This window comes from Ipomoea nil, unplaced genomic scaffold (assembly GCF_001879475.1).
Source record: "Ipomoea nil cultivar Tokyo-kokei standard unplaced genomic scaffold, Asagao_1.1 scaffold0642, whole genome shotgun sequence".
Classification (NCBI taxonomy): domain Eukaryota; kingdom Viridiplantae; phylum Streptophyta; class Magnoliopsida; order Solanales; family Convolvulaceae; genus Ipomoea; species Ipomoea nil.
Genome location: NW_017617070.1, coordinates 2,992,483 through 3,136,661, shown reverse-complemented (window position 1 = coordinate 3,136,661; position 144,179 = coordinate 2,992,483). Strand labels below are relative to the sequence as shown.

At 41.7% G+C, this 144,179-nt stretch overlaps 2 protein-coding genes, 4 long non-coding RNA genes and 1 pseudogene across 7 annotated transcripts; 5 read left to right on the top strand and 2 right to left on the bottom strand.

The window, feature by feature from the left end:
- Nucleotides 1-81,489: 81,489 nt before the first annotated feature.
- Nucleotides 81,490-82,673, bottom strand: LOC109174438. The gene is made up of 2 exons (XM_019323675.1): nt 82,143-82,673; nt 81,490-82,062 (listed from the first exon to the last, which is right to left on the bottom strand). Exons 1-2 carry the CDS (start codon nt 82,671-82,673, stop codon nt 81,490-81,492), a joined length of 1,104 nt encoding a protein of 367 aa, XP_019179220.1.
- Nucleotides 82,674-91,261: 8,588 nt separating this feature from the next.
- LOC109174530 lies at nt 91,262-91,812 on the bottom strand. Its single transcript, XR_002053095.1, has 2 exons — nt 91,683-91,812; nt 91,262-91,554 (listed from the first exon to the last, which is right to left on the bottom strand). It is a non-coding gene; the product is annotated as an uncharacterized LOC109174530 (long non-coding RNA).
- Nucleotides 91,813-93,044: 1,232 nt separating this feature from the next.
- Nucleotides 93,045-93,586, top strand: LOC109174549. The gene is made up of 3 exons (XR_002053107.1): nt 93,045-93,133; nt 93,228-93,281; nt 93,497-93,586. It is a non-coding gene; the product is annotated as an uncharacterized LOC109174549 (long non-coding RNA).
- A 28,958-nt stretch (nt 93,587-122,544) lies between these two features.
- Nucleotides 122,545-123,653, top strand: LOC109174358. 2 transcript variants are annotated; one of them, XR_002053059.1, is made up of 3 exons: nt 122,545-122,567; nt 123,261-123,375; nt 123,480-123,653. It is a non-coding gene; the product is annotated as an uncharacterized LOC109174358 (long non-coding RNA). The 2 variants fall into 2 exon arrangements; XR_002053058.1 differs by having other exon boundaries at nt 123,261-123,395.
- Nucleotides 123,654-123,796: 143 nt separating this feature from the next.
- Nucleotides 123,797-124,668, top strand: LOC109174437. The gene is made up of 5 exons (XM_019323674.1): nt 123,797-123,833; nt 124,119-124,210; nt 124,268-124,322; nt 124,400-124,448; nt 124,525-124,668. The coding sequence occupies exons 1-5, from the start codon at nt 123,797-123,799 to the stop codon at nt 124,637-124,639; spliced, it is 348 nt and encodes a 115-aa protein (XP_019179219.1). The 3' UTR covers nt 124,640-124,668.
- Nucleotides 124,669-125,035: 367 nt separating this feature from the next.
- Nucleotides 125,036-125,511, top strand: LOC109174359. The gene is made up of 3 exons (XR_002053060.1): nt 125,036-125,082; nt 125,297-125,363; nt 125,467-125,511. It is a non-coding gene; the product is annotated as an uncharacterized LOC109174359 (long non-coding RNA).
- Nucleotides 125,512-141,540: 16,029 nt separating this feature from the next.
- Nucleotides 141,541-144,179, top strand: part of LOC109174337 — an 8,291-nt pseudogene continuing 5,652 nt past the window's right edge.

Here is a 144,179-nt window from a genome sequence, read left to right as displayed (position 1 = left end):
GATCAGGAGTAGAATATGCATCATTACTCATACACCACCCTCCTCCCTGAATCAAAGTTTTAATTCAGGGAGGAGGGTGGTGTATGAGTAATGATACATATTCTACTCTCCTGAACTCTGTTGAGAGTTGTTTGAGCCGTAAGGCTGGTGAGTTGGGTTCTAGTCGCAACATGAAACCTCTCAATTTCTAGAGAGGTTTCATGTTGCGACTAGAACCCAACTCACCGGCCTTACGGCTCAAACAACTCTCAACAGAGTGATCAGGAGTAGAATATGCATCATTACTCATACACCACCTCCTCCCTGAATCAAAGTTTTAATTCAGGGAGGAGGGTGGTGTATGAGTAATGATACATATTCTACTCCTGACACTCTGTTGAGAGTTGTTTGAGCCGTAAGGCTGGTGAGTTGGGTTCTAGTCGCAACATGAAACCTCTCAAATTTCAAGACTTTTTCGTACAACAGAGAGGTTTCATGTTGCGACTAGAACTCAACTCACCGGCCTTACGGCTCAAACAACTCTCATTAGAGTGATCAGGAGTAGAATATGCATCATTACTCATACACCACCCTCCTCCCTGAATAAAGTTTTAATTCAGGGAGGAGGGTGGTGTATGAGTAATGATACATATTCTACTCTGACCACTCTGTTGAGAGTTGTTTGCGTAAGGCTGTGAGTTGGGTTCTAGTCGCAACATGAAACCTCTCAAATTTCAAGACTTTTTCGGTACAACAGAGAGGTTTCATGTTGCGACTAGAACTCAACTCACCGCCTTACGGCTCAAACAACTCTCATTAGAGTGATCAGGAGTAGAATATGCATCATTACTCATACACCACCCCTCCTGAATCAAAGTTTTAATTCAGGGAGGAGGGTGGTGTATGAGTAATGATACATATTCTACTCCTGACGACTCTGTTGAGAGTTGTTTGAGCCGTAAGGCTGTCAGTTGGGTTCTAGTCGCAACATGAAACCTCTCAAATTTCAAGACTTTGAGAGGTTTCATGTTGCGACTAGAACTCAACTCACCGGCCTTACGGCTCAAACAACTCTCAAGAGTGATCAGGAGTAGAATATGCATCATTACTCATACACCACCCTCCTCCCTGAATCAAAGTTTTAATTCAGGGAGGAGGTGGTGTATGAGTAATGATACATATTCTACTCCTGATCACTCTGTTGAGAGTTGTTTGAGCCGTAAGGCTGGTGAGTTGGGTTCTAGTCGCAACATGAAACCTCTCAAATTTCAAGACTTTTTCGTACAACAGAGAGGTTTCATGTTGCGACTAGAACTCAACTCACCGGCCTTACGGCTCAAACAACTCTCAACAGAGTGATCAGGAGTAGAATATGCATCATCATTACTCATACACCACCCTCCTCCCTGAATCAAAGTTTTAATTCAGGGAGGAGGGTGGTGTATGAGTAATGATACATATTCTACTCCTGACGACTCTGTGAGAGTTGTTTGAGCCGTAAGGCTGTGAGTTGGGTTCTAGTCGCAACATGAAACCTCTCAAATTTCAAGACTTTTTCGGTACAACTGAGAGGTTTCATGTTGCGACTAGAACTCAACTCACCGGCCTTACGGCTCAAACAACTCTCAAGAGTGATCAGGAGTAGAATATGCATCATTACTCATACACCACCCTCCTCCTGAATCAAAGTTTTAATTCAGGGAGGAGGGTGGTGTATGAGTAATGATACATATTCTACTCCTGATCACTCTGTTGAGAGTTGTTTGAGCCGTAAGGCTGGTGAGTTGGGTTCTAGTCGCAACATGAAACCTCTCAGTTTCAAAAAGTCTTTTTGAGAGGTTTCATGTTGCGACTAGAACCCAACTCACCAGCCTTACGGCTCAAACAACTCTCAACAGAGTGATCAGGAGTAGAATATGCATCATTACTCATACACCACCCTCTCCCTGAATCAAAGTTTTAATTCAGGGAGGAGGGTGGTGTATGAGTAATGATACATATTCTACTCCTGACGACTCTGTTGAGAGTTGTTTGAGCCGTAAGGCTTCTAGTCGCAACATGAAACCTCTCAAATTTCAAGACTTTTTCGTACAGAGAGGTTTCATGTTGCGACTAGAACTCAACTCACCGGCCTTACGGCTCAAACAACTCTCAAGAGTGATCAGGAGTAGAATATGCATCATTACTCATACACCACCCTCCTCCCTGAATCAAAGTTTTAATTCAGGGAGGAGGGTGGTGTATGAGTAATGATACATATTCTACTCCTGACGACTCTGTTGAGAGTTGTTTGAGCCGTAAGGCTGGTGAGTTGGGTTCTAGTCGCAACATGAAACCTCTCAAATTTCAAGACTTTTTCGGTACAACAGAGAGGTTTCATGTTGCGACTAGAACTCAACTCACCGGCCTTACGGCTCAAACAACTCTCAAGAGTGATCAGGAGTAGAATATGCATCATTACTCATACACCACCTCCTCCTGAATAAAGTTTTAATTCAGGGAGGAGGGTGGTGTATGAGTAATGATACATATTCTACTCCTGACGACTCTGTTGAGAGTTGTTTGAGCCGTAAGGCTGTGAGTTGGGTTCTAGTCGCAACATGAAACCTCTCAAATTTCAAGACTTTTTCGGTACAACAGAGAGGTTTCATGTTGCGACTAGAACTCAACTCACCGCCTTACGGCTCAAACAACTCTCATTAGAGTGATCAGGAGTAGAATATGCATCATTACTCATACACCACCCCTCCTGAATCAAAGTTTTAATTTAGGGAGGAGGGTGGTGTATGAGTAATGATACATATTCTACTCCTGACACTTTGTTGAGAGTTGTTTGAGCCGTAAGGCCAGTTGGGTTCTAGTCGCAACATGAAACCTCTCAAATTTCAAGACTTTTTCGTACAACTGAGAGGTTTCATGTTGCGACTAGAACTCAACTCACCGGCCTTACGGCTCAAACAACTCTCAGAGTGATCAGGAGTAGAATATGCATCATACTCATACACCACCCTCCTCCCTGAATCAAAGTTTTAATTTAGGGAGGAGGGTGGTGTATGAGTAATGATACATATTCTACTCCTGATCACTCTGTTGAGAGTTGTTTGAGCCGTAAGGCTGGTGAGTTGGGTTCTAGTCGCAACATACCAAATCTTGAGATTTGAGAGGTTTCATGTTGCGACTAGAACCCAACTCACCCCTTACGGCTCAAACAACTCTCAACAGAGTGATCAGGAGTAGAATATGCATCATTACTCATACACCACCCTCCTCTGAATCAAAGTTTTAATTCAGGGAGGAGGGTGGTGTATGAGTAATGATACATATTCTACTCCTGACCACTCTGTGAGAGTTGTTTGAGCCGTAAGGCTGGTGAGTTGGGTTCTAGTCGCAACATGAAACCTCTCAAATTTCAAGACTTTTTCGGTAAGAGAGGTTTCATGTTGCGACTAGAACTCAACTCACCGCCTTACGGCTCAAACAACTCTCATTAGAGTGATCAGGAGTAGAATATGCATCATTACTCATACACCACCCTCCTCCCTGAATCAAAGTTTTAATTCAGGGAGGAGGGTGGTGTATGAGTAATGATACATATTCTACTCCTGACACTCTGTTGAGAGTTGTTTGAGCCGTAAGGCTGGTGAGTTGGGTTCTAGTCGCAACATGAAACCTCTCAAATTTCAAGACTTTTTCGGTACAACAGAGAGGTTTCATGTTGCGACTAGAACTCAACTCACCGCCTTACGGCTCAAACAACTCTCATTAGAGTGATCAGGAGTAGAATATGCATCATTACTCATACACCTCCTCCCTGAATAAAGTTTTAATTCAGGGAGGAGGGTGGTGTATGAGTAATGATACATATTCTACTCCTGACGACTCTGTTGAGAGTTGTTTGAGCCGTAAGGCTGGTGAGTTGGGTCTCTAGTCGCAACATGAAACCTCTCAAATTTCAAGACTTTTTCGGTACAACAGAGGTTTCATGTTGCGACTAGAACTCAACTCACCGGCCTTACGGCTCAAACAACTCTCATTAGAGTGATCAGGAGTAGAATATGCATCATTACTCATACACCACCCCTCCTGAATCAAAGTTTTAATTTAGGGAGGAGGGTGTGTATGAGTAATGATACATATTCTACTCCTGACGACTCTGTTAGAGTTGTTTGAGCCGTAAGGCTGTCAGTTGGGTTCTAGTCGCAACATGAAACCTCTCAAATTTCAAGACTTTTTTGGTACAACTGAGAGGTTTCATGTTGCGACTAGAACTCAACTCACCGGCCTTACGGCTCAAACAACTCTCAACCGAGTGATCAGGAGTAGAATATGCATCATTACTCATACACCACCCTCCTCCCTGAATCAAAGTTTTAATTCAGGGAGAGGGTGGTGTATGAGTAATGATACATATTCTACTCCTGATCACTCTGTTGAGAGTTGTTTGAGCCGTAAGGCTGGTGAGTTGGGTTCTAGTCGCAACATGAACAAAAAGTCTTGAATTTGAGAGGTTTCATGTTGCGACTAGAACCAACTCACCAACCTTACGGCTCAAACAACTCTCAACAGAGTGATCAGGAGTAGAATATGCATCATTACTCATACACCACCCTCCTCCCTGAATCAAAGTTTTAATTCAGGGAGGAGGGTGGTGTATGAGTAATGATACATATTCTACTCCTGACCACTCTGTTGAGAGTTGTTTGAGCCGTAAGGCTGGTGAGTTGGGTTCTAGTCGCAACATGAAACCTCTCAAATTTCAAGACTTTTTCGGTACAACAGAGAGGTTTCATGTTGCGACTAGAACTCAACTCACCGGCCTTACGGCTCAAACAACTCTCATTAGAGTGATCAGGAGTAGAATATGCATCATTACTCATACACCACCCTCCTCCCTGAATAAAGTTTTAATTCAGGGAGGAGGGTGGTGTATGAGTAATGATACATATTCTACTCCTGACGACTCTGTTGAGAGTTGTTTGAGCCGTAAGGCTGGTGAGTTGGGTTCTAGTCGCAACATGAAACCTCTCAAATTTCAAGACTTTTTCGGTACAACAGAGAGGTTTCATGTTGCGACTAGAACTCAACTCACCGCCTTACGGCTCAAACAACTCTCATTAGAGTGATCAGGAGTAGAATATGCATCATTACTCATACACCACCCTCCTCCCTGAATAAAATTTTAATTCAGGGAGGAGGTGGTGTATGAGTAATGATACATATTCTACTCCTGACGACTCTGTTGAGAGTTGTTTGAGCCGTAAGGCTGTGAGTTGGGTTCTAGTCGCAACATGAAACCTCTCAAATTTCAAGACTTTTTCGGTACAACAGAGAGGTTTCATGTTGCGACTAGAACTCAACTCACCGGCCTTACGGCTCAAACAACTCTCATTAGAGTGATCAGGAGTAGAATATGCATCATTACTCATACACCCACCCTCCTGAATCAAAGTTTTAATTTAGGGAGGAGGGTGGTGTATGAGTAATGATACATATTCTACTCCTGACGACTCTGTTGAGAGTTGTTTGAGCCGTAAGGCTGAGTTGGGTTCTAGTCGCAACATGAAACCTCTCAAATTTCAAGACTTTTTCGGTACAACTGAGAGGTTTCATGTTGCGACTAGAACTCAACTCACCGGCCTTACGGCTCAAACAACTCTCAACAGAGTGATCAGGAGTAGAATATGCATCATTACTCATACACCACCCTCCTCCTGAATCAAAGTTTTAATTTAGGGAGGAGGGTGGTGTATGAGTAATGATACATATTCTACTCCTGATCACTCTGTTGAGAGTTGTTTGAGCCGTAAGGCTGGTGAGTTGGGTTCTAGTCGCAACATGAAAAAAAGTTTTTTGAGAGGTTTCATGTTGCGACTAGAACCAACTCACCACCTTACGGCTCAAACAACTCTCACAGAGTGATCAGGAGTAGAATATGCATCATTACTCATACACCACCCTCCTCCCTGAATCAAAGTTTTAATTCAGGGAGAGGGTGGTGTATGAGTAATGATACATATTCTACTCCTGACCACTCTGTTGAGAGTTGTTTGAGCCGTAAGGCTGTGAGTTGGGTTCTAGTCGCAACATGAAACCTCTAAATTTCAAGACTTTTTCGGTGAGAGGTTTCATGTTGCGACTAGAACTCAACTCACCGGCCTTACGGCTCAAACAACTCTCAGAGTGATCAGGAGTAGAATATGCATCATTACTCATACACCACCCTCCTCCCTGAATCAAAGTTTTAATTCAGGGAGGAGGGTGGTGTATGAGTAATGATACATATTCTACTCCTGACGACTCTGTTGAGAGTTGTTTGAGCCGTAAGGCTGGTGAGTTGGGTTCTAGTCGCAACATGAAACCTCTCAAATTTCAAGACTTTTTCGGTACAAGAGAGGTTTCATGTTGCGACTAGAACTCAACTCACTTACGGCTCAAACAACTCTCAAGAGTGATCAGGAGTAGAATATGCATCATTACTCATACACCACCCTCCTCCCTGAATAAAGTTTTAATTCAGGGAGGAGGTGGTGTATGAGTAATGATACATATTCTACTCCTGACACTCTGTTGAGAGTTGTTTGAGCCGTAAGGCTGTGAGTTGGGTTCTAGTCGCAACATGAAACCTCTCAATTTCAAGACTTTTTCGTACAACAGAGAGGTTTCATGTTGCGACTAGAACTCAACTCACCGGCCTTACGGCTCAAACAACTCTCATTAGAGTGATCAGGAGTAGAATATGCATCATTACTCATACACCACCACCTCCTGAATCAAAGTTTTAATTTAGGGAGGAGGGTGGTGTATGAGTAATGATACATATTCTACTCCTGACGACTCTGTTGAGAGTTGTTTGAGCGTAAGGCCAGTGAGTTGGGTTCTAGTCGCAACATGAAACCTCTCAAATTTCAAGACTTTTTCGGTACAACTGAGAGGTTTCATGTTGCGACTAGAACTCAACTCACCGGCCTTACGGCTCAAACAACTCTCAAGAGTGATCAGGAGTAGAATATGCATCATTACTCATACACCACCCTCCTCCCTGAATCAAAGTTTTAATTCAGGGAGGAGGGTGGTGTATGAGTAATGATACATATTCTACTCCTGACACTCTGTTGAGAGTTGTTTGAGCCGTAAGGCTGGTGAGTTGGGTTCTAGTCGCAACATGAAAAAAAGTCTTTTTGAGAGGTTTCATGTTGCGACTAGAACTCAACTCACTTACGGCTCAAACAACTCTCAACAGAGTGATCAGGAGTAGAATATGCATCATTACTCATACACCACCCTCCTCCTGAATCAAAGTTTTAATTCAGGGAGGAGGGTGGTGTATGAGTAATGATACATATTCTACTCCTGACCACTCTGTTGAGAGTTGTTTGAGCCGTAAGGCTGGTGAGTTGGGTTCTAGTCGCAACATGAAACCTCTCAAATTTCAAGACTTTTTCGGTACAACAGAGAGGTTTCATGTTGCGACTAGAACTCAACTCACCGGCCTTACGGCTCAAACAACTCTCATTAGAGTGATCAGGAGTAGAATATGCATCATTACTCATACACCACCCTCCTCCCTGAATAAAGTTTTAATTCAGGGAGGAGGGTGGTGTATGAGTAATGATACATATTCTACTCCTGACGACTCTGTTGAGAGTTGTTTGAGCCGTAAGGCTGGTGAGTTGGGTTCTAGTCGCAACATGAAACCTCTCAAATTTCAAGACTTTTTCGGTACAACAGAGAGGTTTCATGTTGCGACTAGAACTCAACTCACCGGCCTTACGGCTCAAACAACTCTCATTAGAGTGATCAGGAGTAGAATATGCATCATTACTCATACACCACCTCCTCCCTGAATAAAATTTTAATTCAGGGAGGAGGGTGGTGTATGAGTAATGATACATATTCTACTCCTGACGACTCTGTTGAGAGTTGTTTGAGCCGTAAGGCTGTGAGTTGGGTTCTAGTCGCAACATGAAACCTCTCAATTTCAAGACTTTTTCGGTACAACAGAGAGGTTTCATGTTGCGACTAGAACTCAACTCACCGGCCTTACGGCTCAAACAACTCTCATTAGAGTGATCAGGAGTAGAATATGCATCATTACTCATACACCACCCCTCCCTGAATCAAAGTTTTAATTCAGGGAGGAGGGTGGTGTATGAGTAATGATACATATTCTACTCCTGACGACTCTGTTTAGAGTTGTTTGAGCCGTAAGGCTGTGTTTGGGTTCTAGTCGCAACATGAAACCTCTCAAATTTCAAGACTTTTTCGGTACAACTGAGAGGTTTCATGTTGCGACTAGAACTCAACTCACCGCCTTACGGCTCAAAAACTCTCAAGAGTGATCAGGAGTAGAATATGCATCATTACTCATACACCACCTCCTCCCTGAATCAAAGTTTTAATTTAGGGAGGAGGGTGGTGTATGAGTAATGATACATATTCTACTCCTGACACTCTGTTGAGAGTTGTTTGAGCCGTAAGGCTGGTGAGTTGGGTTCTAGTCGCAACATGAACCAAAAGGTTTGAGAGGTTTCATGTTGCGACTAGAACCAACTCACCCCTTACGGCTCAAACAACTCTCAAGAGTGATCAGGAGTAGAATATGCATCATTACTCATACACCACCCTCCTCCCTGAATCAAAGTTTTAATTCAGGGAGAGGGTGGTGTATGAGTAATGATACATATTCTACTCCTGACCACTCTGTTGAGAGTTGTTTGAGCCGTAAGGCTGGTGAGTTGGGTTCTAGTCGCAACATGAAACCTCTCAAATTTCAAGACTTTTTCGGTACAACAGAGAGGTTTCATGTTGCGACTAGAACTCAACTCACCGGCCTTACGGCTCAAACAACTCTCATTAGAGTGATCAGGAGTAGAATATGCATCATTACTCATACACCACCCTCCTCCCTGAATAAAGTTTTAATTCAGGGAGGAGGGTGGTGTATGAGTAATGATACATATTCTACTCCTGACGACTCTGTTGAGAGTTGTTTGAGCCGTAAGGCTGGTGAGTTGGGTTCTAGTCGCAACATGAAACCTCTCAAATTTCAAGACTTTTTCGGTACAACAGAGAGGTTTCATGTTGCGACTAGAACTCAACTCACCGGCCTTACGGCTCAAACAACTCAGAGTGATCAGGAGTAGAATATGCATCATTACTCATACACCACCCTCCTCCCTGAATCAAAGTTTTAATTCAGGGAGAGGGTGGTGTATGAGTAATGATACATATTCTACTCCTGACACTCTGTTGAGAGTTGTTTGAGCCGTAAGGCTGTGAGTTGGGTTCTAGTCGCAACATGAAACCTCTCAAATTTCAAGACTTTTTCGGTACAACTGAGAGGTTTCATGTTGCGACTAGAACTCAACTCACCGGCCTTACGGCTCAAACAACTCTCAAGAGTGATCAGGAGTAGAATATGCATCATTACTCATACACCACCTCCTCCCTGAATCAAAGTTTTAATTCAGGGAGGAGGGTGGTGTATGAGTAATGATACATATTCTACTCCTGACGACTCTGTTGAGAGTTGTTTGAGCCGTAAGGCTGGTGAGTTGGGTTCTAGTCGCAACATGAAACCTCTCAAATTTCAAGACTTTTTCGGTACAACTGAGAGGTTTCATGTTGCGACTAGAACTCAACTCACCGGCCTTACGGCTCAAACAACTCTCAAGAGTGATCAGGAGTAGAATATGCATCATTACTCATACACCACCCTCCCTGAATCAAAGTTTTAATTCAGGGAGGAGGGTGGTGTATGAGTAATGATACATATTCTACTCCTGACACTCTGTTGAGAGTTGTTTGAGCCGTAAGGCTGGTGAGTTGGGTTCTAGTCGCAACATGAAACCTCTCAGTTTCAGAAATTTGAGAGGTTTCATGTTGCGACTAGAACCAACTCACCCTTACGGCTCAAACAACTCTCAACAGAGTGATCAGGAGTAGAATATGCATCATTACTCATACACCACCCTCCTCCCTGAATCAAAGTTTTAATTCAGGGAGGGTGGTGTATGAGTAATGATACATATTCTACTCCTGACCACTCTGTTGAGAGTTGTTTGAGCCGTAAGGCTGGTGAGTTGGGTTCTAGTCGCAACATGAAACCTCTCAAATTTCAAGACTTTTTCGGTACAACAGAGAGGTTTCATGTTGCGACTAGAACTCAACTCACCGGCCTTACGGCTCAAACAACTCTCATTAGAGTGATCAGGAGTAGAATATGCATCATTACTCATACACCACCCTCCTCCTGAATCAAAGTTTTAATTCAGGGAGGAGGGTGGTGTATGAGTAATGATACATATTCTACTCCTGACGACTCTGTTGAGAGTTGTTTGAGCCGTAAGGCTGTGAGTTGGTTCTAGTCGCAACATGAAACCTCTCAAATTTCAAGACTTTTTCGGTACAACTGAGAGGTTTCATGTTGCGACTAGAACTCAACTCACCGGCCTTACGGCTCAAACAACTCTCAAGAGTGATCAGGAGTAGAATATGCATCATTACTCATACACCACCCTCCTCCCTGAATCAAAGTTTTAATTTAGGGAGGAGGGTGGTGTATGAGTAATGATACATATTCTACTCCTGACACTCTGTTGAGAGTTGTTTGAGCCGTAAGGCTGGTGAGTTGGGTTCTAGTCGCAACATGAAACCTCTCAAATTTCAAATTTTTTGAGAGGTTTCATGTTGCGACTAGAACTCAACTCACCCTTACGGCTCAAACACTCTCACAGAGTGATCAGGAGTAGAATATGCATCATTACTCATACACCACCCTCCTCCCTGAATCAAAGTTTTAATTCAGGGAGAGGGTGGTGTATGAGTAATGATACATATTCTACTCCTGACGACTCTGTTGAGAGTTGTTTGAGCCGTAAGGCTGGTGAGTTGGGTTCTAGTCGCAACATGAAACCTCTCAAATTTCAAGACTTTTTCGGTACAACAGAGAGGTTTCATGTTGCGACTAGAACTCAACTCACCGGCCTTACGGCTCAAAACTCTCATTAGAGTGATCAGGAGTAGAATATGCATCATTACTCATACACCACCCTCCTCCCTGAATAAAGTTTTAATTCAGGGAGGAGGGTGGTGTATGAGTAATGATACATATTCTACTCCTGACGACTCTGTTGAGAGTTGTTTGAGCCGTAAGGCTGTGAGTTGGGTTCTAGTCGCAACATGAAACCTCTCAAATTTCAAGACTTTTTCGGTACAACAGAGAGGTTTCATGTTGCGACTAGAACTCAACTCACGGCCTTACGGCTCAAACACTCTCATTAGAGTGATCAGGAGTAGAATATGCATCATTACTCATACACCACCCTCCTCCCTGAATCAAAGTTTTAATTCAGGGAGGAGGGTGGTGTATGAGTAATGATACATATTCTACTCCTGACACTCTGTTGAGAGTTGTTTGAGCCGTAAGGCTGTGAGTTGGGTTCTAGTCGCAACATGAAACCTCTCAAATTTCAAGACTTTTTCGGTACAAGAGAGGTTTCATGTTGCGACTAGAACTCAACTCACCGGCCTTACGGCTCAAACAACTCTCAAGAGTGATCAGGAGTAGAATATGCATCATTACTCATACACCACCCTCTCCCTGAATCAAAGTTTTAATTTAGGGAGGAGGGTGGTGTATGAGTAATGATACATATTCTACTCCTGACACTCTGTTGAGAGTTGTTTGAGCCGTAAGGCTGGTGAGTTGGGTTCTAGTCGCAACATGAAACCTCTCAAATTTCAAGACTTTTGTTTGAGAGGTTTCATGTTGCGACTAGAACTCAACTCACCGGCCTTACGGCTCAAACAACTCTCAACAGAGTGATCAGGAGTAGAATATGCATCATTACTCATACACCACCTCCTCCCTGAATCAAAGTTTTAATTCAGGGAGGAGGGTGGTGTATGAGTAATGATACATATTCTACTCCTGACGACTCTGTTGAGAGTTGTTTGAGCCGTAAGGCTGGTGAGTTGGGTTCTAGTCGCAACATGAAACCTCTCAAATTTCAAGACTTTTTCGGTACAACAGAGAGGTTTCATGTTGCGACTAGAACTCAACTCACCGGCTTTACGGCTCAAACAACTCTCATTAGAGTGATCAGGAGTAGAATATGCATCATTACTCATACACCACCCTCCTCCCTGAATCAAAGTTTTAATTCAGGGAGGAGGGTGGTGTATGAGTAATGATACATATTCTACTCCTGATCTCTGTTGAGAGTTGTTTGAGCCGTAAGGCTGAGTTGGGTTCTAGTCGCAACATGAAACCTCTCAAATTTCAAGACTTTTTCGGTAAACAGAGGTTTCATGTTGCGACTAGAACTCAACTCACCGGCCTTACGGCTCAAACAACTCTCATTAGAGTGATCAGGAGTAGAATATGCATCATTACTCATACACCACCCTCCTCCCTGAATCAAAGTTTTAATTCAGGGAGGAGGGTGGTGTATGAGTAATGATACATATTCTACTCCTGACACTCTGTTGAGAGTTGTTTGAGCCGTAAGGCTGGTGAGTTGGGTTCTAGTCGCAACATGAAACCTCTCAAATTTCAAGACTTTTTCGGTACAACAGAGAGGTTTCATGTTGCGACTAGAACTCAACTCACCGGCCTTACGGCTCAAACAGAGTGATCAGGAGTAGAATATGCATCATTACTCATACACCACCCTCCTCCCTGAATCAAAGTTTTAATTCAGGGAGGAGGGTGGTGTATGAGTAATGATACATATTCTACTCCTGACGACTCTGTTGAGAGTTGTTTGAGCCGTAAGGCTGGTGAGTTGGGTTCTAGTCGCAACATGAAACCTCTCAAATTTCATAAAAGAGAGGTTTCATGTTGCGACTAGAACCCAACTCACCGGCCTTACGGCTCAAACAACTCTCAACAGTGATCAGGAGTAGAATATGCATCATTACTCATACACCACCCTCCTCCCTGAATCAAAGTTTTAATTCAGGGAGGAGGGTGGTGTATGAGTAATGATACATATTCTACTCCTGACACTCTGTTGAGAGTTGTTTGAGCCGTAAGGCTGGTGAGTTGGGTTCTAGTCGCAACATGAAACCTCTCAAATTTAAGACTTGAATTTGAGAGGTTTCATGTTGCGACTAGAACTCAACTCACCGCCTTACGGCTCAAACAACTCTCAACAGAGTGATCAGGAGTAGAATATGCATCATTACTCATACACCACCCTCCTCCCTGAATCAAAGTTTTAATTCAGGGAGGAGGGTGGTGTATGAGTAATGATACATATTCTACTCCTGACACTCTGTTGAGAGTTGTTTGAGCCGTAAGGCTGGTGAGTTGGGTTCTAGTCGCAACATGAAACCTCTCAAATTTCAAGACTTTTTCGTACAACAGAGAGGTTTCATGTTGCGACTAGAACTCAACTCACCGCCTTACGGCTCAAACAACTCTCATTAGAGTGATCAGGAGTAGAATATGCATCATTACTCATACACCACCCTCCTCCCTGAATCAAAGTTTTAATTCAGGGAGGAGGGTGGTGTATGAGTAATGATACATATTCTACTCCTGACCACTCTGTTGAGAGTTGTTTGAGCCGTAAGGCTGGTGAGTTGGGTTCTAGTCGCAACATGAAACCTCTCAAATTTCCTTGAGAGAGGTTTCATGTTGCGACTAGAACCAACTCACCGCCTTACGGCTCAAACAACTCTCAACAGAGTGATCAGGAGTAGAATATGCATCATTACTCATACACCACCCTCCTCCTGAATCAAAGTTTTAATTCAGGGAGGAGGGTGGTGTATGAGTAATGATACATATTCTACTCCTGACACTCTGTTGAGAGTTGTTTGAGCCGTAAGGCTGGTGAGTTGGGTTCTAGTCGCAACATGAAACCTCTCAAATTTCAAGACTTTTTCGGTACAACTGAGAGGTTTCATGTTGCGACTAGAACTCAACTCACCGGCCTTACGGCTCAAACAACTCTCATTAGAGTGATCAGGAGTAGAATATGCATCATTACTCATACACCACCCTCCTGAATCAAAGTTTTAATTTAGGGAGGAGGTGGTGTATGAGTAATGATACATATTCTACTCCTGACGACTCTGTTGAGAGTTGTTTGAGCCGTAAGGCTGGTGAGTTGGGTTCTAGTCGCAACATGAAACCTCTCAAATTCAAGACTTTTTCGTACAACTGAGAGGTTTCATGTTGCGACTAGAACTCAACTCACCGGCCTTACGGCTCAAACAACTCTCACAGAGTGATCAGGAGTAGAATATGCATCATTACTCATACACCACCCTCCTCCCTGAATCAAAGTTTTAATTCAGGGAGGAGGGTGGTGTATGAGTAATGATACATATTCTACTCCTGACACTCTGTTGAGAGTTGTTTGAGCCGTAAGGCTGGTGAGTTGGGTTCTAGTCGCAACATGAAACCTCTCAAATTTCAAGACTTTTTTGAACAGAGAGGTTTCATGTTGCGACTAGAACTCAACTCACCGGCCTTACGGCTCAAACAACTCTCATTAGAGTGATCAGGAGTAGAATATGCATCATTACTCATACACCACCCCTCCTGAATCAAAGTTTTAATTCAGGGAGGAGGGTGGTGTATGAGTAATGATACATATTCTACTCCTGACGACTCTGTTGAGAGTTGTTTGAGCCGTAAGGCTGTGAGTTGGGTTCTAGTCGCAACATGAAACCTCTCAAATTTCAAGACTTTTTCGGTACAACTGAGAGGTTTCATGTTGCGACTAGAACTCAACTCACCGGCCTTACGGCTCAAACAACTCTCAGAGTGATCAGGAGTAGAATATGCATCATTACTCATACACCACCCTCCTCCCTGAATCAAAGTTTTAATTCAGGGAGGAGGGTGGTGTATGAGTAATGATACATATTCTACTCCTGACACTCTGTTGAGAGTTGTTTGAGCCGTAAGGCTGGTGAGTTGGGTTCTAGTCGCAACATGAAACCTCTCAAATTTCAAAAAGTCTTGAAGAGAGGTTTCATGTTGCGACTAGAACCAACTCACCGGCCTTACGGCTCAAACAACTCTCAACAGAGTGATCAGGAGTAGAATATGCATCATTACTCATACACCACCCTCCTCCTGAATCAAAGTTTTAATTCAGGGAGGAGGGTGGTGTATGAGTAATGATACATATTCTACTCCTGACACTCTGTTGAGAGTTGTTTGAGCCGTAAGGCTGGTGAGTTGGGTTCTAGTCGCAACATGAAACCTCTCAAATTTCAAGACTTTTTCGGTACAACAGAGAGGTTTCATGTTGCGACTAGAACTCAACTCACCGCCTTACGGCTCAAACAACTCTCATTAGAGTGATCAGGAGTAGAATATGCATCATTACTCATACACCACCCTCCTCCCTGAATAAAGTTTTAATTCAGGGAGGAGGGTGGTGTATGTAATGATACATATTCTACTCCTGACGACTCTGTTGAGAGTTGTTTGAGCCGTAAGGCTGGTGAGTTGGGTTCTAGTCGCAACATGAAACCTCTCAAATTTCAAGACTTTTTCGACAACAGAGAGGTTTCATGTTGCGACTAGAACTCAACTCACCGGCCTTACGGCTCAAACAACTCTCATTAGAGTGATCAGGAGTAGAATATGCATCATTACTCATACACCACCCTCCTCCTGAATCAAAGTTTTAATCAGGGAGGAGGGTGGTGTATGAAATGATACATATTCTACTCCTGACGACTCTGTTGAGAGTTGTTTGAGCCGTAAGGCTGGTGAGTTGGGTTCTAGTCGCAACATGAAACCTCTCAGTGTCTTGAAATTGAGAGGTTTCATGTTGCGACTAGAACCAACTCACCGGCCTTACGGCTCAAACAACTCTCAACAGAGTGATCAGGAGTAGAATATGCATCATTACTCATACACCACCCTCCTCCCTGAATCAAAGTTTTAATTCAGGGAGGAGGGTGGTGTATGAGTAATGATACATATTCTACTCCTGACACTCTGTTGAGAGTTGTTTGAGCCGTAAGGCTGAGTTGGGTTCTAGTCGCAACATGAAACCTCTCAAATTTCAAGACTTTTTCGGTAAACTGAGAGGTTTCATGTTGCGACTAGAACCAACTCACCGGCCTTACGGCTCAAACAACTCTCATTAGAGTGATCAGGAGTAGAATATGCATCATTACTCATACACCACCCACCTCCTGAATCAAAGTTTTAATTTAGGGAGGAGGGTGGTGTATGAGTAATGATACATATTCTACTCCTGACGACTCTGTTGAGAGTTGTTTGAGCCGTAAGGCCAGTGAGTTGGGTTCTAGTCGCAACATGAAACCTCTCAAATTTCAAGACTTTTTCGTACAACTGAGAGGTTTCATGTTGCGACTAGAACTCAACTCACCGGCCTTACGGCTCAAACAACTCTCAAGAGTGATCAGGAGTAGAATATGCATCATTACTCATACACCACCTCCTCCCTGAATCAAAGTTTTAATTCAGGGAGGAGGGTGGTGTATGAGTAATGATACATATTCTACTCCTGATCACTCTGTTGAGAGTTGTTTGAGCCGTAAGGCTGGTGAGTTGGGTTCTAGTCGCAACATGAAACCTCTCAAATTTCAAGACTTTTCGGTACAACAGAGAGGTTTCATGTTGCGACTAGAACTCAACTCACCGGCCTTACGGCTCAAACAACTCTCAACAGAGTGATCAGGAGTAGAATATGCATCATTACTCATACACCACCCTCCTCCCTGAATCAAAGTTTTAATTCAGGGAGGAGGGTGGTGTATGAGTAATGATACATATTCTACTCCTGACACTCTGTTGAGAGTTGTTTGAGCCGTAAGGCTGGTGAGTTGGGTTCTAGTCGCAACATGAAACCTCTCAAATTTCAAGACTTTTTCGTACAACAGAGAGGTTTCATGTTGCGACTAGAACTCAACTCACGGCCTTACGGCTCAAACAACTCTCAAGAGTGATCAGGAGTAGAATATGCATCATTACTCATACACACACCTCCTCCCTGAATAAAGTTTAATTCAGGGAGGAGGGTGGTGTATGAGTAATGATACATATTCTACTCCTGACCACTCTGTTGAGAGTTGTTTGAGCCGTAAGGCTGGTGAGTTGGGTTCTAGTCGCAACATGAAACCTCTCAGGTCTTGAAATTTGAGAGGTTTCATGTTGCGACTAGAACCAACTCACCAGCCTTACGGCTCAAACAACTCTCAACAGAGTGATCAGGAGTAGAATATGCATCATTACTCATACACCACCCTCCTCCTGAATCAAAGTTTTAATTCAGGGAGGAGGGTGGTGTATGAGTAATGATACATATTCTACTCCTGACCACTCTGTTGAGAGTTGTTTGAGCCGTAAGGCTGTGAGTTGGGTTCTAGTCGCAACATGAAACCTCTCAAATTTCAAGACTTTTTCGGTACAACTGAGAGGTTTCATGTTGCGACTAGAACAACTCACCGGCCTTACGGCTCAAACAACTCTCATTAGAGTGATCAGGAGTAGAATATGCATCATTACTCATACACCACCCTCCTCCTGAATAAAGTTTTAATTCAGGGAGGAGGGTGGTGTATGAGTAATGATACATATTCTACTCCTGACCTCTGTTGAGAGTTGTTTGAGCCGTAAGGCTGTGTTGGGTTCTAGTCGCAACATGAAACCTCTCAAATTTCAAGACTTTTTCGATACAAGAGAGGTTTCATGTTGCGACTAGAACTCAACTCACCGGCCTTACGGCTCAAACAACTCTCAGAGTGATCAGGAGTAGAATATGCATCATTACTCATACCCCCTCCTCCTGAATCAAAGTTTTAATTCAGGGAGGAGGGTGGTGTATGAGTAATGATACATATTCTACTCCTGACACTCTGTTGAGAGTTGTTTGAGCCGTAAGGCTGGTGAGTTGGGTTCTAGTCGCAACATGAAACCTCTCAAATTTCAAGACTTTTTCGGTACAACAGAGAGGTTTCATGTTGCGACTAGAACTCAACTCACCGGCCTTACGGCTCAAACAACTCTCATTAGAGTGATCAGGAGTAGAATATGCATCATTACTCATACACCACCTCCTGAATCAAAGTTTTAATTAGGGAGGAGGGTGGTGTATGTGTAATGATACATATTCTACTCCTGACGACTCTGTTGAGTTGTTTGAGCCGTAAGGCCAGTCAGTTGGGTTCTAGTCGCAACATGAAACCTCTCAAATTTCAAGACTTTTTCGTACAACTGAGAGGTTTCATGTTGCGACTAGAACTCAACTCACCGGCCTTACGGCTCAAACAACTCTCAGAGTGATCAGGAGTAGAATATGCATCATTACTCATACACCACCTCCTCCCCTGAATCAAAGTTTTAATTCAGGGAGGAGGGTGGTGTATGAGTAATGATACATATTCTACTCCTGACACTCTGTTGAGAGTTGTTTGAGCCGTAAGGCTGGTGAGTTGGTTCTAGTCGCAACATGAAACCTCTCAGTTTACAAAAATCTTGAAATTGAGAGGTTTCATGTTGCGACTAGAACAACTCACCGCCTTACGGCTCAAACAACTCTCACAGAGTGATCAGGAGTAGAATATGCATCATTACTCATACACCACCCTCCTCCTGAATCAAAGTTTTAATTCAGGGAGGAGGGTGGTGTATGAGTAATGATACATATTTACTCCTGACCACTCTGTTGAGAGTTGTTTAGCCGTAAGGCCGTGAGTTGGGTTCTAGTCGCAACATGAAACTCAAATTTAAGACTTTTTCGGTAAATGAGAGGTTTCATGTTGCGACTAGAACTCAACTCACCGGCCTTACGCTCAAACAACTCTCATTAGAGTGATCAGGAGTAGAATATGCATCATTACTCATACACCACCTCCTCCCTGAATCAAGTTTTAATTCAGGGAGGAGGGTGGTGTATGTAATGATACATATTCTACTCCTGACGACTCTGTGAGAGTTGTTTTGAGCCGTAAGGCTGTCAGTTGGTTCTAGTCGCAACATGAAACCTCTCAAATTTCAAACTTTTTCGTACAACTGAGAGGTTTCATGTTGCGACTAGAACCAACTCACCGCCTTACGCTCAAACAACTCTCAGAGTGATCAGGAGTAGATATGCATCATTACTCATACACCACCCTCCTCCTGAATCAAAGTTTTAATTCAGGGAGGAGGTGGTGTATGAGTAATGATACATATTCTACTCCTGATCACTCTGTTGAGAGTTGTTTGAGCCGTAAGGCTGGTGAGTTGGGTTCTAGTCGCAACATGAAACCTCTCAAATTTCAAGACTTTTTCGGTACAACAGAGAGGTTTCATGTTGCGACTAGAACTCAACTCACCGGCCTTACGGCTCAAACAACTCTCATTAGAGTGATCAGGAGTAGAATATGCATCATTACTCATACACCACACCCTCCTGAATCAAAGTTTTAATTTAGGGAGGAGGGTGGTGTATGAGTAATGATACATATTCTACTCCTGATACATATTCTACTCCTGACGACTCTGTTTAGAGTTGTTTGAGCCGTAAGGCCAGTCAGTTGGGTTCTAGTCGCAACATGAAACCTCTCAAATTTCAAGACTTTTTCGGTACAACTGAGAGGTTTCATGTTGCGACTAGAACTCAACTCACCGGCCTTACGGCTCAAACAACTCTCAACCGAGTGATCAGGAGTAGAATATGCATCACTACTCATACACCACCCTCCTCCCTGAATCAAAGTTTTAATTTAGGGAGGAGGGTGGTGTATGAGTAATGATACATATTCTACTCCTGATCACTCTGTGGAGAGTTGTTTGAGCCGTAAGGTGGTGAGTTGGGTTCTAAGTCGCAACATGAAACCTCTCAGTTGTACCGAAAAAGTCTTGAGATTTGAGAGGTTTCATGTTGCGACTAGAACCCAACTCACCAACCTTGCGGCTCAAATCAACTCTCAACAGAGTGATCAGGAGTAGAATATGCATCATTACTCATACACCACCCCCTCCCTGAATCAAAGTTTTAATTTCAGGGAGGAGGGTGGTGTATGAGTAACGATGCATATTATACTCCTGACCACTCTGTTGAGAGTTGATTATGCCGTAAGGCGGATGAAGTTGGGTTCTAGTCGCAACATGAAACCTCTCAAATTTCAAGACTTTTTCGGTAGAACTGAGAGGTTTCATGTTGCGACTAGAACACAACCTCACCGGCCTTACGGCTCAAACAACTCTCATTAGAGTGGATCAGGAGTAGAATATGCATCATTACTCATACACCACACCACCTACCTGAATCAAAGTTTTAATTTAGGGAGGAGGGTGGTGTATGAGTAATGATACATATTCTACTCCTGACGACTCTGTTGAGAGTTGTTTGAGCCGTAAGGCCAGTCAGTTGGGTTCTAGTCGCAACATGAAACCTCTCAAATTTCAAGACTTTTTCGATACAACTGAGAGGTTTCATGTTGCGACTAGAACTCAACTCACCGGCCTTACGGCTCAAACAACTCTCAAGAGTGATCAGGAGTAGAATATGCATCATTACTCATACACCACCCTCCTCCCTGAATCAAAGTTTTAATTTAGGGAGGAGGGTGGTGTATGAGTAATGATACATATTCTACTCCTGATCACTCTGTTGAGAGTTGTTTGAGCCGTAAGGCTGGTGAGTTGGGTTCTAGTCGCAACATGAAACCTCTCAAATTTCAAGACTTTTTCGGTACAACAGAGAGGTTTCATGTTGCGACTAGAACTCAACTCACCGGCCTTACGGCTCAAACAACTCTCATTAGAGTGATCAGGAGTAGAATATGCATCATTACTCATACACCACCCTCCCTGAATCAAAGTTTTAATTTAGGGAGGAGGGTGGTGTATGAGTAATGATACATATTCTACTCCTGACGACTCTGTTGAGAGTTGTTTGAGCCGTAAGGCCAGTCAGTTGGGTTCTAGTCGCAACATGAAACCTCTCAAATTTCAAGACTTTTTCGTACAACTGAGAGGTTTCATGTTGCGACTAGAACTCAACTCACCGGCCTTACGGCTCAAACAACTCTCAAGAGTGATCAGGAGTAGAATATGCATCATTACTCATACACCACCCTCCTCCCTGAATCAAAGTTTTAATTTAGGGAGGAGGGTGGTGTATGAGTAATGATACATATTCTACTCCTGATCACTCTGTTGAGAGTTGTTTGAGCCGTAAGGCTGGTGAGTTGGGTTCTAGTCGCAACATGAAACCTCTCAAATTTCAAGACTTTTTCGGTACAACAGAGAGGTTTCATGTTGCGACTAGAACTCAACTCACCGGCCTTACGGCTCAAACAACTCTCATTAGAGTGATCAGGAGTAGAATATGCATCATTACTCATACACCACCCCTCCTGAATCAAAGTTTTAATTTAGGGAGGAGGGTGGTGTATGAGTAATGATACATATTCTACTCCTGACGACTCTGTTGAGAGTTGTTTGAGCCGTAAGGCTGTGAGTTGGGTTCTAGTCGCAACATGAAACCTCTCAAATTTCAAGACTTTTTCGGTACAACTGAGAGGTTTCATGTTGCGACTAGAACTCAACTCACCGGCCTTACGGCTCAAACAACTCTCAAGAGTGATCAGGAGTAGAATATGCATCATTACTCATACACACCCTCCTCCCTGAATCAAAGTTTTAATTTAGGGAGGAGGGTGGTGTATGAGTAATGATACATATTCTACTCCTGATCACTCTGTTGAGAGTTGTTTGAGCCGTAAGGCTGGTGAGTTGGGTTCTAGTCGCAACATGAAACCTCTCAGTTTCGAAAAAGTTTGAATTTGAGAGGTTTCATGTTGCGACTAGAACCCAACTCACCGCCTTACGGCTCAAACAACTCTCAACAGAGTGATCAGGAGTAGAATATGCATCATTACTCATACACCACCCTCCTCCCTGAATCAAAGTTTTAATTCAGGGAGGAGGGTGGTGTATGAGTAATGATACATATTCTACTCCTGACCACTCTGTTGAGAGTTGTTTGAGCCGTAAGGCTGTGAGTTGGGTTCTAGTCGCAACATGAAACCTCTCAAATTTCAAGACTTTTTCGGTACAACTGAGAGGTTTCATGTTGCGACTAGAACAACTCACCGGCCTTACGGCTCAAACAACTCTCATTAGAGTGATCAGGAGTAGAATATGCATCATTACTCATACACCACACACCTCCTGAATCAAAGTTTTAATTCAGGGAGGAGGGTGGTGTATGAGTAATGATACATATTCTACTCCTGACGACTCTGTTGAGAGTTGTTTGAGCCGTAAGGCAGTCAGTTGGGTTCTAGTCGCAACATGAAACCTCTCAAATTTCAAGACTTTTTCGTACAACTGAGAGGTTTCATGTTGCGACTAGAACTCAACTCACCGGCCTTACGGCTCAAACAACTCTCAAGAGTGATCAGGAGTAGAATATGCATCATTACTCATACACCACCCTCCTCCCTGAATCAAAGTTTTAATTTAGGGAGGAGGGTGGTGTATGAGTAATGATACATATTCTACTCCTGATCACTCTGTTGAGAGTTGTTTGAGCCGTAAGGCTGGTGAGTTGGGTTCTAGTCGCAACATGAAACCTCTCAAATTTCAAGACTTTTTCGGTACAACAGAGAGGTTTCATGTTGCGACTAGAACTCAACTCACCGGCCTTACGGCTCAAACAACTCTCATTAGAGTGATCAGGAGTAGAATATGCATCATTACTCATACACCACCTCCTCCCTGAATCAAAGTTTTAATTTAGGGAGGAGGGTGGTGTATGAGTAATGATACATATTCTACTCCTGACGACTTGTTAGAGTTGTTTGAGCCGTAAGGCGTGAGTTGGGTTCTAGTCGCAACATGAAACCTCTCAAATTTCAAGACTTTTTCGGTACAACTGAGAGGTTTCATGTTGCGACTAGAACTCAACTCACCGGCCTTACGGCTCAAACAACTCTCAACCGAGTGATCAGGAGTAGAATATGCATCATTACTCATACACCACCCTCCTCCCTGAATCAAAGTTTTAATTTAGGGAGGAGGGTGGTGTATGAGTAATGATACATATTCTACTCCTGATCACTCTGTGAGAGTTGTTTGAGCCGTAAGGCTGGTGAGTTGGGTTCTAGTCGCAACATGAAACCTCTCAGTTTCGAAAAAGTCTTGAGATTTGAGAGGTTTCATGTTGCGACTAGAACCCAACTCACCCCTTACGGCTCAAACAACTCTCAACAGAGTGATCAGGAGTAGAATATGCATCATTACTCATACACCACCCTCCTCCCTGAATCAAAGTTTTAATTCAGGGAGGAGGGTGGTGTATGAGTAATGATACATATTCTACTCCTGACACTCTGTTGAGAGTTGTTTGAGCCGTAAGGCTGGTGAGTTGGGTTCTAGTCGCAACATGAAACCTCTCAAATTTCAAGACTTTTTCGGTACAACAGAGAGGTTTCATGTTGCGACTAGAACTCAACTCACCGGCCTTACGGCTCAAACAACTCTCATTAGAGTGATCAGGAGTAGAATATGCATCATTACTCATACACCACCCTCCTCCCTGAATAAAGTTTTAATTCAGGGAGGAGGGTGGTGTATGAGTAATGATACATATTCTACTCCTGACCACTCTGTTGAGAGTTGTTTGAGCCGTAAGGCCGTGAGTTGGGTTCTAGTCGCAACATGAAACCTCTCAAATTTCAAGACTTTTTCGGTACAACTGAGAGGTTTCATGTTGCGACTAGAACTCAACTCACCGGCCTTACGGCTCAAACAACTCTCATTAGAGTGATCAGGAGTAGAATATGCATCATTACTCATACACCACCTCCTCCCTGAATCAAAGTTTTAATTTAGGGAGGAGGGTGGTGTATGAGTAATGATACATATTCTACTCCTGACGACTCTGTTGAGAGTTGTTTGAGCCGTAAGGCCAGTCAGTTGGGTTCTAGTCGCAACATGAAACCTCTCAAATTTCAAGACTTTTTCGTACAACTGAGAGGTTTCATGTTGCGACTAGAACTCAACTCACCGGCCTTACGGCTCAAACAACTCTCAAGAGTGATCAGGAGTAGAATATGCATCATTACTCATACACCACCCTCCTCCCTGAATCAAAGTTTTAATTTAGGGAGGAGGGTGGTGTATGAGTAATGATACATATTCTACTCCTGACACTCTGTTGAGAGTTGTTTGAGCCGTAAGGCTGGTGAGTTGGGTTCTAGTCGCAACATGAAACCTCTCAAATTTCAAGACTTTTTCGGTACAACAGAGAGGTTTCATGTTGCGACTAGAACTCAACTCACCGGCCTTACGGCTCAAACAACTCTCATTAGAGTGATCAGGAGTAGAATATGCATCATTACTCATACACCACCCTCCTGAATCAAAGTTTTAATTTAGGGAGGAGGGTGGTGTATGTAATGATACATATTCTACTCCTGACGACTCTGTTGAGAGTTGTTTGAGCCGTAAGGCCAGTCAGTTGGGTTCTAGTCGCAACATGAAACCTCTCAAATTTCAAGACTTTTTCGGTACAACTGAGAGGTTTCATGTTGCGACTAGAACTCAACTCACCGGCCTTACGGCTCAAACAACTCTCAAGAGTGATCAGGAGTAGAATATGCATCATTACTCATACACCACCCTCCTCCCTGAATCAAAGTTTTAATTCAGGGAGGAGGGTGGTGTATGAGTAATGATACATATTCTACTCCTGACACTCTGTGAGAGTTGTTTGAGCCGTAAGGCTGGTGAGTTGGGTTCTAGTCGCAACATGAAACCTCTCAGTTTAAAAAAGTTTTTTGAGAGGTTTCATGTTGCGACTAGAACCCAACTCACCCCTTACGGCTCAAACAACTCTCAACAGAGTGATCAGGAGTAGAATATGCATCATTACTCATACACCACCCTCCTCCTGAATCAAAGTTTTAATTCAGGGAGGAGGGTGGTGTATGAGTAATGATACATATTCTACTCCTGACACTCTGTTGAGAGTTGTTTGAGCCGTAAGGCCAGTGAGTTGGGTTCTAGTCGCAACATGAAACCTCTCAAATTTCAAGACTTTTTCGGTACAACTGAGAGGTTTCATGTTGCGACTAGAACTCAACTCACCGGCCTTACGGCTCAAACAACTCTCAAGAGTGATCAGGAGTAGAATATGCATCATTACTCATACACCACCTCCTCCCTGAATCAAAGTTTTAATTTAGGGAGGAGGGTGGTGTATGAGTAATGATACATATTCTACTCCTGACACTCTGTTGAGAGTTGTTTGAGCCGTAAGGCTGGTGAGTTGGGTTCTAGTCGCAACATGAAACCTCTCAATTTCAAGACTTTTCGGTACAACAGAGAGGTTTCATGTTGCGACTAGAACTCAACTCACCGGCCTTACGGCTCAAACAACTCTCAAGAGTGATCAGGAGTAGAATATGCATCATTACTCATACACCACCCTCCTCCCTGAATCAAAGTTTTAATTCAGGGAGGGGGTGGTGTATGAGTAATGATACATATTCTACTCCTGACACTCTGTTGAGAGTTGTTTGAGCCGTAAGGCTGGTGAGTTGGGTTCTAGTCGCAACATGAAACCTCTCAAATTTCAAGACTTTTTCGGTACAACAGAGAGGTTTCATGTTGCGACTAGAACTCAACTCACCGGCCTTACGGCTCAAACAACTCTCAAGAGTGATCAGGAGTAGAATATGCATCATTACTCATACACCACCCTCCTCCCTGAATAAAGTTTTAATTCAGGGAGGAGGGTGGTGTATGAGTAATGATACATATTCTACTCCTGACCACTCTGTTGAGAGTTGTTTGAGCCGTAAGGCTGGTGAGTTGGGTTCTAGTCGCAACATGAAACCTCTCAAATTTCAAAGTGAGAGGTTTCATGTTGCGACTAGAACTCAACTCACCGGCCTTACGGCTCAAACAACTCTCAACAGAGTGATCAGGAGTAGAATATGCATCATTACTCATACACCACCCTCCTCCCTGAATCAAAGTTTTAATTCAGGGAGGAGGGTGGTGTATGAGTAATGATACATATTCTACTCCTGACCACTCTGTTGAGAGTTGTTTGAGCCGTAAGGCTAGTTGGGTTCTAGTCGCAACATGAAACCTCTCAAATTTCAAGACTTTTTCGGTACAACTGAGAGGTTTCATGTTGCGACTAGAACCAACTCACCGGCCTTACGGCTCAAACAACTCTCAAGAGTTGGAGTAGAATATGCATCATTGAATCAAAGCATATTCGAACTAGAGTTTTTGAGCCGTAAGGCTGGTGAGTTGGGTTCTAGTCGCAACATGAAACCTCTCAAATTTCAAGACTTTTTCGGTACAACTGAGAGGTTTCATGTTGCGACTAGAACTCAACTCACCGGCCTTACGGCTCAAACAACTCTCAAGAGTGATCAGGAGTAGAATATGCATCATTACTCATACACCACCCTCCTCCCTGAATAAAGTTTTAATTCAGGGAGGAGGGTGGTGTATGAGTAATGATACATATTCTACTCCTGACGACTCTGTTGAGAGTTGTTTGAGCCGTAAGGCTGGTGAGTTGGGTTCTAGTCGCAACATGAAACCTCTCAAATTTCAAGACTTTTTCGTACAACAGAGAGTTTTCATGTTGCGACTAGAACTCAACTCACCGGCCTTACGGCTCAAACAACTCTCATTAGAGTGATCAGGAGTAGAATATGCATCATTACTCATACACCACCCTCCTCCCTGAATAAAGTTTTAATTCAGGGAGGAGGGTGGTGTATGAGTAATGATACATATTCTACTCCTGACGACTCTGTTGAGAGTTGTTTGAGCCGTAAGGCTGGTGAGTTGGGTTCTAGTCGCAACATGAAACCTCTCAAATTTCAAGACTTTTTCGGTACAACAGAGAGGTTTCATGTTGCGACTAGAACTCAACTCACCGGCCTTACGGCTCAAACAACTCTCAAGAGTGATCAGGAGTAGAATATGCATCATTACTCATACACCACCCTCCTCCCTGAATCAAAGTTTTAATTCAGGGAGGAGGGTGGTGTATGAGTAATGATACATATTCTACTCCTGACACTCTGTTGAGAGTTGTTTGAGCCGTAAGGCCCTGGTTCTAGTCGCAACATGAAACCTCTCAAATTTCAAGACTTTTTCGACAAGAGAGGTTTCATGTTGCGACTAGAACTCAACTCACCGGCCTTACGGCTCAAACAACTCTCAAGAGTGATCAGGAGTAGAATATGCATCATTACTCATACACCACCCTCCTCCCTGAATCAAAGTTTTAATTTAGGGAGGAGGGTGGTGTATGAGTAATGATACATATTCTACTCCTGACACTCTGTTGAGAGTTGTTTGAGCCGTAAGGCTGGTGAGTTGGGTTCTAGTCGCAACATGAAACCTCTCAAATTTCAAGACTTTTTCGGTACAACAGAGAGGTTTCATGTTGCGACTAGAACTCAACTCACCGGCCTTACGGCTCAAACAACTCTCATTAGAGTGATCAGGAGTAGAATATGCATCATTACTCATACACCACCCTCCTCCCTGAATAAAGTTTTAATTCAGGGAGGAGGGTGGTGTATGAGTAATGATACATATTCTACTCCTGACGACTCTGTTGAGAGTTGTTTGAGCCGTAAGGCTGGTGAGTTGGGTTCTAGTCGCAACATGAAACCTCTCAAATTTCAAGACTTTTTCGGTACAACAGAGAGGTTTCATGTTGCGACTAGAACTCAACTCACCGCCTTACGGCTCAAACAACTCTCATTAGAGTGATCAGGAGTAGAATATGCATCATTACTCATACACCACCCTCCTCCCTGAATCAAAGTTTTAATTCAGGGAGGAGGGTGGTGTATGAGTAATGATACATATTCTACTCCTGACCACTCTGTTGAGAGTTGTTTGAGCCGTAAGGCTGGTGAGTTGGGTTCTAGTCGCAACATGAAACCTCTCAAATTTCAAAACTTTGAAAGAGAGGTTTCATGTTGCGACTAGAACCCAACTCACGCCTTACGGCTCAAACAACTCTCAACAGAGTGATCAGGAGTAGAATATGCATCATTACTCATACACCACCCTCCTCCTGAATCAAAGTTTTAATTCAGGGAGGAGGGTGGTGTATGAGTAATGATACATATTCTACTCCTGACCACTCTGTTGAGAGTTGTTTGAGCCGTAAGGCTGGTGAGTTGGGTTCTAGTCGCAACATGAAACCTCTCAAATTTCAAGACTTTTTCGGTACAACAGAGAGGTTTCATGTTGCGACTAGAACTCAACTCACCGGCCTTACGGCTCAAACAACTCTCATTAGAGTGATCAGGAGTAGAATATGCATCATTACTCATACACCACCCTCCTCCCTGAATAAAGTTTTAATTCAGGGAGGAGGGTGGTGTATGAGTAATGATACATATTCTACTCCTGACACTCTGTTGAGAGTTGTTTGAGCCGTAAGGCTGTGAGTTGGGTTCTAGTCGCAACATGAAACCTCTCAAATTTCAAGAGGTACAACAGAGAGGTTTCATGTTGCGACTAGAACTCAACTCACCGGCCTTACGGCTCAAACAACTCTCATTAGAGTGATCAGGAGTAGAATATGCATCATTACTCATACACCACCCTCCTCCCTGAATAAAGTTTTAATTCAGGGAGGAGGGTGGTGTATGAGTAATGATACATATTCTACTCCTGACACTCTGTTGAGAGTTGTTTGAGCCGTAAGGCAGTCAGTTGGGTTCTAGTCGCAACATGAAACCTCTCAAATTTCAAGACTTTTTCGGTACAACAGAGAGGTTTCATGTTGCGACTAGAACTCAACTCACCGGCCTTACGGCTCAAACAACTCTCATTAGAGTGATCAGGAGTAGAATATGCATCATTACATACACCACCCTCCTCCCTGAATAAAGTTTTAATTCAGGGAGGAGGGTGGTGTATGAGTAATGATACATATTCTACTCCTGACGACTCTGTTGAGAGTTGTTTGAGCCGTAAGGCTGTGAGTTGGGTTCTAGTCGCAACATGAAACCTCTCAAATTTCAAGACTTTTTCGGTACAAGAGAGGTTTCATGTTGCGACTAGAACTCAACTCACCGGCCTTACGGCTCAAACAACTCTCAAGAGTGATCAGGAGTAGAATATGCATCATTACTCATACACCACCCTCCTCCCTGAATCAAAGTTTTAATTTAGGGAGGAGGGTGGTGTATGAGTAATGATACATATTCTACTCCTGACACTCTGTTGAGAGTTGTTTGAGCCGTAAGGCTGGTGAGTTGGGTTCTAGTCGCAACATGAAACCTCTCAAATTTCAAGACTTTTTCGGTACAACAGAGAGGTTTCATGTTGCGACTAGAACTCAACTCACCGGCCTTACGGCTCAAACAACTCTCATTAGAGTGATCAGGAGTAGAATATGCATCATTACTCATACACCACCCTCCTCCCTGAATAAAGTTTTAATTCAGGGAGGAGGGTGGTGTATGAGTAATGATACATATTCTACTCCTGACACTCTGTTGAGAGTTGTTTGAGCCGTAAGGCTGGTGAGTTGGGTTCTAGTCGCAACATAAAACCTCTCAAATTTCAAGACTTTTTCGGTACAACAGAGAGGTTTCATGTTGCGACTAGAACTCAACTCACCGGCCTTACGGCTCAAACAACTCTCACAGAGTGATCAGGAGTAGAATATGCATCATTACTCATACACCACCCTCCTCCCTGAATAAAGTTTTAATTCAGGGAGGAGGGTGGTGTATGAGTAATGATACATATTCTACTCCTGACCACTCTGTTGAGAGTTGTTTGAGCCGTAAGGCTGGTGAGTTGGGTTCTAGTCGCAACATGAAACCTCTCAGTTTCAATTTTGAAAGAGAGGTTTCATGTTGCGACTAGAACCAACTCACCGCCTTGCGGCTCAAACAACTCTCAACAGAGTGATCAGGAGTAGAATATGCATCATTACTCATACACCACCCTCCTCCCTGAATCAAAGTTTTAATTCAGGGAGGAGGGTGGTGTATGAGTAATGATACATATTCTACTCCTGACCACTCTGTTGAGAGTTGTTTGAGCCGTAAGGCCAGTTGGGTTCTAGTCGCAACATGAAACCTCTCAAATTTCAAGACTTTTTCGGTACAACTGAGAGGTTTCATGTTGCGACTAGAACTCAACTCACCGGCCTTACGGCTCAAACAACTCTCATTAGAGTGATCAGGAGTAGAATATGCATCATTACTCATACACCACCACCTCCCTGAATCAAAGTTTTAATTTAGGGAGGAGGGTGGTGTATGAGTAATGATACATATTCTACTCCTGACGACTCTGTTGAGAGTTGTTTGAGCCGTAAGGCCAGTGAGTTGGGTTCTAGTCGCAACATGAAACCTCTCAAATTTCAAGACTTTTTCGTACAACTGAGAGGTTTCATGTTGCGACTAGAACTCAACTCACCGGCCTTACGGCTCAAACAACTCTCAACGAGTGATCAGGAGTAGAATATGCATCATACTCATACACCACCCTCCTCCCTGAATCAAAGTTTTAATTTAGGGAGGAGGGTGGTGTATGAGTAATGATACATATTCTACTCCTGATCACTCTGTTGAGAGTTGTTTGAGCCGTAAGGCTGGTGAGTTGGGTTCTAGTCGCAACATGAAACCTCTCAAATTTCAAGACTTTTCGACAACGAGAGGTTTCATGTTGCGACTAGAACTCACTCACCGGCCTTACGGCTCAAACAACTCTCATTAGAGTGATCAGGAGTAGAATATGCATCATTACTCATACACCACCCTCCTCCCTGACACATCTACTCCTGGAGAGTTGTTTGAGCCGTAAGGCTGGTGAGTTGGGTTCTAGTCGCAACATGAAACCTCTCAAATTTCAAGACTTTTTCGGTACAACAGAGAGGTTTCATGTTGCGACTAGAACTCAACTCACCGGCCTTACGGCTCAAACAACTCTCATTAGAGTGATCAGGAGTAGAATATGCATCATTACTCATACACCACCCTCCTCCCTGAATAAAGTTTTAATTCAGGGAGGAGGGTGGTGTATGAGTAATGATACATATTCTACTCCTGACACTCTGTTGAGAGTTGTTTGAGCCGTAAGGCTGGTGAGTTGGGTTCTAGTCGCAACATGAAACCTCTCAAGTTTCAACTTGAGAGAGGTTTCATGTTGCGACTAGAACCAACTCACCGGCCTTCGGCTCAAACAACTCTCAACAGAGTGATCAGGAGTAGAATATGCATCATTACTCATACACCACCCTCCTCCCTGAATCAAAGTTTTAATTCAGGGAGGAGGGTGGTGTATGAGTAATGATACATATTCTACTCCTGACCACTCTGTTGAGAGTTGTTTGAGCCGTAAGGCTGAGTTGGGTTCTAGTCGCAACATGAAACCTCTCAAATTTCAAGACTTTTTCGGTACAACTGAGAGGTTTCATGTTGCGACTAGAACTCAACTCACCGGCCTTACGGCTCAAACAACTCTCATTAGAGTGATCAGGAGTAGAATATGCATCATTACTCATACACCACCCTCCTCCTGAATCAAAGTTTTAATTTAGGGAGGAGGGTGGTGTATGAGTAATGATACATATTCTACTCCTGACACTCTGTTGAGAGTTGTTTGAGCCGTAAGGCCAGTGAGTTGGGTTCTAGTCGCAACATGAAACCTCTCAAATTTCAAGACTTTTTCGGTACAACTGAGAGGTTTCATGTTGCGACTAGAACTCAACTCACCGGCCTTACGGCTCAAACAACTCTCAAGAGTGATCAGGAGTAGAATATGCATCATTACTCATACACCACCCTCCCTGAATCAAAGTTTTAATTCAGGGAGGAGGGTGGTGTATGAGTAATGATACATATTCTACTCCTGACACTCTGTTGAGAGTTGTTTGAGCCGTAAGGCTGGTGAGTTGGGTTCTAGTCGCAACATGAAACCTCTCAAATTTCAAGACTTTTTCGGTACAACAGAGAGGTTTCATGTTGCGACTAGAACTCAACTCACCGGCCTTACGGCTCAAACAACTCTCATTAGAGTGATCAGGAGTAGAATATGCATCATTACTCATACACCACCCTCCTCCCTGAATCAAAGTTTTAATTCAGGGAGGAGGGTGGTGTATGAGTAATGATACATATTCTACTCCTGACACTCTGTTGAGAGTTGTTTGAGCCGTAAGGCTGGTGAGTTGGGTTCTAGTCGCAACATGAAACCTCTCAAATTTCAAGACTTTTTCGGTACAACAGAGAGGTTTCATGTTGCGACTAGAACTCAACTCACCGGCCTTACGGCTCAAACAACTCTCATTAGAGTGATCAGGAGTAGAATATGCATCATTACTCATACACCACCCTCCTCCCTGAATCAAAGTTTTAATTCAGGGAGGAGGGTGGTGTATGAGTAATGATACATATTCTACTCCTGACACTCTGTTGAGAGTTGTTTGAGCCGTAAGGCTGGTGAGTTGGGTTCTAGTCGCAACATGAAACCTCTCAAATTTCAAGACTTTTTCGGTACAACAGAGAGGTTTCATGTTGCGACTAGAACTCAACTCACCGGCCTTACGGCTCAAACAACTCTCATTAGAGTGATCAGGAGTAGAATATGCATCATTACTCATACACCACCCTCCTCCCTGAATAAAGTTTTAATTCAGGGAGGAGGGTGGTGTATGAGTAATGATACATATTCTACTCCTGACACTCTGTTGAGAGTTGTTTGAGCCGTAAGGCTGGTGAGTTGGGTTCTAGTCGCAACATGAAACCTCTCAAATTTCAAGACTTTTTCGGTACAACTGAGAGGTTTCATGTTGCGACTAGAACTCAACTCACCGGCCTTACGGCTCAAACAACTCTCAAGAGTGATCAGGAGTAGAATATGCATCATTACTCATACACCACCTCCTCCCTGAATCAAAGTTAATTTAGGGAGGAGGGTGGTGTATGAGTAATGATACATATTCTACTCCTGACACTCTGTTGAGAGTTGTTTGAGCCGTAAGGCTGGTGAGTTGGGTTCTAGTCGCAACATGAAACCTCTCAAATTTCAAGACTTTTCGGTACAACAGAGAGGTTTCATGTTGCGACTAGAACTCAACTCACCGCCTTACGGCTCAAACAACTCTCAAGAGTGATCAGGAGTAGAATATGCATCATTACTCATACACCACCCTCCTCCCTGAATCAAAGTTTTAATTCAGGGAGGAGGGTGGTGTATGAGTAATGATACATATTCTACTCCTGACACTCTGTGAGAGTTGTTTGAGCCGTAAGGCTGTGAGTTGGGTTCTAGTCGCAACATGAAACCTCTCAAATTTCAAGACTTTTTCGGTAGAGAGGTTTCATGTTGCGACTAGAACTCAACTCACCGCCTTACGGCTCAAACAACTCTCAACAGAGTGATCAGGAGTAGAATATGCATCATTACTCATACACCACCCTCCTCCCTGAATCAAAGTTTTAATTCAGGGAGGAGGGTGGTGTATGAGTAATGATACATATTCTACTCCTGACCACTCTGTTGAGAGTTGTTTGAGCCGTAAGGCTGGTGAGTTGGGTTCTAGTCGCAACATGAAACCTCTCAAATTTCAAGACTTTTTCGGTACAACAGAGAGGTTTCATGTTGCGACTAGAACTCAACTCACCGGCCTTACGGCTCAAACAACTCTCATTAGAGTGATCAGGAGTAGAATATGCATCATTACTCATACACCACCCTCCTCCCTGAATCAAAGTTTTAATTCAGGGAGGAGGGTGGTGTATGAGTAATGATACATATTCTACTCCTGACGACTCTGTTGAGAGTTGTTTGAGCCGTAAGGCTGTGAGTTGGGTTCTAGTCGCAACATGAAACCTCTCAAATTTCAAGACTTTTTCGGTACAACTGAGAGGTTTCATGTTGCGACTAGAACTCAACTCACCGGCCTTACGGCTCAAACAACTCTCAAGAGTGATCAGGAGTAGAATATGCATCATTACTCATACACCACCCTCCTCCCTGAATCAAAGTTTTAATTCAGGGAGGAGGGTGGTGTATGAGTAATGATACATATTCTACTCCTGACACTCTGTTGAGAGTTGTTTGAGCCGTAAGGCTGGTGAGTTGGGTTCTAGTCGCAACATGAAACCTCTCAAATTTCAAAAACTGAGAGGTTTCATGTTGCGACTAGAACCCAACTCACCGGCCTTACGGCTCAAACAACTCTCACAGAGTGATCAGGAGTAGAATATGCATCATTACTCATACACCACCCTCCTCCCTGAATCAAAGTTTTAATTTAGGGAGGAGGGTGGTGTATGAGTAATGATACATATTCTACTCCTGACACTCTGTTGAGAGTTGTTTGAGCCGTAAGGCTGGTGAGTTGGGTTCTAGTCGCAACATGAAACCTCTCAAATTTCAAGACTTTTTCGGTACAACAGAGAGGTTTCATGTTGCGACTAGAACTCAACTCACCGGCCTTACGGCTCAAACAACTCTCATTAGAGTGATCAGGAGTAGAATATGCATCATTACTCATACACCACCCTCCTCCCTGAATCAAAGTTTTAATTTAGGGAGGAGGGTGGTGTATGAGTAATGATACATATTCTACTCCTGACACTCTGTTGAGAGTTGTTTGAGCCGTAAGGCCAGTGAGTTGGGTTCTAGTCGCAACATGAAACCTCTCAAATTTCAAGACTTTTTCGGTACAACTGAGAGGTTTCATGTTGCGACTAGAACTCAACTCACCGCCTTACGGCTCAAACAACTCTCAAGAGTGATCAGGAGTAGAATATGCATCATTACTCATACACCACCCTCCTCCCTGAATCAAAGTTTTAATTCAGGGAGGAGGGTGGTGTATGAGTAATGATACATATTCTACTCCTGACACTCTGTTGAGAGTTGTTTGAGCCGTAAGGCTGGTGAGTTGGGTTCTAGTCGCAACATGAAACCTCTCAGTTTCAAAAAGTCTTGAGAGGTTTCATGTTGCGACTAGAACCAACTCACCGCCTTACGGCTCAAACAACTCTCAACAGAGTGATCAGGAGTAGAATATGCATCATTACTCATACACCACCCTCCTCCCTGAATCAAAGTTTTAATTCAGGGAGGAGGGTGGTGTATGAGTAATGATACATATTCTACTCCTGACACTCTGTTGAGAGTTGTTTGAGCCGTAAGGCTGGTGAGTTGGGTTCTAGTCGCAACATGAAACCTCTCAAATTTCAAGACTTTTTCGGTACAACAGAGAGGTTTCATGTTGCGACTAGAACTCAACTCACCGCCTTACGGCTCAAACAACTCTCAAGAGTGATCAGGAGTAGAATATGCATCATTACTCATACACCACCCTCCTCCCTGAATCAAAGTTTTAATTCAGGGAGGAGGGTGGTGTATGAGTAATGATACATATTCTACTCCTGACACTCTGTTGAGAGTTGTTTGAGCCGTAAGGCTGGTGAGTTGGGTTCTAGTCGCAACATGAAACCTCTCATTTCAAAAAGTCTGAGAGGTTTCATGTTGCGACTAGAACTCAACTCACCGCCTTACGGCTCAAACAACTCTCACAGAGTGATCAGGAGTAGAATATGCATCATTACTCATACACCACCCTCCTCCCTGAATCAAAGTTTTAATTTAGGGAGGAGGGTGGTGTATGAGTAATGATACATATTCTACTCCTGACACTCTGTTGAGAGTTGTTTGAGCCGTAAGGCTGGTGAGTTGGGTTCTAGTCGCAACATGAAACCTCTCAAATTTCAAGACTTTTTCGGTACAACAGAGAGGTTTCATGTTGCGACTAGAACTCAACTCACCGGCCTTACGGCTCAAACAACTCTCATTAGAGTGATCAGGAGTAGAATATGCATCATTACTCATACACCACCCCCTGAATCAAAGTTTTAATTCAGGGAGGAGGGTGGTGTATGAGTAATGATACATATTCTACTCCTGACGACTCTGTTGAGAGTTGTTTGAGCCGTAAGGCTGTGAGTTGGGTTCTAGTCGCAACATGAAACCTCTCAAATTTCAAGACTTTTTCGGTACAACTGAGAGGTTTCATGTTGCGACTAGAACTCAACTCACCGGCCTTACGGCTCAAACAACTCTCAAGAGTGATCAGGAGTAGAATATGCATCATTACTCATACACCACCCTCCTCCCTGAATCAAAGTTTTAATTTAGGGAGGAGGGTGGTGTATGAGTAATGATACATATTCTACTCCTGACACTCTGTGAGAGTTGTTTGAGCCGTAAGGCTGGTGAGTTGGGTTCTAGTCGCAACATGAAACCTCTCAAATTTCAGTCTTGAGAGGTTTCATGTTGCGACTAGAACTCAACTCACCGGCCTTACGGCTCAAACAACTCTCACAGAGTGATCAGGAGTAGAATATGCATCATTACTCATACACCACCCTCCTCCCTGAATCAAAGTTTTAATTCAGGGAGGAGGGTGGTGTATGAGTAATGATACATATTCTACTCCTGACACTCTGTTGAGAGTTGTTTGAGCCGTAAGGCTGGTGAGTTGGGTTCTAGTCGCAACATGAAACCTCTCAAATTTCAAGACTTTTTCGGTACAACAGAGAGGTTTCATGTTGCGACTAGAACTCAACTCACCGGCCTTACGGCTCAAACAACTCTCATTAGAGTGATCAGGAGTAGAATATGCATCATTACTCATACACCACCTCCTCCCTGAATCAAAGTTTTAATTTAGGGAGGAGGGTGGTGTATGAGTAATGATACATATTCTACTCCTGACACTCTGTTGAGAGTTGTTTGAGCCGTAAGGCCAGTGAGTTGGGTTCTAGTCGCAACATGAAACCTCTCAAATTTCAAGACTTTTTCGGTACAACTGAGAGGTTTCATGTTGCGACTAGAACTCAACTCACCGGCCTTACGGCTCAAACAACTCTCAAGAGTGATCAGGAGTAGAATATGCATCATTACTCATACACCACCCTCCTCCCTGAATCAAAGTTTTAATTCAGGGAGGAGGGTGGTGTATGAGTAATGATACATATTCTACTCCTGACACTCTGTTGAGAGTTGTTTGAGCCGTAAGGCTGGTGAGTTGGGTTCTAGTCGCAACATGAAACCTCTCATTTCAAGACTTCTGAGAGGTTTCATGTTGCGACTAGAACTCAACTCACCGGCCTTACGGCTCAAACAACTCTCAACAGAGTGATCAGGAGTAGAATATGCATCATTACTCATACACCACCCTCCTCCCTGAATCAAAGTTTTAATTCAGGGAGGAGGGTGGTGTATGAGTAATGATACATATTCTACTCCTGATCACTCTGTTGAGAGTTGTTTGAGCCGTAAGGCTGGTGAGTTGGGTTCTAGTCGCAACATGAAACCTCTCAAATTTCAAGACTTTTTCGGTACAACAGAGAGGTTTCATGTTGCGACTAGAACTCAACTCACCGGCCTTACGGCTCAAACAACTCTCATTAGAGTGATCAGGAGTAGAATATGCATCATTACTCATACACCACCCTCCTCCCTGAAAAAATTTTAATTCAGGAGGAGGGTGGTGTATGAGTAATGATACATATTCTACTCCTGACACTCTGTTGAGAGTTGTTTGAGCCGTAAGGCTGGTGAGTTGGGTTCTAGTCGCAACATGAAACCTCTCAAATTTCAAGACTTTTCGGTACAACAGAGAGGTTTCATGTTGCGACTAGAACTCAACTCACCGGCCTTACGGCTCAAACAACTCTCATTAGAGTGATCAGGAGTAGAATATGCATCATTACTCATACACTCCTCCCTGAATCAAAGTTTTAATTCAGGGAGGAGGGTGGTGTATGAGTAATGATACATATTCTACTCCTGACACTCTGTTGAGAGTTGTTTGAGCCGTAAGGGTGAGTTGGGTTCTAGTCGCAACATGAAACCTCTCAAATTTCAAGACTTTTTCGTACAACTGAGAGGTTTCATGTTTGCGACTAGAACTCAACTCACCGGCCTTACGGCTCAAACAACTCTCAAGAGTGATCAGGAGTAGAATATGCATCATTACTCATACACCACCCTCCTCCCTGAATCAAAGTTTTAATTTAGGGAGGAGGGTGGTGTATGAGTAATGATACATATTCTACTCCTGACACTCTGTTGAGAGTTGTTTGAGCCGTAAGGCTGGTGAGTTGGGTTCTAGTCGCAACATGAAACCTCTCAAATTTCAAGACTTTTTCGGTACAACAGAGAGGTTTCATGTTGCGACTAGAACTCAACTCACCGGCCTTACGGCTCAAACAACTCTCATTAGAGTGATCAGGAGTAGAATATGCATCATTACTCATACACCACCTCCTCCCTGAATCAAAGTTTTAATTCAGGGAGGAGGGTGGTGTATGAGTAATGATACATATTCTACTCCTGACACTCTGTTGAGAGTTGTTTTAGCCGTAAGGCCAGTCAGTTGGGTTCTAGTCGCAACATGAAACCTCTCAAATTTCAAGACTTTTTCGGTACAACTGAGAGGTTTCATGTTGCGACTAGAACTCAACTCACCGCCTTACGGCTCAAACAACTCTCAGAGTGATCAGGAGTAGAATATGCATCATTACTCATACACCACCCTCCTCCCTGAATCAAAGTTTTAATTTAGAGGAGGGTGGTGTATGAGTAATGATACATATTCTACTCCTGATCACTCTGTTGAGAGTTGTTTGAGCCGTAAGGCTGTGAGTTGGGTTCTAGTCGCAACATGAAACCTCTCATTTCAAAAAGTTTTTGAGAGGTTTCATGTTGCGACTAGAACTCAACTCACCGCCTTACGGCTCAAACAACTCTCAACAGAGTGATCAGGAGTAGAATATGCATCATTACTCATACACCACCCTCCTCCCTGAATCAAAGTTTTAATTTAGGGAGGAGGGTGGTGTATGAGTAATGATACATATTCTACTCCTGACACTCTGTTGAGAGTTGTTTGAGCCGTAAGGCTGGTGAGTTGGGTTCTAGTCGCAACATGAAACCTCTCAAATTTCAAGACTTTTTCGGTACAACAGAGAGGTTTCATGTTGCGACTAGAACTCAACTCACCGGCCTTACGGCTCAAACAACTCTCATTAGAGTGATCAGGAGTAGAATATGCATCATTACTCATACACCACCCTCCTCCCTGAATAAAGTTTTAATTCAGGGAGGAGGGTGGTGTATGAGTAATGATACATATTCTACTCCTGACACTCTGTTGAGAGTTGTTTGAGCCGTAAGGCTGGTGAGTTGGGTTCTAGTCGCAACATGAAACCTCTCAAATTTCAAGACTTTTTCGGTACAAGAGAGGTTTCATGTTGCGACTAGAACTCAACTCACCGGCCTTACGGCTCAAACAACTCTCATTAGAGTGATCAGGAGTAGAATATGCATCATTACTCATACACCACCCTCCTCCCTGAATCAAAGTTTTAATTCAGGGAGGAGGGTGGTGTATGAGTAATGATACATATTCTACTCCTGACGACTCTGTTGAGAGTTGTTTGAGCCGTAAGGCCAGTGAGTTGGGTTCTAGTCGCAACATGAAACCTCTCAAATTTCAAGACTTTTTCGGTACAACAGAGAGGTTTCATGTTGCGACTAGAACTCAACTCACCGGCCTTACGGCTCAAACAACTCTCATTAGAGTGATCAGGAGTAGAATATGCATCATTACTCATACACCACCCTCTCCCTGAATAAAGTTTTAATTCAGGGAGGAGGGTGGTGTATGAGTAATGATAATATTCTACTCCTGGATCACTCTGGTGGAGAGTTGTTTGAGCCGTAAGGCTGGTGAGTTGGGTTCTAGTCGCAACATGAAACTCTCAGTTGTACGAAAACGTCTTCGGACGATTGAGAGGTTTCATGTTGCGACTAGACCCAACTCACCAGCCTTGCGCTCAAATAACTCTCAACCGAGTGATCAGGAGTAGAATATGCATCATTACTCATACACCACCTCCTCCCTGAATCAAAGTTTTAATTTAGGGAGGAGGGTGGTGTATGAGTAATGATACATATTCTACTCCTGATCACTCTGTGAGAGTTGTTTGAGCCGTAAGGCTGGTGAGTTGGGTTCTAGTCGCAACATGAAACCTCTCAATTTTCAAGACGTTTCTGGTACAAGAGAGGTTTCATGTTGCGACTAGAACCCAACTCACCGCCTTACGGCTCAAACAACTCTCAACCGATGATCAGGAGTAGAATATGCATCACTACTCATACACCACCCTCCTCCCTGAATCAAAGTTTTAATTTAGGGAGGAGGGTGGTGTATGAGTTAATGATACATATTCTACTCCTGATCACTCGTGTGAAGAGTTGTTTGAGCCGTAAGGCTGGTGAGTTGGGTTCTAGTCGCAACATGAAACCTCTCAGTTGTACCGAAAAGTCTTGGAATGAGAGGTTTCATGGTTGCGACTAGAACCAACTCACCGACCTGACGGCTCAAATAACTCTCACAGAGTGATCAGGAGTAGAATATGCATCATTACTCATACACCACCCTCCTCCTGAATCAAAGTTTTAATTTAGGAGGAGGGTGGTGTATGAGTAATGATACATATTCTACTCCTGATCATCTTGTTAAGAGTTGTTTGAGCCGTAAGGCTGAGTGCAGTTGGGTTCTAGTCGCAACATGAAACCTCTCAAATTTTCAAGACTTTTTCGGTACAACAGAGAGGTTTCATGTTGCGACTAGAACTCAACTCACCGGCCTTACGGCTCAAACAACTCTCATTAGAGTGATCAGGAGTAGAATATGCATCATTACTCATACACCACACCTACCTGAATCAAGTTTTAATTAGGGAGGAGGGTGGTGTATGTGTAATGATACATATTCTACTCCTGACGACTTTGTTAGAGTTGTTTGAGCGATAAGGCATGGTCAGTTGGGTTCTAGTCGCAACATGAAACCTCTCAGTTTACCGAAGAAGTCTTTCGGTACAATTGAGAGTTTCATGTTGCGACTAGAACTCAACTCACCGCCTTACGGCTCAAACAACTTCTCAACAGAGTGGATCAGGAGTAGAATATGCATCATTACTCATACACCACCCTCCTCCCTGAATCAAAGTTTTATTTAGGGAGGAGGGTGGTGTATGAGTAATGATACATATTCTACTCCTGATCACTCTGGTGGAGAGTTGTTTGAGCCGTAAGGCTGGTGAGTTGGGTTCTAGTCGCAACATGAAACCTCTCAGTTGTACGAAAAGTCTTTGAGATTTGAGAGGTTTCATGTTGCGACTAGAACCCAACTCACCAACCTTGCGGCTCAAAAACTCTCAACGAGTGATCAGGAGTAGAATATGCATCATTACTCATACACCACCCTCCTCCTGAATCAAAGTTTTAATTTAGGGAGGAGGGTGGTGTATGAGTAATGATACATATTCTACTCCTGATCACTCTGTTGAGAGTTGTTTGAGCCGTAAGGCTGGTGAGTTGGGTTCTAGTCGCAACATGAAACCTCTCAAATTTCAAGACTTTTTCGGTTACAACAGAGAGGTTTCATGTTGCGACTAGAACTCAACTCACCGGCCTTACGGCTCAAACAACTCTCATTAGAGTGATCAGGAGTAGAATATGCATCATTACTCATACACCACCCTCCTACCTGAATCAAAGTTTTAATTTAGGGAGGAGGGTGGTGTATGTGTAATGATACATATTCTACTCCTGACGACTTCTGTTGAGAGTTGTTTGAGCCGTAAAGGCCAGTGAGTTGGGTTCTAGTCGCAACATGAAACCTCTCAAATTTCAAGACTTTTTCGGTACAACTGAGAGGTTTCATGTTGCGACTAGAACTCAACTCACCCTTCGGCTCAAACAACTCTCAACAGAGTGATCAGGAGTAGAATATGCATCATTACTCATACACCACCCTCCTCCCTGAATCAAAGTTTTAATTTAGGGAGGAGGGTGGTGTATGAGTAATGATACATATTCTACTCCTGATCACTCTGGTGAGAGTTGTTTGAGCCGTAAGGCTGGTGAGTTGGGTTCTAGTCGCAACATGAAACCTCTCAGTTGTACCGAAAAGTCTTGTAGATTGAGAGGTTTCATGTTGCGACTAGAACCCAACTCACCGACCTTCGGCTCAAACAACTCTCAACAGAGTGATCAGGAGTAGAATATGCATCATTACTCATACACCACCCTCCTCCCTGAATCAAAGTTTTAATTTCAGGGAGGAGGGTGGTGTATGAGTAATGATACATATTCTACTCCTGATCACTCTGTTGAGAGTTGTTTGAGCCGTAAGGCTGGTGAGTTGGGTTCTAGTCGCAACATGAAACCTCTCAAATTTCAAGACTTTTTCGGTACAACAGAGAGGTTTCATGTTGCGACTAGAACTCAACTCACCGGCCTTACGGCTCAAACAACTCTCATTAGAGTGATCAGGAGTAGAATATGCATCATTACTCATACACCACCTCCTCCTGAATAAAATTTTAATTCAGGGAGGAGGGTGGTGTATGTGTAATTATACATATTCTACTCCTGACGACTCTGTTGAGAGTTGTTTGAGCCGTAAGGCTAGTGAGTTGGGTTCTAGTCGCAACATGAAACCTCTCAAATTTCAAGACTTTTTCGTACAACAGAGAGGTTTCATGTTGCGACTAGAACTCAACTCACCGGCCTTACGGCTCAAACAACTCTCATTAGAGTGATCAGGGAGTAGAATATGCATCATTACTCATACACCACCACTCCTCCCTGAATCAAAGTTTTAATTTAGGGAGGAGGGTGGTGTATGTGTAATGATACATATTCTACTCCTGACGACTCTGTTGAGAGTTGTTTGAGCCGTAAGGCTCAGTCAGTTGGGTTCTAGTCGCAACATGAAACCTCTCAAATTTCAAACTTTTTCGATACAACAGAGAGGTTTCATGTTGCGACTAGAACTCAACTCACCGGCCTTACGGCTCAAACAACTCTCATTACGAGTGATCAGGAGTAGAATATGCATCATTACTCATACACCACCCTCTCCCTGAATCAAAGTTTTAATTTTAGGGAGGAGGGTGGTGTATGGTAATGATACATATTCTACTCCTGATCGACTCTGTTGAGAGTTGTTTGAGCCGTAAAGGCTGGTGCAGTTGGGTTCTAGTCGCACATGAAACCTCTCAATTTCAAGACTTTTTCGGTACAACTGAGAGGTTTCATGTTGCGACTAGAACTCAACTCACCGGCCTTACGGCTCAAACAACTCTCAACGAGTGATCAGGAGTAGAATATGCATCATACTCATACACACACCTCTACCTGAATCAAAGTTTTAATTTAGGGAGGAGGGTGGTGTATGAGTAATGATACATATTCTACTCCTGATCACTCTGGTTGAGAGTTGTTTGAGCCGTAAGGCTGGTGAGTTGGGTTCTAGTCGCAACATGAAACCTCTCAGTTGTCCAAGAAGTTTTGAGATTTGAGAGGTTTCATGTTGCGACTAGAACCAACTCACCACCTTGCGGCTCAAACAACTCTCAACAGAGTGATCAGGAGTAGAATATGCATCATTACTCATACACCACCCTCCTCCCTGAATCAAAGTTTTAATTTAGGGAGGAGGGTGGTGTATGAGTAATGATACATATTCTACTCCTGATCACTCTGGTTGGAGAGTTGTTTGAGCCGTAAGGCTGGTGAGTTGGGTTCTAGTCGCAACATGAAACCTCTCAAATTTCCAAGACTTTTTCGGTACAACTGAGAGGTTTCATGTTGCGACTAGAACTCCAACTCACCAGCCTTACTGGCTCAAAAACTCTCAATTCAGAGTGATCAGGAGTAGAATATGCATCATTACTCATACACCACCCTCCTCCCTGAATCAAAGTTTTAATTTCAGGGAGGAGGGTGGTGTATGAGTAATGTATACATATTCTACTCCTGACGACTCTGTTGAGAGTTGTTTGAGCCGTAAGGCTAGTGAGTTGGGTTCTAGTCGCAACATGAAACCTCTCAAATTTCAAGACTTTTTCGGTACAACAGAGAGGTTTCATGTTGCGACTAGAACTCAACTCACCGGCCTTACGGCTCAAACAACTCTCATTAGAGTGATCAGGAGTAGAATATGCATCATTACTCATACACCACCCTCCTCCCTGAATAAAAGTTTTAATTCAGGGAGGAGGGTGGTGTATGAGTAATTGATACATATTCTACTCCTGACGACTCTGTTGAGAGTTGTTTGAGCCGTAAGGCAGTGAGTTGGGTTCTAGTCGCAACATGAAACCTCTCAAATTTCAAGACTTTTTCGGTAAACAGAGAGGTTTCATGTTGCGACTAGAACTCAACTCACCGGCCTTACGGCTCAAACAACTCTCATTAGAGTGATCAGGGGTAGAATATGCATCATTACTCATACACCACCCTCCTCCTGAATAAAGTTTTAATTCAGGGAGGAGGGTGGTGTATGAGTAATGATACATATTCTTACTCCTGACGACTCTGTTGAGAGTTGTTTTAGCCGTAAGGCCAGTCAGTTGGGTTCTAGTCGCAACATGAAACCTCTCAAATTTCAAGACTTTTTCGGTACAACAGAGAGGTTTCAAGTTGCGACTAGAACTCAACTCACCGGCCTTACGGCTCAAACAACTCTCATTAGAGTGATCAGGAGTAGAATATGCATCATTACTCATACACCACCCTCCTCCCTGAATAAAGTTTTAATTCAGGGAGGAGGGTGGTGTATGAGTAATGATACATATTCTTCTCCTGACGACTCTGTTGAGAGTTGTTTGAGCCGTAAGGCCAGTCAGTTGGGTTCTAGTCGCAACATGAAACCTCTCAAATTTCAAGACTTTTTCGGTACAACTGAAAGGTTTCATGTTGCGACTAGAACTCAACTCACCGGCCTTACGGCTCAAACAACTCTCAACCGAGTGATCAGGAGTAGAATATGCATCACAACTCATACACCACCCTCCTCCCTGAATCAAAGTTTTAATTTAGGGAGGAGGGTGGTGTATGAGTAATGATACATATTCTACTCCTGATCACTCTGTTGAGAGTTGTTTGAGCCGTAAGGCTGGTGAGTTGGGTTCTAGTCGCAACATGAAACCTCTCAGTTGTACCGAAAAAGTCTTGAGATTTGAGAGATTTCATGTTGCCACTAGAACCCAACTCACCAACCTTGCGGCTCAAACAACTCTCAACAGAGTGATAAGGAGTAGAATATGCATCATTACTCATACACCACCCTCCTCCCTGAATCAAAGTTTTAATTTAGGGAAGAGGGTGGTGTATGAGTAATGATACATACTCTACTCCTGACCACTCTGTTAAGAGTTGTTTAAGCCGTAAGGCTGGTGAGTTGGGTTCTAGTCGCAACATGAAACCTCTCAAATTTCAAGACTTTTTCGGTACAACAGAGAGGTTTCATGTTGCGACTAGAAATCAACTCACCGGCCTTACGGCTCAAACAACTCTCATTAGAGTGATCAGGAGTAGAATATGCATCATTACTCATACACCACCCTCCTCCCTGAATAAAGTTTTAATTCAGGGAGGAGAGTGGTGTATGAGTAATGATACATATTCTACTCCTGACGACTCTGTTGAGAGTTGTTTTAGCCGTAAGTCTAGTCAGTTGGGTTCTAGTCGCAACATGAAACCTCTCAAATTTCAAGACTTTTTCGTTACAACAGAGAGGTTTCAAGTTGCGACTAGAACTCAACTCACCGGCCCTACGGCTCAAACAACTCTCATTAGAGTGATCAGGAGTAGAATATGCATCACTACTCATACACCACCCTCCTCCCTGAATAAAGTTTTAATTCAGGGAGGACGGTGGTGTATGAGTAATGATACATATTCTACTCCTGACGACTCTGTTGAGAGTTGTTTGAGCCGTAAGGCTGGTGAGTTGGGTTCTAGTCGCAACATGAAACCTCTCAGTTGTACCGAAAAAGTCTTGAAATTTGAGAGGTTTCATGTTGCGACTAGAACCCAACTCACCAGCCTTACGGCTCAAACAACTCTCAACAGAGTGGTCAGGAGTAGAGTATGTATCATTACTCATACACCACCCTCTTCCCTGAATTAAAACTTTGATTCAGGGAGGAGGGTGGTGTATGAGTAATGATGCATATTCTACTCCTGATCACTCTGTTGAGAGTTGTTTGAGCCGTAAGGCTGGTGAGTTGGGTTCTAGTCGCAACATGAAACCTCTCAGTTGTACCGAAAAAGTCTTGAGATTTGAGAGGTTTCATGTTGCCACTAGAACCCAACTCACCAACCTTGCGGCTCAAACAACTCTCAACAGAGTGATAAGGAGTAGAATATGCATCATTACTCATACACCACCCTCCTCCCTGAATCAAAGTTTTAATTCAGGGAAGAGGGTGGTGTATGAGTAATGATACACACTCTACTCCTGACCACTCTGTTGAGAGTTGTTTGAGCCGTAAGGCTGGTGAGTTGGGTTCTAGTCGCAACATGAAACCTCTCAAATTTCAAGACTTTTTCGGTACAACAGAGAGGTTTCATGTTGCGACTAGAACTCAACTCACCGGCTTTACGGCTCAAACAACTCTCATTAGAGTGATCAGGAGTAGAATATGCATCATTACTCATACACCACCCTCCTCCCTGAATAAAGTTTTAATTCAGGGAGGAGGGTGGTGTATGGGTAATGATACATATTCTACTCCTGACGACTCTGTTGAGAGTTGTTTGAGCCGTAAATCTGGTGAGTTGGGTTCTAGTCGCAACCTGAAACCTCTCAAATTTCAAGACTTTTTCGGTACAACAGAGAGGTTTCATGTTGCGACTAGAACTCAACTCACCGGCCTTACGGCTCAACAGAGTGATCAGGAGTAGAATATGCATCATTACTCATACACCACCCTCCTCCTTGAATCAAAGTTTTAACTCAGGGAGGAGGTTGGTGTATGAGAAATGATACATATTCTACTCCTGACCACTCTGTTGAGAGTTGTTTGAGCCGTAAGGCCAGTCAGTTCGGTTCTAGTCGCAACATGAAACCTCTCAATTGCACCGAAAAAGTTTTAAAATTTGAGAGGTTTCATGTTGCGACTAGAACCCAACTCACCGGCCTTACGGCTCAAACAACTCACAACAGAGTGATCAGGAGTAGACTATGCATCATTACTCATACACCACCCTCCTCCCTGAATCAAAGTTTTAATTCAGGGAAGAGGGTGGTGTATGAGTAATGATACATACTCTACTCCTGACCACTCTGTTGAGAGTTGTTTGAGCCGTAAGGCTGGTGAGTTGGGTTCTAGTCGCAACATGAAACCTCTCAAATTTCAAGACTTTTTCGGTACAACAGAGAGGTTTCATGATGCGACTAGAACTCAACTCACCGGCCTTACGGGTCAAAAACCTCTCATTAGAGTGATCAGGAGTAGAAAATGCATCATTACTCATACACCACCCTCCTCCCTGAATAAAATTTTAATTCAGGGAGGAGGGTGGTGTATGCGTAATTATACATATTCTACTCCTGACGACTCTGTTGAGAGTTGTTTGAGCCGTAAGGCTACTGAGTTGGGTTCTAGTCGCAAAATGAAACCTCTCAAATTTCAAGACTTTTTCGGTACAACAGAGAGGTTTCATGTTGCGACTAGAACTCAACTCACCGGCCTTACGGCTCAAACAACTCTCATTAGAGTGATCAGGAGTAGAATATGCATCATTACTCATACACCACCCTCCTCCCTGAATAAAGTTTTAATTCAGGGAGGAGGGTGGTGTATGAGTAATGATACATATTCTACTCCTGACGACTCTGTTGAGTGTTGTTTTAGCCGTAAGGCCAGTCAGTTGGGTTCTAGTCGCAACATGAAACCTCTCAAATTTCAAGACTTTTTCGGTACAACACAGAGGTTTCAAGTTGCGACTAGAACTCAACTCACCGGCCTAACGGCTCAAACAACTCTCATTACAGTGATCAGGAGTAGAATATGCATCATTAGTCATACACCACCCTCCTCCCTGAATAAAGTTTTAATTCAGGGAGTAGGGTGGTGTATGAGTAATGATACATATTCTACTCCTGACGACTCTGTTGAGAGTTGTTTGAGCCGTAAGGCCAGTCAGTTGGGTTCAAGTCGCAACATGAAACCTCTCAAATTTCAAGACTTTTTCGGTACAACTGAGAGCTTTCATGTTGCGACTAGAACTCAACTCACCGGCCTTACGGCTCAAACAACTCTCAATCGAGTGATCAGGAGTAGAATATGCATCACTACTCATACACGACCCTCCTCCCTGAATCAAAGTTTTAATTTAGGGAGGAGGGTGGTGTATGAGTAATGATACATATTCTACTCCTGATCACTCTGTTGAGAGTTGTTTGAGCCGTAAGGCTGGTGAGTTGGGTTCTAGTCGCAACATGAAACATCTCAGTTGTACCGAAAAAGTCTTGAGATTTGAGAGGTTTCATGTTGCGACTAGAACCCAACTCACCAACCTTGTGGCTCAAACAACTCTCAACAGAGTGATAAGGAGTAGAATATGCATCATTACTCATACACCACCCTCCTCCCTGAATCAAAGTTTTAATTCAGGGAAGAGGGTGGTGTGTGAGTAATGATACATACTCTACTCCTGACCACTCTGTTGAGAGTTGTTTGAGCCGTAAGGCTGGTGAGTTGGGTTCTAGTCGCAACATGAAACCTCTCAAATTTCAAGACTTTTTCGGTACAACAGAGAGGTTTCATGATGCGACTAGAACTCAACTCACCGGCCTTACGGGTCAAAAACCTCTCATTAGAGTGATCAGGAGTAGAAAATGCATCATTACTCATACACCACCCTCCTCCCTGAATAAAATTTTAATTCAGGGAGGAGGGTGGTGTATGCGTAAGTATACATATTCTACTCCTGACGACTCTGTTGAGAGTTGTTTGAGCCGTAAGGCTACTGAGTTGGGTTCTAGTCGCAACATGAAACCTCTCAAATTTCAAGACTTTTTCGGTACAACAGAGAGGTTTCATGTTGCGACTAGAACTCAACTCACCGGCCTTACGGCTCAAACAACTCTCATTAGAGTGATCAGGAGTAGAATATGCATCATTACTCATACACCACCCTCCTCCCTGAATAAAGTTTTAATTCAGGGAGGAGGGTGGTGTATGAGTAATGATACATATTCTACTCCTGACGACTCTGTTGAGTGTTGTTTTAGCCGTAAGGCCAGTCAGTTGGGTTCTAGTCGCAACATGAAACCTCTCAGTTGTACCGAAAAAGTCTTGAGATTTGAGAGGTTTCATGTTGCGACTAGAACCCAACTCACCAACCTTGTGGATCAAACAACTCTCAACAGAGTGATAAGGAGTAGAATATGCATCATTACTCATACACCACCCTCCTCCCTGAATCAAAGTTTTAATTCAGGGAAGAGGGTGGTGTATGAGTAATGATACATACTCTACTCCTGACCACTCTGTTGAGAGTTGTTTGAGCCGTAAGGCTGGTGAGTTGGGTTCTAGTCGCAACATGAAACCTCTCAAATTTCAAGACTTTTTCGGTACAACAGAGAGGTTTCATGTTGCGACTAGAACTCAACTCACCGGCCTTACGGCTCAAACAACTCTCATTAGAGTGATCAGGAGTAGAATATGCATCATTAGTCATACACCACCCTCCTCCCTGAATAAAGTTTTAATTCAGGGAGTAGGGTGGTGTATGAGTAATGATACATATTCTACTCCTGACGACTCTGTTGAGAGTTGTTTGAGCCGTAAGGCCAGTCAGTTGGGTTCAAGTCGCAACATGAAACCTCTCAAATTTCAAGACTTTTTCGGTACAACTGAGAGGTTTCATGTTGCGACTAGAACTCAACTCACCGGCCTTACGGCTCAAACAACTCTCAACCGAGTGATCAGGAGTAGAATATGCATCACTACTCATACACCACCCTCCTCCCTGAATCAAAGTTTTAATTTAAGGAGGAGGGTGGTGTATGAGTAATGATACATATTCTACTCCTGATCACTCTGTTGAGAGTTGTTTGAGCCGTAAGGCTGGTGAGTTGGGTTCTAGTCGCAACACGAAACCTCTCAGTTGTACCGAAAAAGTCTTGAGATTTGAGAGGTTTCATGTTGCGACTAGAACCCAACTCACCAACCATGTGGCTCAAACAACTCTCAACAGAGTGATAAGGAGTAGAATATGCATCATTACTCATACACCACCCTCCTCCCTGAATCAAAGTTTTAATTCAGGGAAGAGGGTGGTGTATGAGTAATGATACATACTCTACTCCTGACCACTCTGTTGAGAGTTGTTTGAGCCGTAAGGCTGGTGAGTTGGGTTCTAGTCGCAACATGAAACCTCTCAAATTTCAAGACTTTTTCGGTACAACAGAGAGGTTTCATGTTGCGACTAGAACTCAACTCACCGGCCTTACGGCTCAAACAACTCTCATTAGAGTGATCAGGAGTAGAATATGCATCATTACTCATACACCACCCTCCTCTCTGATTAAAGTTTTAATTCAGGGAGGAGGGTGGTGTATGGGTAATGATACATATTCTACTCCTGACGACTCTGTTGAGAGTTGTTTGAGCCGTAAGGCAGGTGAGTTGGGTTCTAGTCGCAACCTGAAACCACTCAAATTTCAAGACTTTTTCGGTACAACAGAGAGGCTTCATGTTGCGACTAGAACTCAACTCACCGGCCTTACGGCTCAACAGAGTGATCAGGAGTAGAATATGCATCATTACTCATACACCACCCTCCTCCCTGAATCAAAGTTTTAACTCAGGGAAGAGGGTGGTGTATGAGAAATGATACATATTCTACTCCTGACCACTCTGTTGAGAGTTGTTTGAGCCGTAAGGCTGGTGAGTTGGGTTCTAGTCGCAACATGAAACCTCTCAATTGCACGGAAAAAGTGTTAAAATTTGAGAGGTTTCATGTTGCGACTAGAACCCAACTCACCGGCCTTACGGCTCAAACAACTCACTACAGAGTGATCAGGAGTAGACTATGCATCATTACTCATACACCACCCTCCTCCCTGAATCAAAGTTTAAATTCAGGGAGAAGGGTGGTGTATGAGTAATGATACATATTCTACTCCTAATCACTCTGTGGAGAGTTGTTTGAGCCGTAAGGCTGGTGAGTTGGGTTCTAGTCGCAACATGAAACCTCTCAGTTGTACCGAAAAAGTCTTGAGATTTGAAAGGTTTCTTGTTGCGACTAGAACCCAACTCACCAGCCTTGCGGCTCAAACAACTCTCAACAGAGTGATCAGGAGTAGAATATGCATCATTACTCATACACCACCCTCCTCCCTGAATCAAAGTTTTAATTCAGGGAAGAGGGTTGTGTATGAGTAATGATACATACTCTACTCCTGACCACTCTGTTGAGAGTTGTTTGAGCCGTAAGGCTGGTGAGTTGGGTTCTAGTCGCAACATGAAACCTCTCAAATTTCAAGACTTTTTCGGTACAACAGAGAGGTTTCATGTTGCGACTAGAACTCAACTCACCGGCCTTACAGCTCAAACAACTCTCATTAGAGTGATCAGGAGTAGAATATGCATCATTACTCATACACCACCCTCCTCCCTGAATAAAATTTTAATTCAGGGAAGAGGGTGGTGTATGAGTAATTATACATATTCTACTCCTGACGACTCTGTTGAGAGTTGTTTGAGCCGTAAGGCTAGTGAGTTGGGTTCTAGTCGCAACATGAAACCTCTCAAATTTCAAGACTTTTTCGGTACAACAGAGAGGTTTCATGTTGCGACTAGAACTCAACTCACCGTCCTTACGGCTCAAACAACTCTCATTAGAGTGATCAAGAGTAGAATATGCATCATTAGTCATACACCACCCTCCTCCCTGAATAAAGTTTTAATTCAGGGAGGAGGGTGGTGTATTTGTAATGATACATATTCTACTCCTGACGACTCTGTTGAGAGTTGTTTGAGCCGTAAGGCCAGTCAGTTGGGTTCTAGTCGCAACATGAAACCTCTCAAATTTCAAGACTTTTTCGGTACAATTGAGAGGTTTCATGTTGCGACTAGAACTCAACTCACCGGCCTTACGGCTCAAACAACTCTCAACCGAGTGATCAGGAGCAGAATATGCATCACTACTCATACACCACCCTCTTCCCTGAATCAAAGTTTTAATTTAGGGAGGAGGGTGGTGTATGAGTAATGATACATATTCTACTCCTGATCACTCTGTTGAGAGTTGTTTGAGCCGTAAGGCTGGTGAGTTGGGTTCTAGTCGCAACATGAAACCTCTCAGTTGTACCGAAAAAGTCTTGAGATTTGAAAGGTTTCTTGTTGCGACTAGAACCCAACTCACCAGCCTTGCAGCTCAAACAACTCTCAACAGAGTGATCAGAAGTAGAATATGCATCATTACTCATACACCACCCTCCTCCCTGAATCAAAGTTTTAATTCAGGGAAGAGGGTGGTGTATGAGTAATGATACATACTCTACTCCCGACCACTCTGTTGAGAGTTGTTTGAGCCGTAAGGCTGGTGAGTTGGGTTCTAGTCGCAACATGAAACCTCTCAAATTTCAAGACTTTTTCGGTACAACAGAGAGGTTTCATGTTGCGACTAGAACTCAACTCACCGGCCTTACGGCTCAAACAACTCTCATTAGAGTGATCAGGAGTAGAATATGCATCATTACTCTTACACCACCCTCCTCCCTGAATAAAATTTTAATTCAGGGAAGAGGGTGGTGTATGAGTAATTATACATATTCTACTCCTGACGACACTGTTTAGAGTTGTTTGAGCCGTAAGGCTAGTGAGTTGGGTTCTAGTCGCAACATGAAACCTCTCAAATTTCAAGACTTTTTCGGTACAACGGAGAGGTTTCATGTTGCGACTAGAACTCAACTCACCGGCCATAGGGCTCAAACAACTCTCATTAGAGTGATCAGGAGTAGAATATGCATCATTACTAATACACCACCCTCCTCCCTGAATAAAGTTTTAATTCAGGGAGGAGGGTGGTGTATGAGTAATGATACATATTCTACTCCTGACGACTCTGTTGAGAGTTGTTTTAGCCGTAAGGCCAGTCAGTTGGGTTCTAGTCGCAACATGAAACCTCTCAAATTTCAAGATTTTTCGGTACAACAGAGAGGTTTCATGTTGCGACTCGAACTCAACTCACCGGCCTTACGGCTCAAACAACTCTCATTAGAGTGATCAAGAGTAGAATATGCATCATTTGTCATACACCACCCTCCTCCCTGAATAAAGTTTTAATTCAGGGAGGAGGGTGGTGTATTTGTAATGATACATATTCTACTCCTGACGACTCTGTGGAGAGTTGTTTGAGCCGTAAGGCCAGTCAGTTGGGTTCTAGTCGCAACATGAAACCTCTCTGTTGTACCGAAAAAGTCTTGAAATTTGAGAGGTTTCATGTTGCGACTAGAACCCAACTCACCAGCCTTACGGCTCAAACAATTCTCAACAGAGTGGTCAGGAGTAGAGTATTTATCATTACTCATACACCACCCTCTTCCCTGAATTAAAACTTTGATTCAGGGAGGAGGGTGGTGTATGAGTAATGATGCATATTCAACTCCTGATCACTCTGTTGAGAGTTGTTTGAGCCGCAAGGCTGGTGAGTTGGGTTCTAGTTGCAACATGAAACTTCTCAAATTCCAAGACTTTTACGTTACAACTGATAGGTTTCATGTTGCGACTGGAACTTAACTCACCGGCCTTACGGCTCAAACAACTCTCATTAGAGTGATCAGGAGTAGAATATGCATCATTACTCATACACCACCCTCCTCCCTAAATAAAATTTTAATTCGGGGAAGAGGGTGGTGTATGAGTAATTATACATATTCCACTCCTGACGACTCTGTTGAGAGTTGTTTGAGCCGTAAGGCTAGTGAGTTGGGTTCTAGTCGCAACATGAAACCTCTCAAATTTCAAGACTTTTTCGGTACAACAGAGAGGTTTCATGTTGCGACTGGAACTCAACTCACCGGCCTTACGGCTCAAACAACTCTCATTAGAGTGATCAAGAGTAGAATATGCATCATTAGTCATACACCAGCCTCCTCCCTGAATAAAGTTTTAATTCAGGGAGGAGGGTGGTGTATTTGTAATGATACATATTCTACTCCTGACGACTCTGCTGAGAGTTGTTTGAGCCGTAAGGCCAGTCAGTTGGGTTCTAGTCGCAACATGAAACCTCTCAAATTTCAAGACTTTTTCGGTACAATTGAGAGGTTTCATGTTGCGACTAGAACTCAACTCACAGGCCTTACGGCTCAAACAACTCTCAACCGAGTGATCAGGAGCAGAATATGCATCACTACTCATACACCACCCTCTTCCCTGAATCAAAGTTTTAATTTAGGGAGGAGGGTGGTGTATGAGTAATGATACATATTCTACTCCTGATCACTCTGTTGAGAGTTGTTTGAGCCGTAATGCTGGTGAGTTGGGTTCTAGTCGCAACATGAAACCTCACAGTTGTACCGAAAAAGTCTTGAGATTTGAAAGGTTTCTTGTTGCGACTAGAACCCAACTCACCAGCCTTGCGGCTCAAACAACTCTCAACAGAGTGATCAGGAGTAGAATATGCATCATTACTCATACACCACCCTCCTCCCTGAATCAAAGTTTTAATTCAGGGAAGAGGGTGGTGTATGAGTAATGATACATACTCTACTCCTGACCACTCTGTTGAGAGTTGTTTGGGCCGTAAGGCTGGTGAGTTGGGTTCTAGTCGCAACATGAAACCTCTCAAATTTCAAGACTTTTTCGGTACAACAGAGAGGTTTCATGTTGCGACTAGAACTCAACTCACCGGCCTTACGGCTCAAACAACTCTCATTAGAGTGATCAGGAGTAGAATATGCATCATTACTCATACACCACCCTCCTCCCTGAATAAAATTTTAATTCAGGGAAGAGGGTGGTGTATGAGTAATTATACATATTCTACTCCTGACGACACTGTTGAGAGTTATTTGAGCCGTAAGGCTAGTGAGTTGGGTTCTAGTCGCAACATGAATCCTCTCAAATTTCAAGACTTTTTCGGTACAACAGAGAGGTTTCATGTTGTGACTAGAACTCAACTCACCGGCCTTAGGGCTCAAACAACTCTCATTAGAGTGATCAGGAGTAGAATATGCATCATTACTCATACACCACGCTCCTCCCTGAATAAAGTTTTAATTCAGGGAGGAGGGTGGTGTATGTGTAATGATACATATTCTACTCCTGACGACTCTGTTGACAGTTGTTTTAGCCGTAAGGCCAGTCAGTTGGGTTCTAGTCGCAACATGAAACCTCTCAAATTTCAAGACTTTTTCGGTACAACAGAGAGGTTTCATGTTGCGACTAGAACTCAACTCACCGGCCTTACGGCTCAAACAACTCTCATTAGAGTGATCAAGAGTAGAATATGCATCATTAGTCATACACCACCCTCCTCCCTGAATAAAGTTTTAATTCAGGGAGGAGGGTGGTGTATTTGTAATGATACATATTCTACTCCTGACGACTCTGTGGAGAGTTGTTTGAGCCGTAAGGCCAGTCAGTTGGGTTCTAGTCGCAACATGAAACCTCTCTGTTGTACCGAAAAAGTCTTGAAATTTGAGAGGTTTCATGTTGCGACTAGAACCCAACTCACCAGCCTTACGGCTCAAACAATTCTCAACAGAGTGGTCAGGAGTAGAGTATTTATCATTACTCATACACCACCCTCTTCCCTGAATTAAAACTTTGATTCAGGGAGGAGGGTGGTGTATGAGTAATGATGCATATTCAACTCCTGATCACTCTGTTGAGAGTTGTTTGAGCCGCAAGGCTGGTGAGTTGGGTTCTAGTTGCAACATGAAACTTCTCAAATTCCAAGACTTTTACGTTACAACTGAAAGGTTTCATGTTGCGACTGGAACTTAACTCACCGGCCTTACGGCTCAAACAACTCTCATTAGAGTGATCAGGAGTAGAATATGCATCATTACTCATACACCACCCTCCTCCCTAAATAAAGTTTTAATTCAGGGAGGAGGGTGGTGTATGAGAAATGATACATATTCTACTCCTGACCACTCTGTTCAGAGTTGTTTGAGCCGTTAGGCTGGTGAGTTGGGTTCTAGTCGCAACATGAAACCTCTCAATTGCACCAAAAAAGTCTTAAAATTTGAGAGGTTTCATGTTGAGATTAGAACCCAACTCACCGGCCTTACGGCTCAAACAACTCTCAACAGAGTGATCAGGAGTAGACTATGCATCATTACTCATACACCACCCTCCTCCCTGAATCCAAGTTTTAATTCAGGGAGAAGGGTGGTGTATGATTAATGATACATATTCTACTCCTGATCACTCTGTGGAGAGTTGTTTGAGCCGTAAGGCTAGTGAGTTGGGTTCTAGTCGCAACATGAAACCTCTCAAATTTCAAGACTTTTTCGGTACAACTGAAAGGTTTCATGTTGCGGCTAGAACCCAACTCACCAGCCTAACGGCTCAAACAACTCTCAACAGAGTGGTCAGGAGTAGAATATGTATCATTTCTCATACACCACCCTCCTCCCTGAATTAAAACTTTATTTAGGGAGGAGGGTGGTGTATGAGTAATGATGCATATTCTACTCCTGACGACTCTGTTGAGAGTTGTTTTAGCCGTAAGGCCAGTCAGTTGGGTTCTAGTCGCAACATGAAACCTCTCAAATTTCAAGACTTTTTCGGTACAACTGAAAGGTTTCATGTTGCGGCTAGAACTCAACTCACAGGCCTTAAGGCTCAAACAACTCTCAACAGAGAGATCAGGAGTAGAATATGCATCACTACTCCTACACCACCCTCCTCCCTGAATCAAAGTTTTAATTTAGGGAGGAGGGTGGTGTATAAGTAATGATACATATTCTACTCCTGATCACTCTGTTGAGAGTTGTTTGATCTGTAAGGCTAGTAAGTTGGGTTCTAGTCGCAACATGAAACCTCTCTGTTGTACCGAAAAAGTCTTGAAATTTGAGAGGTTTCATGTTGCGTCTAGAACCCAACTCACCAGCCTTACGGCTCAAACAATTCTCAACAGAGTGGTCAGGAGTAGAGTATTTATCATTACTCATACACCACCCTCTTCCCTGAATTAAAACTTTGTTTCAGGGAGGAGGGTGGTGTATGAATAATGATGCATATTCTACTCCTGATCACTCTGTTGAGAGTTGTTTGAGCCGCAAGGCTGGTGAGTTGGGTTCTAGTCGCAACATGAAACCTCTCAAATTCCAAGACTTTTACGTTACAACTGAGAGGTTTCATGTTGCGACTGGAACTCAACTCACCGGCCTTACGGCTCAAACAACTCTCATTAAAGTGATCAGGAGTAGAATATGCATCATTACTCATACACAACCCTCCTCCCTGAATAAAGTTTTAATTCAGGGAGGAGGGTGGTGTATGAGTAATGATACATATTCTACTCCTGACGACTCTGTTGAGAGTTGTTTGAGCCGTAAGGCTGGTGAGTTGGGTTCTAGTCGCAACATGAAACCTCTCAAATTTCAAGACTTTTTCGGTACAATAGAGAGGTTTCATGTTGCGACTAGAACTCAACTCACCGGCCTTACGGCTCAACAGAGTGATCAGGAGTAGAATATGCATCATTACTCATACACCACCCTCCTCCCTGAATCAAAGTTTTAACTCAGGGAGGAGGGTGGTGTATGAGAAATGATACATATTCTACTCCTGACCACTCTGTTGAGAGTTGTTTGAGCCGTAAGGCTGGTGAGTTGGGTTCTAGTCGCAACATGAAACCTCTCAGTTGCACCGAAAAAGTCTTGAAATTTGAGAGGTTTCATGTTGCGACTAGAACCCAACTCACCGGCTTTACGGCTCAAACAACTCTCAACAGAGTGATCAGGAGTAGACTATGCATCATTACTCATACACCACCCTCCTCCCTGAATCAAAGTTTTAATTCAGCGAGGAGGGTGGTGTATGAGTAATGATACATATTCTACTCCTGATCACTCTGTTGAGAATTGTTTGAGTCGTAAGTCTGGTGAGTTGGGTTCTAGTCGCAACATGGAACCTCTCAGTTGTACCGATAAAGTCTTGAAATTTGAGAGGTTTCATGTTGCGACAAGAACCCAACTCACCAGCCTTGCGGCTCAAAGAACTCTCAACAGAGTGATCAGGAGTAGAATATGCATCATTACTCATACACCACCCTCCTCCCTGAATCAAAGTTTTAATTCAGGGAAGAGGGTGGTGTATGAGTAATGATACATACTCTACTCCTGATCACTCTGTGGAGAGTTGTTTGAGCCGTAAGGCTGGTGAGTTGGGTTCTAGTCGCAACATGAAACCTCTCAGTTGTACCGAAAAAGTCTTGAGATTTGAAAGGTTTCTTGTTGCGACTAGAACCCAACTCACCAGCCTTGCGGCTCAAACAATTCTCAACAGAGTGATCAGGAGTAGAATATGCATCATTACTCATACACCACCCTCCTCCCTGAATCAAAGTTTTAATTCAGGGAAGAGGGTGGTGTATGAGTAATGATACATACTCTACTCCTGACCATTCTGTTGAGAGTTGTTTGAGCCGTAAGGCTGGTGAGTTGGGTTCTAGTCGCAACATGAAACCTCTCAAATTTCATGACTTTTTCGGTACAACAGAGAGGTTTCATGTTGCGACTAGAACTCAACTCACCGGCCTTACGGCTCAAACAACTCTCATTAGAGTGATCAGGAATAGAATATGCATCATTACTCATACACCTCCCTCCTCCCTGAATTAAGTTTTAATTCAGGGAGGAGGGTGGTGTATGAGTAATGATACATATTCTACTCCTGACGACTCTGTTGAGAGTTGTTTGAGCCGTAAAGCAAGTCAGTTGGGTTCTAGTCGCAACATGAAACCTCTCTGTTGTACCGAAAAAGTCTTGAAATTTGAGAGGTTTCATGTTGTGACTAGAACCCAACTCACCAGCCTTACGGCTCAAACAATTCTCAACAGAGTGGTCAGGAGTAGAGTATTTATCATTACTCATACACCACCCTCTTCCCTGAATTAAAAGTTTGATTCAGGGAGGATGGTGGTGTATGAGTAATGATGCATATTCAACTCCTGATCACTCTGTTGAGAGTTGTTTGAGCCGCAAGGCTGGTGAGTTGGGTTCTAGTCGCAACATGAAACCTCTCAAATTCCAAGACTTTTACGTTACAACTGAAAGGTTTCATGTTGCGACTGGAACTCAACTCACCGGCCTTACGGCTCAAACAACTCTCATTAGAGTGATCAGGAGTAGAATATGCATCATTACTCATACACCACCCTCCTCCCTAAATAAAGTTTTAATTCAGGGAGGAGGGTGGTGTATGAGTAATGATACATATTCTACTCCTGACGACTCTGTTGAGAGTTGTTTGAGCCGTAAGGCTGGTGAGTTGGGTTCTAGTCGCAACATGAAACCTCTCAAATTTCAAGACTTTTTCGATACAACAGAGAGGTTTCATGTTGCGACTAGAACTCAACTCACCGGCCTTACGGCTCAACAGAGTGATTAGGAGTAGAATATGCATCATTACTCATACACCACCCTCCTCCCTGAATCAAAGTTTTAACTCAGGGAGGAGAGTGGTGTATGAGAAATGATACATATTCTACTCCTGACCACTCTGTTGAGAGTTGTTTGAGCCGTAAGGCTGGTGAGTTGGGTTCTAGTCGCAACATGAAACTTCTCAATTGCACAAAAAAGTCTTAAAATTTGAGAGGTTTCATGTTGCGATTAGAACCCAACTCACCGGCCTTACGGCTCAAACAACTCTCAACAGAGTGATCAGGAGTAGACTATGCATCATTACTCATACACCACCCTCCTCCCTGAATCCAAGTTTTAATTCAGGGAGAAGGGTGGTGTATGATTAATGATACATATTCTACTCCTGATCACTCTGTGGAGAGTTGTTTGAGCCGTAAGGCTAGTGAGTTGGGTTCTAGTCGCAACATGAAACCTCTCAAATTTCAAGACTTTTTCGGTACAACAAATAGGTTTCATGTTGCGACTAGAACTCAACTCACCGGCCTTACGGCTCAAACAACTCTCATTAGAGTGATCAGGAGAAGAATATGCATCATTACTCATACACCACCCTCCTCCCTGAATAAAGTTTTAATTCAGGGAGGAGGGTGGTGTATTTGTAATGATACATATTCTACTCCTGACGACTCTGTGGAGAGTTGTTTGAGCCGTAAGGCCAGTCAGTTGGGTTCTAGTCGCAACATGAAACCTCTCTGTTGTACCGAAAAAGTCTTGACATTTGAGAGGTTTCATGTTGCGACTAGAACCCAACTCACCAGCCTTGCGGCTCAAAGAACTCTCAACAGAGTGATCAGGAGTAGAATATGCATCATTACTCATACACCACCCTCCTCCCTGAATCAAAGTTTTAATTCAGGGAAGAGGGTGGTGTATGAGTAATGATACATACTCTACTCCTGATCACTCTGTGGAGAGTTGTTTGAGCCGTAAGACTGGTGAGTTGGGTTCTAGTCGCAACATGAAACCTCTCAGTTGTACCGAAAAAGTCTTGAGATTTGAAAGGTTTCTTGTTGCGACTAGAACCCAACTCACCAGCCTTGCGGCTCAAACAATTCTCAACAGAGTGATCAGGAGTAGAATATGCATCATTACTCATACACCACCCTCCTCCCTGAATCAAAGTTTTAATTCAGGGAAGAGGGTGGTGTATGAGTAATGATACATACTCTACTCCTGACCATTCTGTTGAGAGTTGTTTGAGCCGTAAGGCTGGTGAGTTGGGTTCTAGTCGCAACATGAAACCTCTCAAATTTCATGACTTTTTCGGTACAACAGAGAGGTTTCATGTTGCGACTAGAACTCAACTCACCGGCCTTACGGCTCAAACAACTCTCATTAGAGTGATCAGGAATAGAATATGCATCATTACTCATACACCTCCCTCCTCCCTGAATTAAGTTTTAATTCAGGGAGGAGGGTGGTGTATTTGTAATGATACATATTCTACTCCTGACGACTCTGTGGAGAGTTGTTTGAGCCGTAAGGCCAGTCAGTTGGGTTCTAGTCGCAACATGAAACCTCTCTGTTGTACCGAAAAAGTCTTGACATTTGAGAGGTTTCATGTTGCGACTAGAACCCAACTCACCAGCCTTGCGGCTCAAAGAACTCTCAACAGAGTGATCAGGAGTAGAATATGCATCATTACTCATACACCACCCTCCTCCCTGAATCAAAGTTTTAATTCAGGGAAGAGGGTGGTGTATGAGTAATGATACATACTCTACTCCTGATCACTCTGTGGAGAGTTGTTTGAGCCGTAAGACTGGTGAGTTGGGTTCTAGTCGCAACATGAAACCTCTCAGTTGTACCGAAAAAGTCTTGAGATTTGAAAGGTTTCTTGTTGCGACTAGAACCCAACTCACCAGCCTTGCGGCTCAAACAATTCTCAACAGAGTGATCAGGAGTAGAATATGCATCATTACTCATACACCACCCTCCTCCCTGAATCAAAGTTTTAATTCAGGGAAGAGGGTGGTGTATGAGTAATGATACATACTCTACTCCTGACCATTCTGTTGAGAGTTGTTTGAGCCGTAAGGCTGGTGAGTTGGGTTCTAGTCGCAACATGAAACCTCTCAAATTTCATGACTTTTTCGGTACAACAGAGAGGTTTCATGTTGCGACTAGAACTCAACTCACCGGCCTTACGGCTCAAACAACTCTCATTAGAGTGATCAGGAATAGAATATGCATCATTACTCATACACCTCCCTCCTCCCTGAATTAAGTTTTAATTCAGGGAGGAGGGTGGTGTATGAGTAATGATACATATTCTACTCCTGACGACTCTGTTGAGAGTTGTTTGAGCCGTAAAGCTAGTCAGTTGGGTTCTAGTCGCAACATGAAACCTCTCTGTTGTACCGAAAAAGTCTTGAAATTTGAGAGGTTTCATGTTGTGACTAGAACCCAACTCACCAGCCTTACGGCTCAAACAATTCTCAACAGAGTGGTCAGGAGTAGAGTATTTATCATTACTCATACACCACCCTCTTCCCTGAATTAAAACTTTGATTCAGGGAGGAGGGTGGTGTATGAGTAATGATGCATATTCAACTCCTGATCACTCTGTTGAGAGTTGTTTGAGCCGCAAGGCTAGTGAGTTGGGTTCTAGTCGCAACATGAAACCTCTCAAATTCCAAGACTTTTACGTTACAACTGAAAGGTTTCATGTTGCGACTGGAACTCAACTCACCGGCCTTACGGCTCAAACAACTCTCATTAGAGTGATCAGGAGTAGAATATGCATCATTACTCATACACCACCCTCCTCCCTAAATAAAGTTTTAATTCAGGGAGGAGGGTGGTGTATGAGTAATGATACATATTCTACTCCTGACGACTCTGTTGAGAGTTGTTTGAGCCGTAAGGCTGGTGAGTTGGGTTCTAGTCGCAACATGAAACCTCTCAAATTTCAAGACTTTTTCGATACAACAGAGAGGTTTCATGTTGCGACTAGAACTCAACTCACAGGCCTTACGGCTCAACAGAGTGATCAGGAGTAGAATATGCGTCATTACTCATACACCACCCTCCTCCCTGAATCAAAGTTTTAACTCAGGGAGGAGGGTGGTGTATGAGAAATGATACATATTCTACTCCTGACCACTCTGTTGAGAGTTGTTTGAGCCGTAAGGCTGGTGAGTTGGGTTCTAGTCGCAACATGAAACTTCTCAATTGCACAAAAAAAGTCTTAAAATTTGAGAGGTTTCATGTTGCGATTAGAACCCAACTCACCGGCCTTACGGCTCAAACAACTCTCAACAGAGTGATCAGGAGTAGACTATGCATCATTACTCATACACCACCCTCCTCCCTGAGTTAAAACTTTGATTCAGGGAGGAGGGTGGTGTATGAGTAATGACGCATATTCTACTCCTGATCACTCTGTTGAGCCGTAAGGCCTGTGAGTTGAGTTCTAGTCGCAACATGAAACCTCTCTGTTGTATGAGTAATGACTCTACTCCTGACCACTCTGTTGAGAATTGTTTGAGCCGTAAGGCTGGTGAGTTGGGTTCTAGTCGCAACATGAAACCTCTCAAATTTCAAGACTTTTTCGGTACAACAGAGAGGTTTCATGTTGCGACTAGAACCCAACTGACTGGCCTTACGGCTCAAACAACTCTCCACAGAGTGATCAGGAGTAGAGTATGTATCATTACTCATACACCACCCTCTTCCCTGAATTAAAACTTTGATTCAGGGAGGAGGGTGGTGTATGAGTAATGATGCATATTCTACTCCTGATCACTCTGTTGAGAGTTCTTTGAGCCGCAAGGCCTGTGAGTTGAGTTCTAGTCGCAACATGAAACCTCTCAAATTTCAAGACTTTTTCGGTACAACAAATAGGTTTCATGTTGCGACTAGAACTCAACTCACCGGCCTTACGGCTCAAACAACTCTCATTATAGTGATCAGGAGAAGAATATGCATCATTACTCATACACCACCCTCCTCCCTGAATAAAGTTTTAATTCAGGGAGGAGGGTGGTGTATTTGTAATGATACATATTCTACTCCTGACGACTCTGTGGAGAGTTGTTTGAGCCGTAAGGCCAGTCAGTTGGGTTCTAGTCGCAACATGAAACCTCTCTGTTGTACCGAAAAAGTCTTGAAATTTGAGAGGTTTCATGTTGCGACTAGAACCCAACTCACCAGCCTTGCGGCTCAAAGAACTCTCAACAGAGTGATCAGGAGTAGAATATGCATCATTACTCATACACCACCCTCCTCCCTGAATCAAAGTTTTAATTCAGGGAAGAGGGTGGTGTATGAGTAATGATACATACTCTACTCTTGATCACTCTGTGCAGAGTTGTTTGAGCCGTAAGTCCAGTCAGTTGGGTTCTAGTCGCAACATGAAACCTCTCTGTTGTACCGAAAAAGTCTTGAAATTTGAGAGGTTTCATGTTGCGACTAGAACCCAACTCACCAGCCTTACGGCTCAAACAATTCTCAACAGAGTGGTCAGGAGTAGAGTCATTACTCATACACCACCCTCTTCCCTGAATTAAAACTTTGATTCAGGGAGGAGGGTGGTGTATGAGTAATGATGCATATTCAACTCCTGATCACTCTGTTGAGAGTTGTTTAAGCCGCAAGGCTGGTGAGTTGGGTTCTAGTTGCAACATGAAACCTCTCAAATTTCAAGACTTTTTCGGTACAATTGAGAGGTTTCATGTTGCGACTAGAACTCAACTCACCGGCCTTACGGCTCAAACAACTCTCAACCGAGTGATCAGGAGCAGAATATGCATCACTACTCATACACCACCCTCTTCCCTGAATCAAAGTTTTAATTTAGGGAGGAGGGTGGTGTATGAGTAATGATACATATTCTACTCCTGATCACTCTGTTGAGAGTTGTTTGAGCCGTAAGGCTGGTGAGTTGGGTTCTAGTCGCAACATGAAACCTCTCAATTGCACCAAAAAAGTCTTAAAATTTGAGAGGTTTCATGTTGCGATTAGAACCCAACTCACCGGCCTTACGGCTCAAACAACTCTCAACAGAGTGATCAGGAGTAGACTATGCATCATTACTCATACACCACCCTCCTCCCTGAATCCAAGTTTTAATTCAGGGAGAAGGGTGGTGTATGAGTAATGATACATATTCTACTCCTGATCACTCTGTGGAGAGTTGTTTGAGCCGTAAGGCTAGTGAGTTGGGTTCTAGTCGCAATATGAAACCTCTCAAATTTCAAGACTTTTTCGGTACAACAGATAGGTTTCATGTTGCGACTAGAACTCAACTCTCCGGCCTTACGGTTCAAACAACTCTCATTAGAGTGATCAGGAGTAGAATATGCATCATTACACATACACCACCCTCCTCCCTGAATAAAGTTTTAATTCAGGGAGGAGGGTGGTGTATGAGTAATGATACATATTCTACTCCTGACGACTCTGTTGTGAGTTGTTTTAGCCGTAAGGCCAGTCAGTTGGGTTCTAGTCGAAACATGAAACCTCTCAAATTTCAAGACTTTTTCGGTACAACTGAAAGGTTTCATGTTGCGACTAGAACTCAACTCACAGGCCTTAAGGCTCAAACAACTCTCAACAGAGTGATCAGGAGTAGAATATGCATCACTATTCCTACACCACCCTCCTCCCTGAATCAAAGTTTTAATTTAGGGAGGAGGGTGGTGTATAAGTAATGATACATATTCTACTCCTGATCACTCTGTTGAGAGTTGTTTTATCCGTAAGGCTAGTAAGTTGGGTTCTAGTCGCAACATGAAACCTCTCTGTTGTACCGAAAAAGTCTTGAAATTTGAGAGGTTTCATGTTGCGACTAGAACCCAACTCACCAGCCTTACGGCTCAAACAATTCTCAACAGAGTGGTCAGGAGTAGAGTATTTATCATTACTCATACACCACCCTCTTCCCTGAATTAAAACTTTGATTCAGGGAGGAGGGTGGTGTATGAGTAATGATGCATATTCTACTCCTGATCACTCTGTTGAGAGTTGTTTGAGCCGCAAGGCTGGTGAATTGGGTTCTAGTCGCAACATGAAACCTCTCAAATTCCAAGACTTTTACGTTACAACTGAGAGGTTTCATGTTGCGACTGGAACTCAACTCACCGGCCTTACGGCTCAAACAACTCTCAACAGAGAGATCAGGAGTAGAATATGCATCACTACTCCTACACCGCCCTCCTCCCTGAATCAAAGTTTTAATTTAGGGAGGAGGGTGGTGTATAAGTAATGATACATATTCTACTCCTGATCACTCTGTTGAGAGTTGTTTGAGCGGTAAGGCTGGTAAGTTGGGTTCTAGTCGCCTCATGAAACCTCTCAGTTGTACCGAAAAAGTCTTGAAATTTGAGAGGTTTCATGTTGCGACTATAACCCAACTCACCAGCCTTGCGGCTCAAACAACTCTCAACAGAGTGATCAGGAGTAAAATATGCATCATTCCTCATACACCACCCTCCTCCCTGAATCAAAGTTTTAATTCAGGGAAGAAGGTTGATACTGCTAATTATACGTAAGCAATATGAAATAACTCGAGACCAATTAAAGCAAGTAGATGTCTTTATTGATCACGGTAGAGGCCTTAAGTACAATCTACTGGGTCGCTCTGAGTACCGACTGACTGCTGTCGGGATTCTCTAACAACAACCTATCGATCGTCCAAAAGTCCTCCACACTGTAGCTACTGTGGGTATTTATAGCCATTATGCCGGGGACAGGATTCCAGCCGTTCGGCATGTCCTCCACGTAGCCACCACGTGTCATCCTCCCGGGTGCCCTGCCTGTCGATGTAGAGAGCCGCCACGTGTCCTTCGTCAGCTCTCTCGCCAATGGGCTACCGCTCGGTGGTTGACATCGTCGTTCGGGCAGCTCCCGGTCGGACCCCGACCGGGTTCTTCACAAGGAGCCCGACCTGTTACCTGCAAAGACAAAGAGAAAAGGACAAAGGCTTCTCGGTCGTGGTGAAGCTATGTCGGTCGGGATATTCCCTACCAAGAGCCCCCCAGCCCGGGCCTTTTTGATCGTCTGGGAAAAAATGGGCCGGGATGAAGAAGCCCAACCGTCGGCCATTAAACCGACCGGCCAGCTGTCATTCCCCTCCTCGCCACGTGTCGGCCACTGCCGGCCTCTGCGACTGCAACCGTCACCTCGGAGTCAGCGCTGGTCGTGTCACGCAAGTGGATGATTTTCCCGCCCAAACGCCCTCCTATAAATAGGCCCCTGAGGCCTTCATTTGAACTTTCCTCAATCTTCTGAAGCAATCGGTACCCTCAGAGAGTCTCGAGCATCAGTTCATCGAACCAGTCGAGCAAAGCCAAGCTTCAAGTTCTCTCCCTCGAGCAAAGTACCAGCAATCGGTAAGCTCTTGATCCCTCAGCTTTTTACTTTGTTTTTAGCTTTGCGTAGGAATAGGATAGGACTAACTTTGAGCTAACCTCCCGACCCTGTACTAACCCCGACCGACCTTTAGGTAGAAAACATGTCGGATTCGGATAGCCAGAACGCCTCGATCGCAGACTACGACGACGCAATCGAGTACAGCAGCGAGGAGGTGGACATCATGTCCTACTCCCCAGAGGTCGAACAACGACCACAGCCCATTCCCGACCGAGCCCCCGAGCCAGCAGGGTCATCAGGTTCGTCAGGGACCTCGGGGTCGAGCTCCAGTGGGTCGGGGAGCGAGGCAACGTCCACGAGCGGACGAAGCCTCCCGGACGAAGGCGTTCGGGAAACGCCTACGAGGGTAATAGGGGATTACCCTCGAGCCGGGCCTGAGGGCGGAGACCGGGCCGACGAAGCCGAAGCGGATGAAGAGGACCCGACCGGGCCAGCGCCACCGGGCGGGGACGGGTTTGAGTTCCTCAATAGCGAGAGAGTTGAAGGCCAGAAGAGCTTGCTGACAAAAGGAGAAGCAAGCAAAATTGCGGCAACTCTTGCTGGTCGGGTCGAGATCGATACCAGCAGACAGCTCGGAAGTATCATCGAGCGGCACCAAGGGAAATGGACCGGGCTGCATTACGATTCGCTAATGGCCCCGATCACATTCCCCTTTTCCAGTCTCCTTACAGCATTCTTGGGCTACTACCAAGTTATGCCCGAGCAGATTTGCCCGAACGCGCATCGGATTATCGCATGCTTTCCCCAGATCTGCAATCGGCACAACGTATCCTGTACGATGGAGCTCTTCAACTTTGTTTACCAAGTGAAGGTGCTAGCGGCCGCGTACGGGGGTGGATTTCTGATGATACAATCCCGAGCGGATAGATGCTCGATCGAAGGGCTGCCCGGGAACAACCGGGGGTGGAAGAACCGGATCTTCTCAGCGAAGTATGATCCGTGGATCCTCCCGGTCGAGAGGGTCTGGAGCCAGCGTTTCCGGAAACAAGTCATCCCAAGAGAGACCCAGGTCCTTATAGACGCCGTCTCTAAAATCTCGGGCGAAATCTACGAGTATCGAATCTTCAAGACGCCCGAGTCCCTCGAAGCGGCTGACTTGCCCGAGCCTGTATATAATATACCCGATAAATACAAGCCCGAGCCCCGGGGCGTCACGATCGCAAAGATGCCCGCCCGGGGCGAACGAAAGGGCAAAGGTGCGACGTTAGCCCCTTTCACCGATCTCAGAAGCCTGGCTGGGCCTTTAGCTCGACCTAACCTATTTTGTTTTGTTTTGCAGGAATGGCCGGTTTCGGAGATGAGGATGTCCCAGTGCGCCCGGTGGCCAAGATTTCCCTTGGCAAAAAAAAGGGCCAAGCCAAACCGGCCGGGGAAAAGGAGATCCCGGTTGCCCGACCCATTGGGGCGTCGACCATCACCACGACCGAAGGCTTCATGGTGGACGCCTCAGAGGTCCTGGTCTCCCGAGTGGCGGTCGGGAAGGGGAAAGAGAAGGTGGCAGAGAAGACCACCTCAGAGACCGGGGCCTTGAAGCGGCGCCGGGAACAACACAGCCCGACCCCGTCGGGCGGGGGCAGCAGAGGCGGATCTTCGATCCTTGCTCGGATCGGGAACGCCGGGTCGGCCAAGGAGGACTTCTCCAAGCTGACCCCGAGCCAGGTAGCCGAGAAGATCGGCTACGACTTGGCTGAGGTAAGCGTATTTTCCTTCTTCTGAACTTTCTCGTAGTACTGCTGTCCGGCTAACGCGGTCGTTCATATATGCAGATCTCCCGAGCGGCCCAGTTTCTTCAACAACGGGCCCTTCAGGCCAACGAAGCTGAGGCCTTGAAGAAGGTCGCCAACCGGCAGCTACAGGAGATCCGGGATCTGGAGGCTCAGCTAAAGAAGGTCAAAGCTGAGCGGGACCTCTCCGAGCAGGTCGCCCAACAGGCAATCGGGGAGGCAGCCGAGTTCAAGGCTCGCCAGAACGACCCGGATAAGCTCGCCCAGCATCTTTTCCAAGACACCAAATCGGGCGCTCGCTTTCTCCAGTCCGTTCGAGGCACAGAGGTCGGGGAGAAGCTGATATGGACGTTTGGCCGGTGGGCGTACAAAGCCGGTCAACGAAAAATGCGTGATCAGACCAAGAAGATCATGGAGCAGGCCCTTGAAGGGGATGATCTTCAGTTGGTCTTGACCACACTCCCTGACGACGTAGCCGACCCGGGGCCAGCACCTTTTGATCCAAAGGATCGGGCTATGGCGAGCGGAGCTGAAGCTGCTCCGAGCGGGGAAGAAGCGCCGAGGAAGGGCGATGCCGAGGCGAAGAAGTAGAATAGGTCCCGAAATTGTACCGGGAGCCCGGTCCCGAAATTGTACCGGGCACTTTTTGATGATTAATACTATCTCTTTTTGCAGTTACTTCGCTCGTTTTTTCTTTTCACATTTTTACTTTTAGTCATGCAAATGCCAATCCTTAATGCTCGACCTCGCGGCCATATGGCCCGGTCTTGCACTACTCGATCCGTTCGACACCCGACCCTACGGCCTTATGGCCCGGTCGCGCATCCGAGACTTCGATGTCAAACTGGCCAAGCCGATCGGGTTTACCCGATCTCCAGGCCTTGACGAAATTTTTGAAAATAAGTAAGCCCCCGATAGCCGAGTTTTTCCCGAGCGATGGATCTACGGACACTCCCTTATCCCAGCCCCCACACTATTGTGCTCTCATGGCACGAGTGAGTGCAATAGTGGACAAGAAGTGATCAGATCGGGGAATTATGCTGTGTGCTCCTGGCTTCCCCGACCGGTGGCGTGACTCGAATGTCCGCCGATGTGGAGCGCGTCTGACCGGTCGATAAATTCGCCCCGATCGGTGTAGCTTGAAGATAAATTGATCTGCGTGCACCGAAGGTAAAGAAAATGACCGACCGGGCCGCCGCATGCAAGCGGTCAAGCAATCACCGATCGTATATACATTAAAACCTTCCCGCTCGCAGGCGGTTAATATCTACAAACATAGGAATTTAACTACAAACGACGACCGGGACCTACACACAGGTCAAGCCCCCTCTTCGTCCAAAGATTACAAAAAAAAAAATAGGCTTAATGCCGAAACATGACGAGGTGCTCGGAATTCCAAGTCCCCTCGATTACCCGACCGGTTGTCGTCTCCAGTCGGTATGTACCCGGCCGTATGATCGCGCTGATGATGTACGGCCCTTCCCAGTTTTGAGCTAGCTTTCCGCCCTCTAAAGGTTGACTGGCCTCCCTTCGTCGTAGAACATAATCTCCAACCTGAAAATAACGAGGGTTGACCCGAACGTCTTTAGAACTCTTAACACGCTTCTGGTATTCGGCCATACACCGAGCGGCTAGCTCTCTTTTTTCTTCGACCGCATCGAGGTCTACGGCCATCGCATGCTCATTCTCCTCCGCATTGTAAGTTCTCTCTCGATCGGTCGGGATCCAAGCTTCGATCGGGAGTCGAGCTTCGGCTCCATAAACCAGAGCGAAAGGGTCTCTAAAGTAGCTTCTCTCGGGGTCGTCCGATAAGTCCACAGCACATATGGCAACTCATCGGCCCAACAACGACCAGCCGAATGTAGCTTCTTTTTCAAACCTTCCAAGATCGTCCGGTTAGCATTCTCCACTTGTCCGTTTCCCTGCGGGTAAGCCACCGACGATCGGATGTGAGTCGTCCCGATCGTGGCCAAAAAGTTCTGGAAGTACTGGCTTACGAACTGGCGGCCATTGTCACTGATGAGATGTACGGGCACGCCAAAGCGGGAAACCACATTTCGCTAGAGAAAACGAGCACATTGCTGAGAGGTGATCGTGGCTAAGGGCTCGGCTTCTACCCACTTGGAGAAATAATCAACGGCGACAATCACGAACCTTCTTCGACCAGAGAGCTGAGGGAAGGGGCCCAAGATATCCACCCCCCACCTAGCGAAAGGAATTGCGGTCGTGACTGGTTGATAGAAGGTTGCCGGTCGTCCAGGCATCCGGGCGTACAGTTGGCACGTCTCACATTCCCGAGCTAACTTTTCACAGTCTAGCTGGAGGGACGGCCAATAGTACCCGATCAGCATGATACGACGGGCAAGCGATCGGCCTCCTTGATGCGAAGAGCAGATTCCCGAGTGAAGTTCCTTCATGACTAAATCGGCCTCAAATGCGGTCAAGCAACGCATGAGAGGGCCTCCATACGATCGCCTGTAGAGACGGCCATTCAAGACTTGGAACCTCGGGGCTCTCAACTTGGCCTTTCGAGCACGCTGAGGGTCGTCTGGAAGTCGACCGTGCTCGAGGAACTCCTTCAGATCGGTGATCCAATTGTCTTCTGCCGGTTGGATTGGATTGACCGGTAGACGATGGATGCTATGTCTCGGGATCACCAAAATCCGAGCTATCTTCGACATGTGTTCCGGGGCGTCTTGAGCCAATTTAGATAAGATATCTGCGTCGGCGTTATCCAATCGAGGTATATGTCGGACGGTATACCCCCGGAACTGAGCAAGCTTCTCCATGGCAAGGTCTCGGTATAGCTGCAAACGCTCTCCATTGACTTCATAATCCCCGAGAACTTGCCTGACCACGAGCGCGGAATCCGTTTGAGCCCGGATGTATTCAGCCCCCAAATCCCGAGCACACTGTAAGCCATTAACAAAGGCTTCGTATTCGGCTTCATTATTGGTCGGGTGGAACTGATACATGAGAGCAAAATAAACCTTGAATCCTTCCGGGCTCTTGACCACCACCCCTCCTCCTGCTCCTTTCTTGCTACTCGACCCGTCAGTAGCCAACGACAACCACTCAGCCGCGGGATCCGCTACCTCGGGGGGTCGGGTATCCCGGGCGGTGCACTCGACCAAGAAATCAGCAAGGGCCTGACCTTTGATAGTTGGTCTTGGTCGGTATTCGATCGCGTATTGTGTCAGCATTAACGCCCACTTGACTAGGCGGCCGGATGATGAAGCGGTTCGGAGGACTGGCCCGATCGGCTGATCGGTCAACACGCGAATTGCTCGACCTTGGAAGTAGGGAGCCAACTTCTTCGCGGCAATGTATAAGGCGTAGACAACCTTCTCTAGCCGGGAGTACCGGAGCTCGGGACCATGTAGCGCGTGGCTTACATAGTACACCGGTCGCTGGACCCCTTCCGGATCGGTTCGGCACAACACTGCGCTTACTGCGCGATCGGACACGGCGAGGTACACGTCTAGCTCTTCTCCGAGCTCAGGCTTTGAGAGCACGATCGGTGACATGAGATATTCCTTCAGCTCATCAAAAGCCGCTCGGCACTCTTCGTCCCAGACGAATCCATTAACCTTCCGCAATACCTTGAAGAAAGGTAAAGCGCGCTCGGCTAGCTTGGAGAGGAACCGGCTGAGGGCTGCCAACCGGCCGGTCAATTGCTGGACTTCCCGAACGGTGGAAGGTGGTTGCATGTCCAGAATCGCTTTTACTTTGGCCGGGTTGGGCTCAATTCCTCTCTTGGTCATCATATAGCCGAGGAACTTGCCTGTCTGAACCGCGAATGTGCACTTGGTCGGGTTCAGCCGCAACTGGTACTTCCTCATGATCTGGAAGCACTCCTGGAGATCCCGAGTGTGGTCAGATCTGTCCCGACTCTTGACCAGCATGTCATCGATGTAAGCTTCCATCGTTCGGCCCAATAGATCGGCAAAGAGCATGTTGACCATCCTCTGGTAGGTCGCCCCTGCGTTCCGGAGACCGAACGGCATCACTCGGTAACAATACAGCCCGTTCGGGGTCACGATGGCTGTCTTGCTCTCATCTTCATGGTGCATCATGATCTGATGGTATAATCCTTTGAAGGCATCCATGAAGCTCATTAATTCGGCCCCGGCCGTCTCGTCGACCATCTGGTGTATGCTCGGTAGAGGATACGGGTCGAGCGGACAGGCCCTGTTGAGGTCCGTAAAATCGATGCACATCCTCCATGCTGGGGGCTTAGGAACAAGAACGATATTTGCCACCCACTCGGGATAAACCACCGGGCGGATGTGTTCGATCGCCGCCATCTTTTTGACTTCTTCTCTGACAAATTCGCGGCGATCGGAGGAAAGGTGTCGTGTTTTCTGCACGACCGGCTTGGCTGAGGGATCGACGGCCAATTTATGACAGATGACCGATCGATCGATCCCGGGCATGTCTTCAGGCCCCCACGCAAAGATATCAGCATACTCCTGGAGTATGGCCAAAACTTCCGCTCGAAGCTCGGGGGTGAGGGCTCGGCCAATCTTGATCTTCCTATCCGGGCGGTCCTCGGAGAGGGGAACTTCTTCTATTTCTTCGGAAGGCTCAGGTTGTTCCTTCCGATCCTTAGCCTCCTCCTTGGCTATGGTGTTCACCCGGGAAGACGGACCGGAGTCGCGTCTATTAACCGCTCGGGTGTAACATTTCCGGGCGGATTGGACATCGCCACGGACCACACCGACCCCATTAGGGGTGGGGAACTTCATGCATAAGTGGGGCATAGAAATTATCCCACCGATCTTCATAATGGCGGGTCGGCCCAAGATAATGTTGTGGACGCAATGGAGGTTGACCACAACAAATTCTAGCCCCGTTTGGATCGACTTTGGAGGTGCGCCGATCTCGACTGGGAGCGTTAGTTTTCCCTCGGGGTAAATAAGAGCCCCGGTAAATCCTGACAGTGGTACACCGACCGGAGTCAGCTCCTTCCTGTCGAGGCCAAGTTTCTCAAAGACGTCCAAGTATAGGACGTTCACACTGCTGCCCGTATCAACCATAACCCTCTGGACGTCTGTCCCCTTAACGTCAATCGTGACCACGAGCGCCTCCATGTCGTGGTCACTGCTGCTAGGTTGGTCTTCGAGGGTGAAGGTTATGGGCTCCATCTTCTGCCTCTTCCCGGTCTCCCGGGAATCCACTATAGCGACCGGGCAATTAGTCCGCGGTCGGGAAGCATCTTCCAATCCACCAAAAATGACATGGATGGTAGGCTTTCCGGACGGGCGGCTACCAGACGGAGGGTCAGGGTCCCGTCGGTCATCATGACGATCGTCCCTTCGATCGTCTCTTCGGTCCTAACCTGGTCGATCGGAGCGGTGACGAGAACGCCTGTGATCTCTCCGATCAGTATTCCTCTTATTGTCTTCTCTCTTCCCCACGCACTTGTCCAATTTTCCCATGTTAAGTAGATCTTCCAACAATTGGCGCAAGTGGGTACACTCCTCGGTGTCATGCCCGGCGCATCGATGGTAAGCACAATGCTTACTCTTGTCAGGGCCGTCTTGATCGGGATGGGGGAGTTTGATGAGATTGCAGGACTGAGCGTACTGCATGGCCTCCGCTGCGGATCGATTCAAAGCCGTAAACTCGCCAGGCCTGGTGCGGGATCGGGGGTTGTCATCTCCCGACCGATGTTCCGCCCGGCCGGCCGGTTTACGGGACGAGGAGCCGACCTCCTGCAGGCGCTTTACGGCGTTCGCCTCGCCGGCGTTGGCATAGTCTGTGACCCTCCGAAGGGCCTCCTCATAACTGGTCGGGGGGTGTAAGATGAAGTCTTGATACAAATGTCCCGCCCGGAGAGATATGTGAAGCATATGGGTGGCGGTCGCGTCGTCCATAGGCTCGACCTCCCCGACCGCTGCCTTCCACTTGACGAGGAAATCGGTAAGGCTTTCCCCTTCTAGCTGCTTGGCCTTCTCAAGATACATGTAGGACTTTCTCACCACTTTGGAAGTAATGAACTTCCTCACAAACTTGATCGCCAAGGTGTCAAATTTGTCGATCGAGCCCGGTTGTAAGGTCCGAAACCATTCCGCTGCTCGACCGGTGAGCGTAGAGTAGAATGCCCTACATATTACGGCGTCTGAAACGCCCTTCATCATCATGTTGCTGTAAAAATCATTCACATGGGCTTCAGGGTCTGCCCGTCCGTCATAACTCTTCTCTCCAGAGACCTTCAAGTCGAGCGGGTAAGGCTGGGCCATTACCGCTGCTGTGAAAGGCGTCTGGTGCAGGGTCGATTGATTGACCGGGGGTGTTGCAGGGTACGCATTCCTGAGCTGCGCAACTTCCGCCTGGAGGTTATAGAGCAATCCTCGGGTTTCGTTGAGCTCGGCGGTTTGGACGGCTTGGGCTGTTTCCCGAGCGCGTCGCCGTCGGTGTGATCTCGACCCGCTATGCCCAGATGAAGCCTCCTGACTAGCCTCCTGCATGTGCACGTCTTCCGGTTGGCGATTCGTAAGCAATATGAAATAACTCGAGACCAATTAAAGCAAGTAGATGTCTTTATTGATCACGGTAGAGGCCCTAAGTACAATCTACTGGGTCGCTCTGAGTACCGACTGACTGCGGTCGGGATTCTATAACAACAACCTATCGATCGTCCAAATGTCCTCCACACTGTAGCTACTGTGGGTATTTATAGCCGTTATGCCGGGGACAGGATTCCAGCCGTTCAGCATGTCCTCCACGTAGCCACCACGTGTCATCCTCCCGGGTGCCCTGCCTGTCGATGTAGAGAGCCGCCACGTGTCCTTCGTCAGGTGGAGGACTTTTGGACGATCGATAGGTTGTTGTTAGAGAATCCCGACCGCAGTCAGTCGGTACTCAGAGCGACCCAGTAGATTGTACTTAGGGCCTCTACCGTGATCAATAAAGACATCTACTTGCTTTAATTGGTCTCGAGTTATTTCATATTGCTTACGAATCGCCAACCGGAAGACGTGCACATGCAGGAGGCTAGTCAGGAGGCTTCATCTGGGCATAGCGGGTCGAGATCACACCGACGGCGACGCGCTCGGGAAACAGCCCAAGCCGTCCAAACCGCCGAGCTCAACGAAACCCGAGGATTGCTCTATAACCTCCAGGCGGAAGTTGCGCAGCTCAGGAATGCGTACCCTGCAACACCCCCGGTCAACCAATCGACCCTGCACCAGACGCCTTTCACAGCAGCGGTAATGGCCCAGCCTTACCCGCTCGACTTGAAGGTCTCTGGAGAGAAGAGTTATGACGGACGGGCAGACCCTGAAGCCCATGTGAATGATTTTTACAGCAACATGATGATGAAGGGCGTTTCAGACGCCGTAATGTGTAGGGCATTCTACTCTACGCTCACCGGTCGAGCAGCGGAATGGTTTCGGACCTTACAACCGGGCTCGATCGACAAATTTGACACCTTGGCGATCAAGTTTGTGAGGAAGTTCATTACTTCCAAAGTGGTGAGAAAGTCCTACATGTATCTTGAGAAGGCCAAGCAGCTAGACGGGGAAAGCCTGACCGATTTCCTCGTCAAGTGGAAGGCAGCGGTCGGGGAGGTCGAGCCTATGGACGACGCGACCGCCACCCATATGCTTCACATATCTCTCCGGGCGGGACATTTGTATCAAGACTTCATCTTACACCCCCCGACCAGTTATGAGGAGGCCCTTCGGAGGGTCACAGACTATGCCAACGCCGGCGAGGCGAACGCCGTAAAGCGCCTGCAGGAGGTCGGCTCCTCGTCCCGTAAACCGGCCGGCCGGGCGGAACATCGGTCGGGAGATGACAACCCCCGATCCCGCACCAGGCCTGGCGAGTTTACGGCCTTGAATCGATCCGCAGCGGAGGCCATGCAGTACGCTCAGTCCTGCAATCTCATCAAACTCCCCCATCCCGATCGAGACGGCCCTGACAAGAGTAAGCATTGTGCTTACCATCGATGCGCCGGGCATGACACCGAGGAGTGTACCCACTTGCGCCAATTGTTAGAAGATCTGCTTAACATGGGAAAATTGGACAAATGCGTGGGGAAGAGAGAAGACAATAAGAGGAATACCGATCGGAGAGATCACAGGCGTTCTCATCACCGCTCCGATCGACCAGGTCAGGACCGAAGAGACGATCGAAGGGACGATCGTCATGATGACCGACGGGACCCTGACCCTCCGTCTGGTAGCCGCCCGTCCGGAAAGCCTACCATCCATGTCATTTTTGGTGGACTGGAAGATGCTTCCCGACCGCGGACTAATTGCCCGGTCGCTATAGTGGATTCCCGGGAGACCGGGAAGAGGCAGAAGATGGAGCCCATAACCTTCACCCTCGAAGACCAACCTAGCAGCAGTGACCACGGCATGGAGGCGCTCGTGGTCACGATTGACGTTAAGGGGACAGACGTCCAGAGGGTTATGGTTGATACGGGCAGCAGTGTGAACGTCCTATACTTGGACGTCTTTGAGAAGCTTGGCCTCGACAGGAAGGAGCTGACTCCGGTCGGTGTACCACTGTCAGGATTTACCGGGGCTCTTATTTACCCCGAGGGAAAACTAACACTCCCAGTCGAGATCGGCGCACCTCCAAAGTCGATCCAAACGGAGCTAGAATTTGTTGTGGTCAACCTCCATTGCGTCCACAACATTATCTTGGGCCGACCCGCCATTATGAAGATCGGTGGGATAATTTCTATGCCCCACTTATGCATGAAGTTCCCCACCCCTAATGGGGTCGGTGTGGTCCGTGGCGATGTCCAATCCGCCCGGAAATGTTACACCCGAGCGGTTAATAGACGCGACTCCGGTCCGTCTTCCCGGGTGAACACCATAGCCAAGGAGGAGGCTAAGGATCTGAAGGAACAACCTGAGCCTTCCGAAGAAATAGAAGAAGTTCCCCTGTCCGAGGACCGCCCGGATAGGAAGATCAAGATTGGCCGAGCCCTCACCCCCGAGCTTCGAACGGAAGTTTTGGCCATACTCCGGGAGTATGCTGATATCTTTGCGTGGGGGCCTGAAGACATGCCCGGGATCGATCGATCGGTCATCTGTCACAAATTGGCCGTCGATCCCTCAGCCAAGCCGGTCGTGCAGAAAACACGACACCTTTCCTCCGATCGCCGCGAATTTGTCAGAGAAGAAGTCAAAAAGATGGCGGCGATCGAACACATCCGCCGGTGGTTTATCCCGAGTGGGTGGCAAATATCGTTCTTGTTCCTAAGCCCCCAACATGGAGGATGTGCATCGATTTTACGGACCTCAACAGGGCCTGTCCGCTCGACCCGTATCCTCTACCGAGCATACACCAGATGGTCGACGAGACGGCCGGGGCCGAATTAATGAGCTTCATGGATGCCTTCAAGGGATACCATCAGATCATGATGCACCATGAAGATGAGAGCAAGACAGCCTTCGTGACCCCGGACGGGCTGTATTGTTACCGAGTGATGCCGTTCGGTCTCCGGAACGCAGGGGCGACCTACCAGAGGATGGTCAATATACTCTTTGTCGATCTATTGGGCCGAACGATGGAAGCTTACATCGATGACATGCTGGTCAAGAGTCGGGACCGATCTGACCACACTCGGGATCTCCAGGAGTGCTTCCAGATCATGGGGAAGTACCAGTTGCGGCTGAACCCGACCAAGTGCACATTCGCGGTTCAGACCGGCAAGTTCCTCGGCTATATGATGACCAAGAGAGGAATTGAGCCCAACCCGGCCAAAGTAAAAGCGATTCTGGACATGCAACCACCTTCCACCGTTCGGGAAGTCCAGCAATTGACCGGCCGGTTGGCAGCCCTCAGCCGGTTCCTCTCCAAGCTAGCCGAGCGCGCTTTACCTTTCTTCAAGGTATTGCGGAAGGTTAATGGATTCGTCTGGGACGAAGAGTGCCGAGCGGCTTTTGATGAGCTGAAGGAATATCTCATGTCACCGATCGTGCTCTCAAAGCCTGAGCTCGGAGAAGAGCTAGACGTGTACCTCGCCGTGTCCGATCGCGCAGTAAGCGCAGTGTTGTGCCGAACCGATCCGGAAGGGGTCCAGCGACCGGTGTACTATGTAAGCCACGCGCTACATGGTCCCGAGCTCCGGTACTCCCGGCTAGAGAAGGTCGTCTACGCCTTATACATTGCCGCGAAGAAGTTGGCTCCCTACTTCCAAGGTCGAGCAATTCGCGTGTTGACCGATCAGCCGATCGGGCCAGTCCTCCGAACCGCTTCATCATCCGGCCGCCTAGTCAAGTGGGCGTTAATGCTGACACAATACGCGATCGAATACCGACCAAGACCAGCTATCAATGGACAGGCCCTTGCTGATTTCTTAGTCGAGTGCACCGCCCGGGATACCCGACCCCCCGAGGTAGCGGATCCCGAGGTTGAGTGGTGGTCGTTGGCTACTGACGGGTCGAGTAGCAAGAAAGGAGCAGGAGGAGGGGTGGTGGTCACGAGCCGGGAAGGATTCAAGGTTTATTTTGCTCTCATGTATCAGTTCCACCCGACCAATAATGAAGCCGAATACGAAGCCTTTGTTAATGGCTTACAGTGTGCTCGGGATTTGGGGGCTGAATACATCCGGGCTCAAACAGATTCTGCGCTCGTGGTCGGGCAAGTTCTCGGGGATTATGAAGTCAATGGAGAGCGTTTGCAGCTATACCGAGACCTTGCCATGGAGAAGCTTGCTCAGTTCCGGGGGTATACCGTCCGGCATATACCTCGATTGGATAACGCCGACGCAGATATCTTATCTAAATTGGCTCAAGACGCCCCGGAACACATGTCGAAGATAGCTCAGATTTTGGTGATCCCGAGACATAGCATCCATCGTCTACCGGTCAATCCAATCCAACCGGCAGAAGACAATTGGATCACCGATCTGAAGGAGTTCCTCGAGCACGGTCGACTTCCAGACGACCCTCAGCGTGCTCGAAAGGCCAAGTTGAGAGCCCCGAGGTTCCAAGTCTTGAATGGCCGTCTCTACAGGCGATCGTATGGAGACCCTCTCATGCATTGCTTGACCGCATTTGAGGCCGATTTAGTCATGAAGGAACTTCACTCGGGAATCTGCTCTTCGCATCAAGGAGGCCGATCGCTTGCCCGTCGTATCATGCTGATCGGGTACTATTGGCCGTCCCTCCAGCTAGACTGTGAAAAGTTAGCTCGGGAATGTGAGACGTGCCAACTGTACGCCCGGATGCCTGGACGACCGGCAACCTTCTATCAACCAGTCACGACCGCAATTCCTTTCGCTAGGTGGGGGGTGGATATCTTGGGCCCCTTCCCTCAGCTCTCTGGTCGAAGAAGGTTCGTGATTGTCGCCGTTGATTATTTCTCCAAGTGGGTAGAAGCCGAGCCCTTAGCCACGATCACCTCTTAGCAATGTACTCATTTTCTCTGGCGAAATGTGGTTTCCCGCTTTGGCGTGCCCGTACCTCTCATCAGTGACAATGGCCGCCATTTCGTAAGCCAGTACTTCCAGAACTTTTTGGCCACGATCGGGACGACTCACATCCGATCGTCGGTGGCTTACCCGCAGGGAAACGGACAAGTGGAGAATGCTAACCGGACGATATTGGAAGGTTTGAAAACGAAGCTACATTCGGCTGGTCGTAGTTGGGCCGATGAGTTGCCATATGTGCTGTGGACTTATCGGACGACCCCGAGAGAAGCTACTTTAGAGACCCCTTTCGCCCTGGTTTATGGAGCCGAAGCTCGACTCCCGATCGAAGCTTGGATCCCGACCGATCGAGAGAGAACTTACAATGCGGAGGAGAATGAGCATGCGATGGCCGTAGACCTCGATGCGATCGAAGAAAAAAGAGAGCTAGCCGCTCGGCGTATGGCCGAATACCAGAAGCGTGTTAAGAGTTCTAAAGACGTTCGGGTCAACCCTCGTTATTTTCAGGTTAGAGATTATGTTCTACGACGAAGGGAGGCCAGTCAACCTTTAGAGGGCGGAAAGCTAGCTCAAAACTGGGAAGGGCCGTACATCATCAGCGCGATCATACGGCCGGGTACATACCGACTGGAGACGACAACCGGTCGGGTAATCGAGGGGACTTGGAATTCCGAGCACCTCGTCATGTTTAGGCATTAAGCCTATTTTTTGTAATCTTTGGACGAAGAGGGGGCTTAACCTGTGTGTAGGTCCCGGTCGTCGTTTGTAGTTAAATTCCTATGTTTGTAGATATTAACCGCCTGCGAGCGGGAAGGTTTTAATGTATATACGATCGGTGATTGCTTGACCGCTTGCATGCGGCGGCCCGGTCGGTCATTTTCTTTACCTTCGGTGCACGCAGATCAATTTATCTTCAAGCTACACCGACCGGGCGAATTTATCGACCGGTCAGACGCGCTCCACATCGGCGGACATTCGAGTTACGCCACCGGTCGGGGAAGCCAGGAGCACACAGCATAATTCCCCGATCTGATCACTTCTTGTCCACTATTGCACTCACTCGTACCATCAGAGCACAATAGTGTGGGGGCTGGGATGAAGGAAGTATTTACAGGCCCGTCGTTCGGAAGGCCCGTCGTTCGGAAGTATCCCGACCGTAGAGGCTTACTTATTTTCAAAAATTTTGACAGGGCCTGGAGACCGGGTAAACCCGATCAGGTTGGCCAGTTTGATGTCGAAATCTCGGATGCACGACCGGGCCATAAAGCCATAAGGTCGGGCGTCGAACGGATCGAGTAGTGCAGGACCGGGCCAAAAGGCCATGAGGTCGAGCATTAAGGGTCGGCATGTGCATGACTAAAAGTAAAAAAGCAGAAAGAAAGACGAACAATATAAGTTTAACAAAAAACGAGTTTCATTGATTGAAAAAGAGTGCCCGGTACAGATTCGGGACCGGGCTCCCGATCAGTGTTCCTTTACAAAAAAGAAGAAGCCTATTCTACTTCTTTACTTCCTGAGCTCCAGCAGCCGTTTCCTTCCCGCTCGGAGTGGCCGCAGACGATCCACCAGGCCCGGCCGCCTTTTCTTTCGGAGCGAAGGGAGAGGGACCGGGGTCAGCTAGGTCTGGGGGCAAGGTCGATAGGACCAATTGGAGGTCGTCTCCTTCAAGAGCTTGCTCCATCCGGGTACGAGCTCGCTCGAGCATTTTGCGTTGCCCGGCTTTGAAGGCCCATCGTCCAAAGGAGAGAATCAGGTCCTCTCCGACCTTTGTTCCCCGGGCCGCTGTGAGAAACGCCGAGCCCGACTCGCTGTCCTTGAAGACAGACTGCACCAACTCGCTCGGATTGTCGAGTCGGGCCTTCAGTTCCTTGGCTTCCCCGATCGCCCGTTGGGCGACCTTCTCCGTGAGAACCCGGTCTTCCTCGCTCTTCTTTAGGCCCTTCTGGACCTTCTCCAGCTCGGCCTGGATGTCCTTGATTTCCTTCAAGCGACGAGCGGCCGTCTTCTTGTGATGGTCGGCTTCTTCGGCCAGCATGGCCCGACCATGTAGGAGCTGGGCCGCTCGAGAAATCTGCGGTACAAAAAGACATTTGAAATTAGCCCGGATGAAGATACTTGTACAAAAGAGAAAGGCAGTGGGAGAAAGCTTACCTCGGCCAGGTCATGGCCAATCCTCTCGGCCACTTGGGTTGGGGTCATCTTCCCCAGATCCTCCTTTGCTGGCCCGGCGTTGCCAATCCGGGCCAATATAGACGTGTCGTCCTTCCCTCGCCCGACCGAGGGGCTCGGACTGCGTTGTTCTCGACGGCGTTTCATGCCGCCCACCTCGGTCACGCCCTGGTCGGAGACCCTCTCCTTACCACGGGCGACTTCCACCCGGGTGACCAGGACGTCTGAGGGCTCGACGATGAAGCCCTCGGCCGTCGTCGCGGTCGAGGCGCTTAGCGGTCGGGCCGAGGGGATCTCCTTCTCCCCGGCTAGCTTCACCTTCGCCTTCTTCTTGCCGCCAAGGGAGATCTTGGCGGGCGGGGGAAGGGGGGCATCTTCGTCTCCGAACTCGGCCATGGCTGCAAATAAAGAAGCAAAGTTAGATTGATCGGAATATAAAGTTAGATCGGGAAGAGAAGCTCGGGTTAAACCTTTCTTCTTCCGCCTCGACGGCTTGGCGACCGTCACGCCCATAGGTACGGGCAGATATTTTTCCCGTAGCTCATACGTAGGGGGCGGGAGTTTAGCCGCCTCGAGACTCTCGGCCGTTCGGAAGATTGTATACTCGTGCAGCTCGCTCGAGATCCGAGCGACCGTCTCCTTGAGCACTTGTGTCTCGTCTGGCACCACTTGTTTCCGAAAGTGGGTGCTCCAAGCGCGGTCGACCGGGAGGATCCAGGGATCGTATTTGATGGAGAAAATTCTATTCTTCCACCCCTTGTTGTTCCCGGGCAGGCCTTTGATGGCGCACATGTCCGCCCGAGACTGCAGCATTAGAAACCCGCCTCCGTAGCTGCCCGGGAGAACTTTGACCTGGTAGATGTAGTTGAATAACTCCATCGTGCAGGCGGCTTCGTGCCGAGCGCATATCTGGGGAAAGCAGGCGATGATCCGGTGCGAGTTGGGGCAGATCTGAGCCGGGACGACCCGGTAGTATGCCAAGAAGGCCGTCAAGAGCGGGGGGAAGGGAATGGCGATCGGGGCCATCAGGGAGTCATAATGCATCCCGATCCACTTGCCCCGGTGCCGATCGATCACATTCCCTAACTTTCGGCTCGTGTCAAATTCCACCCGACCTCTGAGCCTTTCAGCAATCCTAGCCGCTTCGCCTTTGGTCAATTGGCTCATTTGTTGTTCGACATTCTCGCTGTTCAAGAATTCGAACTCCATTGCTGCTGGTGCGCTTGGCCCAGCTGTGTCTTCCTCGGCCGGCTCGGGAGTATTTTCCCGGTCGCCTCGTCGAGGAGCAGTTTCCGGGTGGTCCCCAACCACCCGGGTAGGCGTTTCCCTAACGCCTTCGGGCAGGGAGCCCTGTCTGCCTGATGAGGCTCCTTCTTCTTCCTCTTCGCCGGAACTCCCCGATCCGCTTGAGCTGGAGCTCGATGACCCAGAGGAGCTTGACGCGTTGTCTTGTTCGGAAGCCCGCTCGGGGGCTGGCGCCGGTCGGTGGATGACCTCGGGAGAGTAGGACATGATGTCCACCTCCTCATCGCTGAGGTACTCGACCTCCTCGTCATAGTCCGCGATCGAGGCGTTCTGGCTGTTCGAGTCCGTCATTTCGATCTACCTAAAGGTCGGTCGGGGTTAGTAAGGGACTTGAGACGTCCGGGACAGTTAGTTGGCCTATCAGTTCTACTTATAAATGAAAACGCAAAGTAAAGGGAGGGGTTGAGAACTTACCGGATGGAGGAACTTTGCGGATGAAAGCTTGAAGGTTTCCTTGCTCGACTGCCTTGCTAGGGTACTCTGCTCGGGGCTCTCTGAGAGTACCGACTGAAGCAAAAGAGTGAGGAAAGTTCAAATGAGGGCCTCAAGGGCCTATTTATAGGAGAGCATTTAGGCGGAAAACGAGCCCACTTGCTTGACACGACCCGCACTGATTCCGAGGCGACGGTTGCAGTCGCAGAGGCCGGCAGTGGCCGACACGTGGCGAGGAGAGGAATGTCAGCTGGCAGGTCGGGTTGATGGCCGGCGGTTGAGCTTCTTCATCCCGTCCCGTTTTTTCCCGTACGATCAAAAAGGCCCGGGCTGGGGGGCTCTTGGTAGGGAATATCCCGACCGACATAGCTTCACCACGACCGAGATGCCTTCGTCCTTTTCTCTTTTATCTTTTGCAGGTAACAGGTCGGGCTCCTCGTGAAAAACCCGGTCGGGAGTTGCCCGAGCGACAGTGTCGACCACCGAGCGGTAGCCCTTTGGCGAGAGAGCTGATAAAAGACACGTGGCGGCTCTCTACATCGACAGACAGGGCACCCGCGAGAATGACACGTGGAGGCTACGTGGAGAGCATGCCGAACGACCGGATCTTTGTCTCCGGCACAGCGGCTATAAATACCCACAGTAGCTACAGTGGGGGGGACTTTTGGACGATCGATAGGTTGTTGTTAGAGAATCCCGACCGCAGTCAGTCGGTACTCAGAGCGACCCAGTAGATTGTACTTAGGGCCTCTACCGTGATCAATAAAGACATCTACTTGCTTTAATTGGTCTCGAGTTATTTCATATTGCTTACGTATAATTAGCAGTATCAGTGGTGTATGAGTAATGATACATACTCTACTCTGACCACTTTGTTGAGAGTTGTTTGAGCCGTAAGGCTGGTGAGTTGGGTTCTAGTCGCAACACGAAACCTCTCAAATTTCAAGACTTTTTCGGTACAACTGAGAGGTTTCATGTTGCGACTAAAACTCAACTCACCAGCCTTACGACTCAAACAACTCTCAACAGAGTGATCAGGAGTAGAATATGCATCACTACTCATACACCACCCTCCTCCCTGAATCAAAGTTTTAATTCAGGGAGGAGGGTGGTGTATGAGTAATGTTACATATTCTACTCCTGACCACTCTGTTGAGAGTTGTTTGAGCCGTAAGGCCGGTGAGTTGGGTTCTAGTCGCAACATGAAACCTCTCAAATTTCAAGACTTTTTCGGTACAACTGAGAGGTTTCATGTTGCGACTAGAACTCAACTCACCGGCCTTACGGCTCAAACAACTCTCAACAGAGTGATCAGGTGTAGAATATGCATCAGTACTCATACAACACCCTCCTCGCTGAATCAAAGTTTTAATTCAGGGAGGAGGGTGGTGTATGAGTAATGATACATATTCTACTCCTGATCACTCTGTTTAGAGTTGTTTGAGCCGTAAGGCTGGTATGTTGGGTTCTAGTCGCATCATGAAACCTCTCAGTTGTACCGAAAAAGTCTTGAAATTTGAGAGGTTTCATGTTGCGACTAGAACCCAACTCACCAGCCTTGCGGCTCAAACAACTCTCAACAGAGTGATCAGGAGTAAAATATGCATCATTCCTCATACACCACCCTCCTCCCTGAATCAAAGTTTTAATTCAGGGAAGAGGGTGGTGTATGAGAAATGATACATATTCTACTCTTGACCACTCTGTTGAGAGTTGTTTGAGCCGTTAGGCTGGGAGTTGGGTTCCAGTCTCAACATGAAACCTCTCAAATTTCAAGACTTTTTCGTTACAACTGAGAGGTTTCATGTTGCGACTAGAACTCAACTCACCGGCCTTACGGCTCAAAAAAACTCACATCAGAGTGATCAATTGTAGAATATGCATCATTACTCATACACCACCCTCTTCCCTGAATCAAAGTTTTAACTCAGGGAGGAGGGTGGTGTATGAGAAATGATACATATTCTACTCCTGACCACTCTGTTGAGAGTTGTTTGAGCCGTAAGGTTGGTGAGTTGGGTTCTAGTCGCAACATGAAACCTCACAGTTGTACCGAAAAAGTTTTGAAATTTGAGAGGTTTCATGTTGCGACTAGAACCCAACTCACCGGCCTTACGGCTCAAACAACTCTCAACAGAGTGATCAGGAGTAGACTATGCATCATTACTCATACACCACCCTCCTCCCTGAATCAAAGTTTTAATTCATGGAGGAGGGTGGTGTATGAGTAATGATACATATTCTACTCCTGATCACTCTGTTGAGAGTTGTTTGAGCCGTAAGGCTGGTGAGTTGGGTTCTAGTCGCAACATGAAACCTCTCAGTTGTACCGAAAAAGTCTTGAAATTTGAGAGGTTTCGTTTTGCGATTAGAACCCAACTCGCCAACCTTACGGCTCAAACAACTCTCAACAGAGTGGTCAGAGTAGAGTATGTATCATTACTCATACACCACCCTCCTCCCTGAATTAAAACTGAGAGTGATCAGGAGTAGAATATGCATCATTACTCATACACCACCCTCCTCCCTGAATCAAAGTTTTAATTCAGGGAAGAGGGTGGTGTATGAGTAATGATACATACTCTACTCTGACCACTCTGTTGAGAGTTGTTTGAGCCGTAAGGCTGGCGAGTTGGGTTCTAATCGCAAAACGAAACCTCTCAAATTTCAAGACTTTTTCGGTACAACTGAAAGGTTTCATGTTGCGACTAGAACCCAACTCACCAGCCTTACGGCTCAAACAACTCTCAACAGAGTGATCAGGAGTAGAATATGTATCATTACTCATACACCATCCTCCTCCATGAATTAAAACTTTGATTCAGGGAGGAGGGTGGTGTATGAGTAATGATGCATAGTCTACTCCTGATCACTCTGTTGAGAGTTGTTTGAGCCGTAAGGCCGGTGAGTTGGGTTCTAGTCGCAACATGAAACCTCTACCTTTATTATAACATTGGTCTGTTGGTTTGTAAGTTTAATTACATACGAATATGTTGTGTGAAAAGATTCTTTATTCTAATAATAATTAATTTATAATTGAATGTATATAGTTTCGACAGAAATTATATTAAACAATTGTTGTTAATCCGTTCGTTAATAATACATTCACTATTTATTTAAAAAAAATTACAGCGACATTTTTATATATAATTAAACTTTGAAGTGAAAGTAATTTAGAATAAAAGTGCAAGTAACAATTTTATATAGTGCATCTAAGTTCAAGTAAAATGTATTAAAAGTGAAAGTAAAATGTATTAGAAGAGCAACAAATTAAATAATATATATTGAGCATCTAAGTGCACCTAACGTTATTATTAGATGCACCAATGTTAAAAATGTAAATTACTTACACTATTAACTGAAAAGAATAGTACTTTTAAGTAATTTTACTTGCACTTTTATGTGCACACTTGTACCAGCTACTTGTACGTTTAATATATTTTATTTGCACGTTGCACCGAAGTTTGAATTATTTACGAAAATGTCACTATGTCTTTTTAAAATAATTTACATCTGATCCGTTAAATATAAACACGTGGACGGCTACGATTGATTCATAGTTCTTTTTTTTGTGCAACCATTCTCACCTAAGTGTGGCTCTCTCTCTATATATACGCGACCGTTCTCAAGTACGGTGGCGTATTACCGACAATGCGCGACCATTTCTAAATGGTGGCGTAAAGTTCATGGCTTTCCGCGAGCCTCACATAAGCGACCATTGTACAATGGTCGTACAATGTCTTTTACAATGGTCGCGTATGTACAATTTTGTACTAGTGTGAAAATATATACACCACATCTTCTTGCTAAGTTACATCAGTTTGCATTAAAAGAATAGAGAACATATAAATTTTAAGTCGGGGTTAAGAATATGTACCTGTTAATACTAAAGCCTCTCTCCAAGATACTGAAACACATAAGTTTTACCTCAACATCCCAGATTCGAACCACAGAATCTGCCTGACGACGGTGTACATGAGGTCCACTGTGTCCTGATGACTCTGCTTGACTGCCCGAACGCATGGGTGAATCAACTGATCGCCAATCCGGGTCCTGTGGTCCCGATCTGACGCATTGCCGGCCGAAGACGTTCAAACGCGCTTGCACGGTTATCCTGTGGCTCGGGCTCGTCTTCTGCCTTGACGTGTGTTTCCTGCCGTGGTTCCTCCATGGCCCCTGCCCGCTGCGATCCCAACCTTGAGCGAGCCGAGCGCCTAGTCCGGGGACCGGGCTGAAGCTCGAACTCGGTCCGCATAACCGGTTGGTTCGGGAGAATAGGAGCTGGAGCCGTGTACGCAGGCGTGTAAGCTTGATAACTGCCCGGCGGATAATACATTGGGGTCCCGAGCAAGTAGCCATATGGGGCGGGTGGTGCTGGATGTGGAAAATATCCCGGGTACGGATATTGTTGACCAAGCGGTGGATACATTGGCTGGACATAATTGACCGGATCTGGAGCCACCGAGTGAGGGGGTGAGAGGTTGAGATTTAGGTCGACGGTCGGACCATACTGAGTGTGATGATCAGAGGAGCTGTCCACATCCTCTTGTATATCTCGCATATATGTATACATGTTTTTTGGGATATAGATACTTCGTCGTTCGTGACTGATTGTACCGATCCCCACAGACGGCGCCAAAATGATAGTACTAGTGTCCACGTGTAAGCGGTGTACGTACTGTATATAAAATGAGGGTACGAATAAGAAGAAGTATATTTATTAAAAGGGTGACCTAATACAATCTAAATGACCACTTCGAGGGCCGACTGACTGCGGTCAGACAACTCTGTAAGTAGTCTACTGATCGTTCCAAAAGTCCCCTTTCTCCTTATCCGCCGTTGATATTCATAGACTCTCGCTGGGGACAGCCTCCGGCCTATCAGCATGTGTTACACGCATCCTCCACGTGACAACACCTGATAATAATCCTCTGTCAACGTTTGATGTTGCCACGTGCCCCTCTTTATTAACAGCGCTTCCATATAAAGCAAAGGTATGACCGTCGAGCAGAACATCGATCGGTCGGGAAAGGAATTAACCGGTCGGACCCAATTGTCCCTAAGCAGAAATCATTCACAAGGCTGTTCGGACGACCGGTACTGACCGCCTCCTCGTTGATGTGCTCGGGCAAAGGGAACGAACTGAATAAAAAGGGATAAGAGCCTAGGTCGTTCGGATATATCCTAACAGGCATATTATATTATTTGTTTACTTTTATATTGCAATAAAATAGAGAAATGGGTAGACGACAAAGAACATTTATTGTCATTTTATTTTAATTGAACAAACTTCTTTTCCACTAATGAAGGTGTCCATTTTCATTATTACTAATTTATAATTTCCTATCCACGTATGTACCCACGTGATTGATTCATTTTAATGTTCTACAATGATTGATTCATTTGATTGCCCAACATTACTTACGAATAATGGAATTTAGCATAGTAGTAACTACAGAGTATTATAATTTAATTCAATACATCAATCCTACATAAATTATATAAACGTAATTTATATTTTAATAATTATTGTTGGTGATAATGCACCACAATCAATTTAATATCCGTAAAATAATATTTATATATATACACACGAAATATATATAAAATATTATTGGATATATATATCCGAAATATATATATACACACAAATATATATAAGACGAACCCAACGGTTATATATAAATGTATATCTACGAAAAAGATATACCAATATATATCAACCAAAAAGAAAATATAATCCTTAGATTATAATTCCAAATTAACAAGAAAGAACGAATTTTTGCTTAAAAGCATAATCCAAAAACAAGAAAGAAGGAGAAGGAAGAAAGAAATGTACGAGTTAGGCAAGGTGTCTTTCTTTCCTTAAAACCTTATTTGCCACCTCCCAAAAGTGCTAGGAGCGTTGTGGCCTAGGTCTCCCAGGATAAAAAGTACAACGGTTCGACGTTTGAGCACCCAAACGAACGAACCCGGCGAACGAGAGCACGGGCAAAACACAGCTTCAAGAATGGAGTAGAAGCAGAAGTATTTTGAGGCTTGGAAAAAAATATTTTTCTTGTGTGTTAAAAATGCTACTGCTCAACTCCTTCTTATATATGTTGTGAGGAGTAAATAGCCTTTATTATGGCATTTAGAGGATCCCTACAACTTCTTGTTACATCCACCATTAACATGGGTGTTAATTCAAAAATTAAAATTGCCATTAATTCCATAACAGCTGGAATTAAATCCCAACAGTCACAAAATTAGAAGCTGTAGGAAAACTGTGCATGGCTAGCACAATTTCGGCCAAAGCCGAAACTGCCTTGGCCGAAACTTTGCATGCAAAGTTTCGGCCATTTCCATTTGACTTAATGCAAAGTTTCGGCCATTAGGCCCAAAACTTTGCAATGCAAAGTTTCGGCCACTTGGCCATTTCAAAGTTTCGGCCAAGTGGCCGAAACTTGCACTTAACCTCCACGAAATTATTTTCGGCCAAGTGGCCGAAACTCGAAATTATTTTTGTGTATCCCAGTGGCTGTGTCGGAAAATGAATACTGAAATTTTGGGATTTGATTTGCACCCCCCTGCACGCGAGAGAGCCTCTATGCTATACAGTTCAATAAGCTTAAAAAGAGCTCATGTATAAATAGTGGGGCAAATTCTCTTCCCAAATCAATGTGGGATAAAAGCTCACTTTTTCCCTTTATTTTTCAACTCAAATTGGTCTACTTTGAGAATCAATATCTCATTCACCCATTATCCGTTTTGAGCGTACAATATATCAATCTCTTCGTCTCACTACGAACAACCCGAATCCACTTTGACCCGACCAAAATCGGAAGTGGACCCCACTGATAATTGTACCACAAAATAGCCACTTAATATGCCATTTTAAGCTATTTTTTTCAACAATTATTACAAAGAGAAAAATTTAATTTCACAAGTTAGTATTAATATCCTATCAACTCGATCATCTTATCCGTTATGACAATATATTTATATATACACACAAATCTAGATTTACATAGTACCCCCATGTAAATCTAGATTGTATAACAAAATTAGTGATTACAAAAATGTCATTTTTAAAAAAAATTGATATGATTTATGATTATTTCACATGTAAAGTTGAGATTAATTTTAAATTTTTTTTACACGTGATCATATATATATAATTCTTATTCTTTATAGGGGCTCATGCTTATTCTCGGTCGAACTCGTGCTAAACTTATTGTGATATTTTAATTAATTTTAGTAACTAAATCAATTTGTTTCTCGGTGTACTTTATATTATTGCTAGGTGTTCTCTAAAGGCAAACAATAAGTAATAAACTCTCAAGTAAACTTTCAAACCAAATTTAAAACGTAAAATTATAAACTCAAAAAAAAAATTAAACCATTAATTATAAAAGTTAGACAATTTCAGTACATCTATATATATTTTCAGCATTGTGCAAGTTTACAAGTCCATATTGCATCTACATATTGTTGCAACCTGAATCAAGTCTTCATATTTTCTGTCAGCTTCCTCAACTTCCTGTGTGAGAGGTTTTAGAACAAAATAACCTGTTCAATTTGACAATGTGCCTAAGTAATATGGCACATTGCTTGGGTCTATAAAATTGACAGGTTGTTTGTCAAAATACCTGTCAAGGAATGTTGTCTCAACGGGCTGGTAAAAAAAAAAAGATTATATGTCATAATGTATAGGTTACCTTTTCATGGTCCTTCGTCCACTAAGACTACAAGACAGGGTTTATTTAAAAAAAAAAAGATTAATACAAGACTTTATTTTGTTACCTTAGATTTTGTATCTGCAAACATTGGCTTCTTATAAGAGTCAAACGCAAAGCTATGACCAAACTTTGACGTCACAATATATCCTTTGGTCGTAGAGGAGTGCGACAATGCACTTATTATTTGCTTTTTGAAATCTAAAACAAAAAATTAAAATAATGTCAAATTGAAATTAATTTAATTTATGGAATAAAATTATTTTGTAATAAAAATGGAAACATGCCTTATAACAGAGCCATATCACTTGGATTAATAGATGAGTGATTCTTAATGGCCTGGTACAAATCCATTGAGTAAGTAATTCGTTCCTATTAAGAAGCCACATTAAAATTACTAAAAAGTAAAATTAATATTAAGCATTTAAATATACCAATAAATTAAGTGGAACTAACCTGATATGAATCGAACCCTAACTGAAAAATAAAAAGGGACAACTTCACATATTCCACTAATTAAAATTTTGGTTAGAAGCACTGCATAAATTCCAAGTTACATAACATTAGAAGAAGTTTTTTTTATTTCATTAAATGTTAACAATAATATATATATATATATATATATATATATATATATATATATATATATAACCAGTTTGGTTGGGATTTTGAATTCGAATCCCTTTCGTACGGAATATATATATATATATATATATATATATATATATATATATATATATATATATATATATATATATTGTTTAGAAATATACTTATTAAATCTTATACTTTAAATAGACTCTTTTTTGAAGTGCACTCTCTAGGTAATGCCTTGCTTGGTTGCTAAATAAAATCCAAAATTAATGTCTTGTCAAAAATGAAAAGTGTTAAATATAAACACACAAAGGCCAAGAGGGAAAGAGGAGAGAATTATTTCCTGCATAGCAATTAATCGCTAAAAATAGCCTTAAAGAATTTTGCATGTGGGGGATCTTTCCTGTTAAGATAATCATATAGATTTTAGAATCAGATTAATCAAACATACCATATGTATTTTCTTAAAAATTTTCCTATTATAACAATTAATCTTACATGACAAGAAAGAGAGAACTATCTGAAAGACATTTTACTCTTAACGCCCGTTGAAAATCGATTAGTAATCGATCACAGTGTACCAACATACATAATCCATATGTCGAACCACCAGCATAAATGACCTATTATTTTGCTGATAATAGGTCATTTTTGCTGGTGGTTCGGCATATAAATTAGGTATGTTGGTACACTGTGATCGATTTACCCATCGATTTGCAACGGGCATTAGAGTAAAATGCCTTTCGGATAGTTCTCTCTTTCTTGTCATGTAAGATTAATTGTTATAATACGAAAATTTTAAAGAAAATACATATGGTATGTTTTATTAATCTGGTTCTAAAATCTATATGATTATCTTAACAGAAAAATCTCCGACATACAAAATTCTTTAAGGCTGTTTTTAGCGATGTAGTTGCTATGCAAGTAATAATTCTCTCCTCCTTCCCTCTTGGTCTTTGTGTGTTTATATTTAACATTTTTTATTTTTAACAAGACATTGATTTTGAATTTTATTTAGCAACTAAGCAAGGCATTACCTAGAGAGTGCACTTCAAAAATGAGTCTATTTGAGGTATAAGATTTAATATATATATATATATATATATATATATATATATATATATATATATATATATATATATATATATATATATATATATTCCGTATGAAAGGGGTTCAAATTCTCAATCCCAACCAATCTGGTTAATTTAATTATATATATTATTGTTAACATTTAATGAACTAATAAAACATCTTCCAACGTTATGTAACTTCGAATTTATACAGTGCTTCCAACCAAAAATTTGGTGGAATATGTGAAGTCGCCCCTGTTTATTTTCCAGTCAGGGTTTGATTCATATTAAGTTAACTACATTTAATTTATTGGTATATTACATGCTTAATATTAATTTTATTTTTTAGTAATTTTAATATGTGATTTCTTAATAGGAGCAAACTACTTACTCTATGAATTTGTACCTAGCCATTAAGAATCACTCATTGATTAGTCCAAGTGATATAGCTCTTCTACAAGACATGTTCCCATTTTTATTACAAAATAATTTTATTCAATAAATTAAATTAATTTCAATTTGACAGTATTTTAATTTTTTGTTTTAGATTTCAAAAAACAAATAATAAGTGCACTAGCGCACTCCTCTGCGACCAAAGGATATATTGTGACGTCAAAGTTTGGTCATAGCTTTGCGTTCGACTCTTATAAGAAGCTAATGTTTGCAGATACGAAATCTAAAGTAACAAAATAAAGTCTTGTATTAACATTTATTTTTTAAATAAACCATGTATTGTTGTCTTTGTGGACGAAGGACCATGAGGAGGTAACCTATACAATATGACATATAATCTTTTTTTTTTACCAGCCCGTTGAGACAGCATTCCTTGACTGGTATTTTGACAAACAACCTGTCAATTTTATAGACCCAAGCAATGTGCCATATTACTCAGGCACATTGTCAAATTAAACACGGTGTTTTGTTCTAAAACCTCTCACACTGGAAGTTGAGGAAGCTAACAAAAAATATGAAGACTTGATTCAGGTTGCAACATGTGTAGATGCAATATGGACTTGTAAACTTGCACAATGCTGAAAATATATATAGATGTACTGAAATTGTCTAACTTTTATAATTAATGGTTTAATTTTTTTTTTTCGAGTTTATGATTTTACGTTTTAAATTTGGTTTGAAAGTTTACTTGAGAGTTTATTACTTATTGTTTACCCAAACTTATTAAAAGGGGCGAGTTGAGCAACACCTTATCACTCCGCTTCAGCAAGGCGCAACCTTGTGAAAAAGCGTGTGCTTGAGCTCGCTTTTCCGGCGAGGCGACAATTCCGACGAAGTGGCAAAGCAGTGAAAAGCGAGGCTTTACCATGCAGAGCGCAAGTCAACGGTAAAAAAAAATAAATAAAAAGAAAAAACAAAAACAAAATTTTAACCTAACCCTAAGTCGCGATAAAAAAACCTCAGACCTCCGTTCTCTACTCTTCTCTGCTCACCCTCTTCGTCCCTCACTTCTTTCTGCCAATCTTCCTCGACCATCATCAACGCCGCTTCGCCGCCACCTCGCACCTCTTCCTCCCTAATAGTCGAACTCAAAATCTCGAGGTAAATCGTCCATGCTTCTCACTCTGTTTTTTTTTTCTCTTTCTCTTCTTACGACTTACATCATTGAAAACTTGAAGAAGATTGGTATGAGGTTAAAACGTTAAATAGAAATAGAGTTGGAGTCTTGGTTGGACACTTGGCAGTAATTGTTTACGACATTTTGTGTTTTTTTAATCATTTTTTTTGTATTAAATTAAGTTTTGAAAATGCTATAATTAAAATCTTAAATTTCAATTTACAGTTAATTCAATTAAGATTTATGTCTTTATTATTGAATTATTGATTATTGATTGTTGAAGTTGTGATATTTTGATGACTAAATGACTTGAATGACATTATTTTGAGGACTAAACTTTGTATTATTATGATATTGTGACATTAGGAGTTCCTATTTAGGTTATTTTACATTAGTATTTGAGTATTTTGAATATATATTAACTTTTTTAATAAGCGTTGCTTTATGTGAAAAAGCGACGCTTCGCTTTGCGCTTTCGCTTTAAAGCAAAGCCCAAGCTCATCGCTTTGGTGCGCTTTTTCGCTTTAATAAGTTTGTGTTTACCTTTAGCGAACACCTAGCAATAATATAAAGTAAACCGAGCAACAATTTGATTTAGTTAATAAAATTAATTAAAATATCACAATAAGTTTAACACGAGTTAATTAAAATATCACAATAATCCAAAATGATTTTCAAAATTATCAAAATACTCTCTTTAGCTTCCAAAATGATTTTCAAAATTATCAAACTACTCCCTTAAGCTTTCAAAATTTTCTAAGTATACCCTTTTGCTCCTAAAATGATTTTCAAAATTATCAAACTACTCTCTTTAGCTTCCAAAATGATTTTCGAAATTATCAAACTAAGCTATAGTTTCCAAAATAATTTTCAAAATTATTAAACTACTCTCTTTAACTTCCAAAATGAATTTCAAAATTATCAAAATACTCTCTTTAGCTTCCAAAATGATTTTCAAAATTATCAAACTACTCTCTTTAGCTTCCAAAATAATTTTCAAAATTATCAAACTACTCTTTTTAGCTTCCAACGTGATTTTCAAAATTATCAAAGCACTCACTTTAACTTCCAAAATGATTTTCAAAAATTTTTAAGTATTCCATTTTGTAACTTCCAAAATGATTTTCAAAATTATCAAACTACTCTCTTTAGTTACCAAAATGATTTCGTAATTATCAAATACTCTCTTTAGCTTCCATAATGATTTTTAAAAATTTTAAAGTACTAAACTTCCAAAAAAAAATAGGAAAGACAAAAAAATAAATAAATAAATAAATAAATAAATAAATAAAAACGATCGAGAGTAGAATGCGTGTCAACAAAAAAACATAACAATGCTACCTAAAAAAAAAAAAAAAAAAAAAAAAAAAGTTTAACACGAATTCGACCGAGAATAAGCACCGGCCCCTACAAAGGATAAGAATATTACATATATATATATATATATATATATATATATATATATATATATATATATATATATATATATATATATATATATATATATATATATATATATATATATATATATATATATATATATATATATATATATGATCACGAGTGAAGAAAATTTAAAATTAATCTCAACTTTACATGTGAAATAATCATAGAAATTATATCAATTTTTTTTTTAAAAAATGACATTTTTGTAATCACTAATTTTGTTATACAATCTAGATTTACATGAGGTACCATGTAAATCTAAATTTGTGTGTATATATAAATATATTGTCATAACGGATAAGATCTCCTATCAATTGCACGTTGCACCGAAGTTTGAATTATTTATAAAAATGTCACTGTGTCTTTTTATAAAAAATTACATCTGATCCGTTAAATATAAACACGTGGACAGCTACGATTGATTCTTAGTTCTTTTTTTGTGCAACCATTCTCACCTAACTGTGGCTCTCTCTCTATATACGCGACCGTTCTCAAGAACGGTCGCGTATTACCGACAATGCGCGACCATTTCTAAATGGTCGCATAAAGTCCATGACTTTCCGCGAGCTTCGCATAGGCTACCATTGTACAATGGTCGCGCAATGTCTTTTACAATGGTCGCATATGTACAGTTCTGTACTAGTGTGAAAATATATACCCCCATCTTCTTGCCAAGTTGCATCATTTTGCATTAAGAGAACAGAGAACATATAAATTTTAAGTCGGGGTTAAGAATATGTACCTGTTAATACTAAAGCCTCTCTCCAAGATACTGAAACACATAAGTTTTACCTCAACATCCAAGATTCGAACCACAGAATCTTCTCCGCAGCTTATAATTGTCTTATTCAACGGTCCCCAGTTGATTCTCCCCTGGATGCCCTTTATAATAAGCAGTCTCATCAGTTTCTGCAATAGAAGTAGATGGGTGCTCAGTCTTTATTGATAATGATACCATACAGAAATACAGAATATGTAATTCAGTGTAAATACACAGTGCAAAGATGAAAAACTATCATAATCTTAGTAAATTTACCTATTTACCTATGCTAATATTAAGGGTAACAAATCACAAAACCATTATTCACTTCCTGGCATATCTCTTTTAAATAATTTATTATATGCAAACGGAACATTCACACTGCCAGAAATTGAAGCAACAAAAGTGCTTTGAAATTCAATTCCAGCCTTTTAAAAATTCTCCAAGTTTTCCTTTTTTGTTATGAAAATTTGATCTGATCAATTTACACTTCAAACACCGATTAGACATGACAAACATTATACAAAACTTAGGGTCACTAAGGTCTGTAGCAATTCTTTTGACTTGGATTGCAGATGGCTGCCCCATGAATGGATCAGTGGCTTCATCATTTTGCATTAAGAGAACAGAGAACATATACTCCCTCAGTTCCGTAATATCTGTCTGCTTTACTTTTGGCACCAATTTTAAGAAAGTAAAGAAAAGTTAATACTTTTTCTCTCTTTGCCCTTGTACTTAAGGATATTACTCTATCTTTTTGCATCACTACATTACATATCTTCATCTTTCTTAACAAATTCTTCAGACCTTCTATCTTCTAATCTTTTATAAATTAACTTAATATTTCTAAAAATCATCATCTCTACATTTTCCTTTGCTATAAGAAAAAAAAAAAAACCAGAGATTAGTGTTCTACATTTCCTTTGCTATAAGAAGATAAAAAATGAAAAAAAAAGACCCAGAGATTAGTGATGTTACAAATAGATAGTAAGATAGATATATGGGTATTTCATAGAGTGATAAAATTATGATATACTTGACGTACGCAATTGATCGGAGATTGAGATGGCGGCGACTCCGATTTAAGACACTGGTGAAGGAGGCTAATGTTTCCGTGGAGTAATATTGAGGATCTTATGATGAAAGTAGACACTGGTGGGTTGCTGGGGGTGGTTGCGTGCTGCTCCTGCCGCTACTACTCCGACTGGTGACTGGTGAGGAAAGGAAGGATGAACCAATGGAAGATAGCGACGACAAGTTGTTTGATTAGGATGGAGGGTTTCTTGTTCACATTCAAGTTTTGAAGTGAATTACTTTGTATACCGACATTCTTCATCTCTGTCAACCTATATGCCTAATATAATGTTGAGAGGATGACAGCTGTGGGTCATTAATGAGTATGGAGCAATTCTGATAAAAGCTAGTGGGGTAAAGTTGGAAAATAAAAATATAATGATTTTTTTTTTAGAAAGTGGATAATAATTTGGGACGGACGAAAAAGAAAAGTGAGATAGATAAAAATAGGATGGAGGGAGTAAATTTTAAGTCGGGGTGATGAGTGATGAGTGATGAGTGATGAGTGGGGATATATAGAGGAGCTGAGGGAAGTGGAGATGGGAAGGAAATGAAGTTCAAGTGAGGCTGAGAAAGGGATGAAGAAGAAATTAAGGGTGTGTTTGGTTGGTAGGTTTTGTCCATAGAAATGGGTATGAAAGTGATTGTTCTCATTTGGTTGATAGGTTTTTAGAACATTACGGGTTCCGAATATCCCATCAATTGAAAAGCTCATACTCAAATAAAATAATGGTTTCATTCCCTTATTCATTTTCAAGCATTAGTATTAGTAACCATTCTCATTCCACCCTACTACCAAACATGTTAAATACTTCTACCAAAATTCATTACCATTACCAAGTATTTGATACACATTCCGATTCCGATTCCTATGTACGAACCAAACACACCCTAAAGCTTTTCTCAAAAAATAATAATAATAATTAAAGCTACAAGTTTCAAGCAACAAGCTTTTCTCACTTTCAACTTTTATGTAAACATGTCATCATCCTTTCAAATCCATCACATGAAACATTGATGACATCCCATATTTGTTTGTTGGTGAGGACTTTTTTTTTTTTTTTTCCTTTCTGACAAAGTTTCGTTGATGAAAGTGTTTTTAGTTTTTATAATGCTATCAAAATGTTAATCTCCTAAATCCTACACATTTTAATATAATAAAGAGGTTTTTAAAAAATATAAGTATAGAATGATATTTAATGAACAAATATGCTAGATTTTAACTAGAGTAAATATATTTTATAATCTTGTGACTTTAACTTGGAAGGTGTGGTTGAGTAGAAGTGACTCATCCATCCTTATAATCAAAGGTTAAAAGGTTCAATTCTTGAATTTGAGAATGGAGCAGCCATTTCAGAAAATAGTTATAAATATACTCCTAAAATTATATCTCGCCTTTTTTCCCTCTCTAATCTTTACGGTTTAATTTTCAACCTTCTTATTTACATCTTTTTACTTGCCCCATATTATAATATATATTATTTGAAAAGGTCTTGTAACCATGAAACCACACAAATAATAATTAGATATATGAAGCTGAATTTATTTCAATTCACATAATTTAAATTTCGTATTCTCTTTGCTAATAGAAAGGGAATAAAACCCCAAATTAGAATTACAAAATAAATAAACCATAAAAAAAAATGACATAACCTATGGCACGTCTGCTGGAACAAGACATCACCTTCAATGATCACTTTGCACCCCCTCCCTCCAATTAATGAGTTATATACAATTTGTTATTGCACATGCAAATTAAATCCTTTTCATATATATTCAAATTCAATGTAGTGAACCACATAACGTGTCAATTTGTACTTTTTTAGATGGCATATCATGTAAAAGGCAAACTTTGATGGTAATAACCAAAAAAAATGGTTAGGGCTTTAATTAATCTCCGAACAATCAAATAATTTAGGTTTAAACCACATTATTGAAAGTAATCTTGTGGCGTTTTTTTTTTTTTTTTAAATTTTGGATTTAATTGATTAACTTAGATCTTGTTGTAACAAGAATAAATTAATAATCTAAGTTAAATTCATTGTTATATTAATTATATAATTATAGCTATTCACTATATTATTAGTTAATTATAATATATACACACATTCAAATCCTTTTTATATATATTGGAATTCAATATATTGAATCCTAATGTGTCAATTCAAATTTCTTTAATTAGATGACATATCATGTGATATGAAAATTTTAATGGTAATCATAGAAAATATTCCATTTCCATTGGTGTAACTAAAAATATCATATTAATAATGCAGTGATCCTACTATATTAATGATGGAATGGTGCTACTATGCTAGTATGTGTAGGGTATAAAAAGGCAATGCAATCCCCCCAATGCCCCATATGTTGTTTATGCTCTGCATAGAAATATATTCCCATCATCAATGAATGCATACAGTACCAGCAAGTGATGGTGGTGGTACTTAATAGATGGATGAGAAAACTTTTTTTTTTTTTTTCAAAGAGATGAATGATAATCATAACCAATTTAAAATATCAAATTCTGCACCAAATTTGAAATCAAACGGAATATTTTTAACATATTCTTACATCAAATTTTATTCATCTCCAATCATTACACCAAATTCTATTTCTACACTAAAATAATTTATTTTCTCATAAATTAAAACTTTATTTTTTTAATATAAAATTTAATTGTAATGCAAATAATATTTTTATTCCAAAATAATATAACATCTGTATAACAACTATTACATTTAATTTTTAAAATTACCATATCGTTCCCACAGATGCTCAATCAATACATTACGAAGTGTGTAATGCGCTTCTTTTTCTTTTATTTTTGGAGACTATTAAATCTAAGTATGTTTTGTTTAATTTCAAATTTATTGAGTTTAATTTTATGAAAATGATGTTTTATGTAATTTAATTTTTAATTAATCTATATATATAATATTAGTCTTGGAGACAATTTTGCGCCATTTCTTTCACCATCTTAAACAGTTCCCATCTTAAGCAAATACTAATCACATGCACTAGATTATTTAGGTTATAATGATTATAGAATTTGTTTGAATTTGGCATCTGGGTTCTGGGCTGAATTTGGTGTTTAGATTTTTTATGCCATTTCAAGATTGAGCAGAAATTAAGGGCAAGTGGATCTAAGGACAGATTTGGGTTTCTTCTTTTACACTTGTGGTTATAATTATTTGTTTTTACTCTTTTTTAAAAAAAAATATTAATTTATTTTTTTTGCTTTGCTCTTACAGTTGCCGTTGAAAAGTTATTCGCCTATTCCCCAGATGGTGGTCCAAACTGTTCCAGTTGCCTACCATTTGTTCTCATTTGATATGAAGAAATCGAGACTTTTCTTTTTTAATTAATTGTATTTTGATATTTACTCGTGCCTTCTATTGAAGCCCTGGGCAGAGCCAGTTAAAGCCAGCCATATGGATGCACTTAGAAAATGGTAGCCCTCTTTGCTCTTGGTTATCCTCTAAATCCCCAACTCACCCCCACCTTATTAGGTGAGTTTGAACTCGTAGTATGTTTTTCTTTACTCTTCTTTCTTTCAAGTGAGTCCCAAAAAATTGGTGACAGGAAATGTGAAAAAACGAAATTGAAAAAAAAAAAGAAAATTAAACAAACAAAACCCAACACATACTGGCTCCATTGTTGCTCTTGGCAAATTATGCCGTGCAAGTGGACACGGTTCCAAAAACTGTTTATAATTATGAATATATAATTCAAAAATTATGAACATATAATTTCATAATTATGAACATAGAGTTCTGAACATAATTATAAACATATAGTTCTATAATTATGAATAAAGAATTTAATAATTGTGAATATGAAGTTCAAAAATTATAAATATATAACTTTATAATTATTAACATATAGTTCACTAATTATGAACATATAGTTTTGTAATTGTGAATATAGAATTCTATAATTATAAATATGAAGTTCAAAAATTATGAATATATAACTTTACAATTATGAACATATTATTCAGTAATTATGAACATAGAATCGTGTCCACCTTGCAAGGTGGACACGGTTCCACATCATAACGATGGGTTGCTCTTCTTGTTCAGTCGTTATATCGTGGATCGCGGTGCATAGCCGTTTCATTAAGTAAAGAAACGTCGCGCCGCTAGACTTAACGGAACGTGCATATTTGATGTATTAATTATCAACTGACACTACAGTGTATCTAAACCGATACTGCCTCATGTGTTATTTTATATATTATCAACTGAAACTGCAATCCAATTGAAGTGAAACTGTAGTTATGTTGAAATGAAACTACAGTGTATCTAAACTGACACTGCCTCACGTATTATTTTTATATTATCAACTGAAACTGCAATTGAATTGAAATGAAACTGTAGCCGTGTTAAAATGAAACTACAGTGTATATAAAATGAAACTGAATAACATTTCACATTTTTTAGTGTATATTGTGTAATGAAGTTGTAGTTGTATCGAAATGATCATGTATTTGTGTTTTAATGAAACTATGGTGTATATATAATAAAATTAAATAACATTTTCACATATTTGGGTGTTATAATATCGAATGAAACTGTAGTTATATCGAAATGAAAATATAGTGAATACAAAATGAAACTGAATAACAGAGTTACTTTTTGCGAAATGACTCGAAACAGATGACGTTTCTTTTCATTAAATAAAACGACGTGGTTTTGACGCGCGGTGCATAATTGATTATGTACCGCGGTGAACGATATAATTCTTGCTGGGAACGGCTTATGTGCAATCATTATTGCATGGACCATGGTCCACACACTTGTGTGGACCATAAATCAAAAGTACATTTTTAATATACTAAGGGTACATTGTACATAAAGTACATTTTTGAAAGTACATTTTTAATATACTAAGGATACATTATTTTATATAATATACCTTCAGTACAAAAATAATGTACTCTTACTATATTAAAAATGTACCTGATATTCATGGTCCACACAATTGTGTGGACCATGGTCCATGCAATAATTTGCCGCTTATGTGGGCTTGGTCATGTAGTCCATTGGGCTTTGAACACGGCCCATACCATTACGACAAAGACCAGTTAAAGTGCAATCGTTATACCCTGCACCACGGCGCACAGTGCACTGTGAGCCCCGTGCCTCCCAAAATGATGTCGTTTTGGGAGGCAACGTTAGGAAGTTGACATGATTATGTATATTTGTTTATACAATTATGTATATTTTTTATTATGTACATTTTTTATACAATTATGTACATTCTTTTTATACAATTATGTACATCCGAATCAGGAAATTTTTGTGTATTATGTTAAGAGTTTATGTATATTATGTTAAAAGTTTATGTTTATTATGTATTATGTTAGATTATGGGTATTATCTTTTAAAAAAGAGTATGTGTATTTTGTTATATAATTATGTACATTCATGTATACAATTATGTGTATTCTAGTATAACATTATGTACATTTTTGAACATGAGATTTTTTTAAGGATAATTAACTGCCAAACACTGGTAGCGAAATTTCAAAAAAATAAAATAAAATAAAAATTGAAACGACGTCGTCTTGCATCTGGGCGCACAATGCAACGCGCACCGTGGTGCATGATATAAATTGCCTTTAAAGTGCTATGGCATTATTACATTGGGCAAATTATGCTATGGACCCGTGTCCACGATGTACATGGTGGACACGCTGTACATTCATAATTTCTATACTGTAGATTCATAATTTCTAAATTGTATATTCATAAAATTTATTGATGGGGCGTGGACCCCGACCCAAAAGGATTGGGAAAGGGAAGAAGCCCAAGGAAAGGAGTAGTAAGAAAAAGCCCAAGGGAGTAAGAGGAAGCCCAAGAAAGAGAGCGGAGGCCCAAAAGCAGGAAAGCCCGAGAAAGGTCTGGGCCGAGTCGAGGAGTCGGCCTGACCCCTAGGTCGGAACGGGGACTCGGTCGGCGCAACGAACAAAGAGCCGTTGGAAGCATTTAAGAGGGCGTTGAAGAGCCCAATCAAAGAGCCGTTGGGAGGCCCAGTAACGGCAGCCCAACGGCACCTAGAAATAATTAGTAATCAACCGGCTATTGAAGGCCTTAAATGTGTATTTTAAAGTCCAATTCAAGGAGTGCCTACTATAAAAAGGCCCCTCCGAGGTTTTAAAGGTGGCGAGTCCATGCCAAGAGAATACAGACCCATATTTACTAGAGTTATTCACTTCCTTCTATTTTTGAAAGGTGAATCCACCAACCAAGGTTGTGTTGGACCTCCCTGGGCCCAAAAACCCTAAAACCAACACTGGCGCCGTCTGTGGGGATCGAAACAAAAGGTTATGATCGTTCTTGAGCATCGAAATTCGCAGGAAAAAGGAGACGAGCTAGCAGGAAAGAGGAACCTTATGACATGTCTGAAGGACGAAGCCGTGCCTCCCATCGCAACGGCGACCCATAAGTAGACTTGAGAGATCAGTTGAACCAGAGGAATTCGCAGAGTCAGGGAGATGATTCAGCGCCTCGAAATCGACCTCCGACAATGATACCTCTCACCCCCGAGCAAATCCAGGCCATCGCTCGTGCTGTCGCGACGGAGACCCGGGAGAGGAGAGAGTCGTCGGTGTCAAGACCGCCGAATACACAGCCACCCAATCAGAAATTACCCCAGAGGTCGGACAGAGGCGGGCGAGAGGACCGAAGGGCAGAGGAACCACCAGTGCGGTCGGTTCACTCGAGGCTAGGCCCGAACATAACGCGTTGGTCGGCGAGAGAACGGCTGGGAAGAAGAGAACCCAGTCGCATAAGGGCGGGACGACAAAATCATGAGGCCGTTCGGGAGAGGACTCATACCAGAAGAACTCGGACTCGGGCACGACAGGCTGAGGGGCCCATTCGCAACGAGGAACGGCAGGCTGAGTCACAAGTCGGGGAAAGCACCGAATCCACGGGGAATACTTCATAACCCTTCTCCACATACTTCTTCATCTTAAGCATGGATACCAACTTGGCTTCGGGTTCCACAACGGTGCCTCGATATGATACTCTCTTCCCACTCGGCCCTCTTAGCACGACTTTCTGTTCCCCGCAAAGGATTTGAGCCTCGTGCTGTCCCAACCAATCCATTCCTAGGATCACGTCCACCCCATCTAGGCCAAACTGAATCAAGTTGCTAGGGAATTCCTCCCCGTTGATGGCAATCTTGACATTCTCAAACAGCCAGTTACACGGCTTGATTTCCCCCGAAGCTACTTTTACGCTCAACTTCACTTTTACACCGTCGGTCAACCCCAACTTCTTAACTAACTCCGAAGATACAAACGAATTAGATGCTCTCGAGTCGAATAGAACTAATGCTGGTATAGACTGCACCTGGAAGGTTCCGGTCATGACATCGTTGTCCCCAACCCGAGCTTCACTCAATGCGAGAACCTTTCCTTGAGATGGTTCCCCCTTCGAACCCCGAACTATCATGCCTCCAACCGGCCTTTGCTCCCGCGGTGGTGGCGCCGCAACCTTGATGGGGCTAACCTGAGTGGAAACACCACTCCTAACCCAACGCTCAATGACACTAGAGGTGTTAAAGACCTCGGTAACCCTTGGTTTCTTAACCACTACACCGGCGTTGCTCAGCGTCTGCATCGTCCACGTGAGGTGCTGATGGTTCTGTGCTAGCTGCTCATTTGTAGGCGTCTGCGGTGCCCGAGCACGGTGGCGAGGCGGTGCCATTGCGAGATTCTACAGAAACAACACGGTTATGGCAAAACACGAGGAAGCTGAGCACCCTTACCCGACGCTTTAAACGAGAGAGCTAAGACTAAGCAAGGGTAACAAAACAAGCACAACAAACGATAAAGGAAACACACATCTCACCGCGCGTCCTAAGCGTCTTAAGTCCTAACACTTAGGTGCTTAGAGGTCAACTTAGAGTCTTAAATCATACTTAACTCCGTAAAGTTCAACTCTTACCATCCTACGCTCAAACCTAGGCCCTGATACCAACTGTAACACCCCGAAAATTACCAACATTTTTAAAACTTAAATAGAGAAATAAACAAAGCGGAAGCTAAACATAATTCAGGTAGTGCTATGCCACACCTATACCAAAAGATAGGTGCACAGCGACAACTAAAACCATTGTCAAAAGTCTACGGCTCACAGGCCAAACAGAATACAAAGGCAAAACGAGAGCTACACTAACTACGGTCCACATCTAGCGCGCTCTCTGAATGCTACTCATAACCTGTAAAACATGGGTATAACACCCGGTCAGCGAATAAAGCTGGTAACCCACCAATACGCATTAAGTATCAATATATATATACATAGATATAGTCAAAACCATTTGAAACTAAGGAGTACAGTATATAGCATTTGAAAACCAAGAGATGAGACAACTGATGGGTGTCGAAACCAACAAGTGTAGTTCATTTATACTAGATTATATATCTTCATAACACAAAATCAAAAATCTATATATAATCGAATTGTGCTATTTGCTACCGATTTTAGAACATTTAAACAATTACGAATTCAAGGTTCTAATTAGCAATATAATGACTTGACAATTGAACAATGGGCCCTTTGCAACAATTAATCAAGCAATAATTAAAACTCAGATAACAGGAAATATATGAATAATAAAGTGCAGAGAATAAAATTAAGCTAAATAAATCTCACTGGTCTTGTAGAATCAAACTTCAATAGTCCTTGAATTGGAAAATTCGAACTCAGCAGTACATTGCAGAAGTGTTTACAGTAAAATAAAGTGATTCTGAATAAAAAACTGACTATCCTATACTATAAAATTCATCCCTATTTATACTAGTTCAGGCTCCCTAATCAGCTCAAAATAGTCCTAATTTCTCTAACATTCACAAATAAAATCAATTTCTTTAACCATATAAAACTTAGAAAATTAATAAACTTTAATTTCCTAACCATAGAAAATTAGCAAAGTAGGCTATTGTTGCTCCAACCTCAATCTGATCTCATCAGGCGTAGGAATTCATGGCTGAAGTTCGTCTGTGGAATCTTTCATCGCAGCAGATAGCGTAGCAGCAATTCGCGAAAGAATTTGTAGAAGACTTTGTCAACGCAGCAATCGCAGAAGCCACTCGTCGTTCCCAGTTGCCGATTCCGTCACTGCTCCATTCGAAGAAGAAATCTCGCGGTCGTTGCTGCAATTCATTAAGTCTACGTACATGCTTCCTAAAAACAAAAAGAAAGGGGAAACTAAAGATATAAGGGACTTGGGCTGCAGACCATTTAAAACAAATAAAACACTCTAGTTAGGCCACTAATTAAAACAATAAAAAGAGAAATAATTAGCCCAAATCATCAACTAAACCCAATTCTTATTAATTTATTCATTAAGTCTAATTATTCAACTAATTATTATATTAATACAAGATATAAAATAAAGTTCAAAATAAATATAATATTAAATAAATAAAACTAATTTATTATAAAAACTAATCTAAATTAAATATATAAATTGTGCTTATCAACAACAATAGACATATCACGCTCTCAGTAAAGATCAAGACCAACAACTTCAACAAAGCAATAGAGACCACAAACAACAAGCGACAATCACAACTCTAGATGCAACCTATCATTCACAAGGTAGAGTTCATCATAGACATGCTCATAAGCAGGAAATACAACAATCATATAATGACAAGTTCACATTCAAGTTCCGAGTCCAACCTTTTACCTTAGTACCACCCTTATGGCTACCCCCGGCCTTATCACAGTTCCAACCTGTACCTCCGAGTGCCACCGTGTACACCGAGTCCAACCTTTTCCCTCCTGGGACCGTCGTCCCCCACCAATCGCGCAACCAATCATTATACCACCGATCTCTCATTACACGAGGGTACCATTAAATTCATAGTAACATACCACCGATCTCGTGAGCAAAGCTCATGTAACAAAACCACCAATCTCATTCATATTCACACATAGTCATCATCAAGAAGATTAAGGCTCTCCAATAGCTCAATCAAGTATCAACAAAGGGTACAACGATTTGTACAAGATCACACCATAAGAATCAACCAAGAGATTTCAATAAAGACATGAAGCAATAATCAACAACAATGGAATACAATCCAATACCAATATGATTGGCAACACAAGTTGCCAAACCTCAACAAGAAGGAACAAACCATACATACTAGCATAACGACATCAAAACTAGCATGCACATCAAACGGGTAAACCAAAATGGTTCAGACGAACCATCAAGACTCATATTAGTCCAATGAATCACAAGGTTGGACCCTTAGCACGATTCAAGACACCAAATCCTAACATGGATTCCTAAAACATCGTTCTAGACATACGAAACATCAAGAAGACTCACAAAAGCTCAATAATCCAACAACGGGAGGTCAAAACATCAAACACCAAAGGAAAGAACCACAGGGAAACAACTCCCCACTAAACTCCACATATGTTCCCCGCAGGTGGGGCCACGGGTAGGCCACCACCCGTGGTCCTGCCCGCGGGGTACAACCCCATAAGGCTGTGTTCTCTGCGGGTGGGGCGGCGGGTAGGCCACTGCCCGCCGTTCCGCAGCGAGGTACATCTCTGTACACCAAATTTTCCTTTCGGGGAAATTCATCTCCAAGGTCAAGTTCAAGTCCAAAACACCCAAAACCTCACATACAACAAAGATATGACTTGAACCCAAGAATAGCTCAAAGAAAGGCATTCAAGAACCCTAAATACAAGCTCTAAACATTCATTATCACAAGATCATGCATCAAATCTCACATTTACACCAAGAATCATCAATGGAAGTCAAGAAACATCAACAACAAGTAGAAAATAGGTTTTGTATAACATGAGTTACCTTTGAAGACCAAAAACCTCTTACTTCTCACACTCCTAGGCCTCTCTTTGAAGCTCTTTCCCACCAAAGAGTTCTTACACAACCAAACCACAAAGAAAACACCAAAATAAGATAAAGACACCTTAAAGCTAACTAAAAACACTAAATAACTTTAAATCTTACTCTTTCCTATGCTAGGGAGGTAGAAAGGTGGAATCTTTGCAAGGATAGATGGTTCTTCTTTTAGCTTGAAGCCAAGCCAAGATTTCTTTAGAGAGAAGGTGGAGTGTTTATGATTTGGCTAGTATGGGAAATGAGTGAAGTGTCTTGCTAGGGAAAACTTGAGCATCAAAACATGTGTGAAAGGTCAACTTTACCCTTACTAAAGTTAAGAAGACAAAAGGTACACATGGTTGACTAAGGAAACTAGTCAAATTCTAGTCCATCGACTATTAAATTTCAAGATTTTTAGAAGGAAATTATCAAAGAAAAATTAGGATTAATTCCTCAAGTAAGGGTTACATTTATGGGGTGTCACAGTGACTGCATGTACAGGATGTGAATAATATTTTTTGTACAAGATAAAAACTGAAATTTTTATCAAATAAATATAAAAGGGATAAGGGTCAAATAGGCCCTCAAACTATACTAAAAAAAGCAATTAGGCCCTCAATCTATAAAAAGCTCCAATTGAACCCTTCAACTTGTTCAATTAGTGCAATTCAATCAATTTGCCTGTAAGTTTCAAGTCAATGCTGACATAAGCATCCATGTGGATTAAAAAAAAAAAAAAAAAACAAAGCCTAAATAACCTACGTGTATGCCAACAAAGAAATAACTTTTTATTTTAGTTATAAAACAAAAACAAAACCCTAATCTAATTCTCAATCAATCACCTCTCTCGTATTTTTTTCCCTTCTCTGCCATAGCCGTTCCATACTTCAATCTCCTCATCTCACGTATTTATTCTCTTCACTTCTTGTCCAGAGATAATGTCTTCTTCTTGGAGTGCCTCTTCATTGTCTTCTCTATCAAAGGTGAGACCAAATCAACAATACGATCCCTCCTTGTGGTGTCATTGTAGATTAAAATCTCCAGTTTATGTATCACAAGATATTGGCCAGCAATTCTTTGGGTGTCAAAGATATAAGGTATGGCTATGTTAACCTTTCAACTTTGGGTATTACTATGCTAAAAGTTTGAATTTTAAAAATTTGTTATACTTACAGTTTGCTTTTCTAATTTTTTTTTCGTTTTTTTTTTGTTGAAATTGTTCTTTATCTTTAAATTTGATTAGCATTATAATTTTTGGCTCTTTTGAATTTTTATTAATGTTTCTTTATTTGTTTCAGGAAGGTGGATGTGTCTTTTTATCTGAAAAAAATTATTATACAAGGATGATGATATTGAATCTGATCTTAGCGTTGAAGAATCTCAAGCTTGAAGTGATGAAAGATCTGAAATTGGTTATTGAATCTGAAATTTCGTAGGCAAAAATGAAGTTGAGTCTAGAAGCAAAAAACTTAATAAATTGTTAAGTTTTCTGCAAAATGAAATTGAGTTTAGCAATTGTAGTAGGACTGTCTGTGTAGCAATTGTAGTAGGACTGTCTGTGTATTTAAGTTTGCAACAAATGAAATTGAGTTTAGCAATTGTAGTAGGACTGTCTGTGTATTTTTTTGAAAGGAGCCTGTACGGCATTTATTCGAAATATGCAGAAATAGCAGCTGGTGGACTAGAGTCCGAATACATAACAGTTGTCTGAGTAAAGGCAAAAGATGCTAAAGTATGAGCTAAAAAATTCTCTAATCTAGGAACATAACGAATTAAACAATTGTCAAAAGTCAACATACTAGTCTTGCAGCTATCAATGGTGTAGCCCAAGTAAGACCGCGATGATCGAGTCGAAGATGATAGATATTGTTGTAGTACTAAACAATCCGTGAAGAGCTGGATAGAGTTTATACCGCGATCCCTCAACCATGACAAAACTTCTTTGCACGCTAGAGCCTCTGCCATTAGTGGTGTAAAACAATCTGACATAGGGGTGGTCATTGCGGAAATATATCCTCCTTGCGTATCTAGAATAATAGCACCGGCCGCCGCCTTGTTCGTTTGTGGGTTGTATGCCGCGTCGAAGTAGCACATGAGAGGCTCCACGTCTGAGGCGATTGGTTGTTCTTCTGGCCGCATCACAGCACTGCTTTGTGGCAGTCCGTGCACTGCCGGCACAGCAGTGGCGTTCACTGTCGTTGGCGGCATTATGGTCGGCATTCCACCCTGCTCCGCTACGGCCATATTGGTCTGTGGTTGTGCATGTGTGGGGTGCGCAACCTTCCAAGAGTGTACAGTTGAAGACGCCATTGCTAATATTTTCTGAGGCCTAGGTAAACATGCGTCCCAAACAGCCCCATTCCTCGCACGCCAAGTGTAGTATAGAATGGCCACTGCATAAATAATCTCATTATCATCTAAAATATTCATCAAATCATTAAACCAATCACTGAAAACATTTGTGACACTATTGGGAATTGGAAGGTGAGATTGTGCCCAAATGTTTGTTGTATAGCCACATGTGATCAAAGAATGCACAATATCCTCATGTGCAGTTCCACACATAGCACATGTTGGATCAATATCCACTCTCCTTATAAGTAAATTGTTTGTGGTGGGTAAAATATTATTCAGAGCTTTCCATATAAATGTCTTCCACTTTGGGGGGATCTTGAGTTTCCATAAAACCTTCCATTTATCAAAGGTCCCTAGTGGTTGGGAGTTATCATCGACTAGTTTCCTATACCCATCCTTGACTGAATATTCACCATTTGGATCCCCATACCAGTACCACAAATCATCATAATCAGGTGACACAGGTATTTTTTTAATTCTTTCTACATCCTCCGATATGAAAATATCTGTGAGAATATCCGGATCCCAGGTTCCTGTTTGTTGATCCATTAGACCCATCACCTTTGCCTGTGCCAATTGGGGTGGTCTTTCCGTTTCTATTCTCGGGTGGTTTTCATCATGTAACCATGGGTGGTCCCAAATTAAAGTTGTTCTACCATTCCCAATTCTCCTCCGGACACCCCTACAAATTAACTCCTGAGCTGCTAAAATACTTCGCCAACAAAAACTTGGGTTATTACCCAAGCATGCATCATAGAAAGAATTATTGGGATAGTACCTGGCCTTATACACTCTCGAAACCAGCGATTGTGGTTGTGTCAGAAAGCGCCACCCTTGCTTCCCCAACATAGCAAGATTAAAGGCATGCAAGTCTTTAAACCCCAAACCTCCATACTTCTTTGGAATACATAATTTATCCCATGCCTTCCAATGTATACCCTGGTCATTCTTGGATCTCCACCAATATCGATTCATGGTTCGCTCAATAGCAGTGCATAAAGTCATAGGCAGCAAAAAAACGCTCATTGAAAAGGTAGGCATAGATTGGGCTACGCTTTTCAATAAAACTTCCTTCCCTGCTTGTGACAACAATTTTTTATTCCATGAGCTGATCCTCTGTCTTATCTTATCCTCAATATAAGAAAATGCCGCCCTCCTATTCCTGCCCACAAACGATGGAAGTCCTAAATACTTCCCAAAATTCTGAGCCTGCACCACCCCTAATATATTGGCAACCTCGTCCCTTATCTCTCCCCGTGTATTTTTACTGTAACAAATATTCGACTTATGGTAATTTACTGCCTGACCAGACATCTTCTCATACTCCGATAAACATCGTTTAATTACTTCTGCCTCCTGTACATTTGCCTTAAAAAACAGTAAACTATCATCGGCAAAAAATAGGTGGGTAATGGGAGGTGCTCCTCTTGCAACCCTACACCCATGTATTTCTCCTCTTGCTTGTGCCTGCTGCAATAATAGTGAAAGCCCTTCAGCACAAATTATGAACAAATATGGTGACAGGGGATCACCTTGTCTTAGACCACGAGTCGGGACTATTTGTTCACTCCGTGACCCATTTACCAGCACATTATAAGATACCGTGGTTACACATGTCATCAGTAATTCCACCCATTTGCCATCAAACCCTAAGGCCATTAACATTCCTTGTAGAAAGGACCATTCCATACGGTCGTAGGCTTTGGCCATATCCAGCTTTAAAGCCCCCCAACCCATGAGTCCACATTGCTTCCTGTTCAAGTAATGACCTACCTCCACAGCTATCAATATATTATCTGTAATCAATCTCCCAGTTATGAATGCACTTTGTGACTCAGATATGATATTCTCCATCAAAGGCTTCATTCTAGCTGTAATTATTTTAGCCGTAATTCTGTACACCACATTACTCAATGCAATTGGCCTATAATCAGAAATCATCTCTGGGGTTTTCTTCTTCGGGATCAGTATAATATTTGTCTCATTCAACTTACTAGGAAACGAGCTAGTATTTAGACAGTTGACAATATAAGTAGAAACATCAGTACCCACCACATTCCAGAAATGTTGATAAAATCCAGGGTTCATCCCGTCCGGCCCTGGCGCCTTATCAGGAAACATTGAAAACAACGCAGATTTAACTTCACTTTCCTCAAAAGGGCGCAACAGGCTTTCATTATGCGCGGCAGTCACTCGCGGTTGTATACTCTCAAAGAAATTGTCGTTAATAATAGGAGAACTCGAGTCAAAGATATCACGATAATAATGCAAGATACTATTCCTCATGGCATCTCCCTCAATCCAATCCCCATTAGTATCCATAATTTTCATAATAGAATTATTTTTCTTTCGGTGAGAAGCATACCTGTGATAAAATCTGGTGTTCGCATCTGCGTTCTTGAGCCAATGCTGCTTGGCCCTCTGCCTCCAATACGTATCCTCCTGCAACTCAATACTAGTCAGATTGTCCTCTATCTTTTGAAATTCAGCTAGAGATCCCGGATCCATTCGCCCTCTCAGCCGCATCTGGTCCTTTTTTAAGTTCAGTATTCTCTCCCCGAATTTGTGAAAACGGTCTCCACCCCAGCGTGTTAACCGTTCCCCACAAAACGTGACACATTCCTGCAGCCCCCTACTCCTTCCTTCCTCCCATGCTTTTTCTACCACACCCCTACAACCTTCATCATGCAACCATGCCATCTCAAATCTAAAACCCCTTCCTCGGCCACCTCTCCTTTCCCGAAGATTGAGAATCCCAAGGAAAAGAGCAGAATGGTCTGACTTCCGGGTCAATATATTATGCACACTAGCATCAGGAACCAGATCCCTCCATCCTTGTGTGGCTAAAACCTTATCCAACCGCCCCTCTATCCAGTTTGGTGTACCCTTCCCCTTCTGCCAAGTAAAAGGATATCCTGTCATGGGTAACTGCGCCAATCCACACTCCTCAATAGTCTCACCAAAACCCCGTAATAAAGCATCAGGGTGCGGATTACCTCCCCGTTTCTCATATTGAAATAGGAGATCATTAAAATCTCCTATCATAACCCACGGTAGATCAGATTTGTTCGCTAGTGTACGAATAAGGTCCCACGATTCCCTTCTCTGCGGACGCTTTGAAAAGCCGTAGAAACCTGTCATTCTCCATTTTTCAAACCCGGGCATACTCACCTCCACGTCTACATAATTATCTGAATAACTTAATAATCTTGCTGTATTATTTGTCCTCCACAACAATGCCAAACCTCCACTCAATCCGGAATTATCAACATTAAATAAACCATCGAACCCAAGCTTAATCCGGAGTCGCTTAGCAATTGTAGTAGGACTGTCTGTGTATTTAAGTTTGCAACAAATGAAATTGAGTTTAGCAATTGTAATAGGACTTTCTGTGTGTGTAAGTTTGCAGCAAAAGATGAAAAAATGGATCTTTGTTGTAGATTAATTTTTTTTAAAAAAAAATTCCATTAGTCTATTAATGATATTGGCCTTAGTTACGGTGGATATAAATTGTAAATTGTTAAGTGACTATGAAAATGTTTTATTATATTGGTTGAAACATTTGTAAATTGTAATGAAAAAATAATTTGATTTGGCCAGAAAGCAGATCACCAAGTTAATACAACTTAAAAGACTAATATGGAATCAAGATTCCAGCTGTTGTTCAGATAATTTTCTGTGGGAAGAGATTCCTAGTAAGATGGGAATAATGCAGCCAGAGACAAGTGGATTAGCATTACAATAAAACAATTTGGTAGCAAAAAAAAAGTCATCAAACAACTAGTTTAGTGGAACTTTTGCCACTTTACATAGCAAAAAAAGTCATCAAACAACTAATTCAGTGGAACTTTTGCCACTTTACATTTGTCTTAACTAGCATTCAAAACAGCAAATACTTTTTTAGTGTTTGTTACAATCTTACAGTAAACTACAATCTTTCATGTCTAATTCAACAGAATGTCAACTTCCAAAATAGAATTCCAACTTCATATTTCCAGTGCTCACTCGACTGCCCATGCTACAACAAAGAAAATCATGCTTAATAAATATTTTTAAAGATTAAAGAAATAAAATTAAAGAAGAATAACTGAGTATGACACCTTTCTTATCTTTGTTGGCCATTCCTAGTAGGACATCGTGTTTTATTATGGCCTAAATTCTTACAAATCGAACATCGCATTTCTTTTCCCTTCTTTGACAACTTCATCTTACCATTGGTAATGGTAGTGCCACTAGTATTAGTAGTGCTATTGCCATGACTTGATGGAACTTCACTAGCCTCACGATTTCTTTTTTGTTTAGGTCTCCCGGTCATTTTTTTGGGTATTGGAGCTTTTATCCCTTCACATTGGGTTTTTGGCCAAAACAATTCTCCATTCATAGGTTGGAGTGCATGTGCATAGGTCCTTAGGTATACTTCTTTTGAGTAACATGCATCAATGTAGCCCTCGGGATCTCTTCCTTGATCAAAGATGGCACATATTGCATGTGCACAAGGTATACCACTCAAATCCCATGACCTACATGAGCAACTTCTACTCTCAAGTTTAACCGTGAATTGGTTTCTCCCTTTTTTGATTTCATACCCATCATCTCCATTGAAATCAACCTACCATCAAATATATTTAAAAAGATAAGATACATACTAAATATAAGTATATAACACACCAAAGAGAGTAGATAACATCACATACTTACCTTCCACCCAAGACTCTCAACTATATTTTGATTAAGCTTCTTCATTATCAATGGTCCATGATTTCCAGTCCACCTCTCAACAGACTTCATCTTTGTTGCAATCCTCTTCATTACCCCTACTCGTATGTCTTCAAGCATTGGAATGATAGGTTTGACTCTTGCTTTCACTAGAGTGCTGTTGAATGCCTCACATAGATTATTGTCAACAATATCACATTTCACATCTGTCCTAAAGAAAGCTTTACACCACAATCTTGGAGGGTACATTTGTAATCATTCAATGTTATTAGTTTTTACCGAATATAAACCTATTGAATAGAATTTTCAGAACACAATAAGACACAATTTTCTGAACAGATTAACATACCTTTCTAAGTCAGATTTTGCTGTAGGGTTTATCTTCTCTAGATGTTTCAACTGATCTTGAAAATGAGCTTCTGTGGTGGCTTTAGCACACATCCTAAAGTGCTTCTTCAATACTTTCCCTCTATGTAGCTTACTCCAATTAGAGTGCACATGTCTTGCACAATTACGATGCTCAGAGTCAGGGAATAGTTTTTTAATGACTTGTGTTAAACCCTACAAAACATACAAATGATAATGTTTCAAAAAAGGTACAATTTACTCTTTGCAATTTACATATACATGTTAGCTTTGATTTACCTTTTGTTGGTCACTCATAATTGTCCATGGGAAAGTATTGGTGATGCCCAAATCTATCTTCAATAACTCTAGAAACCAGCTCCAAGAATCAGTATTCTCTATCTCCACAACCGCCCATGCTATAGGGTACATTTGGTTGTTAGAATCCCTACCGACTGCACTTAAGATTTCACCTTTCAACATCCCTTTTAAAAAACAGCCATCAAGTCCAATAATTTTTCTACACCCATCTAAAAACCCTCTCTTTAACGCCGCAAAACAAACATAGAATCTTTGAAATACACATGGACTATCAGGGGTAGTTATATTAGTCTTAACCTTTGCAACGGTACCCGGGTTGGAGTTCATACATTCAACGGCATAGTCCCTAATTCTATGAAATTGATCCTCAAACCCAGCATTAATGTTCTTCACTATAGCTCTGACTGCTCTTCTCACCATGCTAATGCTCACATTAAGTTTCAATTCTGAATGAATATGTTTTTTTAGTTCCATATGTCCAATGGTAAGATCATCTCTTATCTTGTCCTCATACCTATCTTCAATCCACTTTTGGCTTACAATTCCCAGTGTATATTTTTGATTGCATCTATGCTCAGGTTCAAGTGTTTTCAGCTGAAAACACATGAACCTTTCTTCCCACGAACCATGACAATGAAATGGACAAGATTTTACACACTGTACAGTTACTCGCTTGGGCTCATTGTGCACAAAGTGAATATCCCTCTTTGAATAAACTGCATAATTAATCATGGCTTTCTTGAATTGTTTTGCATCATCATACAAGGTACCCAATTCTAGTTCATCTGTCTCAACATTAGGATTGTAAGAAGGATGTTTGAATCTACTCTTTGCCTTGTTGGATTGCTCAAATGATACATCTACATAATCTTTTTCAGACTGATAACTCGGGGGGTCATCGGAGTCATAATAATCACTTTGTACTTGCTCATTCTCACCATTTCCCACATCTTCACTTTCAGCCTCAACTCTAGTCCACTCAACATCATATGCACTAACAACATCAACAAAGTTGTAATCCTCACCAACTAATCCCTCTTCTTCATCGTCATCAACCCTTTTTGAACTATCACCACTAACACCATCTTCATCACCTTCATCTTGTAGTTCATCTACTAAATCATCAACTTGGGCATGTGAACTACATGTTGGTTGAGTAATCACACCCCCATCTAATTCAAATTCCGATTGCGCATGCACAACACTTTGCTCTACCATTGGTAAAGCTAAATTTGAAACTATTTCTGCATCATCAACCACATGCTCAACAAAGATGTCAACTTTACCCCATTTACGAGCCAAGTTAATTAGCAGAAGTGTACTAGCATCATTATTCAACAATTGTAGTTTCTTCATATCCTCATGGGGCAATTTAAAAGACAAAGATTCTATTTTACCATACCTCTCAACTGTAATATAATTCAATAGGTGATAATATGATATTAAATCAGGGTCAATTTTCACCTTTTCCACCCTTCCATTTATGTATTTCACTACAGGAGAGTTCATAAAATGCCCCCCATGATGTACTCTTAATTCTGCTTCCAAATGCATTCTACAACAAAAACAACGTAACAACAAAGAAACATTTAAGAAAACTATGAACCCTCACACTGAAATCAGTAAAGTTTAAAACAAAGGCAAAACTATACATTTTTTACACAATCTATACCCCACAATAAACAAGCTATAGTACCAACATAAAAGAAAAAGCTACTGACAACATACAATAAATTTGGTTAAATTATACTAACAACTATGTATAACAATTATAAATGTATTCGAGGACCACAATAATCCAAAATGTCTCCATTATTGACTACAAGGTGGGGACCCATATTAGAAAGCCATCCAACATTGATAAAAGTAGAAAAAAAAAATCACTGCCAGACAAAAAATTGATTGAGTCAGCATATTAATTACCTACGCCAATGTTGTATGAGATTTCTGAGCACCTCCTTTATCACCCTCTTCTTCCGTCGTCGTCAATGGTGTCTACCAACAGAGCTTTTGGAGTACTCAGTAAGTCTACCAACCGAGCTTTTAGAATCGTTAATGGTGCCTTCCAATATAGCTTTTGAAGTCGTTAATGATGTCGAAAATGGTGTCGTGAATATGAACAAGGCTTTTGGTGTGATTGGCGTCCACTAGCAGAATTCTTGGAGTCGAAAATGGTGTCGTGAGATGAACATGTACGTACAGAGGGGGTGAAATTCATTTGGGATTTGGGGTTTAGTACAGATTAGAGTTTTATTTATAATTATAGTTATTTTGTTTTTTGTTTTATAACTAAAATAAAATGTTATTTCTTTGTTGGCATACACGTAGGTTATTTAGGTTTTTTTTTTTTTTAATCCACATGGTTGCTTATGTCAGCATTGACTTGAAGCTTACAGGCAAATTGATTGAATTGCACTAATTGAACAAGTTGAAGGGTTCAATTGGAGCTTTTTATAGATTGAGGGCCTAATTGCTGTTTTGAGTATAGTTTGAGGGCCTATTTGACCCTTATCCCAATATAAAATAAAATAAAAATTATAATTTGCGTCCAAAGCTCAAGAACTTTGGACGCGAATTGTAGTTTTTTTTTAAAAAAAAAAAAAAAATACCTTTGCACGTGCACGCAAAGGTATTATTATTTTTTTTTAAACTACAATTCGCGTCCAATGTTCTTGAACTTTGGATGCGAATTGTAGTTTTGCGGGTCCAAAGTAACTTTGGACACTAATTGTTTATACAATCAGCGTCTCCTACATACTCGTCAAAGCAACTTTGGACACGTATTAGTGTTAACTTTGGACGCGAATAACTGTTTCTGTACTAGTGTGGTGAAGGAAGAACGAAGAAGTAGAAACAAAGAGAAACGATATGTTAGATAGATTTTTATTTTTTATATTTGTGTTTTCCATCTATTCTGCCAGTATACTAATTTTTCAAAGGGAAAAGATTATTTCGAACTTCTACCTGCATAATGGAGTGATTGCTGGATATTGTTAGGCAATTTGTATAATCTTTGTTTCTACCTCTTCGTTTGCTTGAAGTTCTCGATTTGCATAATCTCAATTTGTATTCACAGAACACAAACATATGCAATTTGAGGCAACCCGAAATAACAAGGCATAAAAGAACGCATAAATTTGCCGTTCACCAGGATTAAGTGGCTGATAGCGTATTGTAACCCATTAGTACAAACATGATTGATCAAAGGAATTGTAAAAGATAAAGTAAGAGACAAGGCAAGAGTGAAAATAAAAAGAAATGCAAGAGAATCATCTTATTTATTTATCATCTTACATACAACCACAATATATAATATACAAATATAACGGAAGACATAATGTAGTCATTAATCTCCTAACTGTTACATAATCAATACTAATAAGGGCCACACTAAATATATTATTTATAACATAAAGTTTATTATTAAAAATTATTTAAAATGTCAACTCACCTTCCATGCATGTAAGCTGATGAAATGGATGGTAACCTGCTATCAGATGAAATTGCATACATTTGTGATGTTTAGTGGCCTAATTACATTTTTTTTCATTGGCTTACTTGTATTTTCAGATTATGTTTAGTGGTAAATTTGGACTTTATTCCTATTATTTTTTATTTCAATTTGTATCAAACTTTATTAGAATGCATATTAAGCTCTCTTCCGCTTCTATTTTATTAATTGGTTTTATTTGACATTATTTCCATGAAAGTTTGAGGGTTTAAAAACTTGATGAAGGCATTAGTGATGGTTGAATTTAATGGTGTTAATTAATTATTATTTTTAATTAATTATATCATTATTTTAATTAAAAAAGTTAAATTAAACAAAATTATTATATAATAGAGTGAAGTCATCCATGGTACAATTCCACATTTCCACCTATATATAAGAAAGAAAACGATATATTATACTTGTGTATTGTAGATAATTAAACAAATTTTACCTTATTACTAAGGAATAGTTAGCTAGCAACATACAATACAATATTTGGCCCCAATAAGTTTAATTTCTAACAATCTTGATTAAGAAAGTGACATTTATGCAGTTGTACGCAAGGCATTTTATTCCATAGTGATACGGGCCAACTAGCATCTGGATAATACAATTGTCTCTGAATACAATCTCTTATTTCTTTTATCATAGCTTTAGCAATTTCTTCTGGAATATCTATAGGAAATAGGGATGGAGATGGAGATGGAGATGGAGATGGAGATGGAGATGGAGGTGTAGTTCGTGTAGAAACTAATAAAGGGAAAGCAATTATAAGCACAAACAAAACATCAATGAACTTATTATAATTCATCTTTTTATTACTTCTGCTTTCTCCTTACAAAGCAGGTTCTCTTTAGCGTATACATTTGTGCTTATGTGTGAGTATTATATATATAATGTAAAAAATTACAGTCAATGAATTGAACATGTCCTAATATTAATAATTTATAAATAACATAATAACTGAAATTATTAGACGATTAAATGATTCGCCAAACCATTATTAATTGCCTAGTACATTTCTTACAAGCTAAATTGGATTTGTTACGTTACTATAATACATGAATTAATTTGTAGTAATTAATGGAAATGTGTTGAAATTGATAGCGCTAAGAACTACGTATATGTAATACAATATAATTGTTATATCATGTCTATTTTATATTGTGGACTTTGGTCAAAATAACATTCAAATTATGTACCCCAGTTAACACATTATATATATATATATATATATATACACTGCTGAAAATTTTTCATTTTCTGACCACATTTCCGACCACCTAGAAAATTGGTCGAAAAAAATGAATTTTTTTCACTTTTCCGTCGAAAGATTACGGTAGACGGATAGGTCGGAATTTCCGACCACCCTTACTTAGTGGTCGGAAAATAGACTACAAAGTAAAGGTGATCAGAAATTTCTTTTGGTTGTTTAAATTTTTAAAATTTATCTTATTTATTATTTCCGACCATCTTCAAAGGTGGTCGGAATTTTTTTTTTTTTTTTTTTCATGTCATCCCATGGTATGACGATCACATAATTTATCATTTTATCATTAATTATTTTACGCATACTCTTTTTTTTTTTTTTATGTTTTGATTTTAACTTGCATTTCTTCAATTGATCACGACACAGAGTTTAATGGTAGTATGTTAAAATGTCGTAATATTCAATATAAACAATCAATTTCACATACCTTTGTGCAAATTAGATACTTCAAAACTATCTATTAATAGTACATAACAAGAAAAATATACAAAGACAATGATTTTTTACAACATCTTTTATGCAAAAGACAATATATAGTTTTGTCGAAAATCGTTGTCTTTCTTTGATTTTTTAAAAAAACGACAATTTATTTATCCGTTGTTGTTAGTATTTTATCTTTAAACACACATTGAATACATAATACATTTACAAGAATTTGATGTCTTTGTGTATTTTTTAAATGACAATGATTATTTTAACTCTTGTCATTTTTTAGAAATAGAAAAATTAGAGATATAGAGAAATGAATAAATGATGTAAACCAACCCCAGCTTATACACTGCTCTCAGCACTCACTCCCTTTGCTGTTTAGACACTCACTTCCTTCGCAGCTGTCACTCCCTTCGCTACCGCCAACACTTCCTTGTACCTCCTAGGTATTTCCCATTTCCAAATCTATATTATGCTGCCATTCCAGCCAATCCAGCCGGTGCATCTCTCATAGGGCTTCACTGTTGGAGTCGCCTAAGACTCGTCTACCTTCGTCGCCGAACAGATCATATAGGGGGCACGGTGCAGCTTTTTGATTTCCTAGCTCTGACCATCGCAATCGGTAATTTTCTCCCTCTTCTACTAAGTCAAACCATTTTCCTCTTATTTTCGTTTTGTCTGCCCCTGCTGCAATATGATATATTTGTTAAAAGTTTTTTCCCCTGATTATTTGAAGTATAGTTATGTTGGCTTTTGATATTTTCGATGAGGATTACTAATCTGATTAGCAAGCTGGGAGATAGTTTTATTTTGGATTGAATATGCTATTAGGGTTTTATAGTTGATTTTCTGGTTTCAAAGGTTTGTTTGTATATATGATGTGCTTTGGTTTTTAAGTTGAATGGTTATATGTGCAGCAGAAGAAACACAGGCATTCAGGGTTCTCCTAGCTAGGCAAGATTATACATTTTTATTGATACATACATTTTTATGTATTTACTTTTCTGGAGTGAATTTTACTTTGACAGATAAGATGTTTATGTAGTTTATGCCTAAAGAATCGTTTGCATTTCTGTATAAATATGTGGTATTACATGTTATAATATATGCTAGATATCTTTGTGAGGTATGGTTATATGGTGTTTCTAGTCCTGTGAACGGTTCAATGTGCTTTATTGGAAGGATTTAGTTTTGAAAACTTGGTTTATTGCTAAGAATTTAGTCTTACTAACCTTGTCTATTCACATATCAAAGTTGTGGTCTGTAAACATGCTCTTTTACTCTTGTTACAATAATGTATTACTTTTATTTGCAGTTAAATAGATCATGTGGTTCTATCTCTGTTTTTGACTCCAAAAATAGATGGTCTTAAACAAGCACAATACAAGGACATTGACAAACATTATTTTGATCAGCTAGTCCAGCTTAAGGTAAATCTTTAAAATTTTAGGTGAGGTATTTAACATGTTAGTCATTCTTTGTCTCATTATTATATGTATGTAGTTGTATAACAAACTTATATGTTCTTTGACAGACAACTGAGATGGCAAACAACGACCTGGATAGATACTGCGTACAATACCCCCTGCTTTTGTTGCATTACATCAGATAATTCCTCAATTTATAACACTATAACTCTCATATGCCATGAGAGAGGCTAAATAGAAAATAGGGCCAATTTAAATGGAACAGAGGGATTGTTTGTTTCATAATATATATATATATATATATATATATATATATATATATATATATATATATATATATATATTCCTTATTCGTTAACTGTGGCAGCACACTTACATCTCATTATATCTTGTTTTGCTGGCCTAGCTATAATCTTTTTCAATAATGTGCAGATTATTGACACATCAATTGATTCTCTCTTGTTTCTGTTGTTGCTGCAACATCAAACAATGCATATGGTAGTTATTAATTTACCTTCTCACTCTGTTTGATATTCTGTTTTTTTTTATATATATAATATATAATTTTTTGGTAAAAAATTAAATTCGTGATTCAGTAGTTTGTTGATAGAGATACTATTATGAAACTGTTTATTGTTATTTTTTCTTGAAATTTTTTGCTCTAGGGGATTGTAGATATCTAATGAAGTGATAAATTGAATGATAATGAGCTTTCTTTTTTTAAAAAATCTAATTTGAATTTGCAGATTACTCAAATGGGTATGCATCGACAGTTAGCTCTGTTATTGTTTCAAACTTGAAAACTGGTGTCAGAAAAGGAGCATGGGACAAAGTAGAGGTACTTACAAATTATTTTAAATTTGTGAAGTACTGAAGTGTAATACTGGCATTCAAGGCTGCTGCTGAGAGTCTGCTAATTACCTCTGATCTGTCACCAGCAGATTTAGTAAGTTCAGGGATGTACTTTCATTATGTTTACGAGTTAGGGGTGGCCCAATCTGATTGGTTGCTTCTTTTCTTGAACTAGGGCCAATATGGAATACTTTAAGGATCTTGCAAATGCTTAAGAACCAAAGGTATATGTTCTGCATTTGCTCATTTTCGGAACTTTCTGTTTGATCATTAAGTGCTGCTACTTGCCTAATTATGCAGTCCATGTGATGAAAATTCTTACATGTTTGAAGGACAGTTTATGGTGATTGCTTGCGCAGACTCTCGGGTTTGTCCCTCAGTTGTCTTGGGATTTCAACATGAGAAGCATTTGTAATCCGCAACATCGTAAATCTGGTGTCTTCTTATGAGGTAACTATTATGTTCTGAATGATGATTACTAACCATGCACCACTTTCTAATCTATTGTTACATCTCTAGTGGAATAATACGCATCCAAGATATTATATATGAATATAGATTTGCTGTTAATGCAGACTGGTCATGTTGTTCTTGTTGTTATTGTTTTTTACTTTTTTTTTAATAAATAAACATATAAGGTGCTCAAAATTTTGTGATTCACTCTTCAATAATAACACTGAAGTGATTGTCGTTGTCCTTACTTTTGATGAAGCATAATAGTAGATTAGTTTAGCAAATTTTACAGTAATTTTTTATCCATTTAGACATGCAATGAGAATTCAAGATCTTCTCTACCAATGCTTTATTTTATACATCACATTGGTGCTAATTTCTAGCACGGTTTAATGTCTCCACAAGGTTAGTCATCCTACACGTTTTGGTTAAGTACATAGATATGTCATTTTTCTACCAAAATCATGTAAAAAAGGTCAGATTATAAACATTCTTAATTCCTTATATCACTTCTAATTTGTTGCAAGTTGGTAGTTCAACTTTGAGTGCTCCTTTTTCCTTTTTCTCCCTTCTTAATCCAAATGTTTTCCACTTATTCATTTTAATTGAAAATTTTCAGTTGTTTAATGGCTGCCATAGCATGCGTTGTTGGATTACATTATGGGCACATTCTTGTTCATGTCAAGGTAAGATGCACTCTGCTCCATGGGGAGCTATGTGTCTCACTTACAAAGGCAAAGCTTTATAACTAACTTGCAAGCTTTGGATTGTACTTCTTCACTTGGTCAGAAGTTACAGAAGGCTAAAGTTACCCAAAATGTATACAATCTCTGCTACATTGGTCTCAAGGATTTTTCTGTCCAAGGTCAGTTATTGTTCAGGATACCAATTTCACTCTTGTTTAAGACGTGAAGCTATTTACCGAATGCTAATGTGGTAATTTGTGGTTATGTTACATGGTTCATTCTGGATATCTCCGAACAACTTCTCCGGTTGCACCAGATGGTAATTTTCCTATTATACTTGTTAATCTACATCTCATCAGTTACCTTTATATTGGTTCAGCTTTAGTGCATAGGTTTTCAGGTTTAACTTGAGCATTTCCCTTCATTGTTATTTATTTACCTATCTTTAAATGGAAGACAAAAATAAATAGTACTCTGTAACATAAAACAAGGTAAGGTGTTCTGTCCCCCTCCTCCCATGTACTTTCCTTTTGGACATAAATAAAACGCCAAATTGACTACCATCCAGAGTATGGTGTTTCTATGCTTTTTTAAAGAAAAAAATGAAAGAATAATTTAATTTTTCCTTTCTTTTCAGTTTACTAATATAATTATTTGAAGGGAATTTATGCTTTTGGTAATTAAATCCTATCATTATTTTCTTCAACTTGCAGAGATAGAGCTGGTGGATACACTAGATTGTTAAGAACAAGAATACGTGTTGGTGATGCTGTACCTATGGTTCCTATATTGAGTGCGATATTTACCTTATTTGCATTTAGTTCAAGAACCGATTATAGCTTTTGTTTATTTTGAATATAAACTGTAAAGAAAAATATATAGCAAAAAGTTACATTGGAAAAGGCTATCATCTAAAATATTCATGAAAGAATTGTGTTTAAGTGTATGAAATTTGTATATGTTTTTCAGTAAATATATATATATATATATATATATATATATATATATATATATATATATGTATATATATATATATATATATATATATATATATATATATTTCATTACAGAGGAATCCTCTGTAGTGAAATGAATTTTTTTTATTGATTGCGTCCAGTTTTTCGACCACCAAAGTGGTCGAAATTTCCGACCCCCAATGGTCGGAAAATCTGAACACACCTAACTAATATCTTGGCCTTTTTTTCTGACGGTTTCAAAAAAGTGGTTACTCTTTCCGACCACTCTCTCTGTTTGTCAAAGATAGTGTGGGGAATTTTTCTGGACACCCAAATTGGTCGGAAAAGAGGTCGGAACAGGTGTTTCCGACCTATTTAAGGCCATTTCCGACCACTTTTTGGTGGTCGGAAAATGGCAAATTTCCAGCAGTGATATATATATATATATATATATATATATATATATATATATATATATATATATATATATATATATATATATAATTACTAAATAATATATTAATTGCAAGTACATCATTTAAATTACATATTGAACCATAGTCTACATAGAAGCTAGACTTTTTTGGTCCATTGTATACTTTGCATGGTTTGGTCGATGGACGCACACTTGTAGCTTAATTTGGAATGGATGTGTATACATATTTGATGAAGTAGTAGTTGTCAAACAGTGGACCATTGTTCACACAGTGTTGCGTGAATTATAATTCAATATAACAACACAAAGTCGTTTTTTATCATTATCGTGAACCAATGAAGAATTACATTACACATATTTATATTGTCAAATGAAACTGTAGTATAATTAAAAGGATAAATAAATAACTTTGTGTGAGAGGAAACAGTGGCGGACCTAGAAATTTTTTTCAGTGGGGGCAAAATATTAAAGCAAAATAGATAATTAGAAAAAAAAAAAAAACTAAAACACTTAAAAAGTATAGCCATAAATAATGTTGGATATAAGAAAATTATAAAACACATCAAAACATTATAAAAATATTCATAACAAAATGTGAACATAATCAATTTGATAAAATAATTTGAATAAAAGATCCATTATAAATTACACATCTCATCTCATTATTAATATATAAATGAAGATTATATTATTGTGTTGAAACAATATGCACTATTAATAATAGTGAAAATGTGAAATAATGAGAAAAGGTAGTGTTAATAAGAAAAATGAAATGTTGAAAGCAGATAGAGGGGATTCAAACCCTAAACTGCATTCGGGCCAGCCACACACTCAGCCAACTAGGCTAAGCTACATTTTGTTAACATTTCTTTATTTTCTAATACTTATACCAAAACTTGTACTATATATTCACATATACATACAAGGGTTATATAAAGGGGTGGGGGTGGGGCGAGTGGGGGCAGCTACCCCCACTGTAGGTTCGCCCCTGAGAGGAAAATGAAACTAAAAACAAAGCTCATGTAATAACGTATATTGTCAATGAATTTGAAATGTAATTAGAATGATATATACTTCGGCGTTACTGTAATGTAACTAAAAAAATATAGCCCATACAATAACATATATTGTCAAATTAACCTTGAGCGTAATTAAAATAATGATACTTCAATGTTACGATAGTGAAACTAGTGTGTATGTGAAAAAATGAAACTAAAAAACAGAACTCATTCAATATTGCCAAATAAACTTGAACTGTAATTAAAATGATATTTTAACGTTATTATAAAAAAACTAGTGTCTGTGTAAAATAAAACGAATAAACACAGCTCATACAATAGTATATTTTGTCAAATGAAACTGAAGTGTAATTAAAACAATACAACATCGCTAGACACCTTGTGTTCAGTTAGCAATGACACCACTGTGACTCTTTTTGAAGGAAGGTCAGAGGATCAAACATCAGTGGATGGATATTGACTTTTTTTTGAGCTACAACATATTACCTCGTAATAGAGTTGATGTTACTAAAAAAATATTGAAGTATAAGATATGGTATACTCATAACATATTGCAAAACTATTTTACATAAGATAAGTATATAAAAATTATAGATGTTTTTATGCATGACAATTTGTTTAGTGTTAACATGAGACATACTAACGAAATATTATATTTACGGTGTGTTTGGTTCGCATATGAGAATCAGAATTAGAATAAGATTCAAATACTTGGTATTAGTAATGAGTTTTGGTGAAAGTATTTTACATGCATGTTTGGTAGTAGGGTAAAATTAGAATGATAATTGATGGATACCCAATATTTGGACCCAATGAACCGCCTAGCCCCGATTAGATCACCCAAACCCGATCAAGATACCTACTAAAACCTAAACTAACTAGCCGTTATTTTATTTATCACACATTATTAATCATTTCATTACCTATTAAATTACCCCATCCTAACCTCCTATTTAATACCTATTTATTTCCTATTATCCATAACCCCCCACCTAATTACCCATAAACTCACATTTAAACCAATTAAAGCATGGAGAACCCACCAACGGTAGGAAGTCTACACTACTCATCCTACTACTATAAAAGAAGAGTCAAGAGCACAAAGTGGGGGCATCTCATTCACCTTCACATGGGGCGACTCTTCCACATTCACTTTGTAACACCCCGTGTTACGGTCTCCGTATCCGGACTAATTGTGAAATTAATTTCGTTAATATATAATTAAAAAGGATTTAATTAGACTTGAATTCCCATTAATTAATTAGTATGGTCCACAATGAATCATAGACCCTTATCATTAACCAAGTCTTTAACTCTATTCGGAATAGGAAAAGTGGGCCTTTACTATTCAGATTCTAGTTAGGACTCCTGAATCTATATATAGGGAATTAGCAAGCATTTAGAAACCCTACCACAATTAAATCTACCACGCGAGATATTCCCCAAGGAAACCTAGCAAAGGAATTCCCGACCACCGAACCTAGAGGAATCCATTGGAGGGAGATCTTAGAGAAGAACCTTAGTAGCCAAGGATATTAACTGGGGCTAAGAGGTAACCCATATCTTACAAAAACTATTTTCCTTGTTATATCTTATTTATTGGCTCCTTTGATAATTGTATGTGTGATTCTGTGATTGAATCTTGATAGAGCCTTGCCTAGGATTTATATTGTGTTTATTTGATAATCTTGGTAATCTTGATGTTGTGATTGATTATATGTGTAATCTTGTATTTTAAATATGTCTAGAGCTTGTCCCTAGGGTTTATATCGTGAATCTCGTTGTTGTGATGTTCTTGGTATATTTGGGTGAGTTTATGCTGGATCGGGTGTTGAGTCTAGCCTAGGACTTGTCTTTAGGACTTTGCATATAGATTTCTTGAGGTTCTTGTGGTTCCGGATGCTCCTGAACCGTTATGTGATTGATGTTGAGCCTTGGCATGTTTAGGAATCGTGTTAGAACGTATTTGGAATGATTCTTGGTTTAATCTTCGTTAATTGAATCCGTGACATTGTTATCACGTGTTAGAATGTGTTTGGACATAGTTTCGAATTCCTCGAACGAACCCGAAACCAAATTTTCAATCTTAGTACCAGTGAGGGGTAGGCGGGGGGACAAATCCCCACCACCTACCCGCTGCCCGAGACTGCCCAAATCCACCGAGCAGGCGACTGCCGGTGGGTGGTCCTCCACCCGCCGCCCACCCGCTAGAAAAAGTTGGTGAGTCGTGATGTTTTTCCCCACTTGATGTTTCCCCGTGTCCCGTTGTGTTCCGTTGTACCCCGTTTGACGTGTATGAGTCTTGTTTGATGTTTTGAATACCGTTCTAGGAATTTATGTGTAGTACGTGTCGTTGTTGTTATGTATTGATTGTTATTGATTGATTGAATGATGATGGGTATCGTGGTCATTGCGTAATGATCGGTGTGACTGATGATGATGAGATTATGATTGGTGGAAATGAATTGTTGGCGGAAAGCACTACGAGTGCTCGGTTATCATGCTAACGGCACGAACCACGCCTTAGACTTGCTGGCTAAAGGCTTTGGTAAGGGTATAAGCGCCGCGGTGTCATGTTAGAGCTATATGCGCTAACCCCTTGGTATTGGTACTAGAGGTACGGACCATGCGAATGACACTTCGGTGTTACCATGTTGGTGGACTTGTTGGGGGTTACAGAGTGGGGCATGTAGTTGCTACGGAGGAATAAGGGTCGCCTGGAGGTACAGGTTGGAACTGAAATACGGATGGAGTGGAGTGAAAAGGTTAGAACTTGGTATAAGATTGGAAGATGGATTGTGTGACTTGATGATTACTTGCTAATTGATTGTCGTGAATCCCTTTGTTGTCTCTATTTGCTATTTATAAGCTTATCTGTCTATTATATCTTGTATCATATTCTTAGGATGCATGCTAGTCTTTATGATTGTTCTATAGTGTCAAGTCTGTTGCTGTGTCTCGAGTCCTGATCTTGGTTTAAAGCTAGAGTTGCTTAGACTATATATGTATTCCGTGAGGAGCGCACGGTAGATGGACTCGTAGTCTTAGTCTAGTTAGCCCTAAATACTGTAGCCGGCCTGCGCGCCGTGGATTGTATTCTGTTTATCAACTTATGGATTACACCCGTCTGGATAGTCTTAGCCTATGCATCTAGGTTCTCAAACCTACGTGTGGCATAACATCCTGACAACTATGTTTAGTTTATGCTCTGTTTGGATAATTAACGTTAGATTGCCTTTATTTCATAAGTTTAAATGATTTAAAAATTAGGGGTGTTACAGTTGGTATCAGAGCCTAAGTTCGACCCTAGGATAAGACCCCTAAGACAAAGACGTTAGGACATTAAGTTCGGACTCTAGGTACTTTGGTACATAGGACCTAAGAAGTTTAGGGCACGCGGTGAGGCTATGAGTTTATCTATCGTTATCTGCTTAACTTCTCCCTAATCTATTATATGCTTAGCTTGAAAGTTCCCGATAAACTATAGCATCAAGGTAAGGATGTGAGTCCCTAACTTACTGTTACGATCGGTGTTGATCCTGTAGACATCTAAATGGCACCAACAAGGAGTCAGTCGAGAACCCTTGAGCCTTCTGCCCAAGATTCGTTGACCCAGAACCTACAACAGTTGACTCAGGTCACCCAGACACTGAGCAACGCTATCCTCCATAACAACAACCGACCACCACCACCAAACGGGAACCCAGACATAGCCCGCCAAGTCTCGAGCCATCGCTCACCCATCTTCGCAGGGGAAGAACATCCCACAACCCTTGAAGAATGAATCCGAACCTTCGACAAGATCTTCGAGGTAATGGAATGCCCGGAGGGACGCCGTGTGGAACTAGCCTTGTTTTATTTCGGACATGAGGTCGATCTTTGGTGGGGATTCAACTGGGAATCCTTGAAGGCTCTATTACGGGGACGGTTCTACCCCGCACACGTGAGGGCGACCATGTACGAAGAATTTCTCCACCTGAAACAGGGAATGACCACAGTAATGGAATACCACAAACGATTCCTTGAGCTAGCTCGTTTCGCACCTGAATTGGTGCCTACAGAGGCGACTAAAATAGAGAAGTTTGTGGTGGGTCTCAATTTCGAAACTCGGAAGGCTTTGACCGTAAGTAAACCTACGACCCTCAACGAGGCCTACACTAGCGCCGCCGACCTTTATCGGATCCAACTTCTACAACGGGGAGTTCAAGAACAAATCCGAAAAAGGAATAACGGAAGTGGGGGACCGACTGTAAAGAGAACAAGGAACGACTCTAACATGAGGGCGGTTAACCCACCAAACCAAGGACGACCTATAAGATACAACGAAGCCAACGTAAGACAATTCCTTTGCAGAAGATGTAATAAGGACCATAGGGGCAAGGATTACTTCGGAAACGCCTTACGGTGCTTCAACTGCGGAGGAGAAGGACACAAAGCCCCTTTGAAAACAAACCTAACTGAGGACCGCGAGTGGCAATTTTTTTAAACTAGTAGAACGTCTAGTGGTTATTTTAAAGTCGGAGGACCACACCTGGTAATACCCTAATGGGATATTTGGTTCATGGAATCACACCTGGTAAATATATAAGCTAGCTGTATAAGTACTGGATGCAAATGTGTTGTCCTGGACAAATGTTATCGTACACGGTATAGTTATTCATTGTTATCGTACACGGTACAGTTATTCATTAGTTCTGCCTCACATTTGTCACTTAACTATAATATAGGATAATCTTTTTTTTTTTTTTTTTGGGAAAGTAAGAGTTAATACCTCCAGTGATCCTCCGAATATTAGGGTATTACCAGGTGTGGTCCTTCGAGTTTAAAACGACCACAAGATGTACTCTGAGTTTTAAAAATTACTATCTGTGGTCCTCCATTAGGATTGGTGTCAAATGGACATTAAGTGTGAGGGCAAACCGGTTATTTCTCGTATGAGTTAATACTTCCAATGGTCCTTTGAGTATTATAACATGTTTGGTTCACAGAATGAATTTGGAGGGAATAGGAATGTTATTCCACAGGGAATGGAATAGGTAAGGAATAGAATAGGAATTGTATTCTGTTGTTTGGTTGGCTGAAGGAATAGACTTTAGTAATTGTATTACAGTGTTAGGTTGGTTAAAGGAATATGTTTTAAAGACATAAATACCGTTATACAAAATAATAATAATAATAATAATAATAATAATAATAATAATAATAATAATAATAATTATTATTATTATTATTATTATTATTATTATTATTATTATTATTATTATTATTATTATTATTATTATTATTATTATTATTATTATACAAATAAATATTTTTATTTATATTTATTTTCTCACTTACCTCACATCGGTTGGAGAAGTAAGGAATGGAGCCTTGAGGCAAGCATGGACTCGCAAGGCTCCATGCAGATGTGATCACAAAGCACTGTCATCACAGAGGGATTTTACCATGGGCAAGCATGGACTGCTCAGAAGAAGTCTCTTCTTGCAGCTGACGCGTTGCATGTTATATCATGTTCATATGCCATGTAGCTACGCCAGCTTATCACCAACTTACGCAGTTTCTCATCCTCTAATGCCCTCTCAAAAAGCCTCTGTATTCTATGCTGGGAACCACCTCTACTTATCTCGAATGACAATGCAAATAACCAATTAATAACAGATGGTTTCCTAGAAGTTTAAACAGAGAAGATCATGAATACTAAAAAGTTATGAGATTGATCTACACTACACTATAAAGGTATAGAGGCCATTCTCGACTGACAGTTTAAAATATGTCAAATTATCTGAACATGGCATTCACTTATTATTAGAATAGATAGATTGATTGATTAATAAGCAACTTGAAAAAGTAAACAGGTGAACAAGTGTACAATAAATGATCAATTTAAGTTGTAGAAAACTAAAAAAGGAAGAAGCTATTCTATGTTGAACACTGACCTTGTTTCTATTCTATCTGCTTCTGTGTGTTTATACAAGCATGAGAATGATCTATATATACAAGGTAGATGGTGATTTATGCCTCTTCGCATCCATGCCTATGACTCTTCAGACTAAGCCTTTTTATCTACTTGTCTGTTCATATCTAACACTCCCCCTCAAGTTAGAACATAAATATTAAGCATGCCCAACTTGTTATAAATATATTCAACCATGTTCCTACTGAGCCCTTTAGTCCTTTAGCGAACAAATCGGCTAGTTGATTGCCACTACAAACATGAGCAATAGAAATTAACCCTTGTTGAACCTATTCACGCACAAAATGACAATCTACCCCAATATGCTTGGTCCGCTCATGGAACACTAGATTATTTGAAATGTGTATAGCTGCTTGATTATCACACCATAAACGTATGGGCTTCATTCCACACCAACCTCCTTCAACATATTGTGCACACAAGTTATCTCACATGTCACATGAGCCATCGCCCTATATTCAGATTCTACACTGGACCGAACCACAACAGTTTGTTTCTTGCTTTTCTAAGAAACCAAATTGCCTCCTATGAACACACAATATCCTGTTGTAGACCTCCTGTTGCTCAACGAATATGCCCAATCAGCATCTGAAAATGCCTCAACTCTCATATGTCCACGATCAGCATATAGAATGCCTTTACCGGGCGCATTCTTGAGATACTTTACAATTCGAACTGCTGCCTCCCAATGAGTTCGCGTAGGTGCTTGCATGAAATGACTTACCACACTGACTGGAAAAAGCAATATCCGGATGCGTAATGGTGAAATAGTTCAACTTTCCCACCAACTTCCTATCTCTTTGGAGAGTCAAAGGTCTCCCCCTCACCAACCACAAGTCTAACACCCTGCTCCATGGGGTCTCACATGCTTTTGATCCCAACAACCCAGTATCATCAAGCAAATCTAGCATATATTTCCTTTGGGAAAGAAATAGTCTTTTCCGAGAACGAGCAACTTCAATCCCTAGAAAATACTTCAACACTCCCAAATCTTTCGTGTGAAACTTTTCCTTGAGAAAAGATTTAAGAGCTTCAATCCCTACTGCATCACTACTTGTGATTACTATATCATCAACATAAACAATCAAGAGAATGCACCCATCATTAGTATGTTTGAAAAAGATAGTATGATCACACATACTCCTATGCATACCAAACCCAATAATCACGCTACTAAACCTCCCAAACCAAGCTCGTGGAGATTTCTTCAGGCCATATAGAGACTTCTTCAATTTACACACTTTCCCAGACTCCTCCTGAGCAACAAACCCAGGGGGTTGCTCCATATAGACTTCCTCGACCAAATCACCATGCAGAAAAGCATTTTTGACATCTAACTGATGCAGGGGCTAATGATTAGAAGCATCTAAAGAAATACATATACGAACTGAAGTTAACACCATAAGTCTGTGTATACCCCTTCGCTACTAGACAAGCTTTAAGTCTAGCCACTTACCCATCAGGGTTCACTTTCACAACATAAACCCACTTGCAACCAACTGCAGTCTTACCGGCCGGGAGGGGTACCAAATCCCAAGTCTGATTGTCCTCAAGAGCAACCATCTACTCCTTCATTGCATGTCTCCACCCATCATGAGCTATAGCCTGACTCAAAGTGTTTGGAACTGACACAGAATCTAAACATGATAAAAATGTGCGAGATGATATTGACAAATGATCATATGACACAAAAGAGGAAATAGGGTTTTGACAACGACGTTTACCTTTATGAAGAGCAATGGGAAGATCTAGGTCATTTGACGAAAATTCTGGTGAGGAAGAAGTATTCACTTGCGGTTCAAGTGGTGCCACTTCATCTCTCCGTCGTCGAGTGTAAACCTGTGTAATGGGGGGGGGGGGGGGGGGGGGGGGGGGCTAGAAACAGGCTCGACTGGTATGGTAATAGTATATGTAAGGAAGTCATTATCTAGAGTAGACCCATACCCAGAACATCCCCAGAGAACACCATGTTTTCAAAGAAAGTAACATCAGTTGACACTAAATACCGCCCCAAGTCAGGTGAATAACATCTATAACCCTTCTGAGTACGCGAGTACCCTAGAAATATACACTTAAGTGATTTTGGATCAAGCTTCCTGCGTTGAGGACGAACATCTTGGACAAAACAAGTACACCCAAATATTTTTGGTGGCAGATGAAAAAGGGGTTCCGTCAGATACACCAAAGAATAAGGAATTTGACCTTGAAGGACAGATGCAGCCATCCGATTGATAAAAAAACATGCAGTATGAACCACATCAGACCAAAAGACTTTAGACACTTTCATTTGAAACAAAATTGCCCGAGCTACTTCTAACACATGGCGGTTTTTCCTTTCTGCCACTCCATTTTACTGAGGGGTATACGCACACGAGGACTGATGAACCATCCCATTTTGACGCATATAAGTGGAAAACGGTTTAGAGAAATACTCTTGTGCATTGTCACTCTGCACAGACTTAATAGTTTTATTAAACTGGGTTTTGGGTATAGTATTGCACGAGATTGCATAATGAGAATGTTTGCACTAAATTGCATATTGAGAACGATTACCGAGATTGTTTATTGAGTATGATTGTTGCATATTGATATTGCTAGTTGCATGGTGAGAATAATTTCTGCACAGACTTAATAGTTTTATTAAACTGGGTTTTGGGTATAGTATTGCACGAGATTGCATAATGAGAATGTTTGCACTAAATTGCATATTGAGAACGATTACCGAGATTGTTTATTGAGTATGATTGTTGCATATTGATATTGCTAGTTGAGTATGAGAATAATTTCTTATTGTCTGATAGCATGAAATTTCTTGATAAGTTTATGTGTTAGCACGAGATGGTTATTGAAATGTTATACAGAATTGAGATTTGCTATGTAAGTATGCGATAGTATGAGCATGTTGTTAGGTTCGATATCATTGCAGTATGCCTATTTGATATTTTAGGCTGTGAGCATATAGAAAGCTTTGTGGTTTATATTAAGGTTTTGTCTAATTGATTGAGATTTCTTAATTTGGGAATGTGAACCAATGTTTTTCCAAAGTATATACTGTAGTATTTTACAGGGTTGAGTGGAGTTATACTTAGCTTTGTGCTAACGGGTGTTTTACACAATGAAGTAGTCAAGAACTACGAACAAAGAGACACAACACACACATAGTTTTTAGTTTTTCAAAACTCTACTCCCACTCCATTCTTGAAGCTGTGTTCTGCCCGTGCTCTAGTTCGCCGGGTTCGTTCGTTTGGGTGCTCAAACGTCGAACCGTTGTACGTTTTATCCCGGGAAATCTACCGTAACACCCCATGTTACGATCCCTAAAACCAATTAAATCATTTAATCAATAACCCAAAAGAAAGAATTAAATTACAGAAATTAATTAGGAAAAAGACCCACCATAGTCCGTGGGCCCTCATCTCTAAACCCAACCCCTAGTCCTAGAGGGAATAGACCCTAAGTAAGACTCTTAGACATATAAATAGGGAACTTAGAAGGCACCTAGAACCCCCCACCACAATAATCTCTCACCACACCCAGAATTCCAAGAATTCCCCTAGGAGAAATCAAGAAAGAAGAAAGCTTAAAGAAAGACCCTTCATAGCCAAAGAATTAATTAAGGCTAAGAGGTAACCCATGTCTCAACAAAATATATTTTCATAGTTATGATTCCCTTCTTAGGACTTCCCCCATGATATTGCGTATTGATGAATTGTGGTATTATTATTGATGATTGATGTGATGATTCCATGGGTAATCTTGATGATGAGAGGTTCTTGATAATTATGGGGTTCTTAATGATTATGTGGTGTTCTTGATAGTTATAGGATGTTCTTGATGATTGTGTAATGCTCTTGATGTTTATGTGATATTCTTACCGAATCTTGATATTAGAAGATGAATTGTATTCTTGTTGATATAAAAGTGATTAGAACCCTAGGTTGTATCGTATGACGTTATTCTTGGTGTATTGGGTGGGAATTCGCATGTTTGGGTATTGCTTAGGTTTAGAAAGAGCATGATAGGGTATGTGCTGTATGTTCCTTGCTTTTGGATCCGTTAATTGTCTACGTGCTGTTGTTAATTGCGTAAGAAAGTGTCTAAGCATGGTTTCGGGTTCCACGAAGGTTCCCGGGGCGCTTTGTGATGAAAAGAGTCAGTGGGGGGTAGGTGGGGGTAGGGTACCCGCCACCTACCCACGGCCAAAAGAGGTCTCGCCAGCAGCGGGCAGCCGGCGGGCGGGCAGCTGCCCGCTGGGCACCCGCTGCCCGGAACAGTGCCGCCGGCGGGCAGCCGGCGGGTGACCCCTCACCCACCGGCTACCCGTTGGTTTGTACCCCACCTTGGGATTTTAGCTTCCCCGTTTGATGTTCCCCCGATCCCCGTGGCGTCCCAACGGACTCCGTCTGTCGTGCCTATGTCTAGTTTGATATTTCGGGTACCGTTCGTAGGTTGTATGAGTCTTATATATTGCATGCTAGTTGAATTGGTACCCAGTGTCCTAGGTGGAAAAAGCATGAACCCCTTAGGATTATTCTTAGTATGTGAAGGATCACGCATAGGTTTTGTTATACGTTCCCCCCCCCCCCCCCTTCCCAATGTGCTAATGTGGGTTGCATGTGCTTGGTATGTGTTATGTGTGCATGTTACCCCGACTTGGTTGCGATCAATCGGGTTATACGGGCAGTCGGATGGGTTGAGAACCATACCGACTGTTAACCAGGCCGGTTGCGATCGGTCAGGTATATAAATATTATATAGGGCTGCGGTCCACCGTTTGGTTGCGGTCAAATGGATTATACGGGCAGTCGGATGGGTTGAGAACCATACTGACTGTTAACCAGGCCGGTTGCGATCGGTCAGGTATATAAATATTATATAGGGCTGCAGTCCACCGTTCTACATGAGCTGCGGTTCATTTTCTTGGCTGCGGTCAGATGACATACTCTTGGGCTGCGGTCCACTGTTTGGTTGCGATCAAACTATGATGAGCTGCGGTTCATCGGTCAGTTGCGATCGACCCCTCCGTATTGTGAGACGGGGCAGGGTGCTGCGGGGCCGTGTCAGAGCTATATGCGCTGACCCTCATGTATGGGCATGCGATTGGTCCTGTGGCGCCAACAAAGTGTGCTTATGTGATGAGATATGGATGAGTTGCGATTATGAGTATCTTGGGGATGTGACTACGGGATTTACGTTGGGGATTGTTTATGTTGGGTTATGATTATTGATTATGCTCAGCCTTATCTACCTTGCCTGTTGAGAACTGTATATGCTTGCTATAACTGCTGTTTGTGCTTAGCTCTATGTGTCGAGTCTAACCCTGTTTTAAAAGCTAGAGTTCGTAGGATATATCTTCATGTTCAAAATGGTTTTTGTATATCTATATATATCTCTATATGTATTGTATTTCAACGCGTTGGAGTGGGTTACCAGCATCTCTCGCTGAACAGATATATTTGGCTTTCAGGCACAGAAGAGTAGGCACGGGAGCGCGCTAGAACCTCGGAGCATAGAAGTAGATAGTTTCCTTTTCGGCCTGCGTGCCATGTTATGCATTCTCTTTATTAAGGATGTTAGCTAGTTAGCCTGTGCACTTGAGTTCTCCAGCTCAGGTGTGGCATAGCACCCCGTACTCTTTGTATTGTGTTTTGGGATTTAATGAGACTCTACCTTTATTATATAAGCTTCAAAAGTTTAAAAATTTCGGGGTGTTACACCTACGCCACAACGCTCCAGCACTTTTGAGAGGTGACAAATAAGGTTTTAAGAAAAAAGGCATTTCGCCTAACTCATACTAACCTTCTTCCTTTCTTCATCTTCTTTCTTGTTTTGGATTATGCTCTAAACAAAAATCCTTTCTTTCTTGTTGGATTGGAATTATAATCTGAGGATTATAAGTTCCAATTTGGTTGATATATATTGGTATATCTTTTTCGTAGATATATATATATATATATGTGTGTGTGTGTGTGTGTGTGTGTGTGTGTGTGTGTGTGTGTGTGTGTGTAACACCTTTGGATCCGTTTTATATATATTTGTGTGTGTGTATGTGTGTGTGTGTATATATATATATATATATATTTCGGATATATATCGAATAGTATTTTATATATTTTTGTGTGTATATATAAATACTATTTTGGGATATTAAATCAATTTTTGGTTCATTATTTTCAACAATAAAGAAATAAATAAAATATAGAAGTGGTAAAATGGTGGGTCCACAAAGAATTGAGAAAAAAACTTAAAATTAATGAGAAGAAAAATTTTTGTGATTAAGTGAGATGGTGGATGATGAGATGGATGGCGTAGTCTAAAAAAAAAATGGGGGAAAACCCCCCCAACTATTGAGTATGCCTTAAGTCACCTCCCACCTTTCATTCTTTTGAAAATTAAAATCATATACCTTTGATTCATATCCATATATTAAAACTTTAATAAAAATTTAAAGGAAAAATTATAGATAAAATTAAAGTTTATAAACAAATTATAAAGATCTTTTACTCTAATTACATCTACTTGTAATACTAAACAAAAGGTTACAATTTCATGCAATTAAGTCATAATTTGAGGTATTTTCAAAAAAAAAAAAAAAAAGTCATAATTTGAGGTATTCAATATAACCTTTTTTTGAATGCTAGTCAACAACGCCTCTACTAAGGCTCGATCTCAAAACCTCCCACATAGAAGAAGTCACTAATGTCATTTGAGCACAAGGTGCTTGGCAACTATTCAATATAATATAGTTGATTTGGTGCTACTTAATCTTCAATGTGTGCTATTTTTTCTATATGACGATAACTTAACTTTCAATGTGGCGATGATTTGACATAAGTGACAAATTAAACAATTTTTTTTTTCTTTTTTTTACAAATGAGTAAATACATGGAGTGAGGACTAGGATTAAATTTAAGTTCAAGGGTTTAATCTACATAATATTTTTTAGCTATTTGAAGGGAATGTGGGATACATTTCCTTCCATATGTATTCTAACAACCCTCTTTTTACTAAATTCGTCATTTTAACCTATTGATTTGACATAAGTGACAAATTAAACAATTTTTTTTTTATTTTTTATTTTTTATTTTTACAAATGACTAAATACATGGAGTGAGGACTATGATTAAATTTAAGTTCAAGGGTTTAATCTACATAATATTTTTTAGCTATTTGAAGGGAATGTGGGATACATTTCCTTCCATATGTATTCTAACAATCCTCTTTTTACTAAATTCGTCATTTTAACCTATTGATTCCCCCCCCCCCCCCTCCCCCTCCCCTCCCCCTCCCCAATGCATACAATGTTTCTCAAGTTTAAGCTCTTAGTTACTTATTTTTTAAACTATTTACTTCTATATTTTACCATTGTCTTATTTATTTATTTTAATTTTAAAATTTATTCAAATACATAAAAATAGATTAAATGTATTAACGTAAAATAATACCAACACTATGTGATTTAATGGTACTCGGATTAGACTTTCATTTGGAAGATTGTGAGTTTGAGCCTCAATAGACGCGTAATTAGTTCTCTAGGTCCTAATGCTAATACACATTGATCATTTTCTACTTATTTCTTAATGTTTCCCACATACATGTTGAAATGACTAAAATGCCCTTTAGACCATTAGGTGGAAATTTATTTGCCTTCGATATTATGTGCGTAAAAATATATAAATTGCGGGCCTTGAATCATTTGAATAACTTGAAATTTATTTCTTTCATGAATTTTGAATTTGAGTATAGATTATAGTTTGACATAAATGAAAACTTGGTTATAAAAAAAAAAAAAAAAATCAAGATTTCCGGTCAAGGAAGAAACGGGAAGAATTCCCAGCCGGAAAGTCAACCTAAAGTCCACAAAACACACACAAAATTCGGTGAACTAATCCATGAATGGTTTGTGTATTCAACTCAGATGACAATGGAAGAATCAAGTATTGACGGCAGGACTTTTGGCACTGCCGGCGTTTCGAAATGGACGGCAGTAATAGCATGTATATCCATGGCGCTATTTTATGTTGCAATCCTCTATCTGACGGTTCATCTGTGCTGCCGTTTCCACCGTCGCCTCACTCATCGCCTGCTCTCTCATCCTCCCTGTAAGCCCCCAATCCAAAATGCGATTTCCCGTTAATAGTCGAAACCTTTGCAAATTGAAATGAATAACTATCCTGATTACTTTATATGGAAAAATATAGACAAATATTTGTAGAAGGATTGACAGTAATTAGCACATTTTTGAAAATGAAAATGGGAGTGTGGCCATATGGAAAATTAAATTGAGTGGCTTTCTAAAATTCTAAAAAATAGTTATTTCTAAGATTTAAATCTTTACTTCTTCGCATCAAAGTTTAGTGGAGCCAAGCAACAGTTTTTGTTATATATTTTGTTGCTTGTTTAATGGCCCGAATTTTATGTTTTTGGTCCAGATTGAGGTAGATGCATCAGACTTATTAAGTGCTTATGGCATCAGAGCTGACCATTTTGTGAGTTTCAAATCTGATTTATTGAAATTGTTTGCTTGGCATACTGTTTTCAGTATTAAGCACACACAGATTGTAAAAGGGCAAAGTGCTGATATTTTATTTTTGTTTGTGACACAGTGGCGAGCTGCTGTCTTTCCTTTATCTTTAACTGCTCTTATGTATGCCGGGTCTTTGTTGGAGGCATTGCTACTTCTGGTTTCCTGCCAAGAAAATCAGGGTGATGGTAGAAACATTTTGTCAACCATTCCTCAAAGATTCGTGAACTCAGTTTTTTCAATGGCTACCAATATCTCAGCTTGGCGCAATTATTTTGTGGTTAGTGCCTTCACCAATTTGTTAAGCTGTAATTTTTCTGGATTCTAGTTGTTTTCCATTTTATACAAAAAAAAAAGCATGTTCGCATTATGGTTTGGACCTTTTTGTTTTGTTTGATTAAATTGAGAACTGTTATTTATTTATTTATTTATTTGTAACTCACTAACTTGTTGATAACAGCTTGGTTGTAGGGTTAACAATTGCATATTTATAGTTGTTAATGGTAAAATGTCATGCTTTTGGATATTATTTTATAGAACATCTTCAAACAACCAATTCTTAAAAATCTGTCAAGTTTTTATTGTTAATGTCCTCTCTATCATATTAAATGCTACTATAACAAATGTAGCATAACATAGAAAAGAAGATCAAAATTGGAAGCCATGTAATTAGTATTATGACAACTTAAGTATGTCAATATATATTTGTTGCAATTTCTTCCTATTTCTTGGAATTATCTATTTAATTCTCTGCAAGCTTCCCTATATATCTTGTACGATATACTCTGGAAACTTTTATACAAACTCTACAATTAGGATATTTTTTATCATTTTTCTTTCTGTGCAAAAATAATGATCATAGTATTAAAAACTCCCACCTCATACAGGGTTTCTGGAAGGAAGAATAGTATCAGCACTTGACCTAATAATTAGCAGTAAGTTATTTCCTGGCTTTAATTCATGCAATAACAATGAGTATGAACATTTCAATTTTTAAAAAAATGCCAAAATCTGCACACACACACACACACACACACACACACACACACACACACACACACACACACACACACACACATATATATATATATATATATATATATATATATATATATATATATATCTTGAATATGGAGTATATGTGATTTTGCAACTTGTAGTATGTGAAGCTATTGGTTTACGACATTTCATAATTCGCTGTGCAATTTCACATAAAATAGAGATGCTGATTGATGAGAATAACTCAAGTCATCCAAATTGTGATATCAATATAGTAGGGTTGGTTAAATTGAATAATTGATTCTACTTCTCCTCAACTCTACTAAATGCTAAATTCGAGGGGAAAAAGGTAAGGGTGTGGTCAATTGGTGGAAAACTTTCCAAACTTTTGGAAAAACAAAAAACTGGAATGGAAAAATGGGGTTTGTCTTCAAGTTTAAATAGTTCCCTAAACTGAAAAAGAAGTGTTTTTCATTTTTCTAACTCTCTTAACAAAGTTGAAAGCACGATTTTGGATGATTCCAAATGGAAAACATGGTCTACAGTGTAATAAAAAGGAAAAGAAACTGCTCCTCACTCCATCCTTCTCTGCTTCAGTCTTCCTCTCACCTCCATCCTTACTTGGCAACCAGCTCTGTCTAGAAGCTTGGCTTCAATTTCTCTCAACTCCGTCCTTGCTTGGCTACAAGACTGCCTTATTCACAAACATCCCAATGGAAGACTAAAGCAGATATTTTGACTGCGGTGTCCACAGATCTTCTAACCTCATTGCAATATTTTGAATTCTGTTGCACACTGAAGCTTCAGCTACTATCCATTCACCATCAGCTCTAGATCTCCTTCCATTAAAATTGTTGCTGCTAGAACCTAACCTCCATTGGTGTTGATGCCCAAAGCTCCAACAG

Coding starts and splice junctions, on each gene's coding strand:
- LOC109174437 (XM_019323674.1), top strand. CDS start 123,797: ATGTGCAGATTATTGACACATCAATTGATTCTCTCTT. Junction 123,834..124,118: donor ACATCAATTGATTCTCTCTT/GTTTCTGTTGTT, acceptor TTGAATTTGCAG/ATTACTCAAATGGGTATGCA. Junction 124,323..124,399: donor GTCACCAGCAGATTTAGTAA/GTTCAGGGATGT, acceptor TTCTTGAACTAG/GGCCAATATGGAATACTTTA.
- LOC109174438 (XM_019323675.1), bottom strand. CDS start 82,673: ATGGGCGTGACGGTCGCCAAGCCGTCGAGGCGGAAGAAGAAAGGTTTA. Junction 82,063..82,142: donor TTGGCCATGACCTGGCCGAG/GTAAGCTTTCTC, acceptor TTTGTACCGCAG/ATTTCTCGAGCGGCCCAGCT.